Source organism: Haliotis cracherodii, unplaced genomic scaffold, assembly GCF_022045235.1.
Source record: "Haliotis cracherodii isolate W230 unplaced genomic scaffold, xgHalCrac1.p SCAF_2, whole genome shotgun sequence".
Classification (NCBI taxonomy): Eukaryota; Metazoa; Mollusca; class Gastropoda; order Lepetellida; family Haliotidae; genus Haliotis; species Haliotis cracherodii.
This window is the reverse complement of record NW_027266275.1, coordinates 50,658,433-50,780,215: the sequence shown is the minus strand read 5'-3', so window position 1 is coordinate 50,780,215 and position 121,783 is coordinate 50,658,433. Positions and strand designations below refer to the sequence as shown.

The window sequence follows — 121,783 nt, the reverse complement described above, 5'->3', positions numbered from 1 at the left end:
TTACGACACCATAAGGGCAGTGTATAAACTGTATAGAGACAGTACCACGGTGATATAGCGGTAGTCTACTGGCGACACAAGGGCAGTGTATAAACTGTATAGAGACAGTATTATGGTGATATAGCGGTAGTCTATTGGCGACATAAGGGCTGTGTATAAACTGTATAGAGACAGTATCACGGTTATATAGCGGTAGTCTACAGGCGACATAAGGGCAGTGTATAAACTGTATAGAGATGGTATATTGTTGATATAGCGGTAGTCTACCGGCGACATAAGGGCAGTGTATAAACAGTATAGAGACAGTATTATGGTGATATAGCGGTAGTCTACAGGCGACATAAGGGCAGTGTATAAACTGTATAGAGACAGTATTATGGTGATATAGCGGTAGTCTATTGGCGACATAAGGGCAGTGTATAAACTGTATAGAGACAGTACCACAGTGGTATAGCGGTAGTCTACAGGCGACATAAGGGCAGTGTATAAACTGTATAGAGACAGTATCACGGTGATATAGCGGTAGTCTATTGGCGACATAAGGGCAGTGTATAAACAGTATAGAGACAGTATTACGGTGATATAGCGGTAGTCTATTGGCGACATAAGGGCAGTGTATAAACTGTATAGAGATGGTATATCAGTGGCATAGCGGTAGTCTACTGGCGACATAAGGGCAGTGTATAAAGTGTATAGAGACAGTATCAAGGTGATATATCGGTAGTCTACTGGCGACATAAGGGCAGTGTATAAACAGTATAGAGATGGTATATTGGTGATATAGCGGTAGTCTATTGGCCACATAAGGGCAGTGTATAAACTGTATAGAGACAGTATTACGGTGATATAGCGGTAGTCTACTGGCGACATAAGGGCAGTGTATAAACTGTATAGAAACAGTATTACAGAGATATCGGTAGTCTACTGGCGACATAAGGGCAGTGTATAAACTGTATAGAGATGGTATATTGGTGATATATCGGTAGTCTACTGGCGACATAAGGGCAGTGTATAAACTGTATAGAGACAGTACCACAGTGGTATATCGGTAGTCTACTGGCGACATAAGGGCAGTGTATAAACTGTATAGAGACAGTATCATGGTGATATAGCGGTAGTCTATTGGCGACATAAGGGCTGTGTATAAAGTGTAAAAAGACAGTATCACGGTGATATAGCGGTAGTCTACTGGCGACAAAAGGACAGTGTATAAACTGTATAGAGATGGTATTACGGTGATATAGCGGTAGTCTACTGGCGACATAAGGACAGTGTATAAAGTGTATAGAGACAGTATCTCAGTGATATAGCGGGAGTCTACTGGCGACATAAGGGCAGTGTATAAACTGTATAGAGATGGTATAACAGTGACATAGCGGTAGTCTATTGGCGACATAAGGGCAGTGTATAAACTGTATAGAGTTAGTATCACTGTGATATATCGGTAGTCTACAGGCGACATAAGGGCAGTGTATAAACTGTATAGAGACGGTATTACGGTGATATAGCGGTAGTCTATTGGCAACATAAGGGCAGTGTATAAACTGTATAGAGACAGTATTACAGTGATATATCGGTAGTCTACTGGCGACATAAGGGCAGTGTATAAACTATATAGAGATGGTATCACGGTGATAGAGCGGTAGTCTACTGGCGACATAAGGGCAGTGTATAAACTGTATAGAGACAGTATCACGGTGATTTCCACGTTGGGTTTGGATCTCGATATATCACCATCATATATCATTATCTTGCTTTGTAAGTACACAGCGTATATCGTGTGTTTACAAGGTGTGTCATGTGTACAAGGTGTGTCGTGTGTACAGGGTGTGTTGTGTGTACAAGGAGTGTCGTGTTTACAAGGTGTGTCGTGTGTCATGTGTACAAGGTGTGTCATGTGTACAAGGTGTGTTGTGTGTAAAAGGTGTCTCGTGTGTCGTGTGTCGTGTGTAGTGTGTACAAGGTATGTCGTGTGTACAAGGTGTGTCGTGTGTCATGTGTACAATGTGTGTTGTGTGTACATGGTGTATCGTGTGTACAAGGAGTGTCGTGTGTACAAGGTGTGTCATCTGCACAAGATGTGTCATGTGTACAAGGTGTGTACTGTGTACATGGTGTGTCGTGTGTACATGGTGTTTTTCGTGTGTCATGTGTACATGGTGTGCCATGTGTACATGGTGTTTTTCGTGTGTCATGTGTACATGGTGTGTACTGTGTACATGGTGTGTACTGTGTACATGGTGTGTCGTGTGTACATGGTGTTTTTCGTGTGTCATGTGTACATGGTGTGTCATGTGTACAAGGTGTGTCGTGTGTACATGGTGTTTTTCGTGTGTCATGTGTACATGGTGTGTCATGTGTACAAGGTATGTCGTGTGTACATGGTGTTTTTGTGTGTCATTTGTAAAAGTTGTGTCATGTGTAAAAGTTGTGTCATGTGTACAAGGTGTGTCATGTGTACAAGGTGTGTCATCTGCACAAGGTATATCATGTGTACAAGGTGTGTCGTGTGTACAAGGTGTGTCATATGCACAAGGTATGTCATGTGTACAAGGTGTGTACTGTGTACATGGTGTGTACTGTGTACATGGTGTTTTTCGTGCGTCATGTGTACATGGTGTGCCATGTGTACATGGTGTGCCATGTGTACATGGTGTGTCGTGTGTACATGGTGTTTTTCGTGTGTCATGTGTACATGGTGTGTCATGTGGACAAGGTGTGTCATCTGCACAAGGTTAGTCATGTGTACAAGGTGTGTACTGTGTACATGGTGTGTCATGTATACAAGGTGTGTCATCTGCACAAGGTATGTCGTGTGTACAAGGTGTGTACTGTATACAAGGTGTGTCGTGTGTACAAGGTGTTTCATGTGTACAAGGTGTGTCATGTGTACAAGGTATGTCATGTATACAAGGTGTGTACTGTGTACATGGTGTGTCGTGTGTACAAGGTGTGTCATGTGTACAGGGTGTTTCGTGTGTCGTGTGTACAAGGTGTGTCATGTGTACAAGGTGTGTCATGTGTACAAGGTGTATCGTGTGTACAGGGTGTGTTGTGTGTACAAGGTGTGTCGTGTGTACAAGGTGTGTCATGTGTACAAGGTGTTTTGTTTGAACAGTTGTGTTGTGTGTACAGGGTGTTTCGTGTGTCGTGTGTACAAGGTGTGTCATGTGTACAAGGTGTGTCATGTGTACAAGGTGTGTCATGTGTACAAGGTGTATCGTGTGTACAGGATGTGTTGTGTGTACAAGGTGTGTCGTGTGTACAAGGTGTGTCATGTGTACAAGGTGTTTTGTGTGAACAGGTGTGTTGTGTGTACAAGGTCTCTCGTGTGTACAAGGTGTGTTGTGTGTACATGGTGTGTCATGTGTACAAGGAGTGTCGTGTGTACATGGTGTGTCGTGTGTACATGGTGCTTTGTGTGTACAAGGTGTGGTATGTGTACAATGTGTGTCGTGTGTACATGGTGTGTCGTGTGCACAAGGTGTGTCATTTGCACAAGGTGTGTCGTGTGTACATGGTGTGTCGTGTGCACAAGGTGTGTCGTGCGTACAAGATGTGTCATGTGTACAAGGTGTGTCATGTGTACAAGGTGTGTCGTGTGTACAAGGTGTTTTGTGTGTACACGGTGTGTCATGTGTACAAGGTGTGTTGTGTGTACAATCTGTGTTGTGTTTACAAGGTGTGTTGTGTGTAGAAGGTGTGTCATCTGCACAAGGTGTGTCTTGTGTCGTGTGTACAAGGTGTGTTGTATGTACAAGGTGTGTCGTGTGTACAAGGTGTGTCGTGTGTACAAGGTGTGTTATGTGTAGAAGATGTGTCGTGTGTACAAGGTGTGTCATGTGTACAGGGTGTTTCGTGTGTCATGTGTACAAGGTGTGTCATGTGTAATTGGTGTTTCGTGTGTACAAGGTTTGTCATGTGTACAAGGTGTTTCGTGTGTACAAGAAGTATCATGTGTACAAGGTGTTTCGTGTGTCATGTGTACAAGGTGTGTTGTGTGTACAAGGTGTGTCGTGCGTACAAGGTGTGTCATGTGTACAAGGTGTGTCATGTGTACAAGGTGTGTCGTGTGTACAAGGTGTGTCGTGTGCACAAGGTGTGCTGTGTGTACAAAGTGTGTCATGTGTACAAGGTGTGTCATGTGTCGTGTGTACAAGGTGTGTCGTGCGTACAAGGTGTGTCATGTGTACAAGGTGTTTTGTGTGTCGTGTGTTTTCAAGGTGTGTCGTGCGTACAAGGTGTGTCATCTGCACAAGGTATGTCATGTGTACAAGGTGTGTCATGTGTACAAGGTGTGTTGTTTGTACATGGTGGGTCATCTGCACAAGGTGTGTCATGTGTACAAGGTGGGTCGTGTGTACATGGTGTGTCACCTGCACAAGGTGTGTCACGTGTACAAGGTGTGTAATGTGCACAAGGTGTGTTGTGTGTACAAGGTGTGTCATGTGTACAAGGTGTGTCATGTGTACAATGTGTGGTGTGTACATGGTGTGTCATATGAACAAGGTGTATCGTGCGTATAAGGTGTGTCATATGTGCAAGGTGTGTCATGTGTACAATGTGTGTTGTGTGTACATAGTGTGTCATCTGCACAAGGTGTGTCGTGTGTACAAGGTGTGTCGTTTGTACAATATGTGTCATGTATACAAGGTGTTTCGTGTGTACAAGGTGTGTCGTGTGTACAAGATGTGTCGTGTGTATAATGTGTGTCGTGTGTACAAGCTGTGTCGTGTGAAGTTCAAACATAACCAAGCATTAAAATAGCTATAACTCATTCAGGTACGTTTGATTATTATCAGGTCATATATGTTTCGGCCAACGATTTGATTGGATCCCGTTGGACATGTCGCCAAAGAATCTGGAATACGTTGTGCAGCAGAAGTTTGTCTGCTGATTGTGGGTTCGATCGCAGATTCGTTCTGATTACGATATTTTGTTTCAGGTGGTAGAGTCTCTGACCTCTGACCTCCGACCAATTCAGTGAATGACAGCATGAGCAACGTTCCACAGCGTCGGCTTACGATGACATGCAATCTACCAAATCACCGAGCTTGACCACCAGATCCACATGGTCGCACCTTACGACTTGCATGGGATGTTCAACGAAACCAACATTGAATTCAGTATGGGAAAGGGGTAGGGCATAAGTCAGCACGATGCGATGCAATGAGATAAGTAAAGGGACGATAACAATAATTTGTGCTTGTAACTGTACAGCTTGGAGCCGTGAAATATTTACGTCGTTCACGACTTCAAGATGGCCTACCACAACACACACCAATGACAATCGCATACGGGAATTCTTTTTCAATATAAGGTATACAAACATAAGACCAAATACATAGGCGTGCGTTAAATAGAACAAATTGATATGATAGCCACCGACTTGTGTAAATTAAACACAAATACCTGTGCTCAATTGACCTGAACTCAGGCCACGTTAACAAAAATAAGTAGGTCAATGTCGATGAATGGGGAGGATACAGTTCCCAGGATAACACATACTGTCACACGGTTTGTTATTCTGATATGTGTCTATCAGTCTACAATATGTTAGCAAACACTGGCCAATGGGTTTTGTTCAGCGAGTTGATGTGAGTTTACATGGAATGACACACACTACACTGAGGATTTCATTTGGCCCTATCACTATCGCTATCAGTGGCTTTATCACAAGTATAGGTGTCGAGGGTGGTCGAGTTTGATATAAGATTGTCTCTATATCCAGAGTTGTGTAAAACAACCTGCGGTGCGTGTGCTGGTCTGTGAACTGACAGTGTTATATATTCAAGAATGTCTTCATACTGCATTCTAACAGCGAATTATTACCAGTGACAATGCAATATATGTCATATTTGCTTAAACACGACAATAAACACGTAAAAATACACCATGTGTTTGCTTTCTTCAATATTTCGTGGTGACTCCGTGTGAAAATGCCTCTCCTCGGTACCTGATGCCTGTCGGAAGATCTGAATGACATGGAGGACCTTATGGCTAGGTACTAGGACTTGGCTGATTGTGTGTCATCGTACTCTGATTTGTGTGGATCACTGCTCATGCCTTTAGACATTAAGTATGGATTTGCTGCTCCAGGCTCGATCATATACAATATAGGCGGGTGTATGAATACTGGTACTACTGAGCCGCTAGCACGAGAATCACTGGCTTGTACGATGGAACTAACGTCGTTTTTTGGTTATTTGGTCAGTATAAATCATTATAGTATGGAATGGATGTTGTTTCATTCCGCAATCATCACTATTGCAGCTACACCCCAGAGATATGTAGGTACTGTGGGCCCCTGATCCATTGGGGCACGATGGCATGCAGTCAGGAAGGACACACTGCACCAAATCAGTCCCCTCTTGCAATAGAGAAGGGACCGATGGCAGAATGTTGTGTGTATGGAAATGATAAGACTTAGACACTTTAAGCATTGATATTTTCGACAAACTGAAAATCATACACTCTAAAGTGAGAAATGAGTCCAACAAGATGGGAAGAAATAAATACCAGAAAGGCCATTTCAACATTATTTACACATACGACAGCTGCATCGTGATGCTTGCGAATCGATCTGTCTCAACCCAGCAGTCGTGGTACCAGTCACTGAGCAGATAAGCTGGACGCGTTATTGTCTTACCTTTAGGTTGTATATTTTATCACTTTTTGTAAGATACAAAATAAGACCACCAACAAGAACAGAAACGAATATCGAACAGATCTATCTACTCGATATATTGTCTTGATTATAAAGGATAATACGTGTCATGAAATGCATAGCCTATATGCGGCAACAATTTTAAAATTCATTCAAAATCAACTTTCATATGACACAAATGTCTTCCAAATCATGACGTGATCATTTAACTGTTCGAATGTACTGGAAGAATGATGTGGCACTATTTACATTCACGTTTGCACACAGCAAAAGAAAAGCGACTTGCAATAAATGGAAATTACCTGAATTGTTACTTGACTAATAACGCCATATCTTCAATAATTTGGCTCTTACTCAAAGATAGTCTCGCTTGTGTTGGAAGAGCACTGAACACAACATCAGAGTGCTTAATCTTCTGAAAATGGTTCTTCAGGCAGATCCTAGTGTCGCGTGCTGTAGTATAGTAATGATTATAAGGTATGCTTTCGTAGTTCAATTTGGTTTGGTATTGATAGAGATCCAGATTACCCAAGTTAGACCGTTCTAATATTTGTTTTCACGTTCATCATTTCCTAACACATGGTAAAGCCAGTTGCAAAAGATCTGCACGTGTTTATCTGCATGTATATCATCGGTTATCGTCGCTGAGAAAATGCATGGCAGCATTTATAACTGTTTGTCATATCACCGACAATATCATTCAATCAGCTGTATCGTGGCAGCTGACAATCAACTCACGACCAAACATAACACAAGGTGATCATACACAGCGTGGATCTAGGTCACTTCGTTGAAACATCGATGTCCACAGCAGAACTGTAATGTACTATACATTATGCATCACATGTCAGCTGTGGAATCGGGAGGAGTTAACTCGTTTCCTCATATACCCCAACAACAATCAAATCCAAACACTTTCTGTAAAGTTCATAGCTGGGTTTATGAAGAGAAAACCATGTTATACGTTAACGTCGAAGAAGATCTATACGTTGCGTGTTTGACGTATTTGTTGCATATGATTTGTTCCAACATCCGTATCACAATCATTTATTTGTCTGGTATAAAAAGGTTTACTTCTAAAAACCTTGCTGTCATTACGTCGAACAAGATATCTCGTTAACGCCTCATACTGCGATATGAATAGAACATATTCTTTTCAGTAGCCTTGACAACATATTTTTCAGTAGCCTTGACAACATATTTTTCCGTAGCCTTGACAACATATTTTTCAGTAGCTTTGACATCATATTTTTCAGTAGCCTTGACAACATATTTTTAAGGGCCCTTGACAAAATGTTTTTCAGTAGCCCTGACGACACATTTTTCAGTAGCCTTGACAACATATTTTTCAGTAGCCTTGACAACATGTGTTTATGGATTAACAAACTTTGAGATTGGTGTCGTATTGTCACAACGTGTCCATCAGGGTGTCTTGGCTGTGTTTTGGCTGTTCCGGTGGTCAGGAACTATGGTAGAGTTACACGCTACCTGTCGCCAGAACTGGCTCAAAAACGGGTGCTGATAATCTGATCTGACCTGGGAAATGTAAACCTAACGTCACTCTTCAGCTTCGAAGGGCACGCAGAATGGAGGGATTAACGATTTCCCCACAGCCTCAAACACGATAACATTCACGTAACTGGCTGCAAAATGTTCTAAAAGGCTGTATGCTTCAAACGCTGATGTATGGTCCCTGGGTATAGATTTTGTGCATTTACTGTAACACATTATTGCAGAGTAATAGTGATTATCAAAGGTATTACTATCGTGTCTCAGTATTGGTGTCAGGACTGTAACAGTTATAGTTGTGTGCCAAGATTAGCGATGTGGGTGTCTTGCCGCCTAGATGTCTGCTTATAACATCAACAACGTGCGTAATATGCCATGTTCTCATAACGCACATGTGTTGTCACGAAATATTATTCAGAAATAACTCACAATCGTAAGGTCTGTATAAAACAATTGTCAGTATCTGCAGAAAAAAGCCCGATAAAACAGTTTTCCAGGAATTTGTTTAAAAGAAACCCCAAACAGTTACCTATTCATATGATCGTAAAGCGGCAAAATGAACCAACTCAAAACGTTACATTTCTATAAATTAAAACTTGACGTCTTCTGACAAAACAATAACCCAAGCAGATGCCTATATTCGACAGATTGCCCACAGGTACCCCTAATATAAACATCGGCCCCACAGGATGTTTTATATCCTGTCCCAGGTACCCGTAATACACACATCGGCCCAACGGGCTGTTTTGTACCCTGTGACAGGTACTGGTAATACACACATCGGCCCAACGGGCTGTTTTGTACCCTGTCACGGGTACTGGTAATACACACATCGGCCCAACAGGCTGTTTTGTACCCTGTCACGGGTACTGGTAATACACACATCGGCAGAACAGGCTGTTTTGTATCCTGTCACAGGTACCCGTAATACACACATCGGCCCAACGGGCTGTTTTGTACCCTGTGACAGGTACTGGTAATACACACATCGGCCCAACGGGCTGTTTTGTATCCTGTCACGGGTACTGGTAATACACACATCGGCAGAACAGGCTGTTTTGTATCCTGTCACAGGTACCCGTAATACACACATCGGCCCAACGGGCTGTTTTGTACCCTGTGACAGGTACTGGTAATACACACATCGGCCCAACAGGCTGTTTTGTATCCTGTCACAGGTACTGGTAATACACACATCGGCCCAACAGGCTGTTTTGTACCCTGTGACAGGTACCCATAATATACACATCGTACCAACAGGCTGTTTTGTACCATGTCACAGGTACCCGTAATACAAACATCGGACCAACAGGCTGTTTTGTATCCTGTCACAGGTACCCATAATACACACATCGGACCAACAGGCTGTTTTGTATCCTCAAAGGTACCCGTAATACAAACATCGGACCAACAGGCTGTTTTGTATCCTCAAAGGTACCCCTAATACAAACATCAGCCCAACAGGCTGTTTTGTACCCTGTCATAGGTACTGATAATACAAACATCGGACCAACAGGCTGTTTTGTATCCTGTCACAGGTACCCATAATACACACATCGGCCCAACAGGCTGTTTTGTATCCTCAAAGGTACCCCTAATACAAACATCAGCCCAACAGGCTGTTTTGTATCCTGTCATAGGTACTGATTATACAAACATCGGCCCAACAGGCTGTTTTGTATCCTCAAAGGTACCCATAATACAAACATCGGACCAACAGGTTGTTTTGTATCATGTGACAGGTAACCTTAAACACATATCGGCCCAACAGGCTGTTTTGTATCCTGTCACAGGTACCCATAATACACACATCGGACCAACAGGCTGTTTTGTATCCTGTCACAGGTACCTGTAATACACACATCGGCCCAACAGGCTGTTCCGTATTCTGTCAAAGGTACCCATAATACACACATCGGACCAACAGGCTGTTTTGTATCCTGTCACAGGTACCCGTAACACACACATCGGCCCAACAGGCTGTTTTGTATCCTCAAAGGTACCCGTAATACACACATCGGACCAACAGGCTGTTTGTATCCTGTCACAGGTACCCGTAATACACACATCGGCCCAACAGGCTGTTCCGTATTCTGTCAATCATGCTTGACGCATCCAACTGATACGTGTAATCTCATTTATCCTTAATACTCAAATACACACAGTCCAACACGCACATCAGCTGTGATGCTTTGAATATTTGCAGAACAATAAATTTATTTCTTAAAATTCACACATGTCTTCATTTGTTTATGTTTAAAACGCCATGAAAGTAACTTAAACAGTTTGAAACTTGTATCTTAATAATTGGTCATGTATTATTATCAGTGTCAACCCCAGATTCTCATGATCCTTTTTTAACTTTAAATGTTATATTTATTCTATGCAGACTATGAAATGAATTGTGTGTGACAATATTTAGTTTGTATGTTGCTGAGAATACGTGGCCACAGGTAGACAGACAATTTTCTAAGCTTTTGTAAGCTTTTAAAGCGGGGGACCCAGGCAGTTAGTATTCAAGTCCCACTCACACAAGTCCACATTTATTGTCTAAAAACATAATGTTTTTTTGTGTCTGTATATCTTTATATGACTTTTTTTGTTTGTAATGAAATATGGAAAACATGAATTTATATCTCTAACAAAAGAAAGTTAATCATTTTGTATGATAAGAACGCTGTGCTTACTTTCATAGTGGAAAGTGTTATATTTGGCTTTCTGACACATGAATGACGACATACGTAACTCCACTGCACACGTGTGGGTCTGTAAATGGCCCCGGTGCACGTGTATACGGTTTACATGGGTTTCACCGACATGGCATCATTGTATTGATACAATACCAGCTCTAGTCAGGTTTGGGTGACCACTGGTGTACAGTGTAGGGTGACAGTCTTCAGCGAAATGTGTGGCAACACCACCAAGCAGTCAGTGCCCTTTCAGTAAACAAGATGTCTCGATTTCCTTTGTTAACAACAATAGATGATAAATGTGAAATTTTGTATTGAAAGCAGACCAACAAGTTCGGCCAGTGATATGATCTAACCTTGGCAGTGTTTGGGGCTTGCATGACTGTAATACCCATTCGTTTCGTCATGTTCCCCTTCGCAAAAAGTTATCGACTTCAGATATCCAAGATAGATAACGAGACAGACGGTATTATGTTACAAAGTGACTACGTTGGCCAATAGACTGCCTTGTAGAACTATGTACTTAATCCTACCGTCTGTGTCTAGACTAGAAATCAAAAGTAAAACAAGCAGAAATCCGCTTACTCATGTTTTCAGAATCAGGCGGAGAAGCTAACATTGCAGACTCCCACGTCCCCCATGTGACAATACCTGTTCTTGTTTCTCATCTTGAGTGGCACTGTGTGATCACATACACTTCTCCAAGGTTGTTAGTTAATAAGAAACAGACAACAGGTATCCTGAAAATTCAGAAAAACTACAAGTTTAACAAACTTAGCACGTGACCAGAGTATCAGTGAAACACAGCGCCAAGGTGTCAATATCGCTGCCTCAGCATATTATCATTACAGTCTTTTATTTTGGTAACGCGTTCAGAAAAACAATTTATGTTTTAAAGCCTACAATTTCAAAACCATTATGTATTCATCTCTAAGCTACCGCATCACCGTAACGAGCCCATGTGATCCTGTAGATACCCAAACCACTCATTCGTCCTTGCTCGGATCATAAAATTGCAAGTGACGTCACCAGAAATCTTCCTGAATGGCTGGATGATACCGGACACCTCTGCTCTTCCAGCAGATTTACCACGCGAGACACCGACAAGCCGAAAACCACTTGTGAAAATATTCGATCCTGTATTACTCACGACAAAAACCAATCTGTCTTCCCCAAGTAACCGACTCCTAGACACAAGATGCGTGTGGCTCAGGGAGCAACACAATTGTAACCATCTTTGATGTGGAGACAAGACAGAATACACCAGTATTGGATCTAGGCAGGTTTATCTTTCTATCAGTCAATGTTTCTTTGGTCTGGTTCCTGTGGATAAAGTCCCTTTTTGTTTTTGGTGTTTGTGTGGGCTGTCAGTTTGTGTGAAAGAGAATCAGAAACTGTTGGCGCACCCAGGCCATCCGTGTCTTCAAATTGATAAGGCCTGACATACTTGATAAATGTGTAAGTTATACTTGCATATATAAGATTACAACTTGATCTAAATGTGTTACGTGCAATGTCTATAAGTTAATAGATATAGTTGGTTTTGAAAGACACGTCGTTCCGTATAATATGACTACCTACGATTAAGTACATCATTTAAAGCAATACATCTGACCATTACGCAAGTTGGAAGTTCTTCATGAGTGGTTTGTCATTGCTGTGTACGCTTGAATTAAATACTTAAGCATAATATATAGCCTCACATACTCAGAATTAAATTTGGTGGAATTCCTTTTGTCTGTTACTCACTATGTCAGTGAACAACGTCGATAGTATCGTGAGCCGCCGCCGCGTTCAAGCGACTAATCTCGGGAATTGTCATGGGTGGGGTACTTATTACTATTCTTCTGAATGAAATTGATGATATCAGTGTAGGAATATGCTACAATACTTGTACACCAGAATGGGTCTGTATATGCACACACATTAAATGTATATATAAAAGGCAATGTACATATGGAAAATTATGTTGAGTGCATGTTATGTCCACGCTGTAAGGAACGTCACGGCACACGCTGCGCGGCTACATCTACTTATCATTTCGGATATTCAAAGCCGTGCAGAGAATTATAATTTACTTCGAGGAATCTTCGACGGTTGACAATAGATCGTTAGTCGTTAGTTCTTAATACGTGTCTGATTAACAGTTCGAAACGAACTTTGAAATCAGTATACATTGACTTCTGTGATTGTATGTTTTGCAACCTAATTAACTCTGCTGCAATGTAACTCAAGGAATCGGGGACTGGTATCCATGCGCGGCATTGTGCGGAAACACGATTGCTTTGAGAATATAACACGATGATGCAAAATGGTTCTAACATTTAAATCAAACAAATGTAATAAAATGTGAACATATAGATATAGATTAAACAATTATTACATAGGATGACTGTTTACTTCAAAAGCTGCAGTGTTTCTCAAAATGTCTACAACATTGTACATATGTGGCACGGTATATGATCTCATGATGACCCCAGACAGAAAGGGGAGGGAATCTCCGGTTAAACGTTAAGTTGTTCAATTACAAATGATTAAAAATAGGTAACAGCAAACTGTATCGAGTTTGTGAATAATGCAAAGAACGACTTTGCTGTTGTCGATCGCTTGCCACAAGAGGAAGTCTGAACACTATTTATTTCTGAAAACAGTGTGTGTGTGTGTGTGTGTGTGTGTGTGTGTGTGTGTGTGTGTGTGTGTGTGTGTGTGTGTGTGTGTGTGTGTGTGTGTGTGTGTGTGTTTTCGTGAGTTGTATTCTAAGTTTGTGTCAGCTGATCGGTCGGAAGCAGATCATAACAGTTTTACTTGCCTTTCATTGATCGTGTTGACACGGGTCATATATGTTATCATTGATGGGCATGGATACACGCACACAAGTTGTTTTTCTTTATTAGGGTTTTGTTAAAAGTCGCTAACAGGTAGGTGGGGGTGGGAGGCAACATGACAGTTTGGGTCAAATGGTAATCGTTAACTCCCGTGTACATGGTGGTTTATATAACTCTCTTTTAACCCAAGTTGTGTATAGTTGTATTACATGATCGGTATAATTCTCCATAAAGTAAAGTGCTGCTTCCCGGCGTGCAATGTTTGTATCTTTATGTACCCTATTATAATTCCAGGTACATGTATACCTAATGATACAATCCCAAGAGAAAATAAATGACTTCATGTTTGCATGTGTGATTAGTTTATTTAAAAATATCAGACATCCCATGCTATAAGCGCACAGTAGGCAATACGACTCACGAATGAATATGTACCAGTACATTTCCCACCCTCCATCCGTCACACCCTCCTGCAATATCCCTCTGTCTATCTCTCCTATTGCCGCCTCTCCATCCGCCATCCCCTTCCAGCCACCACTTCCCTTACCCCTCCTCAAACCGTTTCCATCAAGCCCTCCCCACACATACATGTATACCACCCATCCTCTACACACACCACCCTCCCTCCATCCATCCAACGTAAGTGGATATCTCGATGACGTGATTGGTTATGTCCGTAATTTCAGAGAGACAGACATTAAGTGCAAATGATTTATATGGTAGAGTTTACATAAATGTGTTTTAGTTTCCAACAATTTGTTTCCTCAATGTAAATGTGAGGCTGTGTTACATATAAAATCCATTAAATCATCCAAAAATTAATACGGTCCCTGGGCACAAGCACATTGGAATGGCTGCCCCAAGTCATCGGCCTCCGACTCTCGTTGGCCCACTGCTGTTGAGGTGGAGAGATTTTACTGCTGCTTTGGTTACAAAACAAGCCTTTTGAAATCACACCTTCGAACATATTATGCAGTTTTATGTAACAGTTACTGTCATACATCAGTCCATAGCTTAAATTCTGCTCGATATTTAAGGATAATGTTAGGCTTTCAATCATGTAAGGACATAATTTAACTGGAGCAGGATCTCGAGGCAGTGGTTGGTTGTTGACAAGAAAGTCATATCGAAATGTAAATGTTCCCTGAAACAAACATCCAATATATGTTATGTGATTACTTATTACTTCTGATCTTCCACATCCTTTCACATTCAGTTACCTATATTATCTACACATGCTGAAAAAAGGGATTTCGGAAAATTCAAATCTGAGAGTGAATGAATGGGATGGGTTAACGCCGTTTAAAAAGTATTCCAATTATATCACGGCGTGTTAGCTTGATGTTGTTGGAAAGGCCGAAGAAACATATCCTTGGGATGTAGTACATTATGTCTACCTTCTTAAACATACAGTGTTTTCATTGTAGAATAACGTGTTTATTTGCGCATGTGTTGTAACAATCTGACGATCCCATATCGCGGCGACGGATACGCAACGATGGCACGAATCGAATCTTTCAATAACACGTAACGTGGCAAGAGTTACCTCCCCTATTGCTTGTGCTGCAAGCAGAGCCTGTCGTTCAACAGTCAATAAAGGTGAGCGGTCCGCGGACTTCCATCGCACTTTCACCTTTGTGTGGTAACCTTATGTACAGACAGTTGTTTAATACAACTTCGGGACTCAACACTAACCATTGTTTATCAAATCAGCTACTATTTTCAGCTTTAAACACATTGTTGTAACTTTCATAAACGTGCTGTACTTTCCAGGTTTCTATTTTTAAACCAATTACAACACAATCATGTTTGATCAAGTGATAGAATAGACAGGGAAAGGTGTTACACGTATATTTGTTTCAAACGATGATTAATGTATTTTCAGCGCAGCATCAGTACATGCTGAACCCTTTCTAACTGTAGAAAGCTGGGATTCATTTCAAAGCATTCACTGATGCATTCACGGTGAATCAACCAGTTTTGTTAATGATACGACGACCCCACGTATTAAGCTCTGGCTGTGTAAAGGAAAACCGAACAGAAACAAGCTACGAATACGTGGGGTGATCGTGACATTATGTAAAACTGTTCAATTCATCTGTGACCTAGCCGACACCAAGCCACTTGGCACTCTTGTCTCTTCGTGACATTTGGTAAGAGGAGGCTAAATACCTGTAATAGTTTGAATCAATGACATGGGAAAACGTTACTGGTCCCTGAAAAGAGAAATAGTTGAACTTCGAGATATATGTTGATGGTTGTCAAATGATTTTGAAAATACGTGTGAGTGAGTGATACAGGTCTTAGAGTTTTATCGCCTCGGTCACACCGATGAGCACAGGTAATGCTCTCACAAGAATCAAGAAACAGTCAGGGTACAACTCGGATTCGAGTCATATAGGGTTTCGCACACCTAAGGGACTGAACTCTGCACAGGAAATTGCTGCGTCTTTCACGACTGTGCGATCTGTGCCTCTTAAGAAATACTTAGTATAATACTAATGTAGGGTAATAAATGAAATATAACTGCGCCGTACATTGCATCCGAGTCCTGCGTTTATTGGGCGAGACGTTGGACTGTAGGTACGTTTTCCTCACATACATTTTATGTTTGATACGAGTTCGACGTTCTTAGACCACCCATTCAATCATCGAGATTTTCACTACTGTCCTGAAACTCCGCCCTGTTGTCATTTGACTGATATTTGTATCGACATCAGTGTTGTGAGGACGCTCGGTGTCACGTGTTACTTGCAGTAACTTGCAGTTGTCTTATTGTAGCACTTGAACACTGAAATATTGATGGAGCTATGTTCCTATTACAGGTGTCAGAATTTGACAGACACGGGAATTCACTTAGATTGAATATGGATTTGACCTACTATGGAGATATAACCAAGATAAACCCAAAGGGGGCGTCTACCAAGACATCTTTGCAAGATCAACTCAAAGTGTCAGGTATGTGACGATTGTGTGGCACAGTTAGCTGGTACGGTGACAGTGGTCACAACACACATTTTCAAGACGCTATGAGAGATATTAGAAATTGTTCAGTGCAATTTCGTCTCAATTATGTCTTACTTGTCAAATCGCTTCCAGGTCTAGATAAACAGTTATATAATTGATTTCTAAATATGTTATATATATACTTTGTATGGGTAATGAGGTGAGGTAAAATGGGGTTTAACGTATGTTTGTGTGTGTGTGGCTGCTTGTACTAGTTCGGACTAATGCCGATTTTATAGTGCTTGCCCACTGAGATACCATGCCGCAGTTTAACATGAATACCCACCTCAGACACAGTATACTTACTCCGAGCCGACCAGTCCTTGTTCAGCCCCTTTATGCAGCGTCCCAGGCAGGGTAACAACAAGTACTATCTTTCAATTGGTATAACCCCCGGACTTTCCCCTCACCGGGCGGACACTGTACCACTAGAATACGGGGGCGGTCCATGAGTAATGAGTGTATTATGATAACATGCTAGGAATAAATGCATGTTACTATTCAAGACTGTGCAAGTGCAGATCGTTCTGCATGTTTTTTTTATAAAGGTGTGAATGTTCAAGACTGTGCAAGTGCAGATCGTTCTGCATGTTTTGTGTAAAGGTGGGAATGTTCAAGACTGTGCAAGTGCAGATCGTTCTGCTTGTTTTGTGTAAAGGTGGGAATGTTCAAGACTGTGCAAGTGCAGATCGTTCTGCATGTTTTGTGTAAAGGTGGGAATGTTCAAGACTGTGCAAGTGCAGATCGTTCTGCATGTTTTGTGTAAAGGTGGGAATGTTCAAGACTGTGCAAGTGCAGATCGTTCTGCATGTTTTGTATAAAGGTGGGAATGTTCAAGACAGAGTCAAATGTGTTTAGTCATTTCTAGCGACCATCCATGAGTTTCTATAGCTAGCCCTTTTTCTTGACGCACTACCATTGCCATGAGACATTTATAATATATCATTCCTTTATTGAAGCAATAAGTAATATGTAAAATGTCTTTTACGCTCCCACTTCTCCCAATGCTCATTACATATTTTGGTGGCCTTCACATAAAAGTACACATTTAGCCGCAATGTTATGGTTTTGGTGTAAAGTGTACATCTACAAATACCTGTACTGCACAACAGCGCAGCATGTAGAAATACGATGTTTGTTTTGTGATTTACTATTTGAGTTTGTTGATACGAAATGTTTGACGTCCCTATCAGGAGTAGCTGCCTCTCAGTCTCTGGTCGCTGCTGATTTAGCCGAGCTGGGCAAGCTGAAGAACATCATTGTGAAAGTTGGAGAGAGTCTCAGTAGGTTACAACTGACTGTCTCAAAATAAGACACAAGTTAGAATTGTAGAAGTAACTGTACCTTGCAATCTTAAGTGTGTGACAAAAGAGCCAATGTTTTGCAGAAATCCTGAATGCAAGAGGAAATAAATGTGAATGGTATTCGACAATGTGATCTACGAAACAGAAACTTTTATCCATTACCCTCAGCCAATGTTTATACGCCTACATGTGTACGAGTTAAAACTTACTTTGAAATTATATATTCAGTTTGGGAGTCATTTTCCAGACAAAGTTTGAAAACTTGACGTGTCTTTCAGACATCTCCCCTGCTCTCATAGCAGCCATTGCCAGTCGAGAGTCTCGGGCAGGGAGACTGATCAAGTCTACACAAGGCTATGGTGATGGAGGAAATGGGTATGGCATCATGCAGGTTTGTAGTAAAGTTTAGTTATAAAGCAGTACTTAGTGATAGTACTTTTACAAGCGAATGAAAGAAATGATATCTTTGTGTAATAGAAGTACATATATGTAATGACTGATTTGGTTTCAGATGAAAGGAATTTTATATTAGGAATAATCCGAATGATCTCTAATTATGATATGTAAGTGAATATTTTCTCTGTCAGTGTGACATCAACACCTCGGGGGTAGACTGGAAGAAGCACGCCTGGGACAGTGAAGGGCACATTAAGCAGGCGATACAGGATGTTCTTATCCCCAAGATAACTGGCGTCCAGAACAAACACCCAAACTGGACCAAGGAACAGCAGCTGCAAGGTATAGTGTTCCATAGCCATCTTTGTCACGTTCTCAGCAACCATCACAAGAGAAAACCAGAAACAGACAGAACGAAATGGTGCCACATGTTAAATAAGATGAGTTTTTGGTTTTGGTTCGATAATGCAGCATAATTTGAACTTTGATTATGTCATGTGTATCTTCATTAATCATTGTATGTTATGTAAACACACATGTGCGATATGGGAAACAAGGTCTTTGATTTCAGGTGGGATTGCTGCTTATAACTTCGGAGTGAAGAATGTACAGACAGTGGCGGGGACTGACGTTGGAACTACCGGTGACGACTACAGCAATGACGTAATCGCACGTGCTCAGCATCTCATTGACTGTCATGGGTGGTAGTAGAGATGTTGTAAAGAGTAATAACCGTTTGGAGAGAATATGTTTTCTTTAATGATTAAAGTATGAGCTTTTTCACAACAATTTATACACCTACATGTACATGTGCTTGCATAGTTCTTAGTACTAACAAGGTAATAAACACCATCTGGTAACGATTCTTATACACAATGTTTATGATATGGTCGGAGTTGTACCAGGGTTTTGTCGCTTTTATGTTGTAAAGTTGAGATGACTTGGCATGAGATTCCCCTTGTTTCTGCAAATAGATGATTGTTTTTCTGAGCATATTACAGTCACACGTATACTACACGATATAAAGAGAAAGTTATACAAGTGGTCCAGACAAGGTTATTACAAAGTCAATCGTGCATTGCCTTTTATGCTCCATTTATATTACTAGTGAGATTTATCCATATAAAATTGCTGTTGCATACCTAAATCACTCTCTCCTTGTCCATACCAGAGGATATTCAACATGGAATTCTACATTCTACATGTTTTCGTATCCAACCTTAACTTCTTATATATTAACGTAATATTATAACATTTCTTAGCTAACCGATAGGATGGCAAATTGATTGGCATTTCTATTTCTTCAAACTTATTTAATCCCCAGACTTCTGCCCAATATAGAATTATTGGATTTATCTTAACATCAAACATTCCAAAGAATGATGTATGGTTTATATCTCCAAAATATTGACATACCTTAGTGTTTCTTTCAATACCTTTTCTGCTTGAATTGCTGCATACTTTGCATGTGATGCCCAGGATCATACAACATCATCATCATATAACACTTACGTGGTAAAAGGTAACATTTCATATTAAGTGAGTGATTGAGTGAGTATGGTTTTTACGCCGCTTTTAGCAATATTCCAGCAATATCACGGCGGGGGACACCAGAAATGGGCTTCACACATTGTACCCATGTCGGGAATCGAACCCGGGTCTTCGGCGTGACGAGCGAACGCTTTAACCACATGGGCGTGACGAGCGAACGCTTTAACCACTAGGCTACCCGACCGCCCCTCGTATTAAGTGTTTTCAGCCATTTGTTATCAATGTGATATATTGGGATACATACAATGGTTCACAACGTCCACACTCCCTCCCCATGCACCAGTACATTTGAAGTACATTGTTTCGTTCCTCAATATCTTTTACACGCACAAAGATGAATTTATTGCTTTAGATTCACATTGTCCCAGTACTTCAGCGCCAAATAAGAAATGGGAAAATCTTATTATCCAAACACTTTAAGGACGTCTTGGAGTAGAGATCACTTACCTTTTGTACACTATGTAACAGTCGGAACAGTAGATTCTTCCCTTGAACCGCTGCATTATTAATATGTTGCTTTCACAACATATTTGAAAATGTAACCACCTACTATTTATAAGAAGTAACTTTCCCATATTTTGCCTTTGAAATACCATACCTTTTTGCTAGTATATAACCTTTACTGAACACAATAACCCAAGTCTTATCTATAATAACACTGAGCCTCAATTATAACAATATAATTCTTATTGTGTTTGTATCAACCTTTGTAGGTATTTTATAGTACAATGGAAACGAAACAATTTCATCTGCAAAGAGTTACATAAATAGTTTAATACTGTCTGCGTGTATTCGAAATTCCCCATAATTATAGCGTCTTATCTGTTCAGCAAATTAACCAGTATAGAATGAGAAGAGAAAATGGCTTAGCACATGGTCTTGTCGCACACAGAGTCACAAGTAAAAATCTTGATAGATATATAATAACTTTACCGTTTTGTTACTCCTCCCGTGAGAACAAATAAAACACTAATTTTACTTCTTGATACAGAATCAAATTGTTTAGAGAAGTCCACAAACATTACATATAAGTTTCTATGCTTACCCTGTATATATCTGTAAATCTGTGGCAACAGTGAAACCATCGTCTATTTGATTCCAGTAAAACTGTCTCTGGGGCGGTCGGGTATCCTCGTGGTTAAAGCGTCCGCTCGTCACAATGTGCTAAGCCTATTTCAGGTGTCCCTGGAATATTGCTAAAAGCGGCGTAAAGCCATACTCACTCACTCACTCACTGAAACTGTCTCTTCATTCAGCGCCACTAAGTACATTTGTTTTAATTTCTACAAATAAACAAAGTCTATGTACCATGTGTGTTATTTATTGTACGTGTGTACATCCAATTATGGAAGTGGTGCCACAGCGGCTGCAGTGACGTTACATACCGCCTGACGTAAGCCGAAGGCTTGGTGAGGATACCGACACGTTGTGTGCTCATCTATTTGCACATCCTTCCCAGCTTGTATCTTCTGTTTGCTCGCCAGACAATAGGGACCTAATTAATTAAAGACAAATATTGTATCATGTGTTGGTAATGACGTTCAATAATAGAGAAAAATAATATATTGCTCATTTTATTAGTAGTATAAAAACTCTTGGCACATACTCATTATTAAATATGCTTAGAGTGACATCGATTAAACTGTTTCTATATATCGGAGAACTTGGAAAGAACGTTTCCGTCAATCGTGTTCAAGGCTTTACGTACCAGTAAGGCGAATGTTTGCGGTATCGAAACATGTACCATGTGGCCATATAACAGAAATGCACTGTCAGTGAATCTGATGGATAAATGTAGACACACGAAACTGATCAGATCACTTTATGAAATAGTTTTATGCCGACGTCCGGTTCGTTCATTTCAGTTCTAAATATTCACAAGCAGCATGTTATTTGCAAACGGTGAAACACACTTTACCAATAGTTATAAATCGAAGAAACGTGTATACCCAAATACATTCAGTTAATAACCATGCGTAAATGCTTTGTGTTTCCTTCATAGAGCGTGTACTATCACTTTAGAACAGACACATTAATTATGTTTCACAGAGCCTATTCTCAACAGAGGTATACATGCACAATGAACTCAAAAGACAATCCCTTACCGTTTGGACAAGTAGGACAGCAAGCGTCTGGTGTCTTCACAGCGCGCTTCAACACAGTTGGCCATAAAACAATCTGCAATCATACAGTCGACACGCCACTAATTGCAGAAGCAAGTATCACACGGTGACGGACGATAGGATGACCCATTCAGTACAGTAGGTGGTGGTTAGGTTAGGGCTGGAAGGGCAGTTGCACTGCATAAAGTCAAGCAAGGAGAAACGTCAATGTCGCCATAATGGCATGTTATAATGTTGGTATCAGAACTCGATACAGAATTAGGTGACCTTATTGTCAACAGATATAGACACAGGTGTGACAAAACGTGTGAACTATATTCATCAATGCAGGACAGTGAACACCTTTTCATGGTCGTACGAAGAGCAATAAACACCCTAGACGAACAAAGTTATAAGCAGGACAGTAAAGACCCTTAGCATGGTTATAGGGATAGTGAAGACCCCAGACATGATCATGAGAAGGACATTAAACACCCAAGACAGGGTTATAAGAAGGACATTAAACACCCCAGACATGGTCATAAGAAGGACATTTAACACCCCAGACATGATAATAAGAAGGTCATTAAACACCCCAGACATGGTCATAAGAAGGACATTAAACACCCCAGACATTGCCATAAGAAGGACAGTAAACACCCCAGACATGGTCATAAGAAGGACATTAAACACCCCAGACATTGCCATAAGAAGGACATGAAACACCCCAGACATGGTCATAAGAAGGACAGTAAACACCCCAGACATGGTCATAAGAAGGGCATTAAACACCCCAGACATTGCCATAAAAAGGACAGTAAACACCCCAGACATGGTCATAAGAAGGACAGTAAACACCCCAGACATGGTCATAAGAAGGACATTATACACCCCAGACATGGTAATTAGATGGACATTAAACACCCCAGACATGGTCATAAGAAGGACATTAAACACCCCAGACATGGTCATATGAAGGACATTAAACACCTCAGACATGGTGATAAGATGGACATTAAACACCCCAGACATGGTCATAAGAAGGACATTAAACACCCCAGACATGGTCATAAGAAGGACATTAAACACCCCAGACATTGCCATAAAAAGGACAGTAAACACCCCAGACATGGTCATAAGAAGGACATTAAACACCCCAGACATGGTCATAAGATGGACATTAAACACCCCAGACATGGTCATAAGAAGTACAGTAAACACCCCAGACATGGTCATAAGAAGGACATTAAACACCCCAGACATGGTCATAAGAAGGACATTAAACACCCCAGACATGGTCATAAGAAGGACAGTAAACACCCCAGACATGGTCATAAGAAGGACATTAAACACCTCAGACATGGTCATAAGAAGGACAGTAAACACCCCAGACATGGTCATAAGAAGGACATTAAACACCTCAGACATTGCCATAAAAAGGACATTAAACACCTCAGACATTGCCATAAAAAGGACATTAAACACCCCAGACATGGTCATAAGAAGGACATTAAACACCCCAGACATGGTCATTAGAAGGACAGTAAACACCCCAGACATGGTCATAAGAAGGACATTAAACACCTCAGACATGGTGATAAGATGGACATTAAACACCCCAGACATGGTCATTAGAAGGACAGTAAACACCCTAGACAGGGTTTTTAGGACAAAGGACACCCTAGGCATGGTCATAGTAAGGGATTAAACACCCTAGACAGGGTTATAAGGACAAAGGACACCCTAGGCATGGTCATAGTAAGGGATTAAACACCCTAGACATGGTTATAAGCAGGACAGTCAACTTACCAGACATGGTTAATAAGGACAGTAAACACGCTAGACATGATAATATGATGCACGGTAATAAGGACGGTAAATGCCAGAGACATGGTTATAATCAGGACAGTAAACACCCCAGGTTATCAGAGAGTAAATCATAGATTTGTTTCAAGTAAGACATATTCAAGAATACAAATGGTGATATACGCGAAAACAATCTTGTGTATTGTTTTTTTGTAATCAGTACGTCAGGTAAACAGCATGTTGTGTGATAATGTCAACTCATGTTCGGTAAATGCTGTATCGGATGAGGTAAACGCTATATGATAAATTTCCACAAAAAGGCCTATTGCTTTCCTCCACACTATACATATATACATACAACACAAGCTTCCAAGTCTTAACTTAACAGATGTATTTTCCTGTCTTATCTCTTACAATCGCATGACCTGGATTCAGATCTATACGGTAACACCTAGGTGAAATGCCTAATTGAGAATCTTCACTCTCTATTCTGCTTTCCATGGCGATATCGATGTTCTGTTCCCTGCTGGCTGTTTCCTGCATCGGGTCCCTGCTACCCACAGCGGTCTCCCTGCCCCGCGGGCCAACGCTCCAGCCCGGGTGCCACGTTAATGGCCAGTTCCACCCTGAAGGTTCCTCCTACCAGCCTTCAGCCTGCAAACACTGCTTCTGCAGCCAAGGCCGGGAGGTGTGTGCCATTGCCGATTGCTTCTTTACACCTTGTGTCGACCCTGTTCACAAACCCGACGTGTGCTGTCCTATATGTCCGAATGGTACGTGATGTTATGTTGAATTTCATTGCTTGCCATGGTCTTACGATAATATCGAAATATTGTATATCATGTGAACCTAAACAAAGTAATGATAAATTTTGAGTACAGTATATTGTAAAGATTACAAATCGTGATTACATTAAAAGAATGACGAATGGTTTATATTAAGCATTAACCAAACTTAATTGCAATGAATAACCAAACATAATTGGATTGAAAGACAATAGCAAAGTTGTGATTCTCACTTCAGTATACTCATCATAACCTTCGCGGTCTGAAATAGTGCTTACATGGAAGAAACTACAATGTAAGGTCATCTTCATTCAATAAAATTTGAAAGCATTAATGATAACCAGATTAACGGAGAATACGAAGAATAATACTTATTCGTTAAGGATATATTTATAATAATGAGGCAAACTTGATACACCGTATGCCCTTGTGCTTTCAAGGTTCCAACTGTTGGGCATTACAACAGATAATTCCCGCAGGAAGAGATGTGAAACTTGATGAGCACACAACGTGCCGATGTCCAGGCCCCGGACCCCGTCAAAACCAGGCTGTGTGTACCATCGCAATGCAACCTGTGACAGTTCTTCCTGTCGAAATGCCATAGTCACCACTCCTCAATAAATAGAAGGAATGTCTGAGGTTTTCATTCTGGCAAAGAAAATATGTTACGTACGATCAGATGTATTGTGGCGTAGGCAAGATACGAACCTTAGAAATCACATTGTCACTTAAGCAAAAGGTCATGCGGTCGAGAATTCACCAGTTATAATATCCTCACAAAACCTTTACTATGTTAATTCTCCTATACTCAAAATTATTCATATTCATACTACATGAAATAACGACGGTGTTTATGAACCGCGGCATGTTCATTTTATGCTTCACTCAAGGTATCTTCCCCAAGCTTAATTGTACTTACAGCTCACTTCCCTACGATTTGAGAGGATTTTGTGTAGCAACACACATGATATAATATATTTGAAAAAAACTATGAATAGAATACGTGCATGACAAATTATCGCTTATGTGACAGACCCGTTTCAATACAACTCAACAACAAAATATTCTTACAATTCAAATAAAAAACCCAGATCAAGATAGGTTCGAGGTGTAGGCCTAAAGAGAGGACGCCGAGTCAAGTGTTCTGTTCATAACCCAACTGATTCATGATACAGAATATTATGTAAGCAGTTCTTTTCTAAGAAGCAAAGCGTGGGAGAGACGTAACGATAATTCATATTGTGTAGTTTCCAAGTCTATGAGTGCAAAAACTTAATAACAATTACGCACTCTCACGTCATGGTATGGAGGACAGTGTAGTAGAAAACGGTAATCATCTTCCAATCTTTGTTAACATAAGGCGCATATCCTAATGTATCGTTCCACGGATACATTGCGTCGGCGTGTAAAGATGCATCAATCGATATAAAATCACCCATAGCTAAGTAGAAATAGTAACTAAAGGTTTAACGTTATGACTAGATAATAATTTGATAATTTGACAGTTCATCTTAATGTACTTCGTTCCCTTGGTTGCAACAACTAGATCTTCATAATGCAAATGTAGGACTGTAATTATAGAATAGTGAGAACACATTTACTGGAGGCAGGGGACATGATCACATGACACAGGGAACGGGACAGGGGGGAACAGTGGTTTATTAAGGCACAACAATTCGCTATTCATTCTTGTGTCCCTTGGGGCGGTCGGGTAGCCTAGTGGTTAAAGCGTTCGCTCGTCACGCCGAAGACCCGGGTTCGATTCCCGACATGGGTACAACGTGTGAAGCCCATTTCTGGTGTCCCCCGCCGTGATATTGCTGGAATATTGCTAAAAACGGCGTAAAAATATACTCACTCACTCACTCTTGTGTCCCTTACATGTAGTTAAGCCAGGATCCGTAGATCGTGGGGTATTATGTCATCACCATACCTATGCTCGTTGGTTTCACCCAAGTAAACATCTCAGAGGGGAGCACTTTCCTCTCCACGGAAGAGTCACCATGTCCATCAAGGATTAGTCCATACGATCGTACCATTCACATATTGGTGAAGCTGTACCACCACACCTAAGAATTTGTCGAGAAATACAATCTACAATATTATGATTTTAATACCTGAAGGCGAAAGAAAATGTGGTTCATACTCTTTTACCTATTTGTTTCAAAACACAGCATGGAGTCCTATTGAGGCTAAACATAAGTTTGAGCGTTCTGAAAAGGTAGAAAAACGAATATATATGACTGTAGCCAAATATAAATATTATTATTGCTGTAAGGGTCTAGTACATGGGCGCGTAAATACAAGGCACTCGCGTTTTCAGATATATCGAAACGTACTCAGCAAAGCATTCCAGGAGACTCGAAACATGGGGGAAGTTCTTCGAGTATTTATGAAATAATTTATGGATTCGAACCAAATTCTCTGTCTAGCTTTTCAGTACAAATGTGACCGCCTCCGTGTTTTCGAGGTAGATCGCCCGTCCAGAGAGCGAAAGATCCTGGGTTCGATCACCGGCCGCGTCATACCAAAAGACGTTAAAAGATGGTACCTGTTGTTACCCTGTCTGGCGCTCTGGATGCACGTCGTTATATAAGTGCAATAATCTTGGACGCGACGTTTTACCCAATTTCACCTCACCTCACCTCTTTATTAAAGTAATTTCTCACGAACTCTTTTGAGTCCATTTTAGCAAATTTTCAAATCCTTAAATAATGTATAACTCGCGAGATTTCACTGTGCTTTGTACGTTTCATTTTATCCGTGAAACAGCAACAATAACAACAACAACAAAGAAACGTATGATATTTGGATACATGCGTTTATTGCAAATATATTTTTTAGTGGTTCAACTACAACTACAGTGTACACAGGCAGTATCATTTTAATCAGACGCACTATATTTAGGAAAAATCAATAGAAAGAAATTAGACTGAATTAGGGGACAATGAGGGACAACATCGGCATTACTGTTCCAGAACATTTAGTACATGACATTTCAACAATACACCGAGACATACGTAGTGAACGGAATATCATATACGCCCAAGAAGATTTAAACATACCAGCCCCAACTCCGCCCGTTTCCGGCGCATCAGTACCCATGGCCAGCCAGTCGGAATTCGAATATTAGACTACCTGAAGATCTATTATGATATGGACATTTTATACAGCTACACAAATTAAACACATGCATAGAATAATTACAATTGCTCATTTAACGGATGCGCATAACGAAACTATTGGACGGGGATTATGCACATTACAATTTACTTATGCTATTAAACATTAACGGTTGGGTAAAAATGAGAAAGGTCTGGAAATGTCATGCATTAATGTTGACACGGACCTAAATAACAGTGTACTACACATAAAAAATCCAACACATTTAACAAAACGGTGAAAGTGTCACACTGTGACATTTTTGGAGATCGTCTGTGAAGGCTTCCTTGTGCTATAATGTTCATTCCCGGTGAGGGATTGTACACTCTAAAAGACAGCGATGCCTGTATCATACTGTTGAGTGAAGTTTGTATGGACAATAATTCCAAACGAGTGCATGTTGACTCGTAGTTTGAACAAATCTTATCAATTTCCTGCCATTCATTTCCGAACAGATTTTCTCCATGTGCACAGTCACTAAAACCAGCACATTTGACGAGAATTTCCGTACAACAGCAAAAGTATTTGTTACAGATCAAACAAATGGAAACGACAGCTCTTCCTATGTGGTAACTTGAGTTTTCAGTCTCAGGCGTACGTACTTGAAAAAACCTAAGGTACAGCTCTTTCTTGTTTCAAGGCTAGCTCTCAATAGTTAATCCCCCCACATCGAAGCCTCGCAGTACTTTGAACACTCATCAAAGTTGTCTTACACGGATACACCTCAACTAGCACAATGCGCACAATGGGACAACGAATCCCTCTTTCTGTCACGTCTCATGAGAAGTTCATATATCAGAATGATGGTGGCAATTGAAATTCCAGCTGCACAAACCACAAATGCACTTACAAAATCTCTTAACTTAAACTGTTGTGGTTTGTGTCCTGAGGCGTCCACACATTGCCTTGCTTTTGGTGATAGTATGCTGTTCCACTTTGAAATAAGACCGTTTTCAGTCATGTGCATGAACCTGTTACAAACAAAGGACACATTGTATTTAATAGAATAACAATATTTTACACATATACCTGCACAAAATCTACATAAATAACAAATGGTATGTATCATATTAGACGACGTAGAACACTCACTCCTTGGCGAAGAGTTGTGACAAGGGAGATAACCTAGGAAACGCAAAGCTTGCGTGGACCGGCAGGAAACGTTGAGGGAGTCGCGATATATCACAACGCTCTGCCATCAGAAGGGAAGCGGTCGTCTCATCCAATAGCAAAACGTAATGCCCAGCAATAAGATTGCTCATGTGATTTTGCCTTTCCTCATCTGCAGTAACGTTGTCTGCCATTTTTGAACGTCGCGTCATCTGCCTCAATGACTGGAACGTGGAACTAATAGAGGTCTGAAATTATACATCATAGTACGTACGAGTACGTTATAACTGCATAAAGACACATAGCACTGTACCAACCTATACGCTACTATATATCAAGCTTGACAAAAAAACAAAACACGGGAGGTCAAGGTCGGCAATGAAGTGAAGTCACGCCTCGAAAATAGTTCCCGAAATAATACTTAATGCACAGGTATACGACACACATTGGCTTCTAACAATTGATTCGCGTGCATATAAAGATATTCTTAAACATCAACACAAATACGGTGTCCTTGCTGAAATGTGGAGGTGTAGAATTAGTCTTTTCTATCCGAAGGGCCGACAACGTGGTAAACCATCCCCGTGTAGGGGTTATGACTATTGTTGTCAATGACTTTGCTTATGGTTCTCGGGGCTGTGGAGTCAAACTTTGGGCCACGATCATAATTTTCTTCAGTGGAATGAAAGTGTGATTGTTTAGAATCTCAGGCACGAAGAATTAATTAAATAATACATGGGCGTGGCGAAAGCAAAGATTAACCGTGGGAAGAATACGAGAAAAAGGTACGAGTTTTTATGTGTGCGTCGCTGAACTTACAAAATGGTAATACAGTTCTCACTGAGAGAGCACATCGGTTGAATGGAAAGGAAATCCACCAAATGTTTTTTAACCACCGATCTTTGGTTTTTGAAACTGCAAAACTGCTTTTCTCTCCTATGATAAACTTGTAATTGCCTTTGACGAAGAAAACGACGACATCTGTCAGGTTTGACGCAAGAGAAATTGGACTCAGAGAACAGAACGGTCTGTCCCTATTAGATGACAACATGCAACAGCCTCAGCAACAACATCAACCCCAACTTTATTTACCCCAGCTAAACTTTCGTTAGTCTAAACAAGCCAACAATAGGACAGTGGCCACAGGTCCAATAAAAACAAGACTATCCCAGACGGATAGAGACAAAAACCACAATACAGTGGCACATATAACTTACCTTAACAGTGATGTTAAAATTCTAACACAAAACAAAAAGAGAGTATTTTTCAAAAAAACTGCCAATGAGTAAAACGGCACTTAAGTGATGCCTTGTGTGAAAAACGTTGTGCCCACTTTTTCAATTGTATGTCTTTGAGAAACATGGCCATATACCGAAATGATTATTGTCAATTGTTATTATCAACCCATAAAATGTACGTGACATGGAGAGAAAAAAATTAGACATGGTGCAATAGCTGTTTTTATTGAAAATCCTTTGGGTAAGTGTGTAAAATGAATTTTTCTATTTAAATTTAAATTTTCTATTTTCTATTAAAGTATATTTACTTTTTGATAAACTTGAAAACTTCTTGAAAACTGACAAAGAATTGTGCTACGTTCAGTGCACTTATAACCAGAAGATTCGTCCAATTTTGAAGGGAATAATAATGATAACCTATGCAAACTAGGAGATTGTAACAGTAGTAAAGGTGAATGGTATGATTGTGACGAGTTGTTTTATGCCTTGTAAAAACAAAGACAAACAAATAAATAACTTCGGAAGGAGATTGATATAATTGCTTCAAGTGCTAAATGGAAGATTCCCTAGTGATAGAGACAATAATTTTACATGTGTGGCAAATAAAGGACATTGTGTGGTTGATTATGTAAATATCAGTTCGGCTTTCTTCCCTGAAATATTTTACTTTGAGGTTTATATATAAGCACGATGAATCCGACCATTTTCTAATCGTCTGTACTCTTAACGTGAAACACTAATTAAATTTTCTATCAGGAAAATTTGGAAATGACTTTTCTTACCAAAGGTTCATTTTGGTCCCACACTTGGATGATACTTTCAAAACAGTAATATCAGACGCTACAGCTAAAGCTATGATAGACAGCATGCTTGTGGGAATAGATTAAAAAAATTGACTCTTCTATTCATATGCTTCATTGCTTCTACGAACGTGCAGGAAAATGTATGAATAAACGTTACAGATAAGATAAACACTACAAACCAGATCATCATCCTTGGCGGAACTCAGACTGTGATGTTGCTGAATCAGACAAATACAGGGATTTAGACGAGCCTTGTTTGACAATGAAATCAAAGCTCGGAGGTTCACACAGTTTAACCAGTGCTTTTTAATCGTTCACACTTCATTGAACCCATCCAAACTAAATAAAGTAAATACAGCATGTGGGGGACTTTCCAAAAATATGGCCTCTCGTCTCTTTGACAGCTTTGTTCTACCCATCCTTACCTGTAGTGCACAAATATGGGGTGTAATGAAATAGGAACAAACCGAAAGAATACAACATTATTTTTGCAAAATAATGCTCTCTTTACCTAAATCTGCAAGCAATGAGGCGGTCGTAGGTGATTGTGGAAGACACTTCCTTAATATTGCCTGTGATTTCAAATGTTTTCGTTTGAAGTGGGTGTCACAACTTGATGATTGAAACTGGACGCAGATCAGGTATTGATGTTGAATTCCGAATTTGAACTTATTGTTTTAAAAATGGCAATGGTTATGTTGAGACGAGTTTAAAATTTCATTGATCTGTGCAGCATTTCCTTATTTACATGTTAAATATATTCAGGTTATTTATGACAAAAATCATAGATCCATGACTCGAGATGCACCATTTGTCTCGTACAGATTAGCGTGTAAAGTTTGGAAATAACGTGCAGCATATCGTGATAAGAATAAAGGCACTCTGTAATAACACTTGACTTAATGTTAGTTTTGTATTTAAACATCTCATCTTAACGTATATAATTCTCTATGTGGTTTGCGTTTCATTTGGTGGCGAGTAGATATATTTAAGTTGAACTTTTCATTATTAAGATTAAAGAGCTTTTGTATTGTTCGTCATCAGAATATGTACTTTGGCCTGTGATCTTAACTATTGTGAAATAAATGTAGTCTGTCACTGTTAACAGACACTCCAAGACGACATTCCAAATGTACCGTTTGTAATGATGAAATATGCAAATAGACAGCAATTATGCAGACTGCAGCACTGACAGAGAACATACTAACATGACAGGACAAGGGGGCATATCGTCAGTTTGCAGTCACAATAAACACAAACTAAAGTCTGAAGTCACTCTGGATGGAAAGAAATTGATCACGATCAATATCTCGCATGTCCCAGTGACTTCTAGACAGTTAGACGTAAAACGTTGGTTTACGTCATTCAATCCTTCGTCGATGTAACGTTGAGCTATGAGATTAGCGTTCAACATTAAATCATTACGCTGTCACCCACAAATGGAACAGCCTCCTGGACACAAAAGCGAGCTTTCCCCGACGGTGATACACACGTACTATACCATTTGCTCTAAAGAGCTGGAACCTGCTCTCAACAGAAAACAGGACTTTCAGTCTGTTCCTTTTCTGCAATAGTTGTTCAGTGTGGGTGTCCACCTGAGTCTTTGCCGTCGACGTTGACGCATCAACGTGATCAGCGGAAAGGTCCGATGACCATGTCGACGCATTAGTCTGGATGCAGTGAAGCGGCTGGCAAGTCCCAGGGCAGTTGATGCTGATGACTTTGCAGTTAAGAAGCGGTCCTCAAACGGGTAATAAGCAATCTTTGTTGGATGTGGTATCTCTGCCGGTATCGTGATAGAAATCGGGCGATGGTTGCACGAGTGCACCCAATGCAGCTCCCAGGTGCAGGCTACCAATGTCCCTTTATCGCTGTTCTACCAGTCAAGGAAACATTTTACTGTGGTTTCTGGACTCTTAATGCATTAACGAATATTATGATAATCCCATTATCATTCTAGTTTTAGTGAATTTCTATGAATTTTCATTTCTACGATTGGTTATACATGATTTGGGAAACGTATTTCCAAATTGTAATTTCTCGTCAGTGTTGTGGGTGATATATATTCTTACAACGAAAATATACCAAATGTACGTGTGTGAATATATGTGTGTGATTGTGTATGTGTCATGTATATCGTGTGTTAGAGTGTAGAGAATAAAAAACGTGGTACCTCTAATGATAGGTCTATGTAACTCCCTCTGGAAGCTCCGACATCGTACTCGTCCTGTTGACTCACTTCTTCCAGCGTACTGAATGGAACATATTCCTTAGTGACAGTTAGAAATGCAAATAGGTTCCCTGTGTACACGGAGGTGATTACGATACAGAAACTCCCCCAGAATCCAAGAAGAACTTTTGACGACGGTGAGTCTGGAGTGGCTGCAGCACCTGTTGGGGTAAAAGTGAAAACTGCTAAGTTTGATCAAGAAATATTGAGCAGTCTTTCAGTTATGATTCGGAAAGGAAAGTGACACACGGGCGGAAACCCTTTCTGTACCGCCCTCCCATGATGGTAGTAATAATGAAACAAACAATGTATGCCTACCTTGGCGTAAGGGGATGAATATCCCCAGAAACGCAATGTCAGATACTCGCAGGCTGTGCTTTAATTCACCATGTCTTGGATTCACTTTTTGCAGAATCAGAAACAGGATGATTACGCCAAACATGGTTATGAGACCATGCAGGTAGATCTCCCATTTGAAGCAGGACGTTAAAGCGGTCTATTGTGTCATCTCCATTTCTGTTTTCTTGTAGACTGCCGACTGTCTTGCCGACGTTATAAATACTGCCCCAGAGACTACCCAGTTCGCATTGCAACGCGCATGGATGCATTGATTGTTATAATATTATACTTGGCAAAATAACCACAAACACAATAATATCTAATGATCATTACGAATCTCGTGATTGATAATCCACTACACATTTGATGTAACAATAGGAATATCTTAATTATCTTGTATTTAATAATCTTCTATTTGTCAGTGTCTATATATCCCCATCTCTGTGTGTAATATGCAAGCCAATAATCGGACAGTGTTTGATATTCGAAAAGCCATGTGTATTGGCGCGGTTATTCAGTGTAGGACGATGGACTGTACCTCTCTCTGAAGCATTACTACAATTCCGTTCCATGTCGTGTGATTTCTCTCTCCCCACTGAGGGTCTACCGGCTCCACCAACGTCACATTGGTCAATACAATTAACATTAACAACACATGAGTTGCAAAACATCCTAACCTAAGCGTAGATAACGTTGGAGTTTGTGTTGAGCCAGCGATGCCGGTATATCTTCGGAAGTACAGATCACAATAGATTTGAAGGAAATATCGAGTACTGTCAATTAATTTTCGTTCTTCAAAATCTTTTTCCTTACGAAAACTCGAATTTATATGCAAAATTCAATAAAGCGTTAGTCAAGAAACAAAATGAACAAATTTGAAGAATAATTATTAAAACACACTGAAAGGGGGACTCTTCGTTGTCTATTTGCTACATGCAACAAGAACGTGTTGTCCTTTGGCAATGAGATATTTGACAGTTGGCCATATGCTTATGGCTGTTACAAAAGAACGGTATTCATTACCTGAGATGGAATCTGTCAAACTGCCATGGCTGTCAGGGATACTGTATTCTTTGTAAAAACAGATGTCATTCTTACCTGAAATTTTATGTGCTGGATAATCTTTAGAGTATCGCCACAGAAACACCAGTGTACACAATCTCTCCGTCGATAACCTCTCGGTTTGCATATGGTAACCACTGAGTAAAAAAACCAAAAACAACATGAATCTCCCCACACACAATCTCAAAACGCGAGATATGAGGACATGGATAACGGATTAAGCTGTCATTGAGTTTCATTATTTAGCTGTGACCATGTTCATGAAAATAGTCACCGGAATTGTGCGGCTTTTTTCTAATTATTAATGTTGGTTTGTCAGTTTTTTCCCCGTTTACTTGGTCTGCCTTACAGCATATGTGATTCTACTAGAAGTCTTAATAACTAATATTGATGTTTCATTAATTAAATTTTCCATGCATGTTATGGTCATAGCTCTTATGATGAAAATGCACACCTCAAGCGCTGCAACCCGTAACGTTCTTCCATTCAGACCATATTTCGTGTTCGGGAATGACTTCCAGTATGAACTGGCAGCAACAATACCCCATTCCCTTCCGTGAGGTTCCCACAGCAAAGACAGCACTTCCATTCTTTGTGACGGCTTTTCTCTTATAGTCCTTTTTACCTGACAACACAATAGATTTAGCATTTGAAATATCTTTAGAGAGTAAAAGGGCTCTTCGATACATCATAAATCTCAGTCGCACAATTATGTTGTTATTAGTAAGTTTTAGTATAATTTATCACCAACCTATGAAACTATGAAATTAAATGGATATTTGGTGAGGTATTCGGTCATGAGTTGATTTCCAAATTGAAACCCCAAGGATGAACCCAAGAATCGGTTCGTCAGAACTAAATTGTGAAATCAGTAAATGACCACACAAGCCCAAGGAATAATTAACACATAATATTGAAACACAGTTTCAGGTTTACATTCACAAAAGTAATCACATAAGTAGCAGAAGCAATAAGAAACAGGCACCATAATGCGTGGTTTATATTTATATTGAAAGAGGTTTGTGCGCCGTACTTAATTCCGGAATAGTGTTAGACGCTGGCAAGAATTGTTTTTTATCAGTCTGGTACTCAATCCGTATTGGCAGGCATATGAGATGCTTGTCAGGTGGCAAAAAGGCCCCGATTACCCTCATGTCGGTACAGCCTTCTAAAAACGTCACGAAACTTCTGGAACGATCAAGTCTGTCCTGTTTGTCAACAACCAAGTATAACAGGAACATACTGATTCTCTATTACCCTTTCCGTCTTCAATCCTCAGATTATGAAATAAGATCAAGTTTATTGCTCGAGTATCATGGTAATTCTTACTTGTTTTAGTTATTGTCACTAAATTCCAATAATACGTACCTTAGTGATCATGTTTATGTTGTCAAATACCATGTCTGTCGTAGATGTAGAATGTATGTGATTATCAGTTGGAATAATTACCCATCTTGAGAAATGACGAAAAAAGGATACGTTTGCCGACGTCGACGTCTAACTGGTGAACCTAAACAGACATTTACGAGTATTTATGTATTTATTTTCCAAATGTACATAAACAGGCGCAATACAAACTACCATTTATACTTTACTAAAACAATGATAGACAAAGTCTTTTAATCTTGCAGGCAATGTCGTATATATGAGTAAGATTGTTTCTAAATATTCTTTACTGAATATTTCAAGGAGATATTCTGATACAGTCAGGAACTGGGCATCAGTAGAGGCAGTAGAATGATAAAGCGAAATGAGAAAAGGCCGAAATTGAATACATAATGAATTCGAACATGTTCATCAATATTTATGTTATCTGGAAACGAATTTTCTTCACCCACAGAACTAAACGGAATACATCAATTACAATTCAAAGATCAAAATAAGTACTTACTTTTATCATAAGTTTGTTTATACAGTCACTGCTACAAACCACAAGAAAATTCAAGTGCTTCCAAAAAGCGTTAATACTTTGTCTTTTCAAAAGCGGATGTATCACTGCTTCTGTTGTTGACATATAATTATCAGTTGTACTGAAAACAATATGGTTGTCGCGGTTGTTTCCGAAAAATCGCTCTGTCTGATCTGAAAGGAAATGCTCAAATCAAAACATCAGCCTGGTGAGTAAGTTAGTGTGTGATTTGAAATCAGTTGCTTACAGCTTCCATTCAGTAACTTGCATATCTTGGCATACCACAAAATGAATTTCCAACAGTATACATTCATACATCCATTCAAAATGCGTCCTTGCAAAACAACTAACATGGTGTAACGAAACTGTATTATTCGTTCATACAAAACGCCATGTATGTAACTTGTAGAGAAAACAGTACCTAATAGACAATAACTTGTCACTGCCATCAGGTGTGATATAGAAGACTCGGTTAGGAGCTGGTTCACGAGAGGGAATGCATCAATATAATCAGTATAGGCATTTTGTCTTTGCTCTGAAAGACCTGAAGCAGAGCAATGTGATTTGCCGAAAATATCAGAAACAATACATCAATAATAACATACTAAAATGTGATAACTGTCGTTGATATACTTACCATCGTGATAAAGTTGAAATACGATGAAGTTGGAATACTGCTGACTGTAGCGCTACGTTTAACATTAAAAACATCCAATCGTTCACGTAAATAATGCCAGAAATTTAGGTTTGAATAAAATAAATGCAAGTTTTACTTACCAATATGTTTCACTGTTTCATTAATTATCATTAAGTATTGTAATTCTTTATACACTACAAATGCTTACAATTTCGACTAACGTACCTGCTAAAAATATGTAAATGATGTAACACAATACAGACGAAAAGTATGATAATCACAATACTTGAATATAAATGTAAAAAGGCAGAATGCAATTACCTTCCTTGAAAGTATAGCCGGCTACTTGCATATATATAAGTGCTCACGGTATGCTCCAAAGAAATACGCTATACATCCTAGGCGTATGCATGGTATGTGTAGCATGTGAAAGACTTCTATTGTACGTGGATCAGTGTCCGTGGTTGTGTTGACGTGTGGGGACGTGTTGTGTTTGACGTATTTGTCAAAAGAAATAAATCACTTTGCAAACGAGTACACACACTAAATTTGTTCGAGTGCATTTCAAATATCATGCCTGCAATGCTCAAATCGATTAACACTGACAATCGTGTTTTCAGCAAAGGTGTAGTCAATAAGCTACATGTATCTCCAACATTTTAAATATGCATCCAACAATGGCCTATATTGGAATCCATTTGAATAAAAATAAAATGATGTACATCTGATTTGTCAACATTAGCCCTACAGATACTGGAAACATACATGGACGCAGTTACTTGCTGAGGCAGGTCTTTTGGACATCCAGCATGTTGCACATGATGCGCAAATCAATTACGCAATTACGAGAGAGAGAGAGAGAGAGAGAGAGAGAGAGAGAGAGAGAGAGAGAGAGAGAGAGAGAGAGAGAGAGAGAGAGAGAGAGAGAGAGAGAGAGAGAGAGAGAGAGAGAGAGAGAGAGAGAGAGAGAGCATGTGATGTTAAAGTTCGATTTCGATTGATTTGTTTGCTGCTCAGGACCAGTCACTTCCCATTCGAAACCGTCAATGTGTGATTTTGCATCAAAATGTAAATATGAAATGTAGATTATGTAATGAATTTAATGAAACTGTCCAACACACTGTCAGCGGATGCCCAGCTTTGGCACAAACACAGTATCTTAAACGACATCATGGTGTAGCTCGATCATTTTATTACCGTCTTCGCCATGCTTGTGGTTTTGACACAGAGGTCCATCCATAGTACGACCTGGAATATGTAGAGGGCGTAATGGAAAATGATCCATACAAAATTCTTTGGACTAGGCCCATTTACAGCCTCAGACGTATCCAGGCCAACACACTTGATCTTGTCCTTTTTGATAAATCCATTGAAATCATTTATATCATTGAATTTTCTGTCCCCTTTGACACTCATGTGATTGACAAGATTGAGGAAAAACATGGCAAATATGCGGACCTCGCTTTCGAAATATCACGCTTGCATCCCAAGTACCTAGTTGTCCGACTCCACGATGTTCTCGGTGCCTTAGGTTTGGTACCTCCCAATCTATTGACTGACATTGGGAGAGTACCAGGGTTTGCTACTAGGAATACAGCCCTTCTGACAATCTGGGTAATGCAGAAGGCTGCAGTGTTGGGGTGTCTTCACATTCTCCGAAAAGTTTTTAGTGGGTTTGACTAGGCAGCGCTTCCTGGGAGAAGTCCCATTCACTGTCTGAGCTGCGTATAGAGAGGGCAAGGGCCCTGAGCTGATGATGAGCCCAACCAGCCTGACTGTGCCAGGATCACCCAAACTCTCTTTGCTGCATTTTTTCATTTAAATTTAAATCTGTAAATACTACTACTACTACTACTACTACTACTACTACTACTACTACTAATAATAATAATAATGTATGGAACCAATATGACTTCCAGCATTATCGCCCCTCTGACTGACAGAATCCCCTGGGTTCACATTATCTGGTTCATCACCTTCGACATTAAAATGGTTTTGTTTTTTCTTCCAAACATTAACATCAGTCATTAACAGTCCATATCTCTGTTTCACCTCATCAAAGTAAGTCGCTGACTATTTACTTTCATCAGGGTCACCAACAACCAAATCCTTGAGTTGCATAGTTTTAAGCACCAAATTGTCGACTGTTTCTTTTATGAGTTTTATCTCATTGTCTAGAGAAGTACTGTAGCTAACACCTCCCCCTAACGTATCTCTAATCAATTTCTCAAGACTGCGAAAGTAGGACACTATTCCCCCCCCCCCCCCCCCCCTTCTGTGTCCTGAGATGTTGGCTATTCTCAGCTAATCTATCATGTGCTAAGTCCTTCTCGCACTTATCTTCTCTACTAATGCATGTTATCTTGAAATTTCCTTGAACTTTTAAATGGGAATAAGTCATGCCACAGTTTTCTTCTATCATATCTGTTTTAACATACATTCAGCATAACGATTACCAATGAGAGTCGAAATGAAGAAATCTCTCTCAGAACGTACACATTCAAGGTTAAGATGACATGGTGATGATAATCATTAGCAAAAGTATTACATTTTGTACAACCCTTACATATTTTGCTCCTGGATCCAATCCTCATGGCAAACTGTATTTCTTCTCTCAATTCTGGATGTAGCATTATAACGCTATACAACATATGAATGAATGAATGAATGAATGAATTTCTTTATTTCCCCTAGAGTTGAATCCGAAGATTTTGCATGGGCAAATACATTATTTACAATACATCAATCAAATTACTTGACTATAAACAATGAAATCATGTTATACAATGCTATGAATAAATAATTTACAATGTCATGGACATCTGCACCGAGAAAGAATGAAAGCATTTCATCATCGTCAAGCATATCTATTTTCACATATACATCTGCATGAAGTTTATCAATTAAGGCACGAGAAAATTTTTTTTCTGTCAGGCATAAACATTTCACAGTGCAAAAAAATATGGCAATCATAGTCATAGCAATGTCTATTACAATGGTTACATTCTTTCGACACTTTTGCTCTTGATCCGATTTTAATACAAAGTTGCAGGGGTTGTCTTAAATGTGGATAAAGATACATTATATTATAAAAACAATCATGCATTTGTAACCGTTTATGAATTTTGTGGTATCGTGAAAGATCTGGTCTCTGTGCTAGTCTCTCTCTCTCTCTCTCTCCAGATGTACTGTTCATTCTCTGATAGACGTCTGATTACAAGAGCTCGCCAAGCCGATTTAGTTGGGAATGAACCGCTATCAGTATATTCCTTTATATAGTTATCTAAATGGTATTTTTTAGCAGTATATAGAAGGATGTTGCATATGCTTACTGGACTAATGTTGACAATAGCGTTAGTAGCAGTGTGAGCCCAAAATAGATTTTTTTGTTATTGAGTTACAATCGTTATTGCAGAGCCCTCCTAATAATTGTAGTCTACATTTATCAATGTAGCCATTCATTGACCACATTCCCAAGTTAGAAATAGACGAATCGGTTGGATGTCTTTTACCAAATCCTTGTATATGACGAGCAAAGTAACGTTGTGTATATTCAATCATTTCAAGTTCTTTACCGTATAAGGCTGGTAACAATTCACATTCATAAAAGCTTGTAGACAAAATCATTCTATCCATATATTGACACATTGAACTGAGTGGAGGTCGGAATCGTTGAGGCCGAGTGATCGTAGTGATTTCACTCATTTTCTTGCTTTTGAACAACATGTCATGATTCTTTCTTTACAGGATAAATTACTGTTTATGATTATTCCGCCATATTTGACGGAGTCGGAGGTGTCAATTGTTGCATCGCCAAACTTGTAGGTTACTATATTATGACGCTGGCGTGTTTTGAAGAATACAAGTGATTTACTCTTGGGGGCATTATAGGTGAGTCTCCATTTGTTGGCATATAAATATAAATATCAAGAGAAGACTGTAAGCCCCGTGGGGTTGTAGACAAGAGCGTTGTGTCATCGGCCAATAACACACAGGGTATATAGATGCCATAAACAGAGAGGCCGTCGTTTGCTTTCCGTAGTTCACATATAAGGTCATTTATGAAAACGAGAAAGATTAATGCTGACACAACTCGACCTTGCCCAACACCTTGTTTAATAGGAAACTCATCAGATCTTTCTCCGTTGTAGGAAATAAAAGCACAGCTGTCTATATAGCTATGGAAAAGTAAGTTCCATAATTTACCCTTCACACCAAGGTCATGTAAGTTAACAAATAGACCGTAGTGCCAAATACGATTTAAAGCCTTTTCATTATCTAAAAATGCAGCAAACACTTGTGATTCTCTTTCTAGGTAAAAATTAACACATTCTAAAACGGTGAATACGGACATGATTGCTCCATGTTCCTTTGTGAAACCAAATTGTAAAACATCGGGGAATGATTGAAGATTACTGGATGTATATTTTTCTATTCTACTTAAAATGATTTTCTCTAGGAGTTCAGATAGACACGATGGAAGAGTTATGCCCCTTTAGTTACGTGGATCATGTTTGCAACTATTTGATTGAATAGGTGTTTGAGGGTTACTACAGGCATCCCTCCTCCAAATAGCAGGTGTTCATTTGTGACACAATCAGGTCCTGGAGATTTGTTTCTTTTAAGGTTGTGTATATGTGATCTGATTTCTGAGACTTGGATTTCTGTATACAGGATATCATCTAGTGGATCATGATTATGACGATTTTGTTCCATGAAGTTTTGATACAATAGTGAGTTTAAAGTTTTTGTCAAAATCATCAGATTGATGAGGTTTTGCCAAGTCTGAATAATTGTCACCCCGCAGTTTACATATATCAGCTGAAGAAACAGCACTACGTCCAGTGTAAACTGATTTATCAATAACTGGACTCTTGCGTCTCAACTTACGAACATGTTTATAGAATATATTTATATCGTCTTCAGTTCTATACTAATTTCTTTGCGCTGTTTACGTTTTGATTTTCGGTGTACATTTGTAAACGCGTAAATTACCTTTTTGCATTTTTATAGGATTTGTATAATCTAGAGTTTTCTCCTCGTGGTCTATTATCCGATATCCATTCTCGTCTTGCCACCCTCATTTCAAAGCGGGACTGATTTAACCCATCATTTTTCCAATAGGGCTTCAAATGTGATCTATATCCACTTTGGGGGATATGGTTAGAGCTGGCCTTCATAAGACATTTACTTAGCTTTCCGTTAAAATGCTCTATGACATGAGGTTGAACGTGGTCAGATGCCAAACATACGGAGGGGAGAAGTGTGTCAACTTCTTTTGTACACATATTTATGTGTATTTCGTCTACCTTGTGCCACTTTGGAACATGTGTTGTTTCCACATTGGATGGGGTTTGATGTGTACATTGTATGCAGACAAGGCAAGGCAAGTGGTCCGAAGTATCGTACTGACAATGATCAAGTATGTTACAGTGGATGATGTAGTTACTCATGTTGGATGGTATGAGGGCATAGCCAATAAGTGATGTATTAACATTGTCTTTACTTCTGTACTATACCCGGGACGTGTGTTGCATAGGTTATGAGTTACACTAACTAGATGCCTATGATCTATTACATTTTGGGGTAGCTTATCACGAGGAGACATGTTTATTCTGTGGATATCAGATTTTAAATCACCTAATATAACAGTATCACCTTTGGCACTTAAAGTATCATACATGTCAATGAGTTCATCTAATGCGTTAAACATACACTAAATGTAAGACGTTAGTTGAGGGAAGACGGCAACATATGACGAAGACATCATTATAACCCTTAGCATTAATAGTAGCAGCTACAAAGAAATGAGAGTTAGTATGTAGCGACGTAGCACACCACATGGATAAAGTGAATCAATTCAGAGCAGTAATGAAATGTCAATGTTTTCGGGGTCATAGAAGACAAATTCACTTCATTCAGCTCTACTACTCTGTAATTCTCTTGGTTATACATGCTACTAGGATAGACTACAAAGACCTATACGTTCCAGTGTAACGTCCAAAATGTTTTAATGTGTGTATAAAGCATATTTATACTTTGTCTGTGGAATTAATTGGCTTGACTCCAAAATCTGAAGACTTCCAAAGCTCCAAAATAATCGGTACAAAGAGCAACACATCTCTGAGTATACAAATGTACCACATAATCCCTGGCCTAAGTTAACCATATTACTTAATCAACATACAATGAAAGACGTATATTGTTTAAATTTACAGAAATAATTTGAGACAGGTGGAATTAATACCATGTTGATTCTAAAAAAATAAGAATTTGTATGAGTTTCAGAAAAATACAAGTTTGATTATATCAAAACACTCAATTTTTCAACTTTCCTCACCACTATCCCAGACGTCAAACACGACAAAAACTTCATTCATTGATCCATGGGACATTTGTCACTGAACGTGGTGACCATAGCTATAGTTAAATCTCTACCTACAAAAATGCAGGATAATTTGTGAACAATGAAAGCAAATGTCATTCAAAGTTTTCCCAGAAAACAACTTGTGGAATGTTGGATTCCTTCATAGATAAAATCTATCCGAAATTTGGCTACGTAGCATTTAGTCAAGATGTAGGTACCCGTTTGGTCACCGATAATGCTCCATTCCTTCCTGAATCTGTTAATGTATGCATATAAATAAGAATTTCTGCTCGGATTGTCAAAATCAACACAAGGCCAAGACGTCTACACGAAGCTTCATGTATATCAATAAATCTGATATTGTTCAATAATGGTCAAATATCTAATTCCCTTGCACGGACTTCACTTACCTGAGCTTGAAATAAATGACACCAATACAACCGAATCTGCTTAATATTTAGGTCTATGCATAAACATTCAGTGACACAAAACTCTCAACATGACGGTATGACAAGAGGGATGACTTCAACTTTCAAATAGTCACAATTTTCCCTTTATGTCCCTTTTGAGGTACAATCGAGCATGCTCGTTCTGCAACACTGAAGGCCTCGGTAAAACTTCCAAAAGTTGTACAGTAGATAGAGTTTAAATGTAGAGGAGACATTTAACATTTCAGTGACAAAAATGATGCCTGAGGCTATTCCCTATTTTGACTTATACTATATTTTCGGGTTCAATTCACTTGCCTTTGCATGTGTTTGTGATTGGTCACCGATAGGGAGTGATACCATCACTATTTAATGTTAATTCATAAACACATGCTTATGATATAATCGGAATCGTACAATGGACTGCGTCAGATTGCTTATGGAAAGGTTTTTGTCGTTTTGTCATGCTTATATATACTAGTACCTAAATTCCATTTTGATAAACGTAAATTCATTATCATCAGGCGATATGTATGCGAAACTAATGACTAAGCAACTCGTGTCGCGAAACTAGATTTGTTAACACATATGTGTTTCAGATGTGATAAGGGTGATTATTCTTGAAGTCATTCCTTGTAGTATATTTCGATCTTGAATGTCCTGATATCCATGGGATTGAGAACAATTATTAAAGGATCGCCATCTGCCGGTTGATTCTGTGGAACCAATCTTCATGAAAAACTTTGCCGCCCCCATGCTGAACGCCAAGCCAGGCGATTCAAATCTTTCAGTGGCATGTTTGCTGCTAGAGTCAGTTCCTCTATGTTGATAATGTCAAACGAAGTAAACAGCTCCTAAAAGAAGGAGAAAACACACTTAAAGGAAGGTTGTACCTATCACATTGGTCGTATGAACCTTATTACTTTCTTTGAAGATAGTTGAACCTGTTGAATTGATGAAAATTTTCAGGTAAGTTAACCATGCTAACGTAACTCTCACAGATCCGGTAATGCATCAAACACTAAACATTTCAATTATTTCAAATGCAAATTGTGATTTATTACTTCCTTACGTCCAGATACACTGTTACGGGTTTAGATAGTTCAGGGTCCTCGTTTCTTTCGAACTGGTGCTCCAACCTGAAGATGAGGAATGATGTTGCCTCGGTTTTTGTGTTTGGGATCTGCGCAAGGGTGAGGAGATGAACATTTTCTGGGAGGCTTTTCTGGATAAACGATCGCTGTAATGAAAATGAATAAGTATATATATGAATGTATGACAAATCTAAGCGAGGGAGGTATGTCTAATGCTTTGCTATTCAAACAGTGACTGCAACCAAGATGGCGACTCGTTGGAATGACAGTTGGGGGTGTTTAGAATGTTCTGAAAGAATGGGATTGTGTGTGTATGTGTTGTCAGGATTAGGACAGTTAGTTGGTATGATATTTGACTTATCTATATCAGTTATATATTTGAGTTTCAGCGGAAAACGTGTAACTACAACCAGCATTACCGTCTCTTTCAATACTGGTAACGTGTCTGTGAGAATCTATCCTACAGTGTTTAATTGTCAAAGAAGGATAGACTTACATTCGTAACATAAAGATCGCTCCATGACTGGAAGGTGTGATCTGTCTCTGAGAAAGACACCATTGGTTTCATGTAGATCTCTTCAGCGAGAAGTCGATGTTTAGCCGCAGATGCAGGGACCGTGTCGAGAAACAAGTAATGTGATCCTACAACGGTACCACATCTGACTTAATTTGTATGATGATATGGATAAAGGATGCACAACAGAAAATGTTGAAAACCTTCAACGAACCCTTTGACAGAGATAAATATTATAATAATTTTGCTTTGATCATACTTGTAGTTTTAGTAATATATAACTCATATATTACTTAAAGAATAAAGCGTATATGAACTTAATAATGATTGTTCAAGTATTGTGATGAGAATCATAAACTTCATATCGAACGAAATATGAAAAGTTAATGGATTTGAAACACTAGTTTTACCAATAGCCACGAGTCCTTTGCCGTCATCGCCCGTCTCATTCAATGGCTCGCCTACTCCCAGGTGATCATCCATCAATAAGCGTCTATGGACCTGATAGACAAACGTAAAACCTTATGAAGAAAGGCTATCTCTTTCACATGTGGAATATTTTGTTCATAACCGACAGAAATTCACAAGCATATAATTTATGACTTCTTCGTTTGTCAAGAGTACCATTGTCAAGATTAATCTATGCGTTAATGCTGTACAGTGTTATCTCGAAAAAACGGTATTTTCTAGTGAAAAGGACATACCGTGAAAAGGCGGCACACTATACTTTACAGGGTTGCATCCCTCAGTCCGAATCAGCTAATCGTGGGTTCGAATCCTAGATCCTTATTATAAACCTTGTTTGATTGTTACAATGGGCTGACATTCATTTATAGCTCATCTTTTCATCTAGTAACCAGGTTGCAACTGCAGATTACCTGATTATGAAGCACTTCCCTCACATATTCTATTTACTTGACCGCGGGAGTAAGGTTCCAACCTTGAGAGGATGAATATTTTGTATTATGAATTAGTAACGTGAATTTACCCACATGTTCGTGTTGTCTTCTCAAACAAATTCGCCAGTGCTATGTAACAGGAAGGTTCTGTATTTACCATCAATTCAATTTCTCCATCACGTAAACTGCTCCCACCTTCAGATCGATCAGTCAACACAGTGAACTGCACGTTTCTTGTCATGTCCTACAAACGAAATAAAGACATTGTGATATGTCTGATACTCACACACAGCCGTTATAGAAAAGATAACTAATAATATTTCTTACGAGTTCCAAAATATGTAACACTCAAGCTTACTATATAAGTCTACCTGTCAGCTTGGCCTGTTTGACTTATGGCTAGTTACTCGCTTCAGGAAAGTAATTAAACTTAGTCTGTCTATTGAAACTGTGCGTATCACCAAACCACTGTGGCAAAGGATATTATAGTTCAGCCACATATTAAATATAGGGATAATTATTGAGTAACGGCCATCTAATCAGTAATGTACAGACAGCTGACACTTGATGACCGATGATACATCTCATAATCTAATTAGAGATCTCTAATGTCATGTGACCTACGTACGATCCCACGTGTCTGTAGTTGCTGTTGTAACAGAACAACATAAATTGTAACAGAATAATAAATTCTAAGTCATCCTCGTGTGTCAAATATAAAATGAAATACATCGTCTAGATGATTATTACCTGGATGTAAATTCTAGAGTTTACAGGATAATAATTTCCGGCCACTGGCTCCGTCTGATTCAGATGCCAAGTATCGCGATGATTTAATCTGAAACAGTCAACACCTGCAAGTGTTATATGACATTATTCACTGATAGTCACCTCGGATGAAGCGTAAGTTGTCTTTTTTGTCATGTTCGGACCCATGAACGATATGTTATCTGATCACATGTTAGAGGCGGTGGGTACCTTAGAGGTTAAAGCGTGTTCTCGATGCGCCGAAGACGGGTTCGATTCCCCACATAGGCAACCTGAGTGGAACCCATTCTTGGGTCCCCTCCGTTATATGGCGGTAATATTGCAAACACATCTCAATCAATCATTTAACACTTATAAAGTGTATTTTGTCTCAATAGATAGTTACGTTTCATCATACCTTCTGACCATCATTTCACGACCATTGGCATCTGTGTGGAACTGTCCATTTGTCCTGAGATCCGTTTTGTACAAGTTGATGACTTCTTTTCCTTGTTTGTCCCTCAAGTAAAACGTCCAAATTCGGTTAATGACCATAATGCAGTTACAATGCACTTATACACTCACAACTGTTTCACAATTATGACCACCTATAAAACAGCTATCATACATTTCTTCAACGTGTACGAAATATTTAATCTTGATGAAAATCACGAAACAAGCATCGTTATGCTTTCAATATGCTCATGCTCGTAACTTGAAGCAAATAGTTAGTAGATCAGTGTTACTGTAGTCCAGAGATATCATCGGACATACTCAATAGGTATCGGTCCAACTGCCCATGCTACCTCTATGTAGGACTTGTCTTCGAAGATTCGGATGGTCTGTGAAACCCAAGGACTGAATACCTGGCGTATCTCCTGTACCACCTTGCCCTGAATACAACACAAGGGAGACTTGTACTACACTAATACAACACTAAATCAGGACATGTGTTGTGCTATGCTATGTTCGGTGAATGAATTTGACTGAAAGCCACTTTAAACAGTGTTTCAGTAATATCACAGCGTATGAGGCTAACTGGAGGAAGAGCCCGAAGTGATACAACGTTGTCATTTTGGTGGAACCCTGCTACGAGTTTGGTGCTGACAAACAAATGATCATAATCGGACAAAAATCAGGGATCCGAAACAAAAGCCAACAGTGAATTGTGACGCAAACTACCAATCGACCACCCGTGCACGTTTTATGCTAAATATAATTATTACTTCATAAATCATGTTTTAAAAACATAGGGTACCAGAGTTATTATTTCGTAAATCGTTTTCATATCACTGAACTATTCTCATCCAGTAAATAATGTTTTCGCAGTACCTGAATAAAAGTCGTATTAAAAAACTGTCGAGGAAACTTCTCAGTAGTGGTGTGGTTCGGTCTGAATATGTAGGCCCCCGATGCCTGGTGCTCGTCATCATGGCAATCCCCGTTATAAGACAGGTAATACTGAAACTCCTGTTCCAGATATATGCTGATATTCTTCTGTAGATTATTCATCTGCTTTAGCCTACCGGTTGTACCATCAAACACCAGCGACACCATCTGGTGTGAACAAATAGGGAGAGAAGAGATAATGACCAGGTGACGTGAACTTTCCATGCGCATCTGACTCTCAGCACCAAGTAATCATTACGACTGCACAGCCAACACACACACACGCGCACGCAAACACACCTAACACACACACCCAACACAAACACAAGCAGACACGCACACACACACACACACACACACACACACACACACACACACACACACGCACGCACACACACAAACACATACACCCTATGTGAAACATAACCAATAACAATATATCTGATGTGGCTTCACCTACGTACCAGGAATGTCACCTCTGACAGTTATAGTATCGTAATGTGTACAGTCAGGCTATTACAAGTGAAATGTTGCAACAGTAATAACAAGTACAGAAAGCTAGTGACAGAAAATCTCGTCATGTAATGGCATGCATGCACCATGTGCCATTTAACTCTTGTTTGCATATGTATGTGTGTTGTCAGTGCTTTAAGCATGCTTTGTTGCGTGGAAGTTAGCGCATTATAAGAATTCTTCTTCTTCTTGTTGCTGTACTATAAATGTTCATTCATTTACTATTTTTATGGTTACCTTATTTCCAACCACTTTATCCCCATTATATGTTTTCCTGACAGAGCTGCTTTTCGGAGATCCTGGAAATAGGTATGAAAATATTTCTCAAATTGGAATCGCTTATGAAACTATGTAAAATGATGAAAAATATATCAAATGAAAGTGTTTATGTTTGCAAATATATCACAATAAATGGCATTCACCTTTTTGTGTATCGAGGAAAAAAACGCCTAATCCTAGCGATGGTAGAGAGGCGGGTATGATGATCTCCTTGCCAACAGTAGACTTGTCAAGAACCTGAAAGTATTATGGACCTATCCCTTCATAGTTGCAATGATTTCTCGTCTATCATGAATTTGAATTCTTATTTTAACCTTGTGTTTAGCTAGAATCTGCTGACGTGTAAGAATTACGGACATGCACTGGTCGCTATTTTCTGATATGAGAAAAGTAATTATGTGGTATGTTGCCTTATAACTAAAAGTGAAAAGGAATGCAAATCTTCCGTTCAAAGACATCATCTTGCATGCGGTTGTAATGTTTTGGTGTATCGAATTCTTTTCAGAGTAGATAGATTAATATTTAACATAGGAAATTGATGTTTAGTAATGACACGCCACCTGTGACAACTGCAAAGTGTAAGTTTCGTGTCTTTTATGGACGAAACGACAAAGGGGTAAGTTCTCTTAAGTTGCAAAGTGATGATTACGAGATCACTGTAAATCTGACATTTTTATGTGTATTAACGCGTTACTATGTGTGACATGGAAATGCAGCCTGTATAGTCATCCCTCACTACTTGATTGGTATGCTGGAGCGTGATTAGAAAGAAGCGTTTTCGTGATCAAACAATCCGGATCCCACTATTACGATTGTTTAATGCACAATAAGTTGTACACTAAAAATATCCTATTTATTTACTGGAAACCTCAATAAATATTTACTCACATCGTAATTTAGTTGTTCGCCACTAGGACATACCACGGTCCAGCCAGATTGGAATACAGTCACCCTTATATAGTACGTAGTGGGGCGGGTGAGTGGGTTCCAAACTATGAGTTGTAGCTGGAAAACAGATATCACCAATGTTGTGTTCACTGAGTCCTGGCATGGTGGACACTTCGTACGTGGGACATACTCCTTGCTAACTAACTGCATATGAATGATTGTAAAGATTATGAGAATATTGATTTTGTGAAATGAATATTTTCTTTATAATATTTTTCTTGCCATAGATGATAAAATGAAAACAATTTTCTGATATATGTTGATTATTTAGATACCTTTTCTGTTGTATGTGGTACTTTGCATATTCTCTGTACAAGGCCACTGCAGTAGGTTGATCTTGGTTTTGGAGCTGCCACACTACCGTTTGATAATAGTCGAGCAAGCCCCTCTAACACAATATCCTTTTAAAAACAATTCTGAGTTAGTATGGCGTAATACATCAAGTAAACATGTAAGTGTTATTGTATTATAAACTTTAATATTTACACTTTACTGTGTCTTATTTTATGAAAGAACGTGCATGATGGCGACAATTTCGGTGGAAGTATTAACAGCTTGGGTAGACTTGCATATTCCTATAAGGTTCTCGGTAGATAGTACTTTTTGTAAACTTGTATTTGTATAAAGCAACTATGTGCTAGGTCCGCACATAGTGATAGTAGCTCTTGTGTTGATGCCATAGGGCACCTAGTCTAACCCTTCCTTCTTCGTATCTGGACCAAGGCTTATACAGCCAATTCATAAGTATAAACAGTAATTAATCAGAAGTGACATAGTTGCACAGCTCGTTTAGGTTGACTTACAGTAATGTACAATACAATAGTATTCATAAACAATGGGGCTGAGCATCGTAAAAGTTGTGACAAGTGATTCCAGACATTTGAGTATGGTCTGTGTCTGACACACAAAAGATAGCATTATCTGTCAGCTGAAGGGACACAACTGTGTTGCACGGTAGTACATCAGATGTTACCTCGACTGTTATCAACGCCCTGTCAAGCCGGTCAACATAGTCACGGGCTACAGCTTGCTTCTCCGTCCCACTAAGATGCGAGAAATGCACTTATCATACACTTATCATACAAAGTAACACATGTCTGTTGGACGTAAAATGATGGTAGTACAAAGATGGCTGTAGGTGTCAGACAGTTACAGACGTTGTAACATTTACAGACACATGCTTTCAATACTCCAGTTTGTTTAGAAGAATAAGAGGCCACAGTAATTTCGATACATGACCGTGGAAATAGAGGCTACCTGGAATAAGTGTTGTATCAAGTCTCTGAAAGGCATTTAGAATTGATGCAACATGAGGAAAAGAATTTATGGATGTCAACTTCTTTATTAATAGGAACACAACGTTTCGGTGTATATGCTTATTCTTCCTCTATAAGTGTTATACTTGTAATCCACATGTCATTAAACGTTTTAACACAACTGTCAAGAAGAAATTCGGAGATTTCAATACTTACCGCATGCGTGAATTATACATGGTGAATTTTAAGAATTGTACTATTTTTCCCATATGAAAAAAAACATCGAGCCTCTTTTGAACACCAGGCAACTACTTGATAGTTATGGATTATTGGAAATATAACGATTAGTTGTTTAATTAGCATTGAATAATACTTTGTATTCGTTGGTTTTATGAACATTCAAAGAGTGAAAGTCAGTTCGTGTCTTACATTACGAATTTACGAAAAGAATTCGTTTAGACCATTTTTACTAAAGACAGATTGAACAACTAGGTCGGACATGAAGGTACACAAATTTTCACATGGCGATTGTCACAGGTATGTTGTGGCGAATGGCAAAGGTCAAATCAAATTCACACTGTGTGATACGTTAACATCAGTGCCTGTTGTGACCACCAATCGCCTGTGAAACGGCTCTGCATCACCTGTTCATACATTGAATGAGTCTCTAATTTCGAGCCTATGTACTCTTTCCCACCCATCTTGTAGAACCTGTTGAAGTTGCTGAAGCGTTTGAGATAGCGTTTTACGTTGTCGCACACGTCCATAAAGGTCATCCCATAAATCGGGTGATCTGGAAGGCCATGGCAGCGCAGTAATGTTCTGGAAAATCGGCGGTAACACGGGAACAAACAGGGCGCCAATATACGGTCACCTTGTTCGACGTCCGTACGCTTACGCAATTGCTTACTAAGACTCGCCGACTTCCAGAAGTCCGACAGAGATGTTTCGATATTCATGGTCTAGTTTTGGCATACCGAAATGCGATGTCTCTTAGACGTGCAATCGAACGCATACCTTCGTTTTATTCCTGACATAACAATTCATCAGTTCCAAGATTTCCACATGCGTATGGTTTGCAGTGGGTTTTCCAAGAAGTATTTGAAGTTTTGAAGTTAATCATATAGTATTTTTGGGCGGACTTTACAACATTTCATTCGATACATGTGATTTCTTGATCATGTGTACATTGACAGACATATTATAACCATCATCTGTCACTTGTAAATACATCCTCAAAATGAGAGATAATATGAACTGTGTATGCTCAAAACGGGAGATGATCTGAGCTGTGTATGCTCAAAACGGGAGATGATATGAGCTGTGTATGCTCAAAACGGGAGATGATATGAGCTGTGTATGCTCAAAACGGGAGATGATATGAGCTGTGTATGCTCAAAACGGGAGATGATCTGAGCTGTGTATGCTCAAAACGGGAGATGATATGAGCTGTGTATGCTCAAAACGGGAGATGATATGAGCTGTGTATGCTCAAAACGAGAGATAATGTAAGCTGTATATGCTCAGAATGAGAGACAATATGAGCTGAAGGCCCAAAATACCAAATGCCCTACACTTAGGTCCTTTGATTTGGTTAATTAAAAAATGGGCCTAAATAGAATTGTTAGATCAGTAACGAGCTATATCATAAGAAAGTTACATTTCGCCATAGTATATTTACACGACGTCAAAATGAGAGACGTTACCAAAGTGTTATCATTGCACATGGTTATCTACACTAATGTGTCCAAGTGATCATCAAACTTATTCTATATGTATTCATACTAAGGCATTGCCAATGGGGTTTCCTGGGAAATGTGGACGTAGTACGGTACAATCTCAAAGGTCACTTTCACATCAAATGGAGAAACCTTATGTCATCTAAACGTCAGATTAAGAAAGATATTTACCTATACCCAATATTAAAACTTTTGGCGAACATCGTGCATTTATACCTAAGCTTTGAGATAAATCTTCATAATGTACATGTATATATAACCTACAGTTGGACTCACCTTATAGCGTCATGGTGTTGTACTATCCCCATAGCTTCCTCTGTAAGTAATGCGTTCATAAACTCGTAATAAACTAATTTCGAATATATCTGGGTATAATTTGAGTTATTTAAGTGTTTATGTAATCGTTCGTATTGTATATTACTTTTATAATAAGAAAACTATTACATTGGGCTGTTATATGAAGCAAAGGAGATAACAAAACCGCAATAACATAGACGTGCATTGTGTTATCGTACATTTCGCCTACATAGTTTAATGTAGATGTATGAGCTTCAAACATACATAAGTAACCGTTTGGTATAAGTATTGTGCAGTAACGATACCAAGTTGTGGAACAACAACTTACAAGGCTGTCCAGCTATGAAGAAAATCTAATTTCATCTTACCTAACTGGAACATCTTACTAAAACTGTTGTCGAAGTCTTGCAGGTTTGCAAGGACATGTAGTTGTCTCACGATCTGATGTACGAGTAGGGGAGAAGACACATTCAGCTGTTAAATACTGGCACGTCGTCTGTATAGCATGCTTACATACCATTCAAATTTATATGACAGTTGTGTAATGATTACAACGTCAAACAAATAATATCAAATAACCGATTCTGAGTATACATCAAAGAAATCACAGGTAATTTATTTTCATATTTATCACATGAACATTACAAAGGTTGAATACCGGGACATTGTACATGACGTGACAATGAATCAACGTACCTGTAGCCTGTTGTTCGCGTCTCTGACGAATCCTTTAATAGCAGGCCGACTGGTGTAAAAGCCTGTGAGGAACCCGTGCGGTTTGATGGCGTAGGGAAAAAAGTCGTCCTCCTTCGTAGTGTAAGTTTGGTTAGCCTTGTTCACATGGTATGTATAACATGATGGTGTGGAGTAGAGGGCGTTCACGCTGCTGCCGTTTACCTGCTGGAAGTGAGGAAACAAAAAGATACAACAGGCATATACGTCCGATAATAACAAATGAATACTCACATACATATATGACATAAACATTTCGATGTATACAGTCAATGTGCAAAAGACACTAAGTAATTTACAAAACGCCTGTCAAACCCTGCAGAGGAGGTTAACTCTCCTGATAGGCGTTGGGGCGTCTAAAGCTCGGTACAAGTGAGTGAAGCATTTGGACTGAACAGGACAGAGCTTTATTCACTCTCTGCGATGTAGGAAGTACATTGATTACATACAAGAATATATGTACTGGTATAAACAAACATAATGTACTTAGTATTAAACAAAATGTAAATGTCCTATTCTTTCATAAATAACACTAAAAGTGAAATACATTTTATATGCCGTTATAAGTGGTACCTATAAATATAAACATCAACGCCAGCGAATAATCAACCTCAATTACCTTCCGAAAGGGATTCATTTGGGCGTAAAAGGTAAAATAGCGGTCAACATTGTCTGAATGGATCTTTGAAATTCTGTGATAACATCAGATGTTCGCGAAATGGGAAAGCATACGACGGCGGACTGGGTAAAACAGTCGAGTCTTGACCTGACAAAACAGTCGCGGGCCCTACAATCCAGGGGCAAGATAGTCAGTTAGTTCAAGCTTTCCATGTTGTCCCAAACGTAGTTCAGGACAGTTTTGTAAAATATAAACGTATATTAACTTATCCATTTATGTTTAAACTGACCTAGAAAGTGATCCTTATATATATGAGGGAAGCTAAATGTTTTAAGAATCGTAGATGCACATTTTCTGAACAATTTGTGCTTTCTATACTCGATGTTAGGTACCCATGCGTTAGTACAGGAACAACCACGCAGGTAAACAGATGTAATAAATATGATAAAGATTATGGTATCGGTATAATGCATGATCTTTGTGTCTTGTTCACATTTTTTGCTATGTAAATTCATCTTTTTTACAGTAAACACTGTACAACATCTATAATCTGTCTTGGTTTAACTTTGGTTTTAGATATATTGATATTCAAATGTGATTGCTTTCAATAGTTATCAAAAGACTTTAGCATAAATTGTGATTCATTTGCATCAGTCGATAAACTAATTATATCGCTGGCATAAAGTTATAATATAAACTTAAGTATTTCCGCGAGTGATAACGTCTGAAACCTGGTTGTCAAATTCAATTTTCAAATTTATACTTTCTTCTGCACGACAGTTTACAATGCTAACGGTTCTGATGCAATATATGTAATCATTAACGTCGACCTGAACACCAATACATACACGATATTGACCAGGGTTGCTTTTCTACAAGTCATATTAATGAAAAAAGTAATAGACGGCTGATCTGATATCTGTTCCTCGAAAAGGACTTAAACGGGCAGTTCCAAATGAATGATGATAGAGGCCGTGGTGTGTTGTGGATATTTGCACCCTGGTATCTACAATCGCAAGGGGGTACTACTGACGTCACATTTCTGCTTTTGTGTGTCTTTTCCTTTGTTCAGACCAACATTTCTGAGGAAAGGGATGATAAGAATTAGGCAGACGATTTAGAAACCTGACATCTCATTGGCCCAAAAGCACACACATCCTAATTTGTTTTAGGGGTCAAAGTTCGCTCTGGTATCACCTGACACTTTTGAGGGTTTGACAGCTCCACTTGGAGCGTCGAGTCGGGGCTAAAGATCTGATAATAATGAGACTGCATGAATCGAAGACGAACCGAGTGTTGTTTGTTCAGTATGATAGAAAGAAGCCCTCATTTAGGATACATTATTGATTACCTGTTGGTTTACATATCTGATGAGCTTGTCCAAATTCTTGTACCATGTGTGCGCGTTGGAATAAAGAAAATCTGATCCCATAGTCATCATGATGTGGTTGGTTGTGTAGTGTTTTGCCTAAACAAAATAGGTGATGAGGCGTATATATTTTACGAAAGAAATATTCTCATGTATGATGTAGACCGCCCCCGTTGTCTAGTGGTAGAGCGTCCGCCCGGAGAGCGGGAGGTCCGGGGTTCAACCCTCGGCCGCGTCATACCAAAAGACGTTAAAGGATGGTACTTGTTGTTACCTTGTCTGGCGCTCGGCATTAAGGGCCTAAAACAAGGACTGGTCGGCACGGAGTCAGTATTCTGTGTCTGAGTGGGGTTTTCATGTTAAAACTGCGGCATGGTATCTCAGTGAGCTAGCACTATAAATCGGCATCAGTCCGGACTAGTACAAGCGGCCACATAAACAGACACACGTACATGCACGTCGCTATATAAGTGCAATAATCTTTGACGCGACGTTTAACCCAATTTCACCTCACCTCAAATATTATGTCTACAATTATTAGCCAAATAAACAGGGTATTACTAACTAAAATAAATGATCTGTTACGTACTTGTTCCTTGGCTGCAGATATGAACGCATCAACCCGGTCTTGAACATTGTAATCATGCATCCGCACATCATCCTGATAATAATAATAATAACAAAGGAACGAAAGCATCTTATGGGTATTACAGATCCACCATGACAACATAACCTTAAAATGAAACAGGTAGTACAATATCACATTTGTTGAAAGCTAACTGACCATGATGGGTGGGTCTTGGCATGCGATGTCATAGCAGAATCCAGAGGGTGGGCCGTAACCGTTGAACAGGGTTCCAGAGAATAGATCTGAAGTTACACCTGGAAAGCGATCAACCAACATGATATTGTACCTCAGTCTAATACCATCTCACACCTAAGGGACGCCCCCTCTACCCTACCCAAACACACACACACACACACACACACACACACACACACACACACACACACACACACACACACACACACACACACACACACACACACACACACACACGGATTTAGAGCCCATAATCAGGGCAAACCGGATTCATTGGTTTCTGATATGCCCTATGAAGTCAACTCTTTACCCGTGACCCCTTGTGGTACTTAAAAGCTACTAAATAAGATTTGTACCCATCCCTGACTACGCTAAAAACCACTTGATTGCCTTACTTACGTGTTTGTACCCGATTAATGATTAACAAGCCGTCGTGATACTGACAACGGTATCAAACATCATGCATGCACCCCTTCCTTTCCTTCCGGACTCACCAATATTTTCAGGGCTTCCCTTCCATATCATTTCCATGGTTTTCTCATTCAGCCTCGTCGTTTTGTCCTGGTAGTCAATTCTCCCAAAGTACAAGGCATCGTAACCCATCTGCGGGAAACAAAGTTGATTTCAGTGAGTCACCAGTCATAAAAATTACTTACATGCAAAAATAGCATGATAGTTATACATTTAGATTTCTAAAATAAACTGTGTATGCATCTGCCTGTTTAATATAGAAGCGCATTTAGAGTATTAATCACAAACTAAGAGAAATAATCAGTCCCGATAGAATTAAACAGTAATTCATTGTTGTGAGTAGATTAGTGTCTTTTTTTACCTACAGTCCTTTTTCTACAAAAATGCAGAACATGTGGGTTTACCTCAGTCGGCGAGTTGTTGAAACGTCAGATGAAATATTTTGTGACGTCGTGATCGTCGATATTTGTTCGGGCAGTACGCGCATATGACGTCACGCTGCTAAAGACATCTTCATAAGCAATGTTAACAATTGGTGCGAACTATCTGAGCAAAACTACGATGGGTGGCTGAAAAGTTCTTAGCCTAACTATGCAGGATGTATAGCACAGCTTGCAGTATTAAGCACAATACTTTCCATGCTGACAGGTTTAAGTTTAACCAAATACTTAAGTCAGCATATATTTGCAGGCATCGCAGTGACTAAGTATCTTCTGTTGATGAAAATGAACAAAGTTGGCTCCGGTGCTATCATCATGTTTCTCCAACGGGCTCCAACACCCAGCCATGCGGATATGGTATCAACTTATGAATTATGGAAAATGAACGACTTGCTACACGTCACATAGCCAATTCAGTAGGCATCTCCCACGAGGAGTTGAGAACATACCGAGGAATGAACAATGAGGCGTGACAATGATTTCAGCACGCTGGAATCAAGGTTTCTGATCCCTGACCAGGTTAACATCTCTCGTGAGAATTTCGTCATTTTGAAGCAGACCTAGCTGAGTTTGTTGGGCTTTTTGTAACTATAGAGTCTTGGGTTCATCACTATCAGCCAGAGACTAAACAACAGTCAAAGCAATGGAAACATCTAACGTCTCTCCCACTACTGGTGGTCTGCTTCCCGAATGATCAAACCATGAATGGCCAATATTATGCTAATATCTGCTTAGATTCGGCAACTGTATAAGAATATCAAGGCTAAAGGTCGAGGAGAACTCGCTAAAGGTGCGTTGTCCCACCAGCACAATGGACCTGTACACAAGTCTGTCCCCTTAGCTGCAACACGTGCTTGTGGCTTTGAACTCCCATGAACAATCTCCGTATTTCCCAGACTTGGTAACAGCAGATTTCCACTTCTTCCAAAACTTGAAGAAAGAACTATCTAGCAAGAATTATGCAAATGATAATGACGTAATTACTGCCGTGGAGGACCTTTACATAACCAGGTGGAAACCTTTATACACCACTGAGATCCAGGCACTCGATTATCGTTGGCAGAAGCGTGTGGACCTCGGAGGGCATTAAGTTAAAGAATAATTTGCAACCAGTTCCATCAACGCAGTCCATCTTAGTTAGGATCAGAACTGTCCAGTTCCCCCTCGTAATAATGCTCAGTGAGAATAACTGAAAATTATTTTATCTATCCACGCCCCAAAAGGTAGTATTTTCCTTGTAAATCTATTAATTATAGCAATTACTGCAGTAGTCGTGAAAACAATATACACCTGAGCGAAGAGTGAGGCCTGTTGCCGTGAGTGTCCAAATGGGTCTATCTGCCACGCTACTCGGGGGTGGGCACATTGTCCAAAGGTTGAGTTAAGGAACTGGAGTCCAAGAGTATGTTGGTCTATGATGGCATTGTAGTGAGTGGCCCCTTCGTCGTTCATAGACCATCCACCAAGTGTGAACTCTAATCTTCCTAACAAGGAATAGAAAGGATAAATAGTGTTCTTGAGATAACAAAGATTAAGGTGTGGGGGTCAACGTTTGTGACAAGTGGCCGGTGTACAAGTAAAAACAGAATATCGTCATTACAGATTCTGTGCTATGTTTCAGAGCCATTTACTTCGACATTAAGAGTTCTTGTAATATAATGTTTTCAAGTTGTAACCATTCCTAATTTTGTACATATTTCGGGGTTTAGCATTAGTATCAAGCAAAGACACAAACAACTTGAGAATTGCAGCTCATAAGTGTGAGTCTCGTGAATCGTGTGGAGTATCGTCGTATACCTCTTTAAGTTTCCATACATGTACATATGTTAAACTAAACATATAATACTGTGAGTTTCTGAATAACTTAATACAAAATCAGAACCGTATTACCATTTCACACAGTGTGCAGCACATCTTACCCAATGTTGACATGGTCCACATAATTCAGAAACTACACAAACAATGTATTTACAAAATATCTATACTACCTTCGTTGACAAGTTGCTTCACTGTGTTCTGCATGTCCTCGGTCTGTTCCTCCCACCACCTCCAGAAAAAGGCGATCTCGACATAGATGAACCGCCTTGACGGGTTTTGCAACAGCTGGGGTATCACAGAATCGAGGATGTAGACGACACCAGCAGGTTGTATGTCCAGTCGAGCTAATGGATGTGACAGGTAACAAAAATGTCTTAGCTTGTATCTGCATTTTTGGTATGTTTGCTTTATCATTTTGTTTTAAACACTATCCATTTCTTTTAATATTTTTAAGAACTTTAATGTTTTCCTCAAACTCTATGTAGCAAAGGCAAAATATTAATACATGTACGCAGTTGATAAAAGAACGCCAATTTCTTTTATGTTAACAAAGCTAACCAAAAATATGAATGACTGCAAAGGCCGAGAAGGATACAATAATGGTAGAGAGATTATGAATATTTGGAGGAAAAACACATTTTTTCAATAGTATGTCTGCAGGATATACATATCGCTGATGTAAAGGTAATGCTAAATGAATGGGGGCTAAGCCGTATAGTTGCCCCATTTATATAAAATACAAGTAGGCATACTTTCCATAACAATTTTGAATAAATAAGCAACACAGATAGGGATAAATATAGAAACTGTTTTCGCGTCGAGTGTTTGTTGAAGGAATAAAGATGACTTTAGTAAATATTTATGGATCTATAACAAGGACGATCTGTATTTTTATAGGAAGTTATTTACCAATATTGACGATTTCCATTGCAAACCTCTAGTTTCCTGTGGAGAAGAAATTTGTTCTGGACCCTGAAGTTGACTAAGGAAATTACATGCATATAAATAATCTAAAGGCGAGACTAAGGGTTATTGAAAAAATGCATCATTAGATTTGATTGGTGTCTGGGGAGAACTCATATCCTAGGCAACAGAAATGAAATAATAGAAGAACAATTGAACTTGGACAAACAAAGAAAGTTGTATGCTTCCTTATACTCGTTCAACGATGGCAATACATGAATGGGGCGAGATTCTCTCGATAATACAGATACTCCCAATTTAGATGGGTCAACCGCGTGGTATGGATGAAATAATAAAAAGCGATTTTTACCATGAAGTATAATTAGAGTTCTGGTTTAGATATCTTCCCCGTGGAATATTTATAACATGCTTTGAAATATATTGGAATATAGATTTTCAGGTTTATTAAGGAAACATATGAAGACCTTGCTTACTAGTAAGATCAACAAGGTGTTATTACTGTAGTACAAAGCCAAATAAAGACAAACGCTTAAAAATTGGCGCTCCACTTCTTTACTTATTCATGTATAATTCCTTATAAAAAATAATAAGGATATGAATTACTTATAGGATTAAGGAGACTCTAAACATATTGATACATGAACATCAGAAACGACAATATAAGATTACTATATGATTTGATCTATGAAACGAGGAAACACAATTAGCCTGGAATACTGACGTTAATTTATTTTCAAAAGACATTTGATACTGATAAAAAAATGATATTATCTTAGTCCTTGAAAAGTCCGGTATTGGCCAAGTTCTTCGAAAATGGATTAACAATTTGATAAGCAACTCAAATTCATGTGTAATTCAAAATGGGTATGTCTTCTGATATATAAATCTATCATCCGTTATCGTGTTCTTTTATAAAATTGCGAAAAATCCGCGGATACTCCGCAGATAACTTGCAATTAATTCGCGAATAATCCGCGAATAATTCGCGAATAATCCGCGGATTTCCGCGAAAACTATTTTATTGTTTCGTGGCACTTATAAGGAGTTTTATGGGACTATCACAACATCTATGTGTGGCGGGCCATGGCAATACTCTCCATACATGCACAATGTATTCAATGATGTTACGCTGTGAATGTATTGCAGGTACATTTGTTAAATACATGTAAACCCCAGTTTGTAAAATATTCATGCTTTAATAATGTTTTCATTAAATATTCGTTTTGATTAATATACATGAATACATGTATGTACTGGTATATACTTTTATGTAGTGGTTTGATAAATACCACTTTGACACTGATATTAGTACAGTTGATGTATGAACATATATATTTACTTGGTTAAAAAAACATACAATGTACATGTATGGAGGGACGTCCTGATTAGTGTGGTTGATAACAATATGAGTGAGTGAGTGAGTTGGGTTTAACGCCGCTTTTAACAGTATACCAGTTATATCGCGGCGTGTCAGCTTAATGTGGGAGGAAAGCCCGAAGTGATGCAGGTCTCAGACGTTTACCACTTCGGTGAAACCCACGAGCACGGGTATGGTGCTGACAAACCTAGAAACATAATCGGGGTGAACCGGGATTCGAACCCACAATAGATAACAAAATGAAGTGCATTTCATGTACTCCTACAAAACTGATCATTTTATACGCAATTGCCTAAGACACATATACTTCACACGTACTCTACAGGTTATTACAATCAGACAGACAGCTAATTATCTTGTTTAAGTTATTATAGAAAAACAACAACAGCCTTCTCATGATTATTCCTGTATTGTAACAAGTCTTAGTTAGTTGTATTGTAATTAATGTATTATTTACATCAATTGTCGTACACCCTGACATACCCTTTTCACTGTATGTTTGGTCACGTGGGCCAAAAAGCAATGTTTGTTATAACTGATTACTTAGTTATCTGTATCATGATATGTTTTGCATATGCAAATACATCTTTCAAGATTTTCCATATTTTGCCCTGTGCGGTATGATACCATGGTGAGGTTATTATTCTCTGTCGCTCACATTTCATTCATTGTCTATTAAGCTGTATACAATGGTCGGATAAATAATCTTTGTGGTTTTCTCTGGATATTAAACAGCGCGGTATGTTCAGAATTATCAGTTCAGTGTGGCAAAAACAATATACATGCATAATATGTACATCTCACAAGCGAAACTAATTGTATAATGATTAAAGTTACGTGTGTGGGCAAATATTGTTAGTTTATTATTATCAAATAACTAGGTGTGATTGGTCTGACCTTTGGTATTTTACGAAATTTGCATACAAGACATACTTGTATAAGAGTACTTGTACACTCGAGTAAGAAATCGAACATTCGCACCCAAACCACTCACACCCACCACCCCCCACCCCCCCTCACCCCGCCCAACCCCACCACCTTTTATATTCCGAGCTATTGAACTTGTTTTGTGATTCAATTACCATCACCTTCCATATTTGATTTCCATCCATGTTCACTGTGTTGTTGAAATTGTGCACTAATCATTTCTAACAGGGTCAAAGACAACTGACCCAGTACCTTGAAGATAAGCGTCATGTCACCTGCAATTCACCCTGTAATCATGAGCGTTTGTTTATGAATCACTATGATGATGATATCACGTGTTCTTGAAAAAATGTGAGTGTCCTGCCGCTCCGATGGCACAGGACACAAACACATTCAAAGGAAAGCCAATATTACCTTTGGAAAATAGAAGAATTCCCAGAAAGAAGATAGGTAGGAAATTATGTCTGTGCATGTAACAAATTCTTATATCATGTAGGAAACACTCACCCCCATAGTAGTATTCATCCACAGTTTTCAACCATCCCACATCATCGTGTGTATGGGGAACAAGGTGCACATTCAGCATGTCCTCTTCCACATGGTTGCAGCTCTAGAAATACGTTAAGTGGTATATTAAAATTGCAAATTCTCATTATTTCGCTAATATCACGACGCCTCAACTTAATGTTGGATGAAAGTCCGAAGTGAAACATGCCAGCAAGGCTGTGTGTCACACAAAGCATCGATCATAATCAGGGCAACTCTGGAACTTACGAGGATATGAATTTGACAGGCCTTATTATTTACAGATTAAAATAAAAAATGCAGCAAAGAGGGTCTAGGTGATCCTGGCACAGTCAGGATGGTTAGGCTCATAATCAACTCAGGGCCCTTGCCCCCTCTATACGCAGCCCAGACAGCGAATGTGAAGACTCCCCAACACTGCAGCCTTCTGAATTACCCAGATTGTCAGAAGGGTACTCTCCCAATGTCAGTCAACAGATTGGGAGGTACCAAACCTAAGGCACCGAGGGAAATGGGGAGTCGGACAATTTGGTACATGGGATGCAAGCGTGACATTTCGAAAGCGAGGTCTGCATTTTTGCCATGTTTTTGCTGAATCTTGTCAATCACATTAGTGCTTATTCCGGGTCGTACCATGGATTGACCTCTGTATGAAAACCACAAACCATGGCAAAGAGGTGATAAAATGATCGAGGTACACCATTATGTCGCTTAAGATAGTATGCTTGTGCCAAAGCTGGGCATCCTCTGACAATGTGTTGGACAGTCTCATTAAATTCATTGCATAATCTACATTTCATATTCACATTTTGATGCAAAATCACATATCAACGGTTTCGAGTGAGAAGTGACTGGTTCTGAGCAGCAAACAGAACGCCTTCTGTTTCACCTTTCAGGCCAGTCGACTTCATCCAAGCGAAGGGTGGCTGCAGGGTGGCTGGCCCTCTCAACAAACTACACATTAACTCGATACAGATAGCCTCTCCTTGCACAAATGAGTCTGGGCCGATTTGATATGACACTTAGCTTGGTTGACACTCATTTCATTTCTTGTACCGCCCAGCAGTACAAAACCATCAACAAAATCAACACTGACATTGAGATTATGTCCCACATCCTCAGCTCTTTCTACGTAAACTGTAGAATGCCTTGCTTTCATCGTGAGTCTTATGCTTCACAAGAGGATCTTCAGGCAAATAAATATGTGCAAAAGTGCACATTCTATCACGAAGATCCCCAACGTTAATCAAACCACACTCTCCGATTATAATTGGTAAATATAATATAGGGTGGTGCGGTCTATTGTCTGACATGATTCTTCGTGTGAGGTGTGTTCATACCCTGAATTTCTTGTTTCATCCAATCAACAACACCAAAAGAATATGAAAGGACTGTTACAGCTTAGGTATTTGTGGCTTTAACTTCATTGCGAGCGTTCAGCTCTGAACGCCAGCTGTTCTTAAGCCTACATTTGTACTCTGTCCGAAGTTTTTCCTTGATATGGGCATTCTGGAGTTTGTCCCTAACCTGCATCACCAAGTACTATAGGCCTGACCTTCCGCGAGATGGTCAATAACTCGTCTCCCAAGTAAACTGACTGGTCCTCCCTCTTCTACCTTGCCACGTTTCAGATGAAGAATTATTATTATTATTATTATTATTATTATTAAAGGTATTTTTGTGTAGTCGATGTCCGTTAATTTCTATTGGAACCTACGGTGATATCGACATATTAAAGACGTGTGTGCAAACAGCTTTGCGACAGGTATGACGTCATTCTGGAATGATACATACCGCCATGACACAATACATGCCGTCACATGCTATCATGGTCACTGCGTTGTTGGATATAGAGAAAATCAATGCAATCATGTCACCGTACCACATTTTTCAAATTTGTGATTCAATTTTTTTTATCAAGAAAAGTTTCCATACGCAGTGAAATGTCCAGAATATTTCCGGCTTTCCAATTCCATTTACGAAACATTTTCAACTAATCTCACATTCGTTGTACAATAAATAATCAACTTCTCAGTTACCTGAAAACCACACGTCTTCTCTGCATGTCCGCCTCTCACGTTTAACATCAAACACAGCAGAACCACGTATAAAACTCCCATGTCTGTACTTAAGTCATAAGGGTTAGTCGACAAACTATATCAACAACCTTAAGATATGTTATCAAAATAATTACTCGGTGTCAAGGCTGCATATATGGTCCATGTAGATAACGTTCAGATATGAATAAATGGACTATCTTCAGATATGCCATCAGATAACACGAAGAGGACAATGGTGTACATTAACTCAGCTAGCAGTTATCATTCATAATTGTCTGCAATGTCTCCATTTCCATATGCCGTATTAATTCATGGACTATCCATTTCCATATGGATTTTATTGCATCTCTCTCATTAATACACCGTCTATCAACATACATCTCGATCAGAAAGAAAATAAGTAAACGCACCATGATGTCTTTGGATTTCTGACTCATCACCTGATTGTCTGGTTTGTTAACGTGCCGTCGTCGCATGACTGGAGTACTTCTGTGCGTTGTCAGGCTACAAACACATACCTTTTAAAGCAGCTTCTGTGAGTGGCGGGTGCTACTTTCCATGAAAACCTAATGTCTTCACTGATTTTCAGTGATCCATTTATATAGTTTTCACCGCTATTTTGCTCTTTACGCCCAATGGTTTCGTCGGATAATCGAGACTAGTTATTTTCTGGCGAAGACGTTTGAAGCATACTATTTGATCAGATGGTCAGGTTTCTTGGCGGATTGCGTGTTATTGGGTGCCCCGGTTCAATGCAGGCCGTCCTGATGTCCCAGCTACACAGCTGACATCGGCGACAAACACCATAGTCACCCAATCACTCTAAAGTCCAGTCAAAGATTTCATAATACACCCGAACACGTGGACGCTCGCCGTGATAGGAAAGGAAAAGCAGACAATACTACTATGATACCCTTGCGTGGATACCTCTTCCATGAACGGTAACTCAAGCCGCTGACAACTCAACAGTTCCTGTATCAATGACATCGAAGAGCTGTTGTACAGCGTTACTTTTGGACAAGTTTTGAACTTTTCGTCACATAAGGAGTGAATAATTTACTCCAGATATGAGATGTCCGTTACCGTGTACATGACTTCCGACCACACTTCAGGCCACACGGTCGCCCCTGCGCCAAATGATGACATGTTCAACATTATGTTAATGTTTCAGTACTTGTACAATACCACCGATACAATAAGCAGAACAGTTCAATGTATGTGAACGGATTGGGGAAGTAATTCATACAAAGCTTGTGAACATTGCAAATACGCATATGACTGATATTCGATGAATAAACTCATTAATATGTGTGTTAGACATTATCAATCTTCCCCTTTTGAAAATAAACAATTCGTACATTTAGACAATGTATAACAATGCCGATGTGATAGCTTGTTGATTGTTGATTTGTTGTTTAACGCCGCACTCAGCAATATTCCAGATGTATGACGGCGGTCTGTAAATAATCGAGTCTGGACCAGACAATCCAGTGATTAATATCATGAGCATCGATCCGCGCAATTGAGATCGATGACATCCATCAACCAAGTCAGCGAGCCTGACCACCCGATCCCGTTAGTCGCCGTGTACAACAAGCATAGTCACCTTTTACGGCAAGCATGGGTTTCGGGAGACCTATTCTTCACGGGTATGATGTGATAGCAACTGTATGGAGGAGGGATAATGTACCTTCATAATATTATTTCAGAGCAATGGTATTTATATTCTCACAACCCGTGTGGTCCCTGGAATCAGCACTGCCTTCCACAACTTGGGCTGTGTGTGGGGAACGGAGGATATGGACACCTAAAATATAGTGAATCTATGTTGCAAAGTAAACAATGTCCTCTGTATGTGTAGGATCTGTCCTAATGAAATGAATCATTACCAAATATCGAAAATCATTCCTCATTTAATTATATGTCAAAACCAGGAACATCTACAATGCTTGCTTCCTTGAGGATTTAAGGAAAGTTGCTAGGCTTAACAAGAGCGCGTACAAAGACACGATATTGACGCATTATCAATAAACAACGATACAATTTTCTTCCTGCATTTTATTTACACATTCAGCAGTTGCGGCCCTTTGTCTAAGAAGCTAGCCTGGCGTAGATGGCAACACGAGCTGGTGACATTGTGGTTAAATTCTATTCAATTCAAGTTGTGGAAATAATCGATGTATTTCTGATCTACAGACGTGTTTATAGCATTTAGGATGTATTCGAAGGTAAACAAGACACCAAGAATGGCTGGGAAAGGTAGGACTCTAGAACATTCCATCGTAACTGTATATCTTCATGTATGTTAGTTTGTGACAATATAAAGTGAAACGGCTGTACTGAGACCTATATATGGTTCGTGATATTTGGACTTTAATATTTAATTCGAAGTATGATATTTGGACTTTAACATTTAATTGGGAGTATGATATTTGGACTTTAATATTTAACTGGAAGTATGGTCTGGCCAAAAAAATAAAAAAATATATATACAGTAACACGTGTGTACCCAAGCCATAGTTTTATCCATTCATTGCAGTATGTTCAAGAATATCAACTGGTAATTCTCATTTTGTCTGTTTGGGATAGGTCTGGTAAACTGCGATGTACTAAATAATGTTAGGGGCCGACCATTTGATGTGTGGGCCTGGGATGTTATAGATAAAAAAAAATTGTTCCCGAAATTTCTTGAAAAAGTTAATGATGCTTCCTATTGTTGGGTAATTGTCTGCAACAAAATTTTCATTGTTGCAAAGGGTTTTTAGCAAAAAATATTTTGGCTCACAGATGTAATAAAAACAATCTGATTTTGCAGCTGTAGCTGAAAGAGCATCTGGTCTCAAAACAAAACACCGAACCCACACACGCCCAACCCCCGCACCCAACCCCACACCCCTATAATATCAAATGGTCGGTACCCTTAGAATATACATTCAATTCAATCTCAACAGAGACATACTTGCTGATTGACTACATACACGTTGTTACAGCGGATATTAGACACCGGTACGGTAGAGTCGTTTACTGTATGGGCAACATTGTCAATATATCCGGAGAAGCTTAAATCTGTCACACCACACCTACCGGATGTTTGCAAGTGGTGATAGGACACAGCGTTACCCCAATTACTGATCGGCTAAAGCCTTCGCACATACACTGGTTCATGCAAGGATTTACGATGTATTTATGCATGCAATACATGCAATACATGCAATTCATGCAACACATGTGGCGAGAAAGAGATACATCTTAACTTTCGATGTATGCTAGAATAATTCCAAATAATTGTTATGTGATCCTGTTGATGTGGAACACACTATATCTTGTTTGGGATTAAATGTACTCACGTCACGTCACGAACAATTACACCCAGCAGCATGTTTGTATAAACATACTTTGATAAAAAGACAGACATTTATCAACTTTTCCAACAAATAATCTTACTGAAAGTTATTACATAAATATATGATTTTTTATGATTGCAAACAGGATATACGACGATACTGATTTGATGTTACTATTCACCATAAAGAATCTGAGGAATGGATCTGCCCTCGGTTACTTTGAGGGAAATATTCAAGAAGTAATAGAGACTGTATCTTCAGGTTTAGGCCTTTCACCAACATTAGCAGCATTATATTCATGTTAACTGTGACACAATTATAGAGTGTGTTGTATTTTCAGCAAACTTTTGTCCGTACAAAACGTTGTAGAGCGTCACCTTTACTTAATGAGTGAGTGAGTTTGGTTTTACGTCGATTTTTGCAATATTCCAGCAATATCACGGCGGGGGACACACGAAATGGGCTTCACACAATGTACCCATGTCGGGAATCGAACCCGGGTCTTCGGCGTGACGAGCGAACGCTTTAACCACTAGGCTACCCGACCGCCCCCCTTTACTTAATGAAAAGTGACAGTGATGTATCTGTATGCTTAAGGTCATAGAATACTAGTGCATGTTGGAATATGGTTGATATAGGCGACTTGTATCCTTTTATATTACCGAATACGTGGAATGACATAGAATATATTTCAGTTATGTCAATATCAGGAACACACATATTTTTAATATTGTTTTTACTACATATTTTGTATTTCCCTGAGGAAAAAGACACATGTTCCGTCAAGACATATTGCAATAGAATGACACAATACACTCTTTAAAATTTAAAGGCTTTGAAAGCGTCACATTTCAAACTAAAAATGTTACAACACACAGACTCAAACATAGCATGTATCAACAAAGTGCTAAGAATCAAAAGCTGAATATAAAAGTAATCATTTTTGTTAACGTTATTTTCCTCCTCTTTTTTAATAGCAATAAATTTCTCGGTTGACTATATGTTTTAAGTAGTTTTAAAAGTATATATATTTTCGGTTAAATTCTTTGGATTCCACATATATTTTAATGTCGCAGATGTAGTTGAATTTCTGCCTTGCATTTCAGGTATAGACTTTGCTATATTTTATGCACATGATGGGAAAGATCTGGCAGCGTTCATACAGCAACGCTTTGGTGACACACGATTTGGGTGTTCTGTTGAAACTGTGGATGTCGCTGACCTGAGTAAGAAAAACAATAACCTGACTGCCCACACTAACCGCACAGAAGCTAAAGTAAGTGTAATGATCGTTTCGCCGTCCTTCCTTGCTGGAGTCAGTTCGTCAGGAATATTCCTACACGATGCCTTGGTCAAGTCACTGAAGCGAACCGTCGTTCTCTATTTCTATGTGGATGTTTCTGAAGCAGAGAAGGTTGTTCGTGGACTGGGTGACGAGGCGGTGAAGTGGATTCATAAGGATGTCGGAAACAGCAAAGAAGCACTCCGTGAATGTCTTGTGACTCTCATGGCGGTATGTGAGGAGGACAATGATGAACAACTTCCCATGCTGAAGACATTCCGACTGATGCCAGCGGTGGTTACATGGGTGAGTCTATTATCTGTGACATGCAAGCCGTTCCCTCATGCGCACGGTTGACTTGCCTTCGCTTGTGTTTGTGACGGGTGCCACCGGTGGGGCAGGATACACTCACTAGTAATCGTGCAATCGACGGTAGAGATTTCTTATGAATATGGAAAGGGTTGTGTCGCTTTTATTTACTGTAAATAGTTGTTTGACCTGGAAGGGTACTCAAGATATGTGGTGACTGCTGACAGAAGGTTAGATCAGGCAAGAGTAATGTTGGGCTGACGTGGACAATTCTGGCGTAGCCAGCAAGGTTGTGAGATCATTTTTGTCACGGTTCTTTTTATCACATATTGTGACACATGTGTATGTAAGATAGAGAGATTAATACACGACTTAATTCAACAAGTGTATTTCACATCGTAGAACAAAAGAGAGAAAACTAATGGAGACGAGTGTAGTTATGTTTTCATTACTTACGTAAATGTAGCTCTGTATGTACATTCGTACATAAAAAAACATTTTACTTGTAACGTCATAGCATCTGAAGACAGAAGTAATTGGTTCACTTTGTTCGTTTGTTTGTATGTTTTTTAATGTCCCGCACCGCAATATTCCAGCTATATGAAGCACGTGTGTTTATGTGTGTGTGTGAATCAAGTATGTGTGTATGCGTTTGTGATAATGAAGTACGTGGGTATATGTGTGTTAGTGTCAGTTCGTGTATACACACACACACACACACACACACACACACACATTGTGTGTGTGTGTGTGTGTGTGTGTGTGTGTGTGTGTGTGTGTGTGTGTGTGTGTGTGTGTGTGTGTGTGTGTGTGTGTGTGTGTGTGTGTGTGTGTGTGTGTGTGTGTGTGTGAATAGTGAGTGGGTATGGCTTTACGCTGCTATTAGCAATATTCCAGCAATATCATGGCGGGAACACCAGAAATAGACATGTGGGGAATCGATACCACATGTGTACATATGTGTATATATGTGTGTTAATGAAGTACGTTGTGTATTAATAAAGTACCCGTGTACGTGTGTATGATAATGAGGTACGTGTGAGTATGTGTGTTAATGAAGTGCGTGTGTATGTGTATGTTAATGAAGTGCCTGTGTATGTGTTTGTGATAATGAAGTACGTATGTATATGTGTGTTAATGAAGTACGTGTGTATGTGTGTGTTAATGAAGAAGGTGTGTATGTGTGTGTTAATGAAGTACCTGTGTACGTGTGTATGATAATGAGGTACGTGTGTGTGTGTGTTTGTAATAATGAAGTAGCTTTGTATGTGTATGTTAATGAAGTGCCTGTTTATGTGTGTGTGTTAAGGAAGTACCTGTGTATATGTGTGTTAATGACGTACGTGTGTATATGTGTGTTTATGAAGAAGGTGTGTATGTGTCTCTTAATGAAGTACCTGTGTATATGTGTGTTTCTGAAGTGCGTGTGTATATATGTGTGATAATGAAGTAGGTGTGTATGTGTGTGTTAATGAAGTACCTGTGTATATGTGTGTTAATGAAGTACGTTGTGTATTAATAAAGTACATGTGTACATGTGTATGATAATGAGGTAGGTGTGTATGTGTTTGTAATAATGAAGTAGGTGTGTATGTGTGTTAATGAAGTACCTGTGTATATATATGTGTTAATGCACTACCTGTGTATGTATGTGTGTTAACGAAGTAGGTGTGTATTTGTGTGTTAATGAAGTAGGTGTGTATTTGTGTGTTAATGAAGTACCTGTGTATATGTGTGTTAATGAAGGGCGTGTGTTTATCCCGTGATATGCCAAGGAGAGGCACGGGCCATCGAGCCGTGGATGCCCGTGCCTATAATAAAAACAGAAGATGAGATTTGGTTAAATGGCCGAGGGTGTGCAGGTACTAGTGGGCTACTTAGCTGCTAATTGTGTATACCAAAATGCTACCGTTGCCATGGCCACGCGCGTGGCCAACGGCGATTGCAGCTAGCGCTGCTGGCCTGAGACTGCTACCGCTGTCCGGCCCCCACGGTAGCATATTTAAACGCTACCATTGCTTGGCAACTCCCACGCTGCCAAAAGCAGCTCCACGCTGCTGGCCTAAGTCAGACTACCGCTGCCCGGCCCCAGGTAGCCGGCCAAAGCAGATCCCACTGCCTGGCCCCATTAGCAAAACCATTATGCGGCTCCCGCCGCGGACCCAACTGTCAGCTACCGCTTGACAAGACGACTTCCGCCGCCGGGCCCATATACGTGGCAATTGTTTGGCCCAACGTATGTTATTATACGATTCCCCGGCTGAAAAGTCGGGAAAGACAAGGTTCCCACTGAGAAGCAGGTAACCCCGGAAAGGTTCCCGCTGAAAAGCAGGTAGCCTTAAGCACGAGTATTAATTTGGAAGCAAGTTAATTTGTTACTAGCAGCGTAGCCCACAAGAACCCCGCCACAAAGCACCAGAGTGCTACCCCAATAATGAAGTAGGTGTGTATGTGTGTGTTAATGAAGTGCGTGTGTATATATGTGTGATGATGAAGTAGGTGTGTATGTGTGTGTTAATGAAGTACCTGCGTATATGTGTGTTAATGAAGTATGTGTGTATTAATAAAGTACCTGTGAACGTGTGTATGATCATGAAGTACGTGTGGATGTGTGTGATAATGAAGTATGTGTGTATGTGTGTGTTAATGAAGTAGGTGTGTATGTGTGTGTTAATGAAGTACCTGTGTATATGTGTGTTAAAGAAGTACGTTGTGTATTAATAAAGTACATGTGTACGTGTGAATGATAATGAGGTAGGTGTGTATGTGTTTGTAATAATGAAGTAGGAGTGTATGTGTGTGTTAATGAAGTACCTGTGTATATGTGTGTTAATGCACCACCTGTGTATATATGTGTGTTAATGAAGTAGGTGTGTATGTGTGTGTTAATGAAGTAGGTGTGCATTTGTGTGTTAATGAAGTACCTTTGTATATGTGTGTTAATGAAGTGCGTGTGTATATATGTGTGATAATGAAGTACGTGTGTATGTGTGTGTTAATGAAGTAGGTGTGTATGTGTATGTTAATGAAGTGCCTGTGTATGTGTTTGTTAGTGAAGTACCTAGGTATGTGTGTGTTTTAATGAAGTAGGTGTGTATGTGTGTGTTAGTGAAGTACCCGTGTGTGTATGTTAATGAAGTACGTGTGTATGTGTGTGTTAGTGAAGTACCTAGGTATGTGTGTGTGTTAATGAAGTAGGTGTGTATGTGTGTGTTAGTGAAGTACCCGTGTGTGTATGTTAATGAAGTACGTGTGTATGTGTGTGTTAGTGAAGTACCTAGGTATGTGTGTGTGTGTTAATGAAGTAGGTGTGTATGTTTGTGTTAGTGAAGTACCCGTGTGTGTATGTTAATGAAGTACGTGTGTATGTGTGTGTTATTGAAGTACCTAGGTATGTGTGTGTGTTAATGAAGTACGTGTGTATGTGTTTGTTAGTGAAGTTCCTGTGTATGTGTGTGTAATAATGAAGTACCTGTGTATGTGTGTGTTATTGAAGTACCTAGGTATGTGTGTGTGTTAATGAAGTACGTGTGTATGTGTGTGTTAGTGAAGTTCCTGTGTATGTGTGTGTGTAATAATGAAGTACCTGTGTATGTGTGTGTAATAATGAAGTACCTGTGTATGTGTGTGTAATAATGAAGTACCTGTGTATGTGTGTGTAATAATGAAGTACCTGTGTACGTGTGTGTAATAATGAAATACCTGTGTATGTGTGTGTAATAATGAAGTACCTGTGTATGTGTGTGTAATAATGAAGTACCTGTGCATATGTGGGTGATAATGAAGTACGTGTGTATATGTGTATTAATAATGAACACATGTAAATGGGTGTGTTACAATTTTGTCAATCCAAGTTATACAAGGACGCCAAGTACACGACCAATGCATGTAACATTATAACAGGATGTTTGATGGAATAAACAGGGAACTGCGTCGTATCACAACAATGCTCAACGACCCTGGTGAATGTCACATGTATTTTCCTTGTTCCTTCTTGAATGTTCGTGTTCGTCGAGGGACAATGAATAATATAGAATAATGGTGATTATGACTAGGTTATAAACTTTCTTAACCAATAATACCGTCGTGACGATGGAAGGTGCGTATAGACGCATGGATGACGAAAACGCGTATAGGTGTATGAATGAACCGTATGGGTATGTCTGTGAGAGTGGGTTGGATTTTAGCGCCGCTTTTAACAGTATATCCAGTTATATCACGGCGTGTCAGCTCTATGTGGGAGGAAAGCCCGAAGTGATGCAGTCATTTACCACTTCGATGAAACCCACAAGCACGGGTATGGTGCTGATAAACCTAGAAACATAATCGGGGCGAACCGGGATTCGAACCCACAATCAAAGGTTTCTGGGCGCCCAAGGGACGCAAATCTGCACAGCGATTCGCGGCGCCTTAGACGACTGGGCCACCCGTGCCCCCGTATGTGTGTGTGTGAATGAAGTACACTTGTATATATGTGTGTGAAAAGAATGATACTAACATGTGTTTATATATGTGAATGAAAAACGTGCATATGTGTATGCATAAAGACCCTGTGTACTTGTGAGTAAAGGTACATACAATTTGCTCTCCGGCATGTGTAGTCTAATAAAGTATAGTTTGCCCTGAACACTTATAGTTGAAGCATGAGGACGCTTGCAGTGAATCCATTTTATGAGATTTTCGAACGGCAACATTTAGAGTTTGCTGGATGTTGGTATTGTAAATGATGGTACAGTGATTGATACTAGCACGGAAGGAAGTTTGACGACTGCCTTAACGTTGCAAGGGTAAGGGGTTTTCCCCGTGTTTGATCGTGGATCTGTGGTTCGATTCACCTTCCATCTTCAAGCTCTTGTTTGTTTCCTCATCTAGATCGCTGTTGAGTCTTTCAGGATATATTCGCGACCTAAATATCACCAGTTAAATCGTGAGTCACTTGCTCAGTCCCGGAGTCGACAGAGATGTACGATAGCCACACGCCTTGTTTGATTATATTAGTATGCGACTTAATCAGAGCATTGTCAAATTACAGTGACCAGCACTTTGACCGATAACGCTTTATGATAACGATAATACATTTTATACAAATCATGCAAAATACATTTATCATACAATTGCTAAAAAGAAAATAGTATGATCTAGGTGTTCTATCATTGGTAACATAGCCTATTGTTTCATAAGTCTTTCTTGCAGAGTTACGTGTACAAAATATAGAAGTTACACTTTGTTTGTTTATTTTTACAGAATGTAGACAAGGTCTATGTGATGTTTTCAAGAGAAACTCGAGGATGTGTTGAAATACAGCAAGACAAATCGGACAAGATTGCTGCAACTTTCTACAACCCTTACACGTATTTTTTCAACCCTGTGGGTAAGTAGCATGACATATGTTTTAGAAACGGGAAATATAATCTTACAGTTCGAATAAAAGGTAGCACATAAACTTTTTTATTTACGTTAACCTGATACATGGGTGTGGTAACGTGACATATTTAAGATAAACATAGTGACTCTATATGTATGCGTTGATGGATTTGCAAATGGAAAAAAAACCCACGTATTATCAAACTGGTGTGGGGTCCCATCTGTGTCATGATAGAGCGACGACGACTTTAAACGATGTTACCATGTTGTGACATTTGGTACTTCTCTAGGATTTCTTTTTAAAGACGATTAAGTGACGAACTCGTTCAAGTGGCGATATGCCTTTTCCAGCCGCACAGTGAACAGGAAACTATATGCGACATTTAGCACACTTAGCATATTGTTGCGTTTGAACACATATATTCATTTAGATATTCATTTTGTCGAGAGGAATACGAAGACAATCAATAAACCAAATCACATCGTCGCTGTACACACGTCTTTTGAGATATGAGTTCCATATGTACCATCTGGGCATCGAATACTCAATACCAAACGCAAATCTAAAAGCGCGTTGTGTTTATTTCCTGAATCTGTGATCATTAAGTAGTTGTTATCAATAATAACAATGAGCTTCATTCAGTTGTACACTGTTATGCCAGGATGTGTTCTGTGTGTAGGTGTTTACTCGGGCGAGACAGAGGTGCAAGTGTTCGTGAACGGGTGTTCATCGGGCGTGGAAACGCTGGTATACTACTCAAAGCTGACCGAGGTTCAGTATCTCCTTGACGAAGTGACCAGGCCATTGGATCTGCTGTGTCAGGCAGTGCTAGGGGACACTAGCTCCAACACCGGCATCCTTGACCAAACTCTATGCCACATGTTCGGCAATGCCCACAGCTTAACGACAGTAGATTGTGATAAACAAGACGTTCAAGGTAAATGAATATCTATTACAATAACAATATATGTGTCATGGTACTTTTAAGTTTGGCTAGAAATATAGCACGGCACTTCATGTAATATTTAATATACCAAAAGCAATACCTATGCTCACCGACCAAATAAACGCGAATATCCTTACATGTCGGTTAACATAAGAAAAATTACTAATATTCCAGAGATGTTAGATTTGTTCAATGCACAAACGGACATACTGGTATGCTGTGTGAATCGAAGCTCATGAACACATTACATGTGACGTCACAGACCCATGACACGAGATGGAAAATTTGTCTCGTGCAGGATTAGCGTAAGTTTGGAAATCACGTTCAGCATATTGTGATCAGAATAAAGACACGCGGTGGTAAAACTTGACTGATTGTTAGTTTTGTCATTACGTGGTACACATTGGAAACATCTCTTCTTAAACTACGCACTTCTCTATATGTTTCTAAGTTCGAGTTTCTTTTGGCTGTGAGTATGGTGTGGTCTCCTTTGCATAATGTGCGTCGTAAATATGTACTTGCATGTCTCATTATGGACACTTGTAACTTTGCTTCTATGCGAGAATCATGACCGACAGCCACATTTTGAAGTCAGAGAGAAGTTTGATCATTTACTTAGAAACTGCTTTCCTGTGTACTCATCAATTGCAAAGATTTTAGAAATTGCAGACACAATTATTACAGAGACATATTTATTTTTTTTTGCCTTGGTACTTTGAAAGAAATATCTTTGGAAAATATGGTCCACGTCTACGAAAACCTATAGAATGTTCAGAATGGATCTTGGTTTTACAAAAAGAAAAGATTAACCAGTTTGGAAAATATATAAATGCCCCTTTCACTGACCAGTGTGTGCTTCATGGCCCTGTGGCCCAGCGTTGTGCTTCGTGCATGGGTGAATATGCCAAACAATGATTACGAATTAATTACGTTCGAAATGTATGTCGTTTTCCTGGTCAAATAGGTGTATCAGTGAATGCTCGGTTGACTTTTTTGACTGCATGGTTTCATAGGCAACAGAGAACAGGATTCGCCAACGTTACTCCATGTAGCGGCTCGGTTTGGACTCAAGGAGCTATGCAGATCCATACAGGATACACCAGTGGGAAAACTAGCCAGCAAGATGAAAAACAGAAATGGTCTCACACCAGCAGATATCGCACTGAAATGTCAACACATCCGGCTTTCCGAAAGTCTCAGGGTATTATTGGTTAGGGATGGCAGCAGTGACCATTTGATGTTCGGTGTGTGTGTGTGTGTGTGCGTGTGCGTGCGTGCGTGGGTGCGTCCATTACTACCACCCTTTGTAGGTCATATGGAGTGACGTGAAGTGAAGTGAGGTGAGGTGAAGTGAAGTGGTGTTAAACGTCGCGTTGAAGACTATTGCACTTATATAGTGATGCTCATGCACTTGTGTGTGCCGATTTTATAGTGCTTGTCCACTGATAAACCATGGCACAGCATACTGATTCCGAGCCCAACAGTCCTTGTTTTAACCGCTTAATGCCGAGCGTAATACCATCATTTAACGTCTTTTGGTATGACGCGGGTGGGGATCGAACCCCCGACCTTCCACTAGACCACGGATGTGGTCTCGTGTGGAGTGAATGAGTTTGTATGAATCTAACCTACAGAGTCATATGTTTGTCGTGAATGACTTAGTCGTTCTTTCGTCGCGTCAAAGACACGAATTCCCCCTTTTTTACGATGGTACAATGTATGAAGCATACATTTTTGGTCCTCGGCCCTTATTAAACTGTAATATATTAAACTAGGTGTCAATATTTAACAATTCAAAATATTCGAATCAATTGTTTGTTTATATTTTGACACAACATTTTTGTTTGGTGTAATAATCAACCTGCAGTAGCTGATCTGATCAGGACTATTTGGCTGTATCAAAAAGTGTCTGTATTCATTTCGAGCTCCATCTAGTATTTGTAATGTTATAGGTCTATCCATTTGTTTTAAGGAGCCTTCGCTAACACAGTCAGAAAAGGAAACGATAGAGGCTGCACAAGGTAAATATGTGAGGAGCTGTACTTGAGCATGATCAAACCACATTAGGACGCACGTCTTGTCATGATTAATGTCTTGCTGATCTGTCTTTTAGCCATCATGTGTTTTGCTCATTCGTGGGGATGGTCATAGCATGTCTCCAATCACGGCTTTACTCAAATATAACATTGTTTTTCTGGACAAACATTGAGGAATAAACTCGTGATCCTAATCGTGTGATTCTGTACTCGAGAATTGAACAGGAGCATTTGGTCAAATCAGACACTCAGTTTCAAGTTTGAATAGTATGTCTGACCGCCGATTCGTTTATGGTTGGTTTCCACATTATTGATTTGTTTCACATTTAGGTGGGACATGTTAACTTAAGTTAGTGTCGATTGAGGGACGCATACAAAATGAGTGAACATGCAAGACGTGTTTCACTGCACACTGTAACCTCTCTATACACACTTCCCATGTACCGTCCCCTTTAACCCATGCTTCTTACTAATATTGCCAAGCAAATCGTCATAAACTACATCTGAAGGCTATCCTCATGTTTGTATTAATGTATACTCTTTCAAAAAAGAAACGCACTCGTTGTGTGGAAAGATGCAATTTCAAATATTTGTCAGAAATCGTCTTTGATTGTAACATATTTACTAACAAAATGCTCCTATATGTTTACGGAAAAGATTCAGCGTGTCAAAACGTAACATTTTAAAATGAAGTGCATTTCTGCGTGGGGTAGTGTAAATTTGCATGAAAATGTAATGCTTAAAGAACTGTTTTGAATATCAACGAGCAATTTAAGGAATCGTGGGCAGCGGTAGTCCCTATTTAAAACCACAGTGCATCGTCTTTGGGATTTAGGTCAGCGATACAATTCCAAGCAACATCGGCCCCGAAGTAGTGGAACTCGGATCACCACTGTCGCGGCAACTGAAACTGAGTGAGAGTGTCTGTTGTAAGCAGTGTGGCGGCAGAGTAACGAAAGAGTGATGTGCATATCCTACACACACAGATCAAACCATGTGCACGTCAAGACTAACTGTACAGCTATTCGCTACAGGGATGACCTTTTACGTCATTAGATTCAAAGACTTCATCAATCCAGGCCGAGAAGATGCAGAGCAGTTTTGGCGGCACATGGTGGTCACAATAGGTACCGACGCCCACTTGTGAATTGACGTCACCACTGATTGAACTTCTTTTCTTAACTTATTTATGATTACTGACATTCCGACTTCCTTTTTATATAATTTGGCTGCAAATGATATTGAATTAAATGGGTTATCCTACTTTGGACACACCAGACTATGCGTTTCTTTGGAGATTATATTTCGTTCAACACTGCTGAATATTTTCTATCCTATCTCGTGGTCTTACAAATGCACATATATCTCTTGCAAATAATACCGAAAGGATAACCTACACGGAGAGTGTGCAATAAGCGTTCACACGCATCATATTGGTAGAAATATCCGATCTACAATTGACCACTGGGACACATTTGTGTTTTATGAAATACAGTTTACTGTATACACATGGGAAAAAGATAAGTGCCCCCAGTTGATTTGGAGTTATGTTTAAAAACCATGCGATGATCCGAAATATATGGCATAGATACCAGAACATATGCTGTTTTTTGTCATTAAACAAAGACAACAATCATGATATTTTAGGAAATAATTTTCATATTATCGGTGGACAGTGTATTGTGTATATTATTGACAAAATTAGTACGTAACTTAAATATGGAGCTGCAAGGGGCCAAAGACAGTTGTTGCTGGTAAAATTGACCCTCATGTCCCCAAAATGACTTTATGTGACGAGATTGTCCACAAAATGTACATCCGCCACGTGACCGGAAGACCGCCTCAACCCTGCTCCCGAACCCGCCTCCTCATGCCTCATGTGAGATGCCTCCTGCGTTCCTGCGTCCCTGCGGTAGGTTTTGCCATTCTTGGTGGTGCTGGGATTGTGCCAGTTCCTATAGATTGGCTAGTAGTGGGTACAGCTTCTGTATCTTCAGCGGCCTATGGTGTCCTAGATGTATTGCACCGTGTTGAGATATGGATTCATGGTGGGCCAAGGCATGGGTTGTGACTGCGTTTTGCTGGAGGACCTCTGTCACCTGTCGAGAAGGGTGTGGTCTCGCGTTGCCGTCCATGTAGAAGTGTCTGGCTGCCATAGTTTTTCCTAATGTGGTTTATCGATCGGATTCAGAATTGAAGGCCTGCACCCGTCACCCATCAGAAGCCCCCTATGTCCGGCTTGCAATCGCGGTACAGGCAACCCCATGTCATGACTGATCCTTCAGCAACGGGGACTGTGGGAATCATCTTGGGCGTGTATGGTGTGTCTCGTTGCCGCCAGGCGCGAGTACGCCACCAGAACATGCTCCCATACAACCAGTGGATTCCTCAATACCCAGTTCTTCGCGTGTATAAAGGAATGTCGCCTAACCAAGCGAAGCAGGTTGCGATCTTCGCGGCCCTTTACCTCAGCACTTTGAATACCTATTATTCCCACGAGCCCTGTTGAACATACATTAAGACTACAGTTCAGGATAATTTCAAAGTGTGCTTGGATTTAGCGTTGACAAGCGTTGTTAACAAGTCGTAGTTCACTTGTTGCACGTTTTTGGCGCGTCACAACCGGTAGCAAACATTTACATTCTATCTATGGCTAACTGTTGGTATCATTACCAAAATGATTTGACAATTATATTCGCGGTCGCTCGACAGTGGTTAACTTTTTTTCAGGGAGTGCTTAACATTTTCACTTGTGTATGTAAACGTTCTAATTGTGAAGAAGTTACTTTGTCATGAGATAGACAGCATGATGAAACATACTGAAATGTCTATGAATAAATGCTCATTATCCGTGTTTATTTATAGACAGAGAAGCTTATTGTGACATGCTGAAAGACGCAAATAGTGCTTTAAGAGGCAAGTATTCTGTTTAATCAAAGGATAAACAATACCACTTTTCTGGTCAATTTATACCCGCTTTGTAGTATTCCTGGTGACAAAGTATGATTCAAGACACTACTTATTTATTTCAATATTGCATGCCATATAATAATGCTTGTTTCCTTATTAACCTACTAGGAACATAATAAGCAGTCTAGGATTGATACCATTTAACGTAAAAGGAACTAAATGTGACTCTCTTTAATATTTATTATTTATTACCTTCAATCAAAATGTATGAATATTTGTTACTGGTAAATGAAAACGTAATCACAGTACATCCGAGGAAAGTCGTATCGGAGATAATAGTGAAATGAAACATCATATGCTTATACTATTCTTCTTATTGGCAAGTGTATTTCCCTGACAACATTCAATGACGTTGCAGAGGTAAAGAGAATAGACTATGAAGATATCAGTGCTTCTCAAGTTCCTGACGGCGGTATGAAAAATACTGATAACAAACTAACTTGAGACATGTACACGCTGTAGAAGCGAGGTATTGCTTTAATGGTATCATGAGATACCACCATACCAAGTAGTTCATCTTCGAAACACAACAGGATATTCTATCCAGGTGTTCCTTCGCTTACCATTACTGTTGTCTCATTGTTACTCCTATAATAATATCATTTAAAGGGTATTTATAGCATAGTGTATGATTATGCGTAAAATGTTTGATTTACTTGTGGATGCCACTGCATTTAGGAGTGAAATTTGATGTGTTTTTAATTTATGAAACATGCAGTCATGTACATTTTCATGTCATTCTTACACTTTCTTTTCAGTTCAAAGATCAATATCATCTCCAGCCGGCAATCACTACATGGCCATGGATATGGTATGAATAACGATTCACGTTAAAACTGCCTATCAATGCATTCGTTGAGTACGGACAATATATGTTTATTGATTAAATATCGGAAAGTATTTTACTGCTCAGATATCAATTCCTCATGGATATATATTTCGGAAACAACAGCAATACATATATGGTCATGGATAAAGCAAATTTAGATACCCTTAACCACTACCATGTCCATGTACATGCACTAGAGAATAAGCTGTCCAGCAAGACAACACACGTGCACTATTCAGTATTGCATGCTCTTTGTAAGGCATAAAACAACCAGCATTGTTGATTGGTACACAAACCATGGGCATAAACAAGGAGTTTATGTTTTGGCAGGTGGGCACAGAATTTCGCCCCAGAATTGGTATCAGGGACGACAACAGCAATCGTGAGTGTATTTATTCGATGTACCTGATCAATGTCTACCTCACTTTACAATGAATATCTATGTACAACGCACTGTCTTTAACTTCAACATATGTTGTGTTTTTTTGTTGTGACTATTATTATTTTGGTTTCATTATCTATGTATTTGGACAGCGGTGCCCCCAACTGTTACTCTAAGAAGTCGCAGCAGAACACTCAACACTGAGGTAAAGTGGTTGCAATTCATATTACGGGAATTCAGTTTCGTGCAGTAGATTGAGTAACAGTGTACATACTTATTATTTAAACAAGTAATTCACTTCAGTTGTTTCGTTTTGAAAGTGGCCAACAGTTAGTATGATTAAACTGAAAATGTAATCTCTGTGCGTTTTCTTTTCACTCACAAATTGGTATAACATAATTATAATATATAATATTTTGCAGTCATCGCGGGAATCAGCACGTATATCGATGATCAAGGAAGAAGACATAGTTTTCTTGCCACGGTTACCACTAAGAAGAGATGACAGAATCTACGCAAGCATAAAGGATGTCTCACAGCCGACACAAAACACCAGGGCTGAAATGTTGCATTTCAGAAAATCCTAGAAGACGTCTCAAAGACTGACGGGGATAATTACAGAATGCAACGAGTTTTTAAAGTGTTCGACCGACATTTTAATGAATCGTAACTCCGAGTATATTAGATTCAGTCTATATTATTCCAGATATTACAATGTTTCATGCTAAGAAGGCAATAGCAAGAACATCTTTAAGATATAGATATCCTATGAAGCCAAGCTATTGTTCGTTTCTTAATAGTTGCGTCTCGTTGCCGTGCCAGTAATCATTGATCGTGAGTTCGAATCCTTGATTTGAACCGGTCGTGATTAATGGTTTGTTACTCTTAAACATCTACGACATGCATAACCGTTAAGTACCCCCGCATTGCACTGATCTAACTGAAATACTGTTCAAACTGAGATCAACCAAGCCATGTCGCGGATGTCTCCAAAACGTCTACTTTCCAAAACATCTACACTTATTTAAAACAGCAAAGGAAGTTTCCTAATGCTGGAATGGAATAGACCAGGAGAAGAGATTAGACGAGAAGCGTTAAAGTCATTGAGGGGATTGAGACAGCAGATAAGCCAAGAGATTGTCCTTCTTGGATGCAGTGGTATATTTGCTAAAACTTGGATACTTGAACTTGAACATAGTAGGAATTATGAACTCAGTGCTATGTCATATGAAATATTGTCAAAATAATTATGCTTTTAACAGTTAAGTTAGCAGAGGCTTTCATGAAATTTGTAAATAATTGTAAAGGTATTACCTAGATTTTTCAATATTATGTTACTATGTTTTTTATGTATAATACATGCAACACGAACAAAATCTAAAGAGCTAAATTTAGTATACCTGCAAAACACGCGGATCATTGATGGGCCTTGGAAAGATAACATTCTCGAGAGAGAACATGCATTTATTGTCCTTTTCGGTGTTGATTCTAAAAGTGCACTCTTGGTGCGCTCGCTGCCAAATGGTTGCAGCCTTGTAGGTACATGCTTGACATCCTCCTCATTTACTTGTCTACATCACGTTTTGACATTATGATATATACTTTGAAACAAGACCTATGCACAATAAACAATCAAATTAAAATAAACTGTCCATGGATTTTTCAGAATCGTGCGTCATAATCACATGTAAGGGCACTTCCACATGATTACCCGTGATGATCCTGAAATTGCACGTGTATCCCGGTCATTGCATGCATAGAATACCATGAGTAAAAAATTCATCACGCATTAACATTACACCTGAGACCGAGTTAAACATAAAGTAAATCGTTGAAGTGCTTTAACTATGAAAAGCAACTTTGTTGAAACCTCGTAAACGTTATGCCACATCCATCTGAAAATGAGTGGTTGCGTGCGCAGGAAACTGGAATTGGACAAAACATTGCTAGGCGTTTTGGTGTTAATCGTAACACACCATACAGTCACTCTGAGGTCGGTACCAACAGACGTGTAAGACCACGGACCGACCACGTTCTACGTCCACGAGTAACGTCACGCCGGCAAGATACTCATATCCGTCTGGTTCACCTGCAAAATCGGTTTCAGACTGCAACTTGACTGCCCGTTGAATCGTTGGTGTACTTCCGATTAGTGCAAGGACTGTGAGGAATCGATTACAAGAACTCAACATCCGACCACGACGTGCAGCTGTACGTCCAATTTTGCTGACACGTCATCGAACTGCCCGCCAACATGTTCAAGACAACATCTGAGGTTCAGTCCTCTTCACAGTTGAGTCCAGGTTTCATCCGGACAGCAGTGATTGTCGTCAGCGTGTTTATCGACGTCGAATGGAACGTTACAGCTGCGACAGGCCTTGGTCCAGACGTGGAATGACTTCCAATAAGGCTCCCTCTGATGTTTTGACTGGTATATTAGGTCCTGACAAAAATCTCGCTTCGTCTGAACGCCAAGCTAATACGTTATACCTATATGTGACAACTAGATTCGAAAAACACACCTACGAAATCGATTCCAGCCAGCAACAGTGACTGCAAGAAGCATCCCTGGCCTTCGACGAATATCTTCACAAACCGTACGTCGTCGCCTCAGATGTGTAGGGACTGTCGCCAGAAGAACCACCAGACGTCCCATTTTGACAGGAAACCACCGTCAAGCACGTCAACAGTGGTGCAGACAGCGTCGACGCTGGACAGCCATGCAGTGGGGACAAGTTCTATTCACTGACGAGTCTCGTTTTCACCTCAGTCACAGCGATGGACGGATTCGAGTGTACCGACGTCGAGGTGAACGTTACGTCAATCATTGTGTTATGGAAGAAGATCGGTTCGGGGGCGGCAACGTTATGGTATGGGATGGGATTACAGCAAGACAGAGGACCCATTTGATAGTGGTAGAGGGAAATCTCAATGGACAGCGCTACCGCGACGAGATCATCGGCCCTGTTGTTCTACCGTTTTTGCGGCGTCATGGCTCAGGCATTACCTTTCAACATGACAACGCCCGGCCTCATATTGCTCGACTTGTTCAGGATTCTTTTCAACAAAACAATGTGAATGTCATCCCCTGGTCGGCTCTATCCCATGATCTCTCACCAATCGAGCACATGTGAGATGAGATGGATCGGCGCCTTCGACGTCAACCACGTGTTAGACAGACACTCCAGGAACTTCGAAACATGCTCCAGCAGATATGGACAGATATCCCACAGGACTTTGTGCGACGGCTGGTCCATTCCATGAGACGAAGATGTGTTGCTTGCATCGCAACCAGAGGTGGACACACACGCTATTGATTTGTAAATTGACATTTTGGCATGTTCATTTTTTTCTGAAATCACGCATTTTGTGAAGTCAGTATGGCAAATTTAAGCATTCGAACACTTACAGGAGTCTTTTATCCGTTGCAAACCGAAATTGATTCAGATTTGGTAAAAAACATAACTTTGCATTAAATCTTATTCAATGTCACAGGGACTTTTGTTGTTCAGTATATAAAGTGGAAGTAAGGCGGCAAAGTGAAAAACGTATATTATCTAAAAGTATATTCCCCTGTATTCACAGGTGCTTAACCCTGTTCCTAAATCACATGTAACTTCAACTGATCTCCAATTAAATCATAAAGACTAAAAGAAGCAACGCTCCTCGCTGTAAAAAAACCAAACATTCAGAACCCAGTATTCCCAGAAATAAGGGTAACACAAGTGGATAGCTGTATTAATCACCGTTAAAAGAGGTTACCTGGTGAAGCTACACTGTGTCATTATGAAATTATACGAGGGCTGGTCAAAACGTTCTAAGCCTAACATACAAAACCAAGAATTGTAAAAGTTTTAAATTTTATTTTTCAACATAATCTCCACACTTATCAATACACTTTCTTATACCGATAGTGAAGCTTTTCAATTCAAGTCAGGAAGACGTTTTCTGAATCCATCCTGAAAGCCAAATTCACAGCGGCTTTGGGGTTATCGTTGTCGCATAGCAGTCTTTGCAAGTCGAGAGGTGTGAAAAGAGGCAGTGTCATGTGGAAATAGAAAACCAGCAGTCACCATTCCTCGCCGCTTTTCTTTGATAGAATATCTCAGGCGATGAAGCAAATCAGCATAGTAGGCACCGGTAATCGTCTTTTGACTTTCTAAGTAATCAACAGGGACCACACCCTTTGAATACAGTGGCCATAACTTCCTTCACTGATCTTGAAGATTTGAATGTTTTTGGTGCCGAAGAAGTGGAATGGTGCCATTCCATGGATTGACGTTTTGACTCGGGATTCTAGTGGTAGGCCCATGTTTCATCACCCGTTACTGATCTCTTTCCGAATTTGACGAAATCCTCGCCAAACAGTTTTAAATGTCCTCTGGCGATGTCGTTCTTTTTTCCTTAAGATCAGAATTTAGAAACTTTGCCACTCATCGAGCAGATATGTTATTCATGAATAATAGTTTCAATGGATCCATGGCTTAGACCTGTGTCTTCCTCAAGTTCAACTATGGTAATACGTCTATCTGACAGTATAAGTTTTATCTCCTTGACTGAATCTTCATTGATGGAAGTTAAGGGACGCCCAGACCTAGGGTCATCATCAAGGCTTGTTCTCCCAGCCTTAAACATAGCTGCTTAACGTTTAACAGCGGAATAGCTAGGGCACTTATCCCAATATACTTGTGACATGCGGTCATGAATTTCTTGGCTAGTGCTTTTCTCTAAAGTCTAAAAACTTGATGACTGCTCGGTACTCATTCTGTTCCATTTCTGTGTCCATTTGTACCCCTATAACTATTCAAACGGCATCAACAGACCAAATACACTTGCAATGTACTATTCAAACATGTACTACATTGACTACAGTCGGTTTGATTCCATTTGAGACCGATGAATTGCTCACTAACTCAAAATCTGATAATTGCAACAAAACCAAAATGTGCACAGCGACATGAATTGGACAGACCAACTCTGATGGTTTGTTATCCCCCCGGCATATAATGCGGGGGGATATAGCGATCAGCCAGTATGTCTGTCCGTCCATAATCATTTCCTTTTCCGGGGCAGAATTCCCAAACCATTCAGTGTATTTGATCGAAACTTGGCAAAGGTATCAGGCACATACTGAAGTGGTGTCTTTTGATATTTTGGGATTTTTCGAATTTTTATTTTTTTAAACTTTTATGGAATGAAGTTGGACATAGACTCAATTGGGGATGGTGTTGGTTTGCGGGGCAGAATTCTAAAACCATTTAGTGTATTTGATCGAAACTTGGCAAAGGTATCAGGCACATACTGAAGTGGTGCCTTTTGATATTTTGGGATTTTTCTAATTTTTATTTTTAAAACTTTTTATGGAATGAAGTTGGACATAGACTCAATTGGGGATGGGGTTCGTTTCCTGGGCAGAATTCGAAAACCATTCAGTGTATTTGATCGAAACTTGGCATTCATATAGATGCGACCATGGTGGATCATTTGAGGGTAAACAATGTATGCTTCTTAAAGAACATTAAACTGTTGACTCATTACATACAGAATTGCACATTTACTAGTGGTTACTTTACAGACAGCTGCCGGGGGGTTATGACATCTTTCTGATGTCTCTTGTCTCATAATTGTGGACACCCGAATAAAAAAATTGTTTTACAAACGATCATCATATTGTTGACATTCCTCGCCATCCCATACCAGGGAGGACCAGTCGCTCATGGAACAGCCAGGTAATGAACAAGCGTGTGCACCGTATATGGGGGTCATCTCAAAAGCCGTTTTGGGTGTTCAATCGGAGTCACTGTTGCAGGTTTCTGAAGCCGTGACAGTGCATTCGGAATCGGTGTCGCTGTTGTCCGAATCGCTATCGCCGCTCTCCGAGTCTACTCTGATGATCACTGGCTTGGTTGTGGCATGGTCCAATCCACTATGATCCCAATAATGTCTCTCTATTTCATTCTCAACACACTTTTGCCACGTTTCCTGCGTGATGGTGTCTAATGATTGTTGAACCAGTTTCTGTACATCCCGCAGTTTGAATTTTGTATTTGCCTGGCAACATCCGATTTAATGATACCCCAAATTAGTTATATTGGGTTTAAATCGCAATGATAGGACGGCAATCGCAAAACTGAATGGCCATGTTCTTTAAGATACTCGTCAACTTTAAAGACATGTGTGGTTTTATTAGACTTTATCATATCATACAGAACAGGTTTCGTTGCTTTTAGTGGATATGGTATTGCTTTGTGTGTGAACCATTCTATCATATCGCCCTTCCTACTGTTAGACGTTGGGGCTTTTGTGTTAGGTACCTAAACGCCATGATATGGAGCATTGTCCATGACAACCAGACTCTTGGGGGGCAATACCGGTACCAGTTGAGTTTTAACCCATTCTAGGAATATCGCTCCGTTCATTTCGGTATGATAGTCTCGGTTGTCCTTGGATTAGCGAAGACTAGCGAACAGCCTGGTAGGAATCCCCGACTCTTGCAGCCAGCATGGAGCACAATAAGCCGCTCACCCTTGCCAAGAGGTGATTTCCTGGCACAGAAATCAGAAGAGGAGCTAGGGAACCATTGTGTTCCTGTGGTATGGGAAGCGTTTACCCACGTTTCGTCCAAGTATACGGGCTCATAACCCTCGTAACGTTTTTTCTCGTATAGTCGTAAGAAATGGTTCCTTAGTCGAACAGACCTCTCGCATAATGCATGTCTATTTTCGGAACCTACTTTTTTTGTAACGGAAACCAAATTGGTGTAGCAATGTTCATAACTGATATTTTGAAATGGTCAAAGAATGATTTGTCTCCATATTTTTTTAGAGTACGGAGAGAGACATAGATATTTTGTTTATACAGAGTCTTAACGGCGTTTCTAACCATCTCTTGTTGCGGCGCCCATGTTGATCAAGATTTATATTGTAATAAAACGGGTCTTACCTCGCGAAGTGCATTAAACCACATGAGCACCTTGATTAAAAACATAAAAAGGTTTAGAAAAAAAACTGCCAACGCCCAGTTGGCGCTACACATCCCTTGCAAATCCTGCAGTCGACCGAAATCTGCACATTGAAATCCATGTTGGTTATGAAGCGGATGTCGATTTTGTTACGCGATTTTGATTGGTCTATGCATAGACTCATTAGTCAAGGCAGCGAGTATAGATAGAAAGAAGATTGTGAAGAAATATTTTTGCTCTATATCAGATCAAAAACCACGTAATAATTGAATGTTTAGTATTATCAGAGCAGGTTTAAGATACACATGTTTACAGAGAATGACATACCACCCAAATCTCCATCACCCATAATTACTATAAAAGAAAACACACAAAATGCTGTGATTTAATTTCTTCGCATTCTTAAGGATGTCTCGGTAATTGACGGTTTTATGTCTATTTTGTCCCGAAATGTATTAAAAGTAGGAAGTCGGTACTATGTATTTTTGACAATATATGGATCCACTTCGAAAATAACGCATTAATGTAGTAACGCTGCGGTAATGAAAAGTATATTGGAAAAACGAAACTTAAGTTGAAATGAATTTATAACACATCACAAATAAAATAATCTCATTAAGTGTACTATACCTAAACGTAATCATTTTGGAAAATATCGACACTGGCGATTTACAGTTTATTTCAAAATATTTTTTTTACAATGATAAGTGAACCGTGATGATTATCTCCTTCGTTTCCGTCATATAATATACTTGTAAAACAATTATATTTTTAGCAATTACATGTACATAATGTTAGAGAAAAACACTGGATTGTTTTCAACTTTGAATATTTCAGAATATTAAACTGTTCCATACTAAACAAATATATTTGATAATATATATCGTTTGAGTACTGGATTTATAATGTATATATATAACATTGATGACTAACAGGTATTCCGTCTTTTGTTGTAAAAAGTAAATATACAAACAGATTCTTGTATACTATGAACAATAAACAGGTGAAATATACATTAATCAAAATAGCGCTGTCGTCTTTCATCGGCGTCGTGAAACAAGTATTGATGTCAAATGCACAGTTGTGAAAATGTATTGAATTCTTGTAATACGCTATGAATTAATGTGGCAACATGAGACACTTACATAATTAAGTGAATGCGGGAATCCATTTCGCTATCCTGTTCTTTATGTCGATATCCTCAACTAATCCCCCACCCCTCTCATCAACAATCATGAGCAATCATAAGCATCGAAGTCGTATTTACAAAATTTAAGTATATTGCATGACTGGGGGGGGGGGGGGGGGGGGAGGAGAGAGATGTTCTGATGTCTGACAAGCACGACCCGAGTCATCATACAAAAGAATTATGTCTCTAATGCTATTTGTTTAGATGTTGGGTGGCATTGGCGTTAATGATCTTTTTGTTTATTTTCGCTAATATCATTAATGTTGAGCGTTGTGTAAATGTGGGGAGATGAGGTGAAGTGAAATGGGGTTTAACGTCGTGTCCAAGATCATTGCTCTTACATGGCGACGTGCATGCACGTGTGTGTGTGTGTGTGTGTGTGTTTGCTTGTACAAGTCCGGACTGATGCCGATTTATAGTGCTAGCTCACTGAGATACTATGCCGCAGTCTAACATGAATACCCCACTCAGACACAGTATACTGACTCCTAGCCGACCAGTCCTTCTTTTAAGTACCATCTTTTAACGTCTTTTGGTATGACACGGCCTGGGGTCGAACCCCGGGCCTTCCGCTCTTCCGCCAGACCATGGAGGCGGTCCTAACAAAATGGCGACACATGAGATGGAAAGGTCGTCTCATTACATTAACTGCATTACCCAATAGAATCAAATCTGCTCTTGTTGTCAATAGAAAATTCCGCACAATAACATAATGGCGAATTTCAACTTTTATTTACAAAAAGAAATGGCTCTGAGCAGCCCGCCTGAAAGCAAGGCGTCCTGTCAAGGATGTGATACTAACAGCTTATCATAGAAGGCAAAGATTGTGGTGGACAAGGCAACACCAGGGACGGGATGTGCGCCAATGGCGTTACACCGTGTTGACAGACGAATCAAGGTTTTGCCTTGAATTCACAGATGGCAAAAAACGTTGTTGGCGGCGAGCGGTATGCCAGGGCAACAATTCTTGACAATGATCGGTATTGAAAAGGTAGTGTCATGGTGTGGGGCGGTATCACACTTGCCATTGGAACTGATGTGGTTATTGTAAATGGACAATTGATTGGCCAGCGATGTGTTGTCGAAATTCTGCGTTCTGTTGTTCTTCGCTAGAATTATAGGCAGTAACTTTGAACTGACAATGCCAAACCACATCGTTCCCAGGTGGTCACCGATTATCTCCGACCAGAAGGCATACGGACATTGGACTGGCCAGCTAAATGCCCATGCCATAGAGCCTCTGTAAAATGTTCTCGGGCGGAGAGTGTAAGCCAGAGACCCAGAACCAGCCAACGGGGCCCAGCTTGTGGTAGCTCTTCAGGCGAAATGGCGGGCAATGCCAAGGTAAACCATATGCAAGTAAATCAACAGTATGCAATCAAGGTGTCGTGCTAACATGGTGGACACGCCAGATGTTGATATACATGCCCCAAAATAATTTAACAGACATTTATCCTCATTACACCTTCACTATTACTTCACCAGTTTCCTTACTTGTCAGTGATATATTTATTTGAACATGCTAAACTAACATTTCCTGAAACCTACCAGCTAAAATGTCCAAAAATTACTTGGTTCACGACTATGGACTTTCGAGAAGCACTTTTTTTTATATAAACAAACTAATTATTGTATATTTACTTCATTGTACAAAAGAATATGTATCAATGCAAAATATGTTGGAATGCTTGAACAGGTTCTTGTCACATGGAGTCAGCAAGGTTTTACATGAGGCAGAAATATGCGTCCAGTACAAACAAATGTATAGAATGGACGCAGTAAAAAAATTATGTAGAATAATGAATATATCGAAGAAGAAATCTATTATTTGTTACATTTTCTTACAACATAAAACGTTCAAGAAATCATCATGCCAAGGTTTAAGATGTGAAAAACATTTCAAAATATCAAACAATTCTTGCTGTAATGTGGTATACCACATTCAAAGTGTATACTCAAAGTGTAATATCTGGAAAATGTACGCACTAGTCTGAAATATTAATGTCATTATCAGGCTGAAAAGCACCTAGCTTTAAAAGCGCCTCTATCATGGCAGATGATAACATTAAGTAAAGAAAACAATACTGAACGTATTATTGAGTGTCGTATATAAATACTATCAAGATTATGGTCTGGTGCATAAGTTAGATTTAGTTCAAAATGTCACCTAAAAGGGTTAAAAACTTGCATAAATCATGTGTTTTGGTGAAATCACAATTTGTACTGTCCAGCAAAAAAATGGTAGTTGCTACTTACCAATTTCTGCTTTGGCCTTGACAGCGCTTAACCCCTTAGATATACTTCTACAATGTCTCATTTAACATGCTTATTCCCAAAATATTTTATTTCATTTGTATAGCTGGTTAGAGATGACAAACTTGGTTTTATCCACATTCACATTGAGTTGAGTCATTTACACACAGCTTTTATTTATCAATTTACTTTGCAATTCTACCATAGCATCAGCAACAGTCATCAGAAAATAACAAGAAAATGTATAAAATCAGGACCTACAACTAAATAGCAGGATAACATGATGATCTTACTTTATCTAGTAAATATATCAACTTAATACAATCTTGGTTGAGAAGATTCAACTCTGAGATCCATGGTAACATATCATATTAAAATCATTACACAGAAGCTGTTTCATTTTTCAAATGTTTAATTTCAAGGACTCATATTCAAGGAAATTTCACCTGTACAAAAGAAAACCAACTAACACCATTCATCTCCCAAACGTCTTCATATTCTGGGTTTACAAATGACATGCCTGCTGATCACAAGGAGTGTATGAAGTAACAGCTGGTAGTGATCAGCATCTAGAATTTCAATTATTGTATTGTCTACAGCCTAGTCACTACATTATGCTTGGCTCTCCAACTTGCGTCTCTCCCAGATCAGCCGATGCTTCTGTTTCATGTAGGCATCAATTCCTGTGGCGCTGGCACCAATATCACCATCTGGAAGCAAATGCAGTGTATGAATCCTCATTAGGCTATCCATAAAATTGTGTCTACCTTCTTATAAGTCTGTCCATACTTTTTTCTGTGTATACCATCTCTAACTCGCCCTGAATTTCCATTCTGAAGTGAAATAATAAAGTTTTCTTATCTTAATTTTCCCGCTGCTGTGGACGTATATGCCCTGATGTGATAAGAAATACTCATACAAATAACAGATCAGCATGATCTTTCTTCAGCTATATTTATTAAAGATTCGCTTTCAAAGCAAGGTGCCCAGTCGTCTAAGGCGCCGCAATTCGCTGTGCAGAGTTGCGTCCCTTAGACATGCCAGAAACCTATGATTGTGGGTTCGAATCCCGGTTCGCCCCGATTATGTTTCTAGGTTTGTCAGCACCATACCCGTGCTTGTGGGTTTCACCGAAGTGGTAAACGTCTGAGGCCTGCATCACTTCGGGCTTTCCTCCAACATTAAGCTGACACACCGTGATATAACTGGACTACTGTTAAAAGCGGCGTTAAACCCATCTCACTCACTTCCTCACTCACTCACTCAAAGCAAGGTGATTTAACCTACATAATAAATTAATTTAAGGACTGTAACAAACTGTTCTAAACTTTAAAATTTCATTTAAAAAGTTCACAATTACTGAAAAACAGGTCTTTTAAAAAAAAAAAAATCAAATTTTTAAAAAACAATTTGCCCACCTGCACTCTTGCTGGTTGAGGTTGGAGATGAGAAACACATAAAATATATAAATGGCTTCAAGAACAGACAACTGACAGAGATATAAGACAATAATCAACTGCCAGGATTTGGGAGATAACATTCTCCCATCCGTTTAACAGAGATAGTCATACCAGAGGGAAGGGAAATCACCGTGTCAGTTGGTATCCCCCAACACTTGCATTCTGCAACAGAATTCTGTGAAACAAAGTTGCTTGTTGCAAAACGATCTTGCTAAGTAATTCAAGCAAAGTTTTGGTATACATGTTGATATACACTGACTTGGCCCTATGAATAACTTTCCAGCACTCTTTATAGTGGATATAGGGAAATCACACACTAAAAAAACCTAGAATAAACATCATCAGAGAGATAATTTAAATATGGTATCTGCTGAGTCATGTATGGATAAAATGCAAATATGAAAGGTCAGGCAGGTACTGTTTTTGGTCCTACGAAACAAACAATGAGTCAGAATTAACCATCAGGGATCAGGGTAACCTACTTGGATAACTGTCATCATCATTAAAATGATAGTCTAAGATACTGAAAATAGGTGTCTTATATAAGCGGGGCATTGTCAAAGTTTTGGCAAGTCTAGAGGTTCAAATGTGAAACAATTTATCGAGGATAGTAGTGGGATTAGCTTCCATTAGTGCTTGAAGACCTCTGCAGCATGGGGTCTTTTCCCAATGTAAACAGTTGGATTTGGCCTTAATAGTTTTGAAATGTTACCTTGTTTCATGTATTCATTGTGTGGAACATCTGACTACAGTTTATAACATTGTGACAGGTCAGGTAGATAAACATGATGTCTCACAGACTAGAGTATCTTTCCTTTGACATAGCTCTAGTGGGCGGACCAATGGACTGCCATGAAAGACCAGTAGACAAAATATGTGAAGATGACTGTCATTTTGCCTATATGTAGTTACGTCACTGTATGAAAAAACAAATTTCATTCGGAACCATTTATTGTGATGTTTATTACTAACACAGGATATTTACCATCCATACCACAGAATGAAAACAGATCAACCTGAACGCACCCTGGAAGTACACCCACAGGGTTATCTGCCCCTCATCATCCCCTTGCTTCAATCGTACAGCTAGGACTGTCAACTTAATAACTTGCTGTTGCGGGTGCCCTCACTAGTCTGTATCAACAACACCCCAGTTGTATCAGAACACAAGACACCAGCAGGAAGACTCAAGGCAATAGACCAAAAGCATTTATGAATGTACATAAGCAAATCCGCCAAACCTTTATGCATTGCGGATCCCTGTTCCAGGCAGGAACAAGTAGGTGATTGATTATTCAACCAATTCAGTGTTTAGGGATGATGGTCCTCCTCTGGCAAAGACAGATCAGATCACCAAAAGCAGCGTTTTGTCACATCCACTTCAGATACATTCTTATGAAGGGCCAGGGTGGATGCTTACACTCATTGTTCATGGGGATTATTAGCTTAAGGAGGCGGCAATGCTTCCAGAATTGTCAATAATAATGACAGTGAGATCGTATTCTTGGAAATCTCTGCTGAACTTGTACGGGTAATTGACAGAAACAATCACTTCCACAAGTGCACAAAGCAGACACAAAGCAAGGTTTTTGGTATCGCTAGGGCCCAAGATCATAGATAAAGCTGAAAGGGTGAATAAAGCTGAAAGGTTGAATAAAGCTGAAAGGTTGAATAAGGCTCAAAGGGTGAATAAAGCTGAAAAGTTGAATAAAGCTGAAAGGTTGAATAAGGCTGAAAGGGTGAATAAAGCTGAAAGGGTGAAAAAAGCTGAAAGGGTGAATAAAAGCTGAAAGGTTGAATAAAGCTGAAAGGTTGAATAAAGCTGAAAGGATGAATAAAGCTGAGAGGGTGAATAAAGCTGAAAGGTTCAATAAAGCTGGAAGGTTGAATAAGGCTGAAAGGGTGAATAAAGCTGAAAGGGTGAATAAAGCTGAAAGGGTGAATAAAAGCTGAAAGGTTTAAGGGTGCCCAGGTCATCAATTCTATGCCACAAAATCACACATTAGGCCAAAATACACTTGAGCCATTGTCGCCACAGTCAAAGGTGTGACGACAAGTGTGTGAATATCACGGATTCTTGCTTCCATTGCTAATGCCGACAGAAACACTGTTTTTTGTATTAGACAGAGTAGACTGCAGAAGTTCGTAAGTATTGGAAATGAGATAAAATAATGTCATATTAAGATCCCACTCTGGAGAATGGAATTTTTGAAGCTGTTCATCGTGATGGAAATCCCTAATTCCTAGAGCCTTGATTATCTTGTAAGGAGTGATTGAGTGAGACAGCATCTGTGAAGACATTCATTCCAGAATGTTGCAAGTTCAGGACTCCAAAATAATTCGGCCTATCAGATTGCAAAACTGATTAGAACGCTGTAAATGGAGCCTTCAGAGTCGTCAAGAAGTTTGGGAAGTTCCAAAATTATAGGCGCCGGAGGCAGGGTTAAGTGGATCTTGTCCTCAAATCCCTAGATTGAAGCCCCCCCATCGGTGACCTACTTCTGCGTTGTGTTTGGGCAAGCTGTTTTCATTCTATGCCTTATAAGATGAACCAAGCGTGCAGAAGAAATCTGCTTGGCTTTGGGTGAGGTAGTTTGCTGTGAGGGTGGATGAGCGAGTTCAACCACTCTGGGAGGAGTAGTGGATCTTCTTCTGCAAGGTTTTTTAGGTCGATGAAGCTCCCCCTCACTGGCCACCAGACATAACGGAAATCAGAGCAAGGCTCTTGGTAGCTTTGTATCACCCTGGGAAGTAGGCTGAAAAGCGTATGCTTTTAGCCCTACCCAGAGGATGCTGAATGTATCTACTGCCCAAGCCTGTGGATCTGGGAGCGATGAGACATACATCATAAGTTGGTGGTTGACCAAAGCACTGAAGCACCAGTTGGAATGCCTCTGAGTGGAGTTTCCACTCCGTGGGAGACACCCTGTCTGACATCTGGGGATGTGCTGGACTATGAATTGTAGTCTCAGACGATCCACTAGATGAAAGAACCTATACTTCTGTTGCAGAAGGGAGTGAGAGTGTGTTGTCCCTTGTTTGCAGAGGCACCTCACCACCGTGCTGTTGTTGGTGGAGACTGCAAGTTGTGTGAGTGAGTGAGTTAAAATTTAACGTCACATCGGCAGTATCTCAGCCATAGAGTGACGGAAACAAATTGAAAGCTAAATACCTGTCACAAAGGACAGTAAAACATTAGCATGATATCACAGATTGATAAAAACCTGAGGCTGTCTGACCCTGTAGATGAGCACCCCACCCCTAAGGCATCTACAAACAGGTGTAGATCAGGATAAGGAGACGCCTTTTTAAATCTTTGAATTCACCTGTTGAGATGAGTCCTTTGATGGGAATGTAGAATGATAGCAGGTGTACAGATCCAGAACTGTTGTATTGGGCGCATATGTAGGCGGCCTCTGCTTGTCAAATCCTGGGCTGAAGCAAGTAGTCCCAGCAACACTTATCAATGGTGAAGTCTGCGTGATTGACACAGGGCAGATGACAGGTGGTGTAAGATCTTGAGCAATCTGTCCCTTGGTATTGGAATTAAGTCCTGAACTGTCTGAAACAGGCCTCCTGCGAACTGGAGCCAGTAAGAGGGAGTTAACTACGACTTTGCCTCGTTGTCATCCCAATTGACATAGTGAAATCCTGATGGAGCACCAATGTGGACGTTTTCGGTTGACGCACAAGACAATTGTCTGTGTACAACTCGAACCGGATTTCCTCAGGTGAAGAAAGCAGATATTGGCTTGGTTAATTGTGTAAATAGTCACTGGGTCACTCAAATTGCAAATGGCAGGACTGCCCATTGGTAGTGGACCCCATTTAACTTGAACCTGGGGAACCAGCAGTCGGGATGGACAGGTACATGCAGGTACGCATCCTGCAAGTCAAGACTGATCAGGAATCGAAAGGGTTGATGCTGGTCCCTGAGCAGTCTCAAGTTTGTGAGGTGGAAGTAAGGTGGACAATCCAGGTAGCGCTCGTTGAACAAGGAAAGATTGTCCTTTTAGGGTACCAGAAAGATGGTAGAGTAAAAGTCTGGTGTTAATGCTGGGGCATGTACAATCTCTACAGCTCTTTTCTTCAACAAGATGTCTATTTTGGATTTTAGTAGCAGATGTTGCTTCCTTGGATAATACCAAGGTGGAGTAGCTGTGGTCAACGGTGGATCTACCTCTATGTTTAGACGGTAGCCATAGCACGGTACATTGATATTTAAACTCAGAATCCCAATTGGAGAGTGCTAGGCATCCATTTCTCATGTGGTCGATTTGGCGATTTTGCTGACAAACCACAGTCTGGAAATGATCTAGACCAATCTGGTTAAGTCCTGCTCCCTTGCACGTGTAGAAGACTCTAGTGCGGGCGATGGTTCAGTCTCAATAAAGGCAAATCTGGTGACTGGGATCCAGTCATCCTCTGCAAGTTCTCATCCAAAGCGTGAGCCTGGTCTGTTACAGTGAAATCTTAGATAATGAAATCATCTGTCCTGAACATTGGTGCCTTGAACGACAGTGCAAGTGTCAACTTGGAAAAGTCTTCATCCAGCACCCTGACCATACCCTTAAGCGTAGGATGCACTGGTATAGATGTGGGCTGCGACCAGATACTGGCGCTTCTGACGTGCCAAAGACTGCTGCCATATGAACTGCATGAAGAAGCGTCGTAAGACACATACGCCGGCGTTGCTGGGACCATCACAATGGAAGCAAGGGACGCCTGAAATTTAGAGAATGGTGCAATACTGAAGTTGTGAATTGGTTGTGACATCACAATCTGTCACATGACAGCAGCGATGGGTCCTGCAAAAAGTAGACCGAAGATGGAAACATTTTTCTTCACCCAGGACCATTGGGAGGCGCTGTCTTTATTTGCCGTAAGGTAAGCAGTATATGCACTAAGGAGTAACGTAAAAAATATACATAGTAGTATCACTGAATAATGCCCTTGTAATAAACATATAATCAACATCAACATACACTGTCCAATCTTGATAAATATAATGATCTAAACAGCCATACTTGTCCAACAGGACCAGCAACATAAATTATTTATGTCTATTCTCAATTTGTATGCATATAGGACTCTATTTTGCCTCCCATAAAAGAGTGATATTGTTTGAAACATTTTGCATATTTGGTTTTGGTTACTGTTCAGAGTCACAAGTGTTTTCTTAATTAAAACACTTGCCCATTGTATATGTTGTTTACTTACATTTGATGAACCAGTTGGTGGCTGAGGTTTCATAGTCCTCGGTCACTTTCTTGCATTTCCTGGAGGCATCAGGACCCTCCCAGGCCAAACACTCTATCTTCCTCTGTCGCAGGATCTTCAGAATCTGGTTGTCAACAAGTCTGCAAACAATTCATCATGTACTTGATAGTGTCACAGATGAAGGCAAGGAAACTGTATATTGTCAGCAATCAGTTCATTCATATATAACTGTAAGGCCACAGGCCCATAGTACAGAATACATGACAATGTGGAAGCGGTTAGAAATGTTACAAGGATTCATTTCTTAATAACATGGCATGATATATATAAAGAGAGAGAGAGATTTTGTATAGCCGATTTGCTCACATGTGATATTAAAGAGATAAACTTGTATTTATTTGGATGTACATAGTATTTCTGTTCAATATATTTTCTCCTTAAATTATCATATCTACAACATACAAGTAGAAAATGAAATTCATCTTCAACAACACTTAAAGAACATTGTTTACATAATCTTAAACATTTGGGTATTTTGTTGTGCCTGCCAACTTCAACCATTAACCTGTGTGAGCTGCATCTAAATTGTTAATGATATTCTGCATTTTCTTATATTTACATCAGTTAAATATTTGTCTGCACATATTTGCATTTTAAAATATCTATAATATTCGCATTTGCAAGAAACATCTACAGTAGATCTCCATGTTTGAAAGTACATGTCAAAATGCGATATGAACATGGCATTATTCTCTAAGAAACATTGGTATTCCCAGATGTAAGCATACCCACCTTTATACAGTAGACATTTAACATTGTATGCCCAAATTTGATCTCCATTCTTTTCATACAACAGCATCATATTATAACATTTTTTGGGCAATCTACTTACTGGCATTTTTTTGGTAATTTTAACCAGTATCTTATGATTTTTAAGTAGTGATATATATACAAGGGCATGCGACCACATTCACCATAAACCATTACGTTAGAAGTACTAGTCAAGCTTGTGCATTGCTAACTTTACTATTATTTCACACTAAACAGTTGTCAGAATAAGAAATACGTCAAACTTGCTATCAGAACTACCAATCTCCAATCCAGCAAGAACTCAAACACAGCGCCCCTTCACCTGCTGCTCACCTGGACATGTAGTCCTCAGGCACAGAACAAAAGTTGCTTTCAGCATTGATATTCAAATATAAGGAAGAAAATTTATGGATGTCAACTTCTTTATTATGAGGAACAATACATTACGGAGTATATAATTGCTCCTTCATAATTTTTTTCACCTAATGAAGGAGTACCGGTAAGTATATACACCGAAATGTTGTGTTCCTCATAATAAAGTAGTTACATCCATAGATTAACCTCCTTACGTGTATCACTACTAAATGCCTTTCAAAGACTTGATCTTCATGTAGGTTCTGCATGAATGCTGAGGACACTATACCGTATATCGCTGTGTATAAGACGCCCCCCCTGTACACGCCTTAAAAATCAACCCAAAATCCTATACTCCGTGTATAAGGCGACCTGGAATGAAACACATCACAAGTCTGACTGATATACCGGTAGAAGATTTAACGTGCTCTTGCCGACTGTAGCGTATTTCGCACACGGACATCACAAATTAGTTAGTTAGTTACTTTGGAGATTTAACGTGCGCTTTCCGACTGATGCGTATTTCGCACACGGGCCGTCAGGCCATTTAATGTGTTTCCGAAAGGGGCGAAAGTGGTCTGTGCAACCCAAGAGGGGGGTTTTAGGGGTTGCTTATATAGAATTTGGGAATTTTGAGATTTGGAATAGATGCCGATGGGATTGGGGAGGGGAACTAAGGGAGCTGGGTATGGTGGATGTTTGTTTGTTTATGTGATTTTGATTTGGTAGGTTATTGTGTTTTTAGATGCGTTTTATTAGTTCCGTTTTTATTAAGAATACGCCTAAGGCCTTGAAGTTTTCTAGTTTATTTTGTGGGTTTAGTATTGCTTCTAGAGTTAGAGCCTTGTTTAGATTGAGGGTGGTTTGTAATGCGGTTCGATGTGTTAGGTAGTGTGTGCAGTGGATGAGTGCGTGTTCTGGGGTTTCTGGTTTTTTGCAGTGTGGGCAGTTACCTGTAGTGTGTTTTTAAAAAAATTTAGGTGGTTATTTAGGTTGGTGTGTCCTGTTTGGAGTTTAGTGATTCCTCTGTCGATTTTTTTGGATGGATGGAGAATTTTTGGTTTGGTTAGTGGTTTGCTGAGCACTTTTTTGATTTGGCTATTTGAGTTTAGATATAGGTTATGCCATTTTTTTGTGATTTTTTGCTTGTTTACACTTTTAATTTCTGATTTTGAGATGGGTAAGTTTAAGCTTATTTCAGGGATTTTGAGGGATAGTTTAGCTGCTTTATCGGCGTTTTCATTACCGTATATTCCTACGTGGGCGGGTATCAACAAGAAGGTTATTTGTTTGCCTGCCTTAGTTAGGTCGTTGGAGCTTTTAAGTATTTGATTTATTAATTTAGGTCGGTTTTTGTTTTGGAGGGCTTGCAGTCCACTTAGGGAGTCGGTAAGTATTAGGATTTTTTTGTGTTTTTTGGATTCTTGATTATGGAGGGCTGAGGCCATGCCCATTAGTTCTGCCGTGAAAATCAAGTGCGCACACAAACCTTATATATGCAATAAAAATATGTTTATATTGTGTTGGTTTTTTTTCTACAATGATTGGTCGCGTGTGTAACTCCGGCACACGTCGCCATTTTGTGTTTACACGGTACGACACTAAATTGGTGCCCGTAAAATAAAATTCATTTATGAAGTAATAACATATAAGAGACAATGGTGAGTAATTTAATCGCCAATTAACTATGTTGTAACTTACTAGGCTTATGTTTGCTTCACATTCAGCGTGTTTATTCCACAATCACTTGTACATACCGTCTCCAACACTTGTTAATACAACTGTAAAAACAGCGGGGATTGATTTCAGCTTCACCGGTTATCACATGTTAGGTCACATGTGCAATATGCAAATGATTACCGGTACTTCCGGCTCTCTACTCACGGATGTTGATTGTTTTACCGTGTCAGCTGGTTTGACAATCTGCATCGAGGAGAGGGTCATTTCAACTTTATTTGCAGAAATTATTAAACTTTATTCAAGGAAAAGAGATACAAATCATGTTTATGTATGGAAATAGTTATTTGAACAGTTATTTAGGATGAAATGCGAAGTTTTATTGTCAAATGCTGGGCTGGCTATCGGACGCCGGTTGACATCGCCAGTGGAAAAAAATGTGAGATCTTCGACTCCGTGTATAAGACGACCCCCCTTCTTAGCCCCCTCATTTTAGGTACGAAAAACTCGCCTTATACACAGCGATATACGGTACTTTAATGAATTGAACAAAGCACTACATCAAACAAAAGAACATCTGTGGCTAGGTTCAGCTCCCTCAGGGTCATATTTTCAGAGATGTTTACAGAGGCAAAAATGCATTTTGAGAGAAATTAAGAGCATGGTCTGAACAAGGTCAAATTTAAATAATGCCCCCCAAAAAGCAGAACTATTTATTGAATCCCACAAATAACCAAACAAATTCCACATGTCATATCAATTTAAAAATAAATGACTGAAATTGGCGGGAAAAAAGCTTTTTCAGTATGTCAGCTTTGAGCTTCAGTGCTCAATTGGTTTCATTTTGAGAGAATTTAGGAGCATGGTTGAAGTGCAAGGGTAAAATAAAAGTCTACATTTAAAATAACACAAATAACATGTTGTTTGTATGTTGTTTCTCGCCGCACTCAGCAATATTCCATCTATATGATTTTAATTATCGCAAACAAACCGAACGTATATGTTGAACCAAACATCAGAATAATGACAAGAACTGAGCATACTGAAAGAAAACAGCAAGCAATTCCACCGATTCGGCAAGATCATTATGATCGTATTGATACACAAGATAATGGACAACATTCATTGCATTTAATTGAATGGAAAATCTGTCAATTATGTCAATGAAGAGGTTAACCTACTTGTCTCGGCGATACTGTTCCTCAGCTTCATACATGCAGATAGGCTCATCCACCTCACACTCATCAAACGAAGGAATACGTCGGTATCGCCTGTGGTACCATTTGTGTGTGCCCTTTTCTTGGTTTGGTAACACAAACTTCTCTGAAAGAAACATAGTTCTCGGTAAGACAATTAATCATTCAAATTACAGTAGTGCCACAGCACTCAATCTAGCTTATCTGGTACATACACGGTTCAAGCAAAAGAAACTTGGATTACAATTATTAATGCGGGCACATGAATCCTGATCCTTAATATTGCTAAATTCTGTTAGTAAGATTTCTGATATCTGTGCCTCAGAATGAATGAGTGAGTTGGGTTCAACGGAGCATTGAACAGTATTCCAGTTGTGCTACAGAGCATGAAGATGATGGTCTGAAGTAGTTCACATCATGGTTGTCCCGCTTACTTAATGACAAATCCAATTAACGACAGATCCTCTTGCATGAACTTGTAAATTGTACAATAAATTGTATAATTATATACTTATCCTATCTCACACTATGCATTTCTCATTCTTCTTTCGATCTTAAGTGGAAACGTGCCTGAACAAATGTTTCCAGCTTCTAAAACAATCATCCACCCGAACACACCTACTATATCCATGGTCACAAGGAAGCTGGTGCTATGCAGCTTAATACTGTTACAGAACAGTATTAAGTACCACTGTCTAGTGTCATAAAGACAAAACTCGTGGATATGGAAGAAAAAGACCCGTCAAAAAGTTATTTGACCCGGATATGTGTACAAATGAAACACATGAAATCGGGAACAAGTCTGAACAACATAAGAAACTTGTTCCTTTGTAGAGGCAACAGCGCAAGTTTCATGAGGGTTGCAAGCGACCGGAGCATAAGAAGGATAACTGCCTGAATACAAAACAAAATCGTGGTACGGAAAACTACTGTTGCAGAAAACTGGAAAAACAGTCTCTTATCGGAATGCCAAAGAGGTTTCGCCACATCAAGATCCGAAGCGCATATGCGGGACACAAGGATATGACTTGAAGATCTTAGGATTCAAGATGGATGTCAAAGGTGGGATAGCACCTGTGAAGATCGAGGTAGAATAGGTCTTCAGCAACCCATGCTTCTCATAACAGGTGACTAAACTTGTCGTTAGAGGTGACTAACATAATCGGGTGGTCAGGCTCTTTGACTTGGTTGATGCATGTCATCATATCCCAATTGCATAGATGGATGCTCTTGATGTCAATCACTGGATTTTCAGGTCCAGACTCACTTATTGACGGACTGCCATCATATAGCTGGAATATTGCTGACTGCAGCATTATACAACAAACAAACAAACAAAAGTAAATAACCGATCTGGGTGTCAGAGAAGCTGATTTTTGGCAATGAAAGCCAAGGAAAACTTTGCCATGAACATGATGAAGAGCATGTTTAAAGCGAACTCTGAAGAAAGATATGTTCTAACTCCTTCTCAGCAAGTGGCTTGTAATCAGCCGAAGTTAGATGTCAAAGTATGACATTAAGATCCCAGATCGATCGTCAGAACTGAGATGACTGGTCCATCACCTTGTAATTAAGGATTGCAGTTCCGCAACCATAGACACCTTTGCACCCACTGTAGTAACGATGACAGAATTGACTGCAGCAAGATACGTAGCTTGTGGATCCTGACAATGAGCTTCCTGAAACCCAAACCATGATCGAGGCGTCGATGAAGAGACAAGCTAAACGGCCACAAGAAGACTCCTTCGCAGATGTTCAACGGTACCAGCCACCATTAGAGATGGACATTCGGCAAGAAAATTAGAACCTCACAATCGTTGTTCTGATGGTAGGGTTTGTTAAAACACTGAATTAGTTGGAGGTGGAGTTGTCCTCTCCTGGTGAGAACCTGTGCTGACAAGAAGTTGTTGCCAATGACATAGGGAGAGTGACTGTCTGAGCGCCAAAGGTGTTGAATCTTCACCCAATAATCTTGGGGTACGAACATCCTGCATCAATGAGTGGGTTTTGATTCAGACTTTTTGGCCGTGACAAGCCAGCAAGTTGATGAAGAAGTTGCGTTAAGTTGAGATGTAGGAGGAGAATGCCTCGATCTTCGATGGCCTGAAGGCAGTCCTCAATGTATGAATCGAAGATGATGCCTTGAACATGTAGGAATAATGACGATGGGCTTGGGGAGATGGTTAAATAGTCATAGGGCCTGAGAAGTTCCAAATGCGAGCACCTTCCATTGGTAGTCTTGGTTGAGGAAAACGAGGAAAAACGGAGAAAGCTCCCGATGAAAAGGGACGTGTAAATATTGGTCCTGTAGATCTACACTGAACATGAAGTTGCTGAGTCGAAGAATTGTATGTAGTAACGCGATTGACTTCATCCGGAAGTCTGGAAGTATCTCTAGGTTGAAAGTTTTCATGTTAAAAATGAGGCAAATTTTTTGTTATTTCCTGGTTTACGGATGCGGCGACATTTGCAATAAAAACATGTTTATCTTCTGCCCCACCCACCCCAAACACATAGAATCCCTTCAGCAAATTCAGGGAAACAAACATCATAACAACTATTTGTTTGGTTTTTGTTTAATGCCGCAATGAGCAATATTTCAGGTATATGACGACGGTCTGTAAATAATCAAGTCGGGACCAGACAATCCAGTGATTGACATAATGAGCATCGATCCATGCAATTGGGATTCGATGACATGCATCAACCAAGTAATCGAGCCTGACGACCCGATCCCGTTAGTCGCCTCTTATGACAAACATAGTCGCTTTTTTACATGAAGCATGGATTGCCGAAGCCCTGTTCTACCCAGGATCTTCATCATGGGACACTGTATTTAAGATGCATGACAGGATATCAATATGGTGTATCCTGTGACAACTGTGACCAGTGGACCCACCGAGTATGTGACACTGGACAATGACAAATACGGTAGAAATAAAGAATAACTGAACATCACCAATGAATGTATACAGTATCCTAAGCCTACTACAGAAATCATTCTTATCGTTATCAAAATATGAAGTGCCATTTTCGCTTGAAGATCAGTAGATGTTTTCGCCAGAGGATATCGGTGCATATAGTCACGAGGCCACTTATAGTCACGATGCCCTTTCATTAGTATAATCAATCCGTGGTATATACATTTGCTGTGTGGTGTGTGTGTGTGTGTGTGTGAGTGTGCGAAAACAGGGGGTCTTTACGCAGAAATTGCCACCAGCTCGATCTACTAAACAGAAAATAGTATACCTCTGAAAAGCGTCACTGGGGCATCAATAACCTTGAATACACCCATTGCAATTTTTGCGAAGGAAGGGGTGTTGTCGTCTGACATTTTCTTCTCTGAATCACAGAACAGTTGCAGCTGAACGCGAGCTCTCTCGCTGAACTTGAAGGTTAAGGACAAATGTTGAAGTTGGTTTACGGCAAGCTGAAATTTTATCTTTCCAAAGACAACTTGCAATGTAATATACACATTTTTGTCAATGTATAAGGCAAAATAGGACGTATCCCACAGTTATCATATGTAATAAACCTTTTAAAATTACTTAAGCGAAAACGACAGTAGTCGTAAACCGGAAGAACCTCGTTGTTGATCGTCCTTTTCCATTTGTGGCTGCCAGCATGGTAGGATGCATTAGAACGAGCTCCCAACATATCGATGCCAATCGTATTCATAGACATAACAGATATACTTATTTACTGAAAACATAATCAATCTAAATAGTAAAGCGACATTTGAAGTACATATTTTTGTCTGATTAAGTGTTATAACATGGAATATCACCGTTTCAGTCGCATCGTAAGTTCTCGGCACCACGTCACGGTTCAAAGGGCTTTTTGCCCAAGAAGAGAAGTAGTAGACAACGTGGCAAAGTCAAGTCCTTCCCTAAGGATGACAAGAGCAAACCTGTTCACCTGACAACCTTTTTGACGTATAAGGCTGGCATGACCCACATTGTCCGCGAGGTCGACAGACCCGGTTCCAGTAAGTGAGATGTTTTACGCCCATAACAGAATGGCAAATGAAACAAATTACGGGATTTGAATTATTTTGTTTTTAGTTGATTTAGTACATTTTGTTCTTCTGCCAAGGGAAACATTGTTGAATAGAAGTTGAATAGTTTACTTCCCTCATGTTTATTCCTTCACTACAGAACATGTAATGAAAAAAGCCATTGAAATAGTTTGACATGTATCTACTGCCCCACTCTTGCAGGCTGTAGCTAGTCATGTTATTTCTCTCATCAGAAACCAATAAGAAGGAAGTTGTGGAGGCTGTAACCATCCTTGAGGCACCACCAATGGTTATTGCTGGTGTCACAGGATACATTGAAACGCCCCATGGACTGAGAACCCTGAAGACTATCTGGGCTGAACACCTCAGTGAGGAGTGCAGACGCCGATTCTACAAGAACTGGTAATTACTCGTGCAAAGTTAACAATTGTTAAGTAATATGATGCATTATCCTCAAAGTTGATTCTTGGTAGAATAATCCCAAAGTACCATATTCTTGTAAAAGCTGGAGATTAGCTGGTTAGGCTGTGATGTTGATAGTGTGTTATTAAGATCACTGCTCATGCTTTCAGTTACTAGCTGAATCCGACTCAATTATTTACATGATGCATTGATATAGTGGCATATTGCAAGTGGAGTGTTGAGCTTGAGTAACATTCAATCACTCTACTTAAAACACATTTATATGGGTAACCTAAATTGTCAATATAAGCAGTGTGATAAGGAAAGGCCTGAGCTTGTCTGTAATTATCAACATGTTTTGAATGTTAACAAACAGAACAGCTGTTTTTGTGAGAACTTTTACAGGGTCCAGCCTGTTCGACAACTCTTTGCTCCTCTCAGTTCAAACTGATGAGCATTTACCTATCCTTCTCCGCTCATGGACTCAGTTCATGATGAGATATACTGGATGATTTCATTAGGTCTCGATCCAAGAAGAAGGCATTCACCAAGAGCAACAAGAAGTGGCAGGATGAAGCTGGCAAAAAGGAAATTGACCGGGACTTCGGCAAGCTGAAGAAATATTGCACCATCATCCGTGTCATTGCACACACCCAGGTAAAGCTTACTTTGGAATTATGAGCCAGTATACGTTTTTATCCCGCGCCACGAAGTGGAAGGGGGATATAGGAATGGGTGCTGTCTGTCCGTCACATTTCGTTTCCGGAGCAGATTTTGAAAAACGAACCATATTTCTTCACCAAACTTGGCACATAGATAGGTCTAGTGGTCAACTTGTGCCTTTTGATAGTTGGGGATATTAAAAATTATTTTTTGAGTTTCCCTGGCAACGACTTTGATTTAGATTGAAAATGGCTGTCGTCCTCGTTTCCGGAGCAGATCTTGAAAGCCGTACCATATTTCTTCACCAAACTTGGCACATATTGTCGTCTTACAGTTTTGAATAAATTTCCTTCCTTGTTGGTAAGTTCAGCATTGCTTAAGTGTATGTTCCTCCAAAAGTGTCATGGACACAGTTGTTTCTTTCACTAACTTCATGCTGAAACAAGACCGCCTCCGTGGTGTAGTGGTAGAGCGGAAGGTCCGGGGTTCGATCCCTGGTCGTGTCATACCAAAAAGACGTTAAAAGATGGTACTTAAAAGGATGTGAGTATTTCATGCTTGTTCAATTTTGTGACACATTTTCAACTAGCTAATGAACAGCAGAGATGCAGTGCTCTGGGTCTGTTCATAGATATGTTGGTAATTACGACTTTTTTTTTTCCCAAGTTAATATTTGTGATTTGATAAGAAAAAAACCAACTTTAACTGTGATAATACATATTCCTTTTATAAGCAATATATTTTTTAATAAAAATTATGTTGAGTAAATGGACAACAATTAAGATTTCCCTGTACTAAGTATGTTTATAACAGTTATGGCACAAATGTCTCGGGTTACAAATAGTTTTCATCACCAAATTAAATTAGAGTTCGCATTGTTTACAGACCGCCGTCATATAGCTGGAATATTGCTAAGTGGTGCTTTAAACAACAAACAAATAATAAAATTCATAAAACAGAACTTATAAATGTTCGAATCAGATCGTAACCCCTTGACCCTTTTTCATGTTGATCCGCTTGCAGCTTTGAAACTCCAGTAAGGGAAAAATGTTTGAGAAAAAAAAGATATGTTTGTTCCTTCAATGTGAAAACATGGATTTTACTAGATTTGTTGTGTGATCTATGAGGTTGATGTAGATATGACATCAGATGTTATTTTAAAACTGATTGACAAATGACATCCAGAAGTTACTGTGCATGATATTTTCCACTCACCTATTGTTAATCAAATCATCTTGGACTGAAACATTGTAACATATATAACTCGCTCAACCTGGATGGTCCAGATCGATGTCATTACTTCCTTGTTTACCGTTTTTAATGAAACTCCTTAGTGATACCAAAACCTTTCTGGCTTGTTAAACTAATGTCTGTACGGTTTATGTATGTATTTCCGGTCATGCATGCATTGGTCAGTTCACTTTCACAAGTAATGTGCCTCTCTGAATGTTCATTAGTTTCTGTATTTGTTACAGACTAAGCTGCTCCGAAAACGCCAGAAGAAGGCTCATTTGATGGAGATTCAGCTAAATGGAGGCAGTATTGCCGACAAAGTTGACTGGGCCCGTGAACACCTGGAGAAGCCTGTTCCTGTCAGTGCTGTGTTCGAACAGGATGAGGTCATTGACATCATCGGCGTCACCAAGGGTAGAGGAGTGAAGGGTAGGTTATAGTTGGATGCATATACTAGCCTGTTTTATACATTCTTATACATGTTTTAATTTTATTCATGCCAGAGTACTTGCCATGTTTATAATGAATCGATTTGCTCATAGGTGTGACTTCCCGTTGGCACTGTAAGAAACTGCCCAGGAAGACTCACAAGGGTCTGAGGAAGGTGGCCTGTATTGGAGCGTGGCATCCCAGCAGAGTTCAGTACACTGTGGCAAGGGCCGGTCAGAAGGGCTATCACCACCGTACTGAGAGGAACAAGAAGATCTACCGCCTGGGTGCAGGCATCCACACCAAGGATGGCAAGGTTATTAAGAATAATGCTGCTACTGACTTTGATCCCACTGAGAAGACCATTACACCAATGGGTGGCTTCCCTCACTATGGTGAAGTAAGGAATGACTTCGTGATGATCAAGGGATGCTGTGTTGGACCCAAGAAGAGGCCGCTCACTCTGCGAAAAGTAAGTACATTGTTGCATGTTTGTTCAAAGTTTCATTTACATGCGTTAATTCGAGAATTAAAATAGCAATACTGTGCTTGGGGTCACTTCAGTCCTGTAAATTGGATAAATATTTGTAATGCTAATTGAGCATCCCATTGAGTTGAGTTTTGCTGTTCCCTCCAGTTGCTGTTTCATTTGTGAAAAATGAGCTTTTAGCTGCATGATACTGCCTCCTCCAAGCTTGGTGTGAGAACCCAGCATGTGATGAATACATGGAATCTGTGCCCCCTGCCAGGGGTACCTGAACTTTGTGTGGAACTAACCATGTTGCCTTCCTTCTGATGCTGTATTATATAGTAAACCATAACCAACTTGAATGTTTAGAAGTACATCGGGCATCGGTCTTACAATAAACTTCAATTAAAGTCTGTAAATATAATTTTATTTCAGTCCCTGATCACCCATTTCAAGAAGCGCTTCATGGAGAAGATTACCCTCAAGTTTGTGGACACCGCCAGCAAGTGGGGCCATGGACGTTTCCAGACCCAGGACGAGAGAAGGAACTTCATGGTAAGAGAATGAATATTTGTCCTGAAGCTTTAGAACACGCTTGTCCACATATTTCAGAATTGGACATTGCACCTTGCCTGGAACCCTAGTTGGGTCAAATGTGCAACATGTATATGAACTGCATACTGGAGGTGTTTAGACTGCTTTAAGTTAATTTTCATTGTTAAAAAAATTTGTCATATATTTGTTTGCATTTCCTCTAGAACTGTTCTGATGTGATGTAGGTCAGAATTTACGAGGTTTAAGATGGTAATCTGATTTGTGTTTAGCCATTGACAACATTGAACTTTGTTTCAGGGCCCGCTCAAGAAGGAGCTGGAAAGGAAAATCTAAGCAAGTCATTCTTCTCCTGTATTTCCTCTGGAAATAAATTCATGGAAGCTAAATTTTCGGAGTTGTTTGAATTTGATTATATGGAGTGAATCTGGGAAGACAAATCTGTCTACATGAGCAAAGATGATCAGGATGACGGCAAAGTAGCCCATTAAAATTTATGGGCCCCATTCTGCCCTGGCATGCATTGATTGAAAATTTCCATCAATCAGAACCAATATGCATGCCTGTTCATAACCCAAGAAATGACATGAAAGGTCAAGGACACATGTCACACACTAGTCAGTTGTTTTTTTTCAGAAATATTTTATTCCCTCCCTTAAGATCTGAACCAACCAACTGATACCAATACAATACTGCTATCAGTATGCTACAGTTCTAATATTCTAAGCTAACGACACTGTTACTAACACTAAATATTGGGGGTAGAATAGGTCTTCAGCAACCCATGCTTGCTGTAGGAGGCGACTGACGGGATGGGGTGGTCAGGCTCGCTGACTTTGTGCATGTCATCGATCTCAATTGCGTGGATCGATGCTCATGATAAGAATCACTGGATTGTCTGGTCAAGACTCTTTTACGGTCATATAGCTGGAATATTGCTGAGTGCAGCGTTTAACAACAAACCAACAAATATAACAATATTAATACACCCCTTTAAGATCCGGGATAGAATAGGTTTTCAGCAACCCATGCTTACAAGCATGGTCAGCTTTTAACAGTAAGAGGCGACTAATAGGATCACGTTGTCAGGCTCGCTGACTTGGTTGATGCATGTCATTGTATACCAATTGCGTGCATCGGTGCTCCAGTCAATCACTGGATTGTCTGGTCCACACTCGATTTACAGTGTTGATTCTCACACCTTGGCGTCTATTACAAGTTGCATACGAGCACAACGATCTCATACGGGCTTTACAAATTTGGGACGAGGTGGCTACGAGCTGCCAAATAATTCGGCGGGAATTTGTCACATGATTTGACATGGAGGCTCGTATTAGCAACTCGGCAATATATTTTGCAGACGATCCTCATACGAGGTCTGTACGAGCACCACGAGGGACTACGAGTAGGACGAGTGTGTTAGGATTTTGTTAGTTGGCTGGCGGCCCGAGTGTTTTGAGCAGTTCCAAAACTCTCGAAGATCAGCACGAGGTATCCCGAGTTCAGTTCGACCTCGCTACGAGCTCCATACGAGTACTCCCGAGTCAGCTCTAGTCCATACTCGGACGCAACCCGGCAAAGTGTGAGAGCCCCTTTACACGGTATGGGAGGTACTTCCTTCCTCCTTACGTTATCAGTGGTAAATATACAAATTTTTAGTCCACTGGTCCTTATAATGATAACATATAACAAAACTCTTTAAAATGGCAAATTGCTACTAGTCGTTATTATACCTTAACTATTGGGCAGTTTGACAAGAGCTCCAGGACTAGTGCCAATTTCTACCGCTGCCGTTATTATAAGGATGGCCGGCTAGTTCCGTGACACTACACTATGCAATCAGCAACTACAGTTAGTTAGGTGTCATTACATACAAAAATGCGTCAATACTCAGATTTACATTTCGCCGAGTGGAACTGTTTATACTTTAGTCATATGTTGTTGTTTTTGGAAGTGGTTGCTACCCTGTCCCGCTATTTAAAATTTACACTGACCCATATTACCCAAGTTAACCTGACCTCCCTATTATTATACCAATAAACACCCCAGCTATCAGCCACATAGTCAAGCTACCCTGAATCTAACCCGTTTTCCGTGGTATTACCTGACAGTATCTACACACCCCAAGCTTTATATATACTAATTTAACTGTACCCTAAACACCTTAAAGTTTTAAGTTCTAATTAATATAACGAGATCTGTGATCTTGCCTCCAGGAGTACATTTGTAATTTGACAAAAGTTATACATTGGGGCGTGGGTCTTGATTGTAATATTTATGAGTGACATCGGATTAAGTTGTTTGTTGTTTAACGTTGCACTCGGCAATATTGTATTGCAGCTATATGACAAGTTGGGACTTAACCCAAATACCGGTTACTATCATAACCGGAGCATAACTTAAAAAAACCCAGATGGGTTGTAGTCAATCTCATTAAAACCAGTTCTAAGTTCTCTCTGCCGCTAAACAAAGATCTGAGGACATCCCGTAGGTCACGTCAGAACGACCTTTCGCGAACTTTGACCGACCACTGAAATGGCGAACAAGAAGTCGACATCAGCCAATTAGAAAGCAGCTTCCTCGAGCTTTACGGCACTCGTTTCAACCTGGCAACTTCCACTTCAGACTACGTTTGAAAAATATGTTGACACAGTTCTCGATTAAACTTTTGAAAACTGAACAAACGAACCTTCCCGAATGTCTAATATATGGTTGAGATTGCATGGCAGTGCTTCCCACGTACTGTGCAACGCCTCCTCCGTTCAAATGTTTACCCCACGGAAGCGAGAGACAGACGATAATTTTGACGGAATCAGTCGTACGGGTCGTAACTGTCGTTAGGAATACCCAGGGTTAACGTTTTCGAGGTTGCATGATTAGAAAACACATTCCGACTGTCCCTTTCATGATCCGGTAAGTGACGCGATCGGTCGGTTGAAAGGTCGTTCTGACGTGACCCGTAATGGGATGACAAGATAGACACAGTTTTTGTCATCCGTCAACTTCTAAGTAATGCCTATCAAACAAGTTATCCGTAATGGGATGTTCTCAGATCACGGGATGTTCACACACACCACCCACCACCCACCACCATCACCATCTCCCCCGAATATGAAATGGTCAGTCCCAATAATCATTACCAGGTTTCTGTAGAGTTGCCTTTGGGATGAGAGGGCGACCTGAAGCTCATTTCGTATGGTTTCGATAGGGACCAGGCTGGAGAATGGTCTCCTGCTTTACTTGGGAATCAGCGACCAACGCACGATGAGGTCAGTTCCATCAATCTACCATACTACATGTTGTGCAAACAGAACCCTTAGATATTGCAGGAAAATTAAGCTTTTCGTGGTGTCGAGGGATCAAGTTGTCGAGTCATATGAATCACTCCAGACCAACATCTGGTCACTGAAATGGACACATTTTACAGAAAGAACAGTTGTCAAATTCTAGTTAAATATGAAAAAGGGAGCCAAGAAACTATTTCCTGGGAATGGAAAGTGAAAACGGCTACACAGAAAAATGCTGACTACAAACTCACTTATAGTATCACAATAAAAAAAAGAAAGGTTTCCTCATAGAGATCAAATTTTATTAAGTTTCCACAACAGATTGTTTACACTGGCCAGTACAGAGATCAACGTAATTTGTTGAGATTGATTATAACAACAAGGGAACTCACCTGGAAGAGATTACATTGTAATGACAACCTCTAATGTCATTCATGTATTTCAGCGCACAGTGGAAAACAATTAAGTTAACTGAGGTAATATGAGTTACCCCCCTTTAGCTGTAAGCCAAGTCCGGTGAACTTTGTCACAATTCACTCAACTTTCTGTCCTTTTTTTCCGCCTCTTACGACAAGCATAGTCGCCTTTTTATGGCAAGCATGGGTTGTTGAAGACCTATTCTACCCCGGATCTTCATGGGACTGTTAAATAGGGGACAGGTGTGGAGGAACAGCCGGCCATGGCAGTACAGCAATGGTATGCTTCCTGAAACAGTGTGTTACAACATGTGCAACATGTGGTCGGGCACTATCCTGCTGCAACGCGACGTTACGTCTATTTGTACACTGGGTAGAATATGAGCCATTTGTACAGTGGGTAGAATATGAGCTTTGTCGCCGCGGTAGCGTACGCCGTTCAATTTGCTATTAACAGATTTGAGTTGTGTTCTCCCACGACTGATTGTTGTATACTTGTCTTAGAACACAACCATATACTCGAGGTCTACGGATCACATATTGATCAGTGTCTGCAGTAAACGGCTCACACAAGCGACATGGCCCAGGCGTCGGCTACGAAATTCATGATATCCATGCAGTTGGAGCAGCATTGATTACCGGGATCTAAACCATGGCTCGTTTGTCTTTCCTGTGCATTAACTAACAGAAGTTGAAGTTAAACATCATTTGCAAATTATGTAATTGCTTTCAAACTTTATCATTTACCTTGATAGAACCCTTTCACAAAACACGCATGTTGATCAGTCATGTTCGTAATTTGAACCACTAGCTGTCTGGCCCAGATTTACAATTTACAACCCACATTGAAAATCCTGTTAGGGGCGCGTTAAAGTGCAAGTCTCGTGGGAAGGTACAACCAGTGCAGATTTGGCTAGGGCATAACATCGTTAATGCAAATATGGTATTTGAAATATCGTCATGGGCGCGTAAATATGGTTATTTTGCACTTTAGTTCTGACTATCAATTTAAAGACTAAAACGAAAACACATGGAGACTTTATATATACAGGCTCCATACCAGGTCTCTGTAAGGTGAGATGTTCTCCAAAAATTTACAAGCTTCGTCGCACAAGAAGCTCGCCCTCCGATTAAGGGCATGGTCGTTTGCACTCGTTTCGTGGCAAGTAACCTCAACACAGCAACTTTTTAGAATTAAATACTTTAGGGCATACCTAATCACAGAAGCTTGACCTAAATAAAATTTGAAAAACGAAAAGAGACGATGATAAGAAATGACAGGCTAAATCGTACCCCAAACGAAAACATCCGTCACTGGGGTACAAACGGGTTCCTCATGTTTTTGATAATTGGAACGATCGGCCCGCGTCCAGTCTGCCTGCTTCCGCCTCGTATTTATTAATCGCATTACGGGTCTTTTTCAGTCTGCTCATCCGTTCGATCGCCACAACTTATGCCTTATTAGTAAGGTTCATTCGCAGGAACAGAACAGAACAGAACAGAAGTTTATTACTCATGAATCACGTATTGTGATATAGAGCATACAATATACATATTTATATTTACAGACGTGTATCAGTGTGCATAAACATAAAGTTATTACAAACATAGTATATACAGTAATTGAATTATTACTTAAAAAGTTGTAAACCATCCTTTAAGTATTTCGCCAGCTTTATAACAAGAGGTTTGTAGGAGCAAACCATGAGCTGGTTAAATTTTTCAATAGTGGGATACTTACAATAATAACTCGGGAGATATTTATTTCTTAATTCATGAAGTGATGGACATTGTAGAAGAAAGTGGAATTCGTCTCCAATATAACTGTTGCATAATGTACAGAATCTGTGATCTTTATTAACATTGAACCATCTTCCCTTTTCAATTGGTAATCTGTGGTTAGCTGTTCTAAATTTGACTATCCACGTCGCTAAGTTGTATGGTAATGATAATAAATATTCCTCAAGGCGAGGATTATCTTTGAACATTGTGTAGTATTTACCCTTGGAGGATAAGGTCGCAGATTCATTCCATTTTTGATAAAAGTTATCTAACAATATGGCTTTAGTATTTGCCTTTAACCAAATTAAACTGGGGAAGGACTGGGTGTCCCAAATCCAATTCAAACCAACCTTATACAAAATATCTCTTACTGTTGTTAACCATCCAAAATGTATATTATTTGTGGAATTAATATGAAAAAGAAGTCGATACATTCTACTGGACAGTTTTTCAGAATTTAATATGATCTTTCCCCAAAATGCAATCATTCTGACTTTTATTTGAATTTCTAGAGGATACCTTCCAAGCTCACCATAAACCATGTAGTCAGGCGTGGATTGCTTTAATCTTAAGATAAATTTGCAAAAGTTTAAGTGAACACGTTCTATGATTGTTACACTCTCATATCCCCAAATTTCAGCTGCATATAGAAGAATCGGTTGTACTAACTGGTCGAAGAGTTTAAGTTGACAATCAATTGGAATATCCAGCAATCGTGTCTTTCTGAAGATAGCGTACATTGCTTTTGAAGCTTGGTCTGATAATGTCTTCATCGCTTTACTAAATCTACCAGTGTTACTAAAAATTATACCAAGATACGAAAATTCTTTCACAATATCTAACAGACTTTGTTGAAAATAAAATTGTAAATTTCTCGTATTGTGGCGTTTGGAAAAGACTATTACTTTTGTTTTTGAAATATTTACCTTTAGTTTCCATAATTCACAATACTCTTCAAAAGCATTAAGTGCTCTTTGCAATTCACATGCTGATTCAGCAAGCAATACTGTGTCATCAGCATATAACAAAATAAAGAGCTTTACATATAAACTTAACTGCAAATCGAATTTTTCGCTGACGTATTTTAAACCGGATACATCTTTATTTTCAAGGAACGTTTCTAGATCATTTAAGAAAAGGGCAAACAAGAAAGGTGACAAGTTTTCACCCTGTCTCACGCCAATCTTACAAAAAAATAAAGAAGAGTTATTTCCTTCCAGGGAAACATATGATTTTATACCTTGATACATATTATATATGACATTAAAACACTTCCCACCAAGATTTGAGTTTAACATTTTGAACCAAAGACTGTTTCTATCAATAGTATCAAAGGCTTTACTAAAATCAATAAAAGCACAGTATAATTTCTTGTTCTGGTTTAAGTACAGTTCAATTAAGAGTTTTAATACAAAAATATTGTCAAGAGTTGAGTATTTCTTCCTGAAGCCGGCTTGGTTTTCCTTTATAAGATTGATTGAGTCCGAGAAAGCTTGGAGGCGATCGGAGATTATTGAGGTGAATAACTTGCCGAGGCAGCTTACTATCGTTATGCCCCTATAGTTACCAGGGTCGCTTGGGTCACCTTTGTTTTTATATATGGGCTTTATTTCACCAATTAACCACCTGTCGGGAACAAAGCCGGTGTCCAGGATTACATTAAACAGCTTAGTATAGACATGTAACATTTTGTCTACAGACGCTTTGATATACTCATTGTATACACAATCTAATCCACTGGCCTTATTGTTTTTCAGCTTGTTAACAGCAGAGCGTACTTCGTCCTCGGTTATTTGGACATCTAATTGTGCATGAATTAGTGAAGTGTCAATATAATTTACATTGTCATCATTAGGAACATCATTCAAGTTCTTAAAATGTTCATATAAACTGTTCAGATCAATACATTTGTTACGACACCACGTCGTAATATAATCAATATAATGTTGGAGTACCCACACGTACACTGGATCCCCGGAGAGGATACATACCCCCCTCAGGCGGAATAGTATACCTAGTTCTCATCATTCGCAAATCGTTGTGTTCCTAACGATCTGGATTTACTTGGATTTACTTGATTCACTCATATACCTGGATAATTACCTCATAACAAAGGGATTCGAATCGGACACCCAAGCCGACCGGCTGGCCGCCATTTTCGAACCGGCACCCCCCGAGCGCTACCCCCAGGACTCGCCAACTGGCCTAGATAAGTTCACCTACCATTTCCCTTATCCCTGTAAATACCTTACCTTTACTCAGATCAACCCCATTTTTTGTATTACCATTCCATGTGCCATTTCCATTATTATATGTCATGTAAATACCTGTATATAACTATCCTGTGTATCACCAATACCACTGTATACCCAATACCCCTCCCTCCTACCATCATGGACCCGTCCTACTCACCAAACATGGAGATCACCTCCCCCCTACTCCCCACATCCATCTTTTCCACCCCGGACCCCATTGAATTTCCCGGGCTACCAAAATCACACAACTTAAACATTATCCCGCCCAACTTTGGCCTGGATTTTGAGATCATCTCCCCCTCCCGAGCAGGCTCAATACCCCCCATCTCCCCTCTCCCCCCACAGGCTAAAAACAACAAAAGGAGTAAAATCTCCCCAGCTGAACTACAACTCAGCCCAAAAAAAACCTGCGACCTACCTACCCCCCCCCCCCCGCAAAACACCCAACCTAACCCTACTCCCAAACTTCTGCTACTGGCTTTCCATGCCATCTCAACTACCCCACTTAACGAAACATTTTCTCCCAACAAATTTGCTGTGTGCCTAAAGAAATCAAAAATCAACTTTAAATACATAAACGCCTGCGGCCGCGGGTTCAAAATCACCTTCTCAGACCAGGTCTCCCTAAACCAAGCAATCCGCTCCCCCATCATTGATGGACTTAACATTAATTGGCAGGTGCCAAAATGGCAGACCGAAATCCAGGGTGTCATCTACCTAGATTCTAGAGACACCCCAGACGACATCCAAGAATTCATATCACTAGCAAACCACTCAGCCAACCAGCCCCAACCCCAAATCACTAACTTTAAAGCAATAAACAATCGCAAAAACTCCCAGGGTCGTCCTATAAGCAAACTGTATTCCTAACGTTTAAGGCCACCACTCTTCCTACCCACATCACCTTCGGGGCCCTTAACTACAAGGTTCACCCCCCTCCGCAACCTCCCCCTTCCCCCCCCCCCAATGCATTTATTGCCACGCCTTCGAACATAAATCCTCTGACTGCAAGAAATCCCCCCTCTGCCCTAAATGCGGCTCCGAAAACCACGGCATCCAAGAATGCTCATGGTTTCCATACTGCGTCAACTGCAATGCTGAAGGTCATACTGCTAATCAAAACACTTGCCCCACAAAACAGAAATATATTCTTAAACTTAACAAAAATCTTAAACAATCAGACTTACCTAAACCTGCCGAAATTCCACTTATGCAGTACTACCCGGACGACCCTGAGGACTCCCCATTCCCCTACTCCGAACATTCCCTTAACTCCACCATCAACTCAATCGCCCCCCCCCCCCCTCCAGCCACCCCCCCCCACACCTAACCAAACTACCCTGTTAAAACAACGGCGAACCAAACCCAACCAACCAAGTCGACCCCGGATCAACAACCAAATCACTACCCAAGCCACTATCCACTACCCGGCCCCACCCCTACTCAGGTCCCCCCACCCCCCCAGCCCCCCCAAATGCCACCCCCTCCCCCCACCCCCAACCCAGGCCCTCATCCTCCCCCCCCTTCCTCCTCCCCCTCCAATCACCCCCAAACCCCCCTCACCCCTCACTAGACCCACCAACCCTACCCCCCCTTTCCTCCGCCCAAATACCCCCAGTAAATCCCATCATCACCCCCACCTCCAACCAACAACCCAATGTCCCCCACTACATCACTAAACACCGTAAACATTACCTCTCCACCAAACTCCAAGAACTTAAAAAAGCCCCCTCCACCAACATCACCCCCCAAAAACTTCACTCGCACACTAGCAAACTTGTAGAATTCCTCATAGCTGCTATCCTACTTAAACAACCCACCATTAAAAAACTCCACACATTAGCCACTAAATGCAACCTCTACCAGAAATCGTTCGCAACCCTCCAGACCACCTATCTTAAAATCAAACGCTAACACTCCCGACACACTAACCTGGTCCACTAACAAACCCCCCCTAGTCTAGCCCCCTTTCTCTCAACCCAAAACAGTAATGTCCTTTATCCAATG

The 121,783-nt window shown here is 39.8% G+C and overlaps 6 protein-coding genes, 1 long non-coding RNA gene and 1 pseudogene across 10 annotated transcripts; 4 read left to right on the top strand and 4 right to left on the bottom strand.

The window, feature by feature from the left end:
- Nucleotides 1–15,236: 15,236 nt before the first annotated feature.
- On the top strand, nucleotides 15,237–19,591 carry LOC139468181 (glycine, glutamate and proline-rich protein-like). Its single transcript, XM_071249991.1, has 6 exons — nucleotides 15,237–15,290; nucleotides 16,517–16,649; nucleotides 17,891–17,980; nucleotides 18,280–18,392; nucleotides 18,589–18,739; nucleotides 18,969–19,591. Exons 2-6 carry the CDS (start codon nucleotides 16,559–16,561, stop codon nucleotides 19,103–19,105), a joined length of 582 nt encoding a protein of 193 aa, XP_071106092.1. The 5' UTR covers nucleotides 15,237–15,290; nucleotides 16,517–16,558; the 3' UTR covers nucleotides 19,106–19,591.
- On the bottom strand, nucleotides 19,139–22,307 carry LOC139468182 (uncharacterized). Its single transcript, XR_011653673.1, has 3 exons — nucleotides 22,054–22,307; nucleotides 21,334–21,443; nucleotides 19,139–19,361 (listed from the first exon to the last, which is right to left on the bottom strand). It is a non-coding gene; the product is annotated as an uncharacterized lncRNA (long non-coding RNA).
- A 1,980-nt stretch (nucleotides 22,308–24,287) lies between these two features.
- On the top strand, nucleotides 24,288–25,276 carry LOC139469220 (von Willebrand factor C domain-containing protein 2-like). Its single transcript, XM_071251358.1, has 2 exons — nucleotides 24,288–24,629; nucleotides 25,082–25,276. The coding sequence occupies exons 1-2, from the start codon at nucleotides 24,356–24,358 to the stop codon at nucleotides 25,243–25,245; spliced, it is 438 nt and encodes a 145-aa protein (XP_071107459.1). The 5' UTR covers nucleotides 24,288–24,355; the 3' UTR covers nucleotides 25,246–25,276.
- A 1,404-nt stretch (nucleotides 25,277–26,680) lies between these two features.
- Nucleotides 26,681–34,712, bottom strand: LOC139467654 (glutamate receptor ionotropic, kainate 1-like; annotated as a pseudogene).
- Nucleotides 34,713–43,888: 9,176 nt separating this feature from the next.
- LOC139469219 (lysosomal alpha-mannosidase-like) lies at nucleotides 43,889–65,727 on the bottom strand. The gene is made up of 25 exons (XM_071251357.1): nucleotides 65,667–65,727; nucleotides 63,610–63,712; nucleotides 60,044–60,217; nucleotides 59,346–59,539; nucleotides 57,639–57,747; nucleotides 57,106–57,203; nucleotides 56,911–56,982; nucleotides 56,304–56,420; nucleotides 54,298–54,501; nucleotides 53,970–54,042; nucleotides 53,581–53,620; nucleotides 51,283–51,352; nucleotides 50,585–50,710; nucleotides 50,250–50,366; nucleotides 49,505–49,598; nucleotides 49,320–49,381; nucleotides 48,513–48,737; nucleotides 47,955–48,073; nucleotides 47,599–47,700; nucleotides 47,184–47,271; nucleotides 46,591–46,677; nucleotides 45,945–46,035; nucleotides 45,517–45,662; nucleotides 44,999–45,166; nucleotides 43,889–44,780 (listed from the first exon to the last, which is right to left on the bottom strand). Exons 1-25 carry the CDS (start codon nucleotides 65,712–65,714, stop codon nucleotides 44,658–44,660), a joined length of 2,850 nt encoding a protein of 949 aa, XP_071107458.1. The 5' UTR covers nucleotides 65,715–65,727; the 3' UTR covers nucleotides 43,889–44,657.
- A 2,059-nt stretch (nucleotides 65,728–67,786) lies between these two features.
- LOC139468180 (phosphoinositide 3-kinase adapter protein 1-like) lies at nucleotides 67,787–84,950 on the top strand. 4 transcript variants are annotated; one of them, XM_071249987.1, is made up of 12 exons: nucleotides 67,787–67,946; nucleotides 70,138–70,619; nucleotides 75,867–75,993; nucleotides 76,667–76,924; nucleotides 77,947–78,134; nucleotides 78,906–78,954; nucleotides 81,835–81,885; nucleotides 82,298–82,351; nucleotides 82,698–82,750; nucleotides 83,099–83,150; nucleotides 83,303–83,355; nucleotides 83,573–84,950. In XM_071249987.1, the coding sequence occupies exons 1-12, from the start codon at nucleotides 67,904–67,906 to the stop codon at nucleotides 83,735–83,737; spliced, it is 1,575 nt and encodes a 524-aa protein (XP_071106088.1). In that variant the 5' UTR covers nucleotides 67,787–67,903; the 3' UTR covers nucleotides 83,738–84,950. The 4 variants fall into 4 exon arrangements, with proteins under 4 accessions (XP_071106088.1, XP_071106089.1, XP_071106090.1 ...); XM_071249988.1 differs by lacking the exon at nucleotides 82,298–82,351; XM_071249989.1 differs by lacking the exons at nucleotides 81,835–81,885; nucleotides 82,298–82,351.
- A 9,007-nt stretch (nucleotides 84,951–93,957) lies between these two features.
- LOC139469218 (NADH dehydrogenase [ubiquinone] 1 beta subcomplex subunit 10-like) lies at nucleotides 93,958–107,670 on the bottom strand. Its single transcript, XM_071251356.1, has 4 exons — nucleotides 107,520–107,670; nucleotides 104,256–104,397; nucleotides 100,234–100,373; nucleotides 93,958–94,263 (listed from the first exon to the last, which is right to left on the bottom strand). Exons 1-4 carry the CDS (start codon nucleotides 107,602–107,604, stop codon nucleotides 94,166–94,168), a joined length of 465 nt encoding a protein of 154 aa, XP_071107457.1. The 5' UTR covers nucleotides 107,605–107,670; the 3' UTR covers nucleotides 93,958–94,165.
- A 203-nt stretch (nucleotides 107,671–107,873) lies between these two features.
- LOC139468179 (large ribosomal subunit protein uL3-like) lies at nucleotides 107,874–112,425 on the top strand. Its single transcript, XM_071249986.1, has 8 exons — nucleotides 107,874–107,897; nucleotides 108,066–108,258; nucleotides 108,522–108,690; nucleotides 109,212–109,347; nucleotides 110,829–111,015; nucleotides 111,129–111,487; nucleotides 111,920–112,039; nucleotides 112,337–112,425. The coding sequence occupies exons 1-8, from the start codon at nucleotides 107,895–107,897 to the stop codon at nucleotides 112,370–112,372; spliced, it is 1,203 nt and encodes a 400-aa protein (XP_071106087.1). The 5' UTR covers nucleotides 107,874–107,894; the 3' UTR covers nucleotides 112,373–112,425.
- Nucleotides 112,426–121,783: the final 9,358 nt, after the last annotated feature.

Coding starts and splice junctions, on each gene's coding strand:
- LOC139468179 (XM_071249986.1), top strand. Junction 109,348..110,828: donor GTGTCATTGCACACACCCAG/GTAAAGCTTACT, acceptor TATTTGTTACAG/ACTAAGCTGCTCCGAAAACG. Junction 111,488..111,919: donor GGCCGCTCACTCTGCGAAAA/GTAAGTACATTG, acceptor ATTTTATTTCAG/TCCCTGATCACCCATTTCAA.
- LOC139468181 (XM_071249991.1), top strand. CDS start 16,559: ATGGATTTGACCTACTATGGAGATATAACCAAGATAAACCCAAAGGGG. Junction 16,650..17,890: donor AGATCAACTCAAAGTGTCAG/GTATGTGACGAT, acceptor CGTCCCTATCAG/GAGTAGCTGCCTCTCAGTCT. Junction 18,740..18,968: donor CAAGGAACAGCAGCTGCAAG/GTATAGTGTTCC, acceptor CTTTGATTTCAG/GTGGGATTGCTGCTTATAAC.
- LOC139469219 (XM_071251357.1), bottom strand. CDS start 65,714: ATGTTAAACGTGAGAGGCGGACATGCAGAGAAGACGTGTGGTTTTCAG. Junction 54,502..56,303: donor TCAGATATGTAAACCAACAG/GTAATCAATAAT, acceptor CCTCACTTCCAG/CAGGTAAACGGCAGCAGCGT. Junction 45,167..45,516: donor GCGATCTTTATGTTACGAAT/GTAAGTCTATCC, acceptor TTTTCATTACAG/CGATCGTTTATCCAGAAAAG.
- LOC139469220 (XM_071251358.1), top strand. CDS start 24,356: ATGGCGATATCGATGTTCTGTTCCCTGCTGGCTGTTTCCTGCATCGGG. Junction 24,630..25,081: donor CTGTCCTATATGTCCGAATG/GTACGTGATGTT, acceptor TGTGCTTTCAAG/GTTCCAACTGTTGGGCATTA.
- LOC139469218 (XM_071251356.1), bottom strand. CDS start 107,604: ATGTCAGACGACAACACCCCTTCCTTCGCAAAAATTGCAATGGGTGTA. Junction 104,398..107,519: donor CCCAGTGACGCTTTTCAGAG/GTATACTATTTT, acceptor TGTTTCTTTCAG/AGAAGTTTGTGTTACCAAAC. Junction 94,264..100,233: donor CACCAACTGGTTCATCAAAT/GTAAGTAAACAA, acceptor ATTTGCTTCCAG/ATGGTGATATTGGTGCCAGC.
- LOC139468180 (XM_071249987.1), top strand. CDS start 67,904: ATGTATTCGAAGGTAAACAAGACACCAAGAATGGCTGGGAAAG. Junction 67,947..70,137: donor ACCAAGAATGGCTGGGAAAG/GTAGGACTCTAG, acceptor CTTGCATTTCAG/GTATAGACTTTGCTATATTT. Junction 83,151..83,302: donor CAGGGACGACAACAGCAATC/GTGAGTGTATTT, acceptor GTATTTGGACAG/CGGTGCCCCCAACTGTTACT.